The sequence below is a fragment of the Ammospiza caudacuta genome, chromosome 13 (genome assembly GCF_027887145.1).
Source record: "Ammospiza caudacuta isolate bAmmCau1 chromosome 13, bAmmCau1.pri, whole genome shotgun sequence".
Classification (NCBI taxonomy): domain Eukaryota; kingdom Metazoa; phylum Chordata; class Aves; order Passeriformes; family Passerellidae; genus Ammospiza; species Ammospiza caudacuta.
The window spans coordinates 6353687-6475582 of NC_080605.1; the positions used below are offsets into that span (position 1 = coordinate 6353687).

At 42.3% G+C, this 121896-nt stretch overlaps 6 protein-coding genes across 7 annotated transcripts; 2 read left to right on the top strand and 4 right to left on the bottom strand.

The window, feature by feature from the left end:
* The first annotated feature begins 8286 nt into the window (after positions 1–8286).
* On the top strand, positions 8287–13966 carry CLEC3A (C-type lectin domain family 3 member A). 2 transcript variants are annotated; one of them, XM_058813738.1, is made up of 3 exons: positions 8287–8467; positions 10078–10158; positions 12814–13966. In XM_058813738.1, exons 1-3 carry the CDS (start codon positions 8353–8355, stop codon positions 13203–13205), a joined length of 588 nt encoding a protein of 195 aa, XP_058669721.1. In that variant the 5' UTR covers positions 8287–8352; the 3' UTR covers positions 13206–13966. The 2 variants fall into 2 exon arrangements, with proteins under 2 accessions (XP_058669721.1, XP_058669722.1); XM_058813739.1 differs by lacking the exons at positions 8287–8467; positions 10078–10158 and adding an exon at positions 10207–10353.
* An 8813-nt stretch (positions 13967–22779) lies between these two features.
* Positions 22780–44832, bottom strand: TDRD12 (tudor domain containing 12). Its single transcript, XM_058813644.1, has 32 exons — positions 44713–44832; positions 43248–43297; positions 42240–42398; positions 41814–41950; positions 40555–40674; positions 39892–39947; positions 39045–39130; positions 37944–38145; positions 37688–37764; positions 37351–37409; positions 36593–36653; positions 35827–35931; positions 35256–35438; positions 34664–34817; positions 33581–33708; positions 32856–33044; positions 32007–32135; positions 31075–31192; positions 30182–30315; positions 29870–30090; positions 29568–29667; positions 28232–28419; positions 27710–27917; positions 27089–27181; positions 26060–26229; positions 25472–25534; positions 25277–25386; positions 24236–24290; positions 23948–24061; positions 23714–23867; positions 23554–23620; positions 22780–23228 (listed from the first exon to the last, which is right to left on the bottom strand). The coding sequence occupies exons 2-32, from the start codon at positions 43266–43268 to the stop codon at positions 23143–23145; spliced, it is 3747 nt and encodes a 1248-aa protein (XP_058669627.1). The 5' UTR covers positions 43269–43297; positions 44713–44832; the 3' UTR covers positions 22780–23142.
* Positions 44833–46694: 1862 nt separating this feature from the next.
* NUDT19 (nudix hydrolase 19) lies at positions 46695–51713 on the bottom strand. Its single transcript, XM_058813313.1, has 3 exons — positions 50878–51713; positions 48933–49140; positions 46695–47880 (listed from the first exon to the last, which is right to left on the bottom strand). The coding sequence occupies exons 1-3, from the start codon at positions 51697–51699 to the stop codon at positions 47654–47656; spliced, it is 1257 nt and encodes a 418-aa protein (XP_058669296.1). The 5' UTR covers positions 51700–51713; the 3' UTR covers positions 46695–47653.
* A 7475-nt stretch (positions 51714–59188) lies between these two features.
* RGS9BP (regulator of G protein signaling 9 binding protein) lies at positions 59189–63243 on the bottom strand. The gene has a single exon (XM_058813314.1). It carries the CDS (start codon positions 63114–63116, stop codon positions 62403–62405), a length of 714 nt encoding a protein of 237 aa, XP_058669297.1. The 5' UTR covers positions 63117–63243; the 3' UTR covers positions 59189–62402.
* Positions 63244–63675: 432 nt separating this feature from the next.
* Positions 63676–105919, top strand: ANKRD27 (ankyrin repeat domain 27). Its single transcript, XM_058813312.1, has 29 exons — positions 63676–63721; positions 73731–73861; positions 74828–74938; positions 75586–75742; positions 77256–77410; positions 77720–77779; positions 77873–77926; positions 78013–78078; positions 78157–78233; positions 78594–78715; positions 79621–79699; positions 80523–80655; positions 85224–85316; positions 86115–86242; positions 86691–86773; positions 87506–87621; positions 88355–88447; positions 88821–89018; positions 89329–89388; positions 89517–89636; positions 93187–93231; positions 96156–96278; positions 98092–98289; positions 99372–99491; positions 99959–100120; positions 101056–101164; positions 102601–102682; positions 103214–103286; positions 105039–105919. Exons 2-29 carry the CDS (start codon positions 73760–73762, stop codon positions 105501–105503), a joined length of 3384 nt encoding a protein of 1127 aa, XP_058669295.1. The 5' UTR covers positions 63676–63721; positions 73731–73759; the 3' UTR covers positions 105504–105919.
* Positions 105920–107616: 1697 nt separating this feature from the next.
* On the bottom strand, positions 107617–112655 carry PDCD5 (programmed cell death 5). The gene is made up of 6 exons (XM_058813522.1): positions 112559–112655; positions 110783–110823; positions 109654–109715; positions 109126–109217; positions 108829–108900; positions 107617–108546 (listed from the first exon to the last, which is right to left on the bottom strand). The coding sequence occupies exons 1-6, from the start codon at positions 112622–112624 to the stop codon at positions 108499–108501; spliced, it is 381 nt and encodes a 126-aa protein (XP_058669505.1). The 5' UTR covers positions 112625–112655; the 3' UTR covers positions 107617–108498.
* Positions 112656–121896: the final 9241 nt, after the last annotated feature.

A 121896-nucleotide genomic window follows, 5' to 3' on the forward strand; every position in this document is an offset into this window, starting at 1 on the left:
CATACCTGCTCCAAAGCAATGAAAGTGCACAGAATCATGTTCTGAATGCCCTCTGCTAGGGCCCAGCCAGGAAAGCTCTATAAAAATATAGGGGCTTAAGAGAAAATAATCTAAATTTTCCTTGCTTTCCCATCAGATAACTCAGAGCACTGAATGTGGCCATTATGAATTTTCTGCCAGTTTCTGGATCATTCTCTCCATGCTCATCAGGATGCCTCTGGTGAGGGCATCCCAGGGAAAGGGAGACCCCCAAACCCAGCAAGTGCCTGGATTCAGAGGAGGCTGCAGCTCCAGCCCCTCTGGCTGATCCTCCCTGGTGAGTAGAGCTGAGTTTGCTCCATCTGAGGATCAGCTGGGAAATGGTATTGCAGAGAGGGCTGGAAAACCTGCTGAAATCTGATTGCCAAGGGATGCTGAATGCACAGAGCAGGGGGTGTTTGGCAGGGGGGCACTGGAGAGGGCAGTGCCAGGCTCAGGGCAGCAGATTTACACAGGGAATTGTCTTTAAGGTCTCACTTCAATGATTGATCTGGAGCCCCTCACCCAAACCTGCTGGGGGCCACTGGCTGTCCTGCACCACACTTGCTCTTGCCACACACCAAATGTCCCAATTTCAATACTGCATTTCTTCCAGCACATTCCCTGAGGTTGTGGTTTAACTGCATAGAACATACATAATATGGTTCATGTGAGATCTTAGATCTGTGTTTTGTTCAACATATCAGCTGTGGATAAAGTCATTACAGGGTTCTGTTCACTAACCAACCAGCAAAACAGGAAAATAAAAGGGTAATTGTTGCAAGCTTCCTTCCTTATTTTCATTATGAAGGCAAGCTCAGCTCAGGCTGGAATCTCACAGGTGTCATGCCCCTGGCTTTGATAGGGACAGCATCGAGCTGATTAGTCCTCTAAATTAATCCACTCATAGCTACAGCATTAAAAATTCGGCAAGCAATATTTATGTCCCTGCTGTAGCTTATTTGGTTGGGGGAAAACCCACAGGATTCTTTTTTAAATCCTTGCTCAACTCTCCATGTTAAAATATACATTGTTAAACCCAATTATCTTGCTTGAGGATGCAGTATTGGTTTATACTTGGTGGTTTTGAGCCACTGGGGCAAGTAAATGATCTGAAATGTAAAATCCTCACTGTCAGAGGACCTCAGCTGTGGATCTGTGCTCTGGGATGGACCAAGAGCATGTACATCCCCTGTGCTGGGGATGTACCTTGTCACTTTGTTACATGTTCTATTTATTCCATGCAGAGCCCATAGTATTGTTATATAAAGCACTATTGACAAAAGCAGGACAAACTATTCCCAATTCCTTAGTACATTGCTCCAGCATTGAAACCCCAGCTGTACAGACATGAGTGACCTGATGGGTGTCTGTCTGTCTGCAGCTGCTCTTCCAATAGTAGAAACACCTAGAAAAGGTAAAATCAGCCTCAGCCTGATGATTTACTGGGTAACACTGGTATGAGGCTGTAGAGCAAAGGGGATCTACCCTGAGCATTGAACAGGCAGAGGAGAGCCTGTTCTTTTCTCTTTTTGGATAAGCAATATAAAATTAGAGCTGTCCTGATCATTCCTAGGGCACTGAAGACACCTGCTGGAAATGGGAATAAACTGCAGTAAGAATGTGCACGACAGAACGAATAAGGAACACTTCTGAGAAGTTTGTATTTACACAGTGCCTAAATTGTTCAGCAAATGCTACAATATTTTCCAATTGAAAGTATTATGTGAACATATTTGAATAAATAGCCTGTTCATTTCTGCTGTTCTTGTTGCCACTGAGGAACAACATTTCAGTTTCTAAAACCTGCAAGTCTGAATGCAGTCTCTGAATTCCCTTCATCCCTGATGTATGAGGTTGTGCCACAGTCATACAGGGACAATAAGTGGCATCAGGTGCTGGCACTGGGGTCCAGCTTTAAATGGGTGTAAGTTGTTTCCAGTTTTAAATAGCTGTAAGTTGTTTGTAGCTGGATACAGAACAGCTCACAAATCTCTTTCCATCTTTACAAACAAATCTTGATTCCAAACCAATTTCATACAAATCCTGTTGTGACTCCAGGTTCTTTTGAAAGTGATGCCTCAGGTTTTAGATTTTACATTTTTCAGACTCTGTGCTGCTTTACTGTGTAGTTCTGAGTTTCATATCAGGGGATGGTGAGCTCTCTGCACAGAGCAGGGAGACAAAACAATTCCTGCTCCAGCTGAGGACCAAGGACAAATGATCCCAATCTCAGCCCCAAGAGCACAAACACCGTGGGCTGGAGAGAGAAAAACAAGCAGGATGGGACTGCATGGGCTAAGGCTGGAATGGGGCAATGAACTGCAAGGTGCAAATGGAGCAGAACTGATCACAGTGACAGACCCCCTGACCAGTTGTGCATTTTGTGACCATTTATATTCTGTAAATGTTTCCATTTTAGAGAATGGTGCTTTATTTGGGCTACACCCCAAGCTTTCCAAGCCTGGGGCCTGGCACAGGAGCTGATTATGCCTGTGCATGGATGGGGACAGTGCTGCTCCTAAACCACAGTGAAGCAGGGTCAGCTGCTTGCAGATCCTGTGACTCAAGCTTTGCTTTGGCAAGGCAGAAAACCCCAGCCCTTGAGCAGAACCTCCAAGTCCTTGGTGAGGTGCAGCCACCAAAGGCAGACATGAGCACACTCCTGACAAGTCTGAATTTCCATCCTGATGAGGAAAATCCAACAAACATCTACACACCCCAAAATATAATCCCTGCTCTGCCCAGCCCTCCTGGCAGGGCTGTCTGGAGAGTTTCACAGGGCCCAAACCAAGGCTTTGTCCAAATCAGTTTGTCTGGCACACATAAGGATGAGCAGAACCTGCTGAGATCATGTTCATGTGAGGCTGGAAAGCCTCATATTAGGGCAGCTATGATGATCAAAGCCAAACTATTTCAAGGGAGAAATTAAATGCCCAGGATGTCTTCAGATCATTTCCAGGAAGGTAAAAAGGCAGCACACATTACAGGAGAAAAAAATAGCACAACAGGTAATTCATGTTTACAAAAGAAAAAGAGATACATTCTCACACATATCCTGAGGGCTAAAAGAGTTGAGCTGCTGCCAGGAATTTCCAGCATGGAAACTCTGCCAAGTCCACAGGAGTAGCATTTTAAAAGACACCATTCAACTCTTCTATTTGCACCTGGACTGCAAAGAAACTGATTTAAATTTTCTCCTAGACTCCCTTATCTTTAGAGATGCCGGAGCCAGCTGATCTGTAAAAGGTCCCTTTTTTGGGAGGGATTGTGGTTTGCTCTCTGTGCACATTTCACATATCCAGCAAAACATTTATCTCTAAATAAGCACCTATTTCTTTGGGATCCTTCCTGACTCAAAAACCAGGCAATGACAGGCAGAGAAACACTGTGCACCTTCTTATCTTTGCAGCTAAAGGCCTGAAGGAAAAAAGATTTGTCAGCTCTGTCATTCCTTTGTGGTACCTGAACACCATCAGAAAGGACCTGTGCCAGTGCAGAGTGCATTGGACAGGAAACCTAAGGAAGAGCTCAGTGGCTTTTCCCTCCTTGCTTTGTGCATGTTTGGTGAATCTCTTCTGCATTCTGACCTCTCTGGCCTGGATCAGCTGTGTTTTCTCTGCTGTAAATTCACATCCAGTGCCATTGCAAGGGAATGACAGGAATACAGGTGAGATGATTTGGTCACATAGACAAGCTGATGCTATTTATCTTATTTGTGTGGTAGATGTAAGACAAGCCTTTCTGCTGCATTTCACAAACCATTTCCCCTCCTCTCTGCTTGCTGAGACCAGCTGTGAGATGCTTTGTGACAAAGACCCCACAATAAGAGATACAAAAAGCATTTACTCCAGAAGCTCAAAATACTGCCCTGATTCATCTTTTCAGTTTACATACACTATTATACCTCAGGTTTTTTTTAACTTGTATTTACAGCATGGCAATTAAAAAGCACTGGACCTGTAGGCAGTAACAGCTCAAATACCACATTGAGAAGCAGATTTATTGATCAATAAGGAACAGACCACAGAGCCAAAGTGAGGCATGAGATTGGGAGAGCAGAATCACATCTCTAAAGAGGACAAGACTGTCCTCATTTCAAAGCTCACTGGCACTCAGTGCAGGTCACTGGTGGGCAGCCTGGTCCTGCAATAAACCTGGAATCACCGTTAATTCTGTTAGAGCAAATCACTTGTACCCAGCAAATTTCCTTTCAAAACACCAAATTAGCATGACAGAAAAAAACTCGAATCGATGGTAAAACCCCAAAATGTCTTTAGTAAGTTTCAAAACCTCACATACCATAAGGCTAGCCCTTCACTTCTCTAAACACTGTTTGTGTGTACAAATTTCCCCAAAATAACTTTGGTGTTGGGATGTCAGCCATGATCTGCCTCATGCCTCTCAGGACTGAGATCAAATCCTTAAGAAAGGCTTTGCAGGACTTTTCAAGGCCAGAGAAACCAAGCATACAGTAATTTTCCAAGCACTACATAATGCTTGACTAGGAGAGTTTGCAAAATTTACTACCTTAAATTGAAACAAATAAAAATCAAGCAGTGGGTCCCATTTACCCAAGACAGTCATAAAACCTGATGTATTGGAGGTGATAAGCCTTTTACTAACCTTTGTGTTAAACTTTTTACTGACCTTTCTGTTACCTACTTTTATTGACCATCCTGGCTCTTCAGATTGCCTCAGTTGCAATTCCTCAGTCTGGCAACAGCTCTGATGTTTTCATTTTCTCTTTATACTCTCAGTAGAAGGGGCAAGTAATTACTCACCTACTCACCAAATAAATGGCTTCATTTTCCTAAAGCTGAGCTGAATTTTCTAGAACTGAAATGCTGCAAGAAGAACAGTTTGCTCTGATTCCAGGAGCAGACAGAGCCCATCCATTTCCCATTTGGTGAAACATCCCACAGCACAGTTAGCTCTGGAGCACAAGGGGATTGTAGGTCTCAGTAAAACACAGACAAACTACTGACAGTGTGTGAGCAGTTCACTTCCCAACAGACTGCAGCACTAAATCTTTTTTAAAGCTATTTTCTACAAGTGCTCTTGTACATCTGCAGCCAGACCTATTTCAGGAGCTCAGCATCCAGTCCTCATCCCACACTGGCTTCTCATACTCTGTGCCCCATTGCATGTTCTTTCCATAAACCCAGCGTGGCTGAGAATGGAGAGGAAAAAATAGCTGCATGAAGGCTTTTCCTGAGCCAGTTTAGAGGAGCATATAAAGGTAGAACTGTCTCTGAAGGAAACAGAGTTTTACCTTGAAGAGTTTCTGTGGAGAAACTGAAAAAAGCCTTTTACCAAAGGATGTTTATGCTCTGAATGGTCTGATTGTCTGAAAGCAAATGGAATGAGGTGGGGAGATGGAAGCCAAAACCCCAGTGCCACTGCAGCACAGCAACTCTGGCTTTTGCAAGATGTTCCTTATCAGACAGAGCACTTTGAGAGGGCCTCAATGTGAGTTAAGCACTTCAAGAGACACCACAATTCTGTCTGCATGCACCAGTTCTACTGTAGTGGTGTAAATATAAAAAAACACAGTCCCATCCTAGTCTGGATGCAGCTCTAAAGCAATGAGAATATTTATATTTATATAGTATATTCTGTTAAGGAAAGTGGAATCATTTGTTTCAGGAAAAATTACTTCTATCAGTGTATAATTGTGTTCACTCCATGGGCTATATTATATTACTGTAACAGTGCCAGTAAAAGAAAAATTCCACTTCTAAATGACATTATAATGCTGATTTCAAGCCCGTTCACAGCCCAGGTACTCACTTCAGGGAGTGTGTCACTCTGTGTGCCTCCATTTCCTGCTTCCTCACAGCAGCCCTGCGAGGTTACATCTTCTCAGCAACATATTTTGGCTTTTCTCCGGCTCTCCTGCTCACACACTATACCCAGGAAGTTAAACCTGCTTCCCCAGCTGCTACAGGTTAGTCATAAATGTGGAAACTATTCTTGGGTACTCCAGAGGAAACCTAGCCCCTGTATCCTTGTGGCCTATCCCAGCAGCTGCAAGGGCAGCTTTGTGATTCACTTTTTGGGAGTGAAGTCCAGCTGAGCTACTTGCAGACTGGAAAAATGCTCGGAGAAAATACTGAATAAGAGGGATTAAGCTTTCAAAACAGAATTTCAACTCTGTTTTTGCAAGGACATTACATGGTGTACTCCAAAAAGCAATTTTTCACCCAGACTCTTGGCCAAGAACTGTCAGAATACCAAATCTATGTTTTCTTTATCCCTCTGTTTCTGGTGACTTGTGTGCTGCCCCAGCAGAGTACAGATCTTTCTCTGTCAGCCCCGTTTCACAGGAAGAAAAGGAGCCTGTGTTAGCAAGCTCAGGTTCCTTGGGGCAGGAACAGATCCATCCTGGCGCTGAGACCCTGAGCACACACACTAAAGGGCCTCTTGACCCAGCTACTGCTCCAGCCCCTCCCAAAGCCTGGGGCAGTTTATCTCCACACGAAACAGCTCCAGGGGTTTGCAGCTCCCTTATCAGGCAACCTGAAATTAGCACAGTTTAATTTGTCAGGTTGAAAGCAGCAGTGGTTCAGGATCAGCTTCATGTGCAATGCCACAAGATCTGAGCAGGCACCAAGTGAAAACTAACTGGAGGCAGTTATTGATTCAGCCATCTGCCCTTAATTAACTTATATTGATGCCCCAATACCAATGGGATAAAGTATGGATCAAGCCTGAACTTAGGGCTTGTTCTAAAGGACAGATTAAATCTTGAACTAAACCCTTGCAAAGCTCCTGATTTTCCTCTCTGCCAGCTCACATTTCAGTTCTGGGTGCTAGTAGGATTGCCAGCCCTCTCCACATTTACCATGGACTGAAGTTTGCAGCTGTGTGAGATGTTTGGGGCAGTTCTGGGTGGGTGAGATCCACAACAGCCATCTCTGATGTGCTGTGCTCCAAAACAGCTCTGAGGGCTGAGCAATGTTGATCCAGAAGTTTCCCTACACAATCTGTGTTAATACTTCAATATTTTGGAGCAGGACCACTGGAACTAATTTTGATCATATCAGGATGCATTTATGGAAAGTTTCTTAGCTAATGGGTAAGAAATGTTTGCTAATTGCTGACTATGAGAATACAGGGAGTTGTTTAAAGGTGTCCAGCACAGACAGGGCAGGTGTGGTTCGCACTGAAAGTACTGAAGTGCCTCGGTGGGGGTTGGAAAAAGCCAACAAGTGTTCATGCAGTACACCAGCATGTTCCTAAATCCCAGCTTTTTGAAAATAAAGCAGTAAATCCCTTGATCTTACTGTCCTGATTTAAGAAAAATGTCAGCAATGTGAGCAGAATGTAATCAAGGCAGAGAGGGATGGCAAAGGGATGTCAGGAAGAACAGCTCTGAAGGACATGAACTGCACCAGCCAGCACCCTGCAATGGCTCTGGTGTCCACATTTTAATCAAACCCTCTTTTAATGGGGGAAAAAGGAAAAAAGTGGGATGGATGGGAATATTTTTGTGACAATTTCTTTTGTTCACCAAAATCAGGGAGAAGTTCTACTTCATATAGCAATCCCAATTAAAGGCAGCCCCATAGAAGTCCACAAAGCCCAAGGGCAAATGAAAGAGATTCAAACTCAGAGAGTTCTCCAGACTCCAGGGAGACACTGTGCTGCTTCAAGTACCTTGTGCTTTCCTCTGACTCTACAATCAGAACTTGGGAACACTTGGGAGATCGCTGCTACCTTTTGTTCCCCTTACTAAACCCTGCTGATTGCTGTTCTCAACCAGAAATGCAGTCATATCTATCAGGCATTAATTAACTCCTCATAAATCAACAAATGCACTCCCCACATGATGTGATTTTAATGTATTTATCCTCTGTGTGGGTCTGTAGTTGCAGTGAGGGAGCAGCATCCTGGCAGTGCTTCAGTGGAAGGTGGTGGCCATGTCCTGATTTAACCAGGCTGGGGCAGAGCCGTGCTGGGCCAGCCCCTGGCACTTGTGGGAATCCTCCTGGAGGCTGGCAGAGCTCAGGCACCGTCTGCTCCTCCCCAGCTCCTGGCTCTGCTGTTATGCTCACGGTGAGGCAATCAGGGCAGTGTTCAGGGTTGGGACAGCTGAGCTCAGAATGGAAACAGCACTTTCAGATGGGATGGCAGAACAAGGGGGTGTCTTGTGCTAGGGCCAGCTCAAGCATCAAACACATTTCATAAGCACGGAGTGCAGCCCAGGCTGCCAGCACACCTTATAAAGCTGAGCCCAGGCAGTCCCTGCTGAGATGGCTCTGGGTGGCCTCTCTCAGAGCTGCTGAAGGGAATCTCCTCAAGATCCTTCCTAGGGTCTTTCAAAGAGACATGGCACAAACTGGACTTTGGATTTTTCTACTCATAAGCTTACTACTGCTGGACCAGACCATCAGCCAGGCTTCCAAATTCAAAGCCAGGAAGCACAGCAAACGTAGAGTGAAAGGTACTGGGTCTGAACTGGGAGGAGGGATTGAACCTTATAGACTATGCAAATTTACTGTGTACTTTAAACAGCACTGCATGAACCAGAAACTAACATTACACTAATATTTGTTTATAAAGAACACTTGAGTCTATATCCTATCTGTCTTTTAAATATTTTTACGTGAGCTAGCAAAGCCACAAATAAGGTGCCAGAATGAATTATGAAAATAGAGCTGTATAACAGCTGCAAATATATTGCTCTGTTCTGGCTGTTCACCTCTGTCAACATTATTTAGAACTCACAGGTACAGCTGAGAGAGGACTCTGGCTGATCATTCTTAGTTATGTAGCTATATTTACTAAGATCAGAAAAATGGAAATTCATGTATATGGGAGAAACAAGCAGAAGTATTTCAGGCTCCAAGGATTATTGTTCAGATTTTTGCACCATTTCCTAATGTTAACAGAATGTCTGTCTACTCTTTGTGGAAAATTACTCCACTTGTATGAAAAGCACTGTGAAATGGCAAGTCAAACTAATTAGCAGGTCAACATCAATGAATTAGCAGAAGATAAAGCATCAGTAACCACAGCAAAGCTTAAGAGTAAATAAAAAACCACAGAATGTTGTTTAGAAATGTCTGTGTATTTAATTTAAAAATAAAAGCAGTATGATGGAGGCTCACTGATGGCAAGTATTTGAACTCCTATTTAATTAAAAAAATGTGGCTTTGATAAAGCCATTATACAAGAAGATTGAGCCCCTCTGGAGCCACACAGTTTAAGAACTTCCTTCTCCTTTGGGATCTCTAGGGTTTTAAGTTTAGGGATCCTAAGGACAGGCTGATTATACATTTTTTGTGCTAGCACTGATTGGAGAACAGAGAATTCTGCCTTGGGGAAGCAGGGAGCCCTGAAAGATATTATGATTTAAAAAAAATGGGAAAGAGGACGTGAAAATGGAGTTAGGGGCAAATTATCTTCTTTTCTTGTGCCATCATATTCTTGGTGCTTTTTTAAGTGCTACAAAATTCTGATTCAGAGTGATTTTGTGTGACTGAAGTCCCCAGGCCCCCTCTGTTCTGAGGGACAAAGGCTAACCCTGGGAAGTAGAGACTGCAGCTCAGCAAGCACACCTGCAACATTCAGACTGTCAGGTTGGGCTTTATTTGTTGTTCCTCCATGTGCTAAAACAAGAGTTGTGTGAAACTTTCATGCTCATATAAATAACATTGCTCTGAAGAAACACAACTTGTGTCCTGCTATTTTTTGTATGTCATATCCATACATAAGAGTGTACAATTTCAAAAGAAAAAGGGACATTTTCTGTAAATTAGATACCAGTTCACTAAATAATGATTAGCTGCAATAATCCATGATTTTCAAACAGTTTTTAGGGCAACATCCATGATAAAATATGAGAAGGAAAGGTAAAGGTGGGTTCCTCATGTTTTTTATAGAAATCCTAGAGGAATGTTTTCATTAAGGACAAATCTTTAAAAATAATCAAAAAGCATTTTAGCAATGCAGCAATACCAGCATGATCTTTTGAAACAACTTTTAACATGTAATTTTAATTTTTTTAATGTGTGCATATTTGTTAATCTCTATATATTCTTTTTGTCTAAGAAAAAGATGACCTGAAGACTCAGATTGACAAATTGTGGCGAGAAGTAAATGCTCTGAAGGAAATACAAGCACTCCAGTCAGGTAAAGCAGCTCATGCTGCTCAGTGGCTTCCAAAAGTTCTCACTGCCTCTCTTCTTCACCCCCACCCCTCTCTTTAAGGAGATTTTATGAGTGAGGAGTGCAGCTCCATAAAACCATGGTGTGCCATAGCTTTACTAGACAAGTGTGGAAGAAGCATTCAAGTAAAATCAGGTCTCAGCTACTGGGAAATGAGTGGTGAGTCTTCACAGAGAGTAAGAACTACTTTTGTCTTTGCTATGCACAACTTGAAGCTCTGAATTTTGTGTCATCAAAGGCAGCACAGTGAGAGTTCCTGGGTCTGAGAGTTCAGGTGGTCGGTGAGTTAAGTGCCCAGCTTTGATAGGAACATATATTCAAATGTGAATGTTGCCATAAAACTTCAAAGTTATATCCACTGTGAGTCCAGAAATATTCAGGACCAATGTGCAGAGTCCTTTAAGTATTTCAATAACCAGATGGAAATTTCCAAACAAAATAAGAAGGGTAAATACACATGTACCTACTAGACAGTTGTGCTTTTTCACAGCTGTTGACATAAAACCTGGCATTTAAACATGTACAAGAGGAAATTACATCATTCTCATGAAACAGAATGTATTTTCCTTGGGGTTGGTAATATCTGGGTTGTTCCGTTTTATGTCTTGGGTTACATAGAGCTTTTGGGGCTTTACAAAATATTTTTATTTCAAATGTCTTATAAGAAGGCTTTAGAAGTTTCTTAAAAGAGGGAGCCTGTTCTAGACAAGTAACTCTTGTTTAAAAGTAATTCTTGTGTTGCTTCCAGAAGGAGCTTGAGAGGAAGCATGCAGTGGCTTAGAAATGAAACCAGAACTGGGAGACTTTCTCTCCTCAAAACTTATTTTGAGCTTTATTCTAAATTTATAACCCACACTGTGCAACTGGAATCCAAATCTGGCAAAAAGACACCTATCACCCCCCTAGATCTGACTGTCTTTGTTAATGTCCTTGTAACAACTGAAAAAAGGAGCTCCATTTTTAGGTTATGAACATTTCCAAGACACAGCATAAAAATCCGATTTCTTCTTTTGCTTGAACTTTCTGGGCCTCCATTCTACACAGAGTGAAATGTGAAATGCTGCCACACACCATTTTGCAGCACATCTTCCCTCCCTAAAGACATCCAGTTCTTATCATTGCTGAAGTCTCTCTGATCTTTCCCATAAATATAAATTTGTTAAAGAGTTCCACATTTAATAAATAGGTTTGTTACTCAGGCCATTGGAAGGGTTAAAATTTGAAGGTTAAACCCTAACAGAAAGTTATGACTCTGAAAATGCAGCTAAGGAATACAGTGAATACTACAACTGGAAATACTAAAAACTTGAGACATAGGATGTGGTCCAAAGTGACTTCCATATCCTATTGATCAGACACATAATTATTTTTTTACAAGAAGAGATGACAGGAATTAAAAACAGATTATAGAAATATCAGGACAGAAGATGTACATAAGTACAAGATGATCTTAAGCAATACATGAAATAATCTGCAAGGAATAAGATGCAGGATTCTAATACTAATTGTTACAGGAGTCTATTCCAGGCCTTTGGTACCTTCCTCAGCTCAGAAGAAACATTCCACCAAGGAGGGTTCACCTTGCCATCATTATTTTTCTTGGGAGAATTAGTTTTTCACAAATCTGCATTAGGAGAGCAGGAAGGCAAAGTTTAAGGATTCCCTCCTGTGTTCCTGCCCCCACAGACCTCGGGCTGGAACAACCCCAGCAGCAGCTCTGCAAGGCAACTCCAGTGACAGAGCAGCTGCCAGATTAACCTCTGGTCCATGAAGACTTTACATCAAGACTTCCCCAGCAGAAGTAAAAGCAAACAGATTTATAAATTCAAATCTTAGAAGACTGAGTCCAGATTGTTGTGTAAACTCAGTAATAAGTGTGCGCTTTTTTAATGCATTTATAGATTTAAGTCACTTTACTGCATTTGGATTTAGAGTTTGAAGGGGGAGACTTTGCTGGAAAGAAAATAAATAAATTCCAAGGGAGGTGAATATGCAATCTTCTACAGGTAGAATTACACTTTTAGTAATCACTCGGAGATTTGTATTATGAATTTCAAATCAGTATTTTCCTGGAGAGCAGGACACAATTAATACAGCACATTTCTGTCCTGCCTTTGCTTGCTGGAAATTGAGCTTAGATAAGATGTGAAAATTTACTTTACTTAAATATCACCAATATTAAAAGATATCTAGATCTGTCTCTGCTATAAAGTCAAGTACAGATTTCCCAATAACCAAATTATCTGGCAACAAAACAAGCCTCATCCATTCCATCAGTCTCAGGACTGTTGAAATAAGGTAGAAAATGTGTGAAAGCAGCACTCTTTGGTAAAAGGGGCACTGAGAACAGGCCTGGGTTATATTTCAGCAGTCTGTTCCCAAGGGCACGCTGATGTGCTGGCTGCACACAGGGTCCTACATGAACTGGCGCACCAGCAGGTAAGCCTGACCTTACTCCAAATTTAGGGCCCACTCTGTGGAGTCAACAGCTTTTCACTTGCTGAAGGATTTGTCTGCTCAAGTTCCAAGGTGCTTTTGGAAATTTATCATTTGGAGAACCATTACTGAAAGCTGAGGCCCAGCCTGGTACTGACCGTGCAAACCGCTGTCTGTTCACAGTGTGCCTCCGTGGGACCAAGGCCCACAAGAAGTGCTACCTCATGTCAGAAGGCCCCAAGCACTTCCACGAGGCCAATGAGGACTGCATAGCCAAGGGGGGGACGCTGGCCATCCCCAGGAACAACGAGGAAACGAACATCCTTCGCGATTACGGCAGGAAAAGCGCACCCGGCACGTCCGAGTTCTGGCTGGGCGTCACCGACATGGCCCACGAGGGGAGGTTTGTGGATGTCAATGGCATGGCTCTGCTCTACTCCAACTGGGACCGTGCCCAGCCCAACGGGGGCAAGAGGGAAAACTGTGTCTTCCTGTCTCAGGCAGCCCAGGGCAAGTGGGTGGATGAGGTGTGCCGCACTGCCAAGAGATACGTTTGTGAATTCCTGATCCCATAATCACAAACCAGGCCATGTTTTGGGTTATCAACACACATTTTTGCTTAGTAACCCTTCCTGCTTTGACAGTGGGGAGTTAAAACTATCCCTCTCCTGCCTTGAACTCACTCTTTCCTGAAACACAAGTTTTCTCTGTTAATTTATTTTCTATTCATATGCTAAAAATGTTTAGTGAGTACTCTCATTATGTACAGGGATATATATTATGTTTTGGCCTACATTGTATCATATTTTGGCATATTACTTCAGCCTGATGTTTGGGCTCCTTCACCTCCTATTTCTGCACTTTAATTAGAAAATACTGCTGCATGGTAACCCTTTCCAGTATGAGCAGAAGGGATTCTCTCTATTATAAAGTTTAAGAGGGACTTTGGGATTATGTGAGCTCCTGTGATAAACAAAGATCATCCTTTACAAAGTATAATTGGAATAATCTGTGGCCAAGAGTTTTACCTATGGTTAAGAATACTGAATGAAACAGAAAAATCTGGTGTTAATTGTTTCACTACATGCAGTCCACAGTGATACACTGCTGGAAAAGGGGGAGTAGCTGTTTTAAAACATCAGTTAGTCTAGACATGTTTGCCTCTAAACGTCTCAATTATGGTTAAATATTAGATGTCATTTGGAACATTCCCACAGAAGAAACCAGCCTGGGACTAGATCATGCTCTGCTGTGTGGAGCCTCGCTAAGCCTTGTCTCCTGCAGGTTCAGACAGGCTCTGCCATTCACAGGGAGCTCCAGAAAGCTCCAGGAGTGAGACAGGAGCTCCTTTCTGGCACAGCATTCCCTCCTCTCCCATGGGAAGGACAGCACAGCCCAGGGACACAGCAGAGTGTGGCCAGACCACATGCAAATCTTCCAGTTTAACACCTGGCATTTGAAAATGAAGTAAAATGTGCTGGCTGCTTTTGGCTGGTCAGAACTTCACAACAGAGATTTGCTTGCATGTTATAAATAGCAGTTTCTCTCATTTTGTTTAAATATTTAAATATATTGCTGCTTGGAGGATAATTCCTATTTCTTACCTATTAAACCTGCAAGATTTTCTTAAATTATGCAATAAATCTGCAATTACCATTATTTAATTGTTGTGATATTTTTGACAGCTTATGCACCCCTGTGAAGGCCATTCTTTCTTAGAACTTTTCTTGAGGATTCAAAAATGTATTTTTTTCTACTATTGTACTCACAGGATAAAATTTGGATCCTTGCTGTATAATACAGCCCAAAAGCTCTATAAGATCTATCTACTCAAGGCCTCTGCAATGTGTTGTGTTTAAATTCATTTTCCATCACTTAATGTATTTGTAAAATAATCTGATGCTGAATTCTCTCATTTACTCCTGAGTTGAAATAGAGCAGCAAAAAGGGCCCAAATATATGCAATTTTCTTTTAAAATCTACCAGTTTTTGCTAGGGTTGGGGTAAAAAATTTTGTACATGATTAAAAGTCGGTATGGCTTCTTAACCTCTGATGTGTCTGAAGTAAGTCAGTATCTCAGCATATCCCTACAGCTACAGTCAAAGTGAAAATTTACCACAAATTCTACACCTTGTGTAATTGGCACAGGACTACATTTTCGTGGGCTGTTTTGCTGGTGTGCCCATTCTAAAGAACATGAGCCACTACATGGAGTTCCTCCACAAGGTATAAAATTATCACATAAAAATCTCATTTTTAAAAAATACTTTCTGGTTGATCCAGTAAGAAAACATTTCTCATGTTGAGACTGGCAATAAAAACAACCCTGTGACAGTGGATGGTGCTTGTGGAGAATCCAGCTGAGTTCCTGGGATCAGCCCTGATTACATTGCAGAATCCTGGAATGCACATGGAGCTCTTGAGATCAGAGACAGGTAATGAAGAAAACATCTTCAGCTTCCCTTTCTATGCTCTGCTGTAGAAACACTGGGATAAACAGAAGACAATGGGCTCATAGAAATTTTATAAGCATATAAACCTTCTCGGAATTTTACCTGCACAGCATTATATTTTTAGATATAAAAAAATATTAAATATATTTGCCAATATATGGTAATTGAGTGGCACCCACTGGATTTTGCTAACATACATGGGGTGTTGGGAGACTTGATGTAGCCTTGCCCACCAGAGACAAGCTTTGCTGCCTTTTGTCAAAATTTTAAGCCCAGATTTTCTAGTCTTCATTAGATGCCCTATGAAACTTGAAATTCTGGTAGTGTTAAAATAAAATCAGACAGTTCTAAATGTCAGAACTGTACCCGCTCCCACGTGTGTATGTTCAGTAATGTTAATGACTACAGCCTAAGTCCATGAGGGCACTTCTAGGAAGGGTTAATGAAGAAGTTGCTAATAGCACCACACCACCTGAGCAGTGCATACCATAAATCACTGTACCTCAACCTGAATTCTGATGGTTTGCCAGACACCACCAAGCAGGCTGCAAAATGGTCTCTCCCCTTTCACAAAAATCAATCCCATCCACACTACCAAACAATCAAGGCAAAATAAAGAGAGATCTGTTACTATGAGTAATAAAAAATATAATAAACTCATATGAAACACATTATGGCAATGAGGTACAAAATACTCCATTTCCACAAGACCAGGCAATCAGCATTTTGCTCAGGATAGTAGGTGGTCCTTGGTTTTCAGAAAGGTTGAGAAGTACTCTAAGCCCAACGGAAAACAGCTTTTTCTAGCTATAAGCAATTTATTGGTTGGCTGGTCCATGTAATAACTATTTACTAAGGAATACATTAAGCACTCTGTAACCTTTAACAAATTATTTATAAGTGCTAATTAATGAAAACCATCCTTTTGTTAGCATGCTGTCAGCATGATTAATCTGTTCTTAGTGTCTTGAAAGACAGATGCCCCCAATAGCCTCATTTGGCTTTCTTGGCAAGTGGGAATAAGTAGGAGTGAATAAACAAGGTTACACAGGAAACACTGATTAGAAGGAAATGATTACCATATGAATTGGGTAATTCTGCTGAAATATTGAGGGAAGGTGATCAGAATAGAATGTTCTGGAGACTCCGCCAGGTTTCTTTCCCAGGCGCTGAGTTTGTAGTGTTGCATTGAAAGAAGAGAAAAAGGCCTTTGGTGAATGGGCAGGGAAATGTCAAGCTTTACTCGAGGTACAGATGTTCTTCATTATGCAGGGTACAAAAAAATCTTGGAGAAAGAAGCTCATTAGCAGAGCTAGGTGAAGAATGGGTTGTCTGGTTTTGTGGTCAAACAAAAAGAAAATAAAACTGACCATAAGTCTCCCTTAGCTTCCATGTCAACTGGATAGTATTAAAAGGTGATTTTCATACCTTTTTTTGTCGTGATACAACAAACTTCACTTCAGTGAAGAACCCCTTCTTCTCTTACCTGTGCTTCTTGCCACCCCCCTGCTTGGCAGAGTATTTACAGCCACAGGCACCTCTGCTTCCCTCTTGTGTCAGGAAACAGGGCAGGGTCCTCATTCTTCTGTCAGATCAAGACACAGCTGACTTTTATTGAGGAAAAATTAAATAGTGTGTTACCGAGCTCTTCTCCCAAAGGGATGACACTTGATGCTAAGAGCTAATGAATCATGTGAGAAACATTCAGGAATATGATCTTTAGCTGAGATCTGCTTTTTAACACTCTTACATGGTACATTTGAGTATTCCAACTAGTCCCTGAATATTGTAGCAGAGGATCCCCATTAGATGATTGTGTGTAGTTTAGGGCTACAAAAGTGTGTGCTTGGAGATATTTATTAACATACTTTGGGAGTTTCTTGTTACCATCAAAGACAGAATAATTGTCATGAGTTTTATCAGTTTGATCAAAGAGTTAAAAGGCTGGATTCTCTCTAGCAATGGAATAGGGGTCCACATAGAAATGCTTGTGCCAAGAAAAGCAATTTAGAAGTGAGTAATGAGAGCACATTGTTAACCATTACTCTTAAAAGATATATTTTTCATTTTTAAAGGCTGCACAAGCACAGATTATTTTTGGAAGTAACTCTCCCTTTGGTCCCTCTTCAAACCCAGAGAATATATATATATATATATATTCTCATAAGGAAAGGTCAACACCTTAAATCAAATATCGTGTGCAGTCAAAGCAAGACTTTCAAGGGAGCTCATGACCAGGTTTTAAGGAGTATATTCTGACCCAAGATCCAAGGTCCAACAGTGTTCAACACTCAATATTTGAGCCCTTTTAAAAGTCCAGCTACCTGGTGCCAACATGGTATTCTAGGCATTGGAAACTTTTCTCTCTGATAGAGCCATACCAATGCACTGTGTTTTCCAGGTCACTGTCTACCAGCTGAAATGAAATCCAATGCAGCCATTAATTTGCACTTCCACAAATGCTTCTTTTTTTTTCTTTTTAGATCATCTCTAAATTAAGTTAGTAGATTAGGCAATTGTGACTGTTTTTTTTTTTTATTACTGAATTACAGGATCAGTAGATATCAGGAATGTAAATTACTGTAATGGTAGCCTTTTACTGAATTCAAACTGATTTTCAGGCAGAACAAGAATTAGCTGGAGGTCCATGAAATAGTCCACTGAATTGTTAGCAACATGCATAGGGGAAGAATTCCCACAGTCTTACCAAGGAAACAAAATTATGACTGCAAAGCAGATGTGATGTGTTTTACTGGCACCACAGAGATTCAGAGAAAGATGGAAAGAAAAGCAAGATCAACAGATAATTGTGCACAGTGATCCAAAGGGAAACAAGAGGGGGTGTAGAATGACCTATGGTAATTTTTTATGCAAATGCATTACTTAAATGATTTGAAAATACAAGGTCGATTCAAATCCCTCACAAGTGAAATGTCACTATGTCAGTTGTTAATAGCAAAATCAGAATCAGGTCAAGATTTTTCAGAGTATTTTAAAATAAGTTTACTGCAGTCCATACTGCACTAACTTCTCTAAGTCTTGTTTTCCTTGACCTAATGCTGCTGCTAGCCTGTGGAAAAATAAAAGCTCCACTGAAGTGTTTTTGCAGAATTTAACAGAAATATTGTTTTTCTTTGTAATAGTAAAGAAAAATCACTAGGATGCTACCAATTTACCAGGATATGGAGCTGACAAGCACACCCCATGCTATGTTACCTGATTTTGTCTCAAACTGCTCCAAACTGAGACTTGACAGGGTTTTGTGTTGTCAGTGGGTAGTGAAGCCAAACTCTGAACACACAGCTGAGGCTGCTGTGACACCCAACTGCAAGCTGCACTCTTGAAAGCAGACAGCAAGCAGAAATGGTGTCAGATAAACCCTGACAGCTCTTCTAAATGGTTACATGAAAACTTGTAGTGATCTTAAGTCTGGTTGTGTTAATTGGTAACCCTAAGTGCATTAAGGTCTTTCAGAGGAGGGGAGAAATTCTGATAATATACAACAAATATTATGACATTTCTCTATTGTGATTTCTTTATTACTTGGTGGCTTTCTAAATTAAGTTGTATGTTTTTTTCCCAGAATATTTTCATATGTAAACTACCATCTTCAAAGAGAAATGTGTCATAAAGGAAAGCATTCTGCACTGTAGGCTGGGCACCTGCTGAAGGGATTTTGAAAATCAAAATGGATAAAAATGGTTTGTTAAAGAATTGAAATACAAAGGGCAGAGACAGGGAGCTGTCAGACTGCTTCTAGTCCTCGGGATCCACATTCTCAAAACAATTTTGCCATGTATGAGATAACTCCTGCAGGAGGGTTTCCAAAGTGTCTAAAGTGTTAAAAAAAAAAATAATTACAAACAAGCTACAAGAGGATCCAAGAGCCCAGGCTGTGTCAATTCAGTGCTTGCTGACAGTGAAAGGTGAACTGAAGTGAACCCAGGAAATGTCTGAGACTTTGCCTGGTGCTACAGGAACTCCACTGCAGAAAATCTCCTGAGCTTCGGGGGCACTTGGAGAAGCCAAGCAGCAGCAGGATGGAAAGTCAGGGCTGTGGCTTCTGAGAGATCCACTGAGACTCCAAAGGGTCTAAGGGCATTGAACTCTGGTCAGAAACACCCCACTATCTGCTGAGGCAGAGCAGACAGTGAGGTGGGCACTAGCCCACGGTCCTCCAGGAGTGAAAGATTTCCACTATCTACTTTCACTATTTCACCTCAGAGCAGCTGAGTTCAGAGCCCCCAGGGGCAGCAGCCCAGCTCTCCTCAGGGATGGCTGGGGAGCTGAGCTGCTGGAACCCCATCCAGGGAGCACAGCATGCCCAGCACCTCACAGGGTGCACTGGCTGCTGCTCCTGCAGGGACAGGCTTTGCTTCTCCTGGGGCACAGCCTGCTTCTAACAGCTTCCAGCCCAGCAGCACCCCAAACCAGAAATTACCCCTAGACCTTGGCTGAATCACCCAAATCTGGGAACAAACCCCAAAACCAGACACACCCCACACCCAGCAGCACTCCCCAAACCCAGCAGCACACATCTGACACACACAGAAACACCCCCAAATCCTGAAGTTCCCCCCTAATTGGCAGCACCCACCACACTCAGGCACATCCTCAAAACACCTCCAAACCCACAACCACCCCCAAGCCCAGGGACACATCTTAAACCCACCAACAGTCCTGCACATCCAGGAGGAACCACAAGGCATCACTGAACCAGGCACCTTCCCCCAGGGCAGGGAGTACCGCAAAGCTGGCAGCACTGCCCAGCAGGCTGAGGCTGTGCCATGTCTCAAAACTGCTCCAGCCTGAGACTCGACAGGGTTTTGTGTTGTCAGTGGGTAGTGAACTCAAACTCACAGCTGAGGCTGTGTGTCCAGAGGCTCCCAGCCCAGACAGGACAGAGAAGGCACTGTCAGTCCCAGGGAGGGAGAGAATCCGCTGGTGCCAGGCCCTAATATTGACCTCGAGAAAGGCAGAGGAGGATGGCTGACAAATGACAGTGGGGTCACCCAGTGCAGATGAGAAGACTTTACTGAGCTGGGAGACAGGGGCCCAGCCCCAGGGCCTGCACACGGCTGCTCCGGGGGTGGATTTTGGGGCGGCTGTAGGGCTTCCTGTCCCGCCGCTCCTGCCGCAGGACGTGCCGGGTCCGGATGGGCCCGAAGTGGGAGCAGCTCTCCCTCCTCACGGCCCTGGCGCAAGGGGAGCGGCCCCAGGCAGGGTCCTGCCGCACCATTGCCGGTGGCCAGGGCGGTGGTGAGAGCCTGGAGAGTCTCTGCCCAGCCAGAGGGAGCAGCAGGACACGGGCAAGGCCTCAGAGCCCTGCAACGCCCTCCTCCCTCACAGCCCCGGGCAAGCGCCTTCCTCAGCAGCCCCCGTCACCTGTGCAGGTCACAGTGACACCCAGCATCCTTCCAATACTGCCTTGGGTAATGACGTCACAGTGGCTGCTGTGACATGGCCACTGCCCATCTGTGTGCACACAGTGCCCCCAGTCTGTGACAGCTCCAGTTTGAATTTATCGATTCCTTGTTAAGTGGTTTGTTCTGTTTGTACCCCCATGTCCTCCCTGAGCTGGCTCACCCCTGGGTTTTACCCTCCCTCAATGCTGTCCCTCATGCCATTCCCCGCCCCTTGTTCCAGCTCTTTCCCTGCCTGTCAAGGCAACCCAGCCGCTTTTGTTCCCAAACCTTCTTTGCCACTTTAACCTCAGGCCAATCCCTGATTGCAATACCCCTTTAGAATTCCCGTTCCTGGAGACCCCATTGGCCCATGTGAGCCATCCTCTTCAGCCACTACCCCAAGTGGCCCCAGACACTTGATGTAATCCCCTCACTCCTCCCCTGAGGATTCCTTATTGGTTTGCCTTTTGTGTCTGCCCCCTTTGTAAAACTGTATCTGCACAAAAGCCCTCGCACAATAGTGTTTAGTGCTTTTTATCCTGCTCTCTACACCTGGAGTAAACCCTTCCTTGTGGAATTTCAAGACAGCCTTCTCCTTTCTCCTCTGCCTGGTCCCGGTCGCGGCTTGTCTCTTGCACCGTAGAGCAAGTGGCTCTGAGGGTTCTGCCTCTGGTAAATGCCCACCCTGAGGCAGTTCCCCACTCCTGGCACAATGCCGGTGTTTCAAGGGCCAGCCCAGGCTCCTGTGGGCTGTGTCGGGACAGGAGGCCTTGTGCGTGCTGGCAGGGACCCTGGCAATGTTGGGCACAGCTTAGTGGGAGCACAGGGACAGCTGTGGGGGAGGAGAGAGCTCTTAGAGGACCAGGATGTACCAAACAGGGAACTGGTTGAAAAGGTTGGGGCTTGGTGATGTCAGGAAAATCCACAAACACCAGAAGTTTACATCCAAAAAGGAAATTGACTTTTTTCTTCAACTTTTTTCCAATAAAGGAAAAAAGTCTATCAGGCCACATGCCCAAGACGTTTCCTCTGTCCAGTTCTGAAGTACAGTGCCTTCCTTTATCCCAAACTCCCAGCCACCTGCTGCTCTCTTCCTTTCCCCAGTGGTTGAGGTACTAGGAAGGTGCAGCCTTCTTCAAGTGCCTACCCCATATTCTCGCTTGAAACCACTATTCTACCCCAAAGTTCAGGCCCCCTTTTCTACCTCACGAGCCAAACTGCCAGGGCGCGATAAAAAAAAACACTGTCCAAGGTCAGTGGAGACATTAAGACCCATTTCAAAGACTTTAACGCCCGTAATACCCATCCAAATAATTGCAGACACTAGGAGAGGCGTGTGCTATCAATGACATGAAAGTGTGCCACGGGACCTTGCAGGCAAATAAATTCTCCGTGCTTGGTAAGCTTGGGGGTCAGCAGCTCTGTGCGAGTGGCGACATGCCGCTGTCGCGACAGGGCTGGGGCGGCTCAGGACGCGGGGCTGGAACAAGGGAGGCTCAGGGAGCCCCGGCGGTGACTGAGGTCCCCGCCCGAGGACTGTGCGGCGCCCGAAGCCGCGAAAGCTCCGCCCCAGGACCAGCACCCCCGAAGCGAGCCGTGCTCCGGGGCCGGCACCCCTCAGCCCGGCGGTGCTCCAAGGCCGGCACCCCCGAAGCGGGCCGTGCTCCCGGGCCCGGAACCCCGCCCGGCAGCAGCAACGCTGCGGGCGCCGCTGCAGTACCGGACAGCACCACAGGGCGGCAGCACGCGCTTTGAGGCGCCCGACGCCTAGGCCGTTAACTCCGCCAAACCGCTGCCAAGGTTCTTTCATTACCACAGAGGGATCTTTTCTTCTTGCAATTTCAAGCAGATTTTTTGTTAATGTATATGTACAAAAGTTGTATTTGAACTTTCAAACCCGATCGACCTAAGAAGTGTTGACTATTTTAAACCCTCATATATAATAATGAATAAAGGGCTATTTTAAAATCAATTTATAATAAAAATGAGAAACCTTAGTTTTTTTCACCTCTCCCTCCTATGAACTGTCAGGCATTTTGGGGCTACAACCTTCCTTTTCTGACAGACTCTGCATGACACCCCTTTCCTCACCTGCTCCTCCACCCTCTCACTCCCTCCCACTGACATCAGGGTGCCCTTTGCATGCATGTACATGTATGGCTAAACCCACTTTTTGCTTCTACTTCACAGAAGAGGCCTTGTTTTTTTGAACAAAAACTAGAGGTAACTTACACCTCTTAAATAACCCACTAGAGACTGACCTACCAGCCCCCCCAAAAAAATCCCCACCTTACATTGTAGTTCAGTATTAAACATGTCAAAGAAGAACAGAACCAAGAGAAGGCAAACATCTGCTACACAGCTGGTTTTTTCAAGTAGGTAATTTCTGTTGTCATCAGGATGCAGAGCAAGACCAAAAATAGATTACATCCGCTCTTAAGTGTTTTTACTCCAGATACTGCTTTGCCAGTACCTCTTCTCAGGTAAAGATTGTAATTAAGCACAGTGCCTTTAGAACCTGACTGCAACTAACATTTTTAATTAACAATTACATGAACAAGCCACAATTACATCAACTATCAACAATTACATCTACTGTTTAATTCACAATAACATAGTCCTTATCAGAGGGAAAAGGAATTTCTCCTCTAAGTTACTCATCACTTTCTGTATCACTGTCTTCTGAGGACTCAAACCACTCCTCAGATCCTGCAGGAGGGTAGTTCAGTTTTCCAGAACCTGCAAGTGATTAACAAGGTGTAACTTTTATAAATCAGGAAAAAATGAGCTCCAGAATAAATACTATCCAATGACCCAGCCCAGCAAGCCCCAAGTGCTTTTGACTACAAACTGGACCAAAACACTCAGAACCAATTTTATCTGCCCTTAGTCTGTGCTGACAGAACAGTGCCCTGCTGCCTCTAGTTTGCTCTAGAGGTCCCCTCAGCTCTTTTCAAAGAATCTGAGCAACCTGCTGGAAAAAATTAGTATTTCAGATGAAGGCAATACAAAGAGAGAATGCTGATCATTTTATGTTATCAACTCAGATTCATACAATCCTTACCAACTGTAAAAGGCCTTTCATCTTCAGACTCTTGCCAGCATTCAAAATCCAAGGACACATGAACATTCTGTTGACAAAACCAGAGTTTGAAATACCTGCTCTGATGCACAGCAAACATGTTCAGAACATTCAGTAACTCTCAAATTAATTTTCACTTCACCTTGTTCTTCAGTAACTTGCACCATGTTCCTTTCTTCTCTTTTACCAATAAAATCACAGCCTCTGTATCCTTAACCACACATGTGGACTTCTCTGCAATTACTGACTGATACAGCTCCAGGTCAGCCACGTAATGTTTCCCTTCTGAATAAGCACTGCAATATACAGTAAGTTTAAAAACACTAAATCCCAACAAAGACATTTTTCTGATTATACCAAAGCTTCTTAAACCTACCTGAAAGTCACCTTTTCTCTACAGAACTCACATCTACTCTCAGTTGCTCTCGGTATTTGTACCTTCAGTGTCACACTCACATCATCTTGAAACCACTTGATTAGTGGATGACAGCTGAAAGAAAGTTCATTTAATAGGTGTTTTCCAAAGCAGAAAAGCACAGAGGTTTAGCCAAGCTGTCTCACACAGAGCCAGAATTTGTCTATGAAGTCACAACTCAGTCAAGGGGCCTGGGCCATGCAGACCTGACACCAGCACAACATGGGAATGAATCACTTATATTCCTACCCCTTCTGCTGATGCACAGTAGAGTCTTCTGCTTCCTTTGTTTGAATTACATAATCTAAAAAGACATCAAAAAACATCTTTTATACTTCCTTATACTACAGAAACCAGGTATTTCCAGAATTTCCCTATACTATCACAAAAATAGCTTGGTAGTAACCAAATTACTGTCTTTGTCTTTTATATTGTATACTTCCTATCCTGAACGATTTCATGAAGTTAACAATTCAACTAAAAATTTTAATTATCAAAAATACTCTAGTTAGTGTTACAAGATTTAAAAAAACCTAACCAAACATGATATTTTCCAGGTCAGGTAAAGGTTTTCTCCAGTTTCAAAACATTATTTGACACCTGAAACAATTCAGGGAATTAGTGGGGAGTTTCAGGAATGAAATGATTAATGGTGGTGTCAACATCACAGCTCAAAACATGGCATAAGTGTGACTACTAACAGGGGAAACAAACCTTCTGCAGTAAGCACTCCAGCCTTTTTATCTGCTAGAACTTCCTTACCTTCCACTCATGTGTCAGCTGCTAGCAGGTAATCCTGTCCCCCTGCTATGCCTAAACATTTCTAAGCCTCCACTGACAGAACAGTAAACACATCCTTGAGATTAGATGAAAAAGAAATGAGGGGGAGCACCATTTTCTGCCATTCTCAGTCTTGGGAAAAAAATTACCCCGAGAACAACTTTATTTCAACAGATTTCAACTCCCTTCAATCCTGTGGCCTTGGACAGCAGAGCTCTTGACCCCTTTACAGCAGAGATGTCCTGCTCACATGTTCCACTCACAGCCAAAGAATTCCAAGCTCTCAAGGACAGAGCATCCCCCAGACAGCCACAGAGAGTAGCAAGAGTCACTCTCAGCATCTCCTGCCTGCTCACAGAAGGCAGGTCTGGCTGACTGCAAACAGCAGCCACATGGTGCTGCTCTGTGTACCCAGAGCAGTCTGCAGCTGCCAGGGTGACTGTTAGGTTGGCATCAAGCACCTAACTTGAATTCACATTTGAAAACTTGTGGAAAGCACTGAAGACTTACTGCTTGGAGGAGTCACAGGACTGTTACAGCTTTCAGCAGAATTTTCCTGTATCAGTGGATCCTGTGGACTGGGTACCTCCTCTAGATCAGCTGTGTCCTCTTCTGTGCTTCTGAGCACAGGACAAAGCAGTTTTAAAAGAAAACCCACAACTGACAGCTTCACCTTACTTTGCCTTCCCCTACTTTAATCTGTACCTTATTAACAAAGCCTGCACTGCAGTTCCCAATTTTTCAACAGTAGTCTCAGGCTCAGCAGGTCTGTAAAAAAATGATCCAAGCAGTTGCATTACATATATTTCAGCACACAGCATCACAGTAAAGTTGTCTGGTCCCTAGCATTAAATGCTTTGGCAATGACATGGAGGATCCTAAAGTTCCTTTCCCAAGAGAAAGGAATAAATACAAACAGGTTGTGCCTGAGATACCAGATACTGACTGACTGGTAAGCACCCAAACCAGCTACTGAGCATCGTAAATTGGAATAGAATCTGAATTCAGACTCTGTACTAGCTATAGAGTTAGTAAGTTAAGAGCTACAGAGTTAAGAAAGTTACTAACTTGTCTGTCTGCATCAAATTCCAGGTTAGTATTTCCTAGAATTAGAATTTTCTTTTCCTTGCTGTTATGGGGCTAAGGAGTAGTTAATGGGAAGTAGACACATTACAAACACAAGTGTTCCTGCATTTAAATGAACATCACTATCAGTAATATTATTCATATTCACTTAAATGCAGTTTTTCTCTTAATAAAATATAAGCTGAAAAAAAAGTTGCTAACACTTACAAAGGCTCCAAGCTCCGTCCATGATCCACAGCTGGTGTCTGTGTGCACAGCTTCTGAATTTCTCCTACATGTTCAGGATTGTCAGTTCCCAAACCCATTGACAGAATCTCAGACCGAATGTTGTACTCATTGACCCACATCCTCATCGTGGGGAGATGGGTAACCCCAACCTTGAATTACACGACAAAATAAAGGGAAAGCACAGCTCTTCAATGGTCTCCCTCCAACTCAGAGCTGCTCTTTTAGTCAGACTTCAAACATAGCCCTACTGACTTCATGCCTACAGGCAATTTGGTTTCCCTGATTTTCAGACAGGAACCTCCCCGTGTTCAATAGGTGATAATGGCTCCGGTAACTGGCTGTGTGCCACAACAGAACAGGATGGCAATTTGGTAAACAGTGCCAGCCCTGACCATGTGACAGCCATAACAAACCTCATGCAGTACAGAACTGAGTCCCATGCATCCTGAGAACAGCTGAGGGGGTGGGGGACACAATAAAAACCCCAAAGCCTAGAAACTGCTGAAAGGTTGAGCTACACCATATGGGAACTGAAAAGAATGACTTCCAGATAATTTTCTCTTTCCAATCCAATTTTCACTTGACTCACTCCACAAAACCAAGGAGTCTGCTGATGCTAATGTATGTGAAACTGAAGACAAGAAAACTCCAAGAACAAGAGCAGCCATTTTTCCTGTCATGATCAAGTTTTGACCTTTTTTTATTTGCAGAAAAATGTAGATTAAAACCAACTACAAAGTAGTGTAAGGGCTGCAAGAGTAGAATTAAGGATTTGTAAACAAAATAAATTAAGTCTACTTCAAGAGTTGTTGGATATTAGCAAACCATCTTGGAGGATCCAAGTTTCATTCTTCCAGTGGAATGTAACAAACTGCAGAACTGATTTCACAAGACAAACTACTGAAGACCAGCACCTCCCAAATACACTTTTTTTACTACCTTTGTGGAACAGTCCTGGACCATGTGCAGATATACTACGACTTCCCAGTGCTGCCATTCTGTACCTACCATTGGGTCAACCCAAACTGTCCTTCCCAAGGTTTGCACCACTTTTGCATGATGAACTTTTCCTTTAATTTTGTGATTGATGCGATCAGTCACCTAAGAAAAACAAGTTATCACAGCACTTGAGATGTATGGATACCAACACAGCTTTACAGTCACTTTAACTACAATGGAACAACATCTTCTGAGCTTAACAATGAAAAGGGTATTGAACAAATACAGTTTTGAGTAAACCAGTGGCACACTTTAACTTAACTTTAAGTTAGAACAGTACAAGCCTTCAAGGATAATGAAAGATCACTCAAACACAGATCAATTCAGAGAAGCTACACATCCCGTGTTCCTCCCCCAGAATCCAAAGTAGTGAGAACCTAGTCTAAAAGAAAGACATTTAAAACAGAAGAAAAAATCAATCCCATTAAGTCCCCCGTATTATTTCATAGAAAAATAAAAAAAGAAAATTTGCCTTCTTAGAACCTGCCCCAACTGCAGGTATTTAGTGTCAATACTAGTAAGCAATGCAGTTTGGTACCTAAGCTTACAGTTTGTAACTGTTTTCCCATAGAAAACAGAAAGAGAACGTAAAGAATGTAAAGGAAATAGCATGCAAAACCAGCTTATTACCTTTGGATTCCATTCAACTTCATTATCTATGGGTTTTACCCTACAAACTATAATTTCCACAGCCTGAGGTGGCAGATCCTGAAACTTGACAGGCAAGTGAAGCAGCTGATCACTATTCACTTGACTTGTCCTGCCTTCATCTATGTATTTAATTGTGACCTTACAGGCATTTTCTTCATCTTTTGCTGGAGTCTCTACCACCTGAACCCTTCATATAACAGGAAAAGAAACACAGAATTATTATTCATGTAACCAGGTGTGCACGACATTTTTTAATACTGCTCTCATTTTAAAACTGATATTCCTCCAAGCCCACTCTGTAACCAAGTGCATGTGTGGGGAACCATCTTGTTTGCCATTCATGAGCTCCGAGCAGGCAAGAGCTTTTTAAAAGCATTATTGCCATAGCAGTGGTTTTTTTGCTGCTTTTGAGGACTTTTTCTTTACCCAACAGTCAAGTTTTTTAAAATCTTTGCATAAAGACATGCACATGAATCAAGTAAAAAGCCAACAAAATTCTACCTGTGGCAAATGGCTCCCTCACGTAACCCATACAACACTGACTTCTCCACAGCAGTCACAGAAATCCTGTGTCCTGGTACCCTGAAGTAATCATTCATTTCTTTAGCAAGAGCTGTATACTGGTCCTTTTGTTTCCTGACTATTCGACCAAAGTACTTTGTTGCATGTACAATGAAGAGAGGCAGGATCTGAAAGGATCAAACACATCCACAGAAAGGAGGAGTGGGTGATTTCTCAAACCAATGAAATTTAGGTCTTTCTATATGGTAAACATACCTTTTCCAGCCCCAAAAGGTGACAGATGTTGTACACACATAGTTCAGAAAACAGTGAGTTGTTGTTATTATTCTCAATCCTAACTGGCCATAGCTCAGTCAGCAGGACAGCAATGTATGGAACAGGAGCTGTTGGTGTCAGGTGATGATATTCCACCTCAGTGAACACCAGTGAGTTCTCACAATTGTCTGCCAGGCTATTAACCACTCACACGTTCTGCACCACTCCAGCTCTACTCTGAACACTCCCCAGCCTTACAGGGAGAACTGACTGCTTTTTTTGCACCAAAAGGACTTAAATAAAAGCCTACAAACACACAGCTGTGCACACCAATGTGTAAAAGGCTGCTTTGAGAGCACCTCAGATAAAGCCCAACTCTCAGAGGGACTTGGAGACACAAACTCTTACTGGGATAGGAAGAATCACTGTAGCAGTCAACCCTGTAGTCATGAAGGTTTCATGGATGTGCAACTACTGAAAAAGAAGTCTAACTAAACCAGCACCCTAGAGCAAAAATCTTGCAAAGCACTGATATTTTTGAAGGAAATAACTCAAATGTTCTACCTACAAGAGAGCAGCTCCCCATTTCTTGGGCATACAATAAATGAAAATACATTCTCTAATCCCAAGGCCAGAAAATGCTCAGCTTTCAGTAAGTTTGCACAAACACATCAGCTAAGAAAAATATCCTTCCACTTCAACTTCCCCTCACTCCCACAGATTACTCTGTGTTTCCTCTACAAGAAATGAAGTTTCTATAAGCCTCCATCTTTGTTAATTTTGATATAGAGTCTCAAATTATAAAAGGAATGAATACACAGAACACAAGTCATCTTCCCACAAAATGTCAACCTTCAAAACAGGAAAAAAACCTGAGGTAAACTCAGAATTGCCTACAAAACACAACACAAAGAACATCTGGCACACTGATTTATGCAAGGGAGAGTACATTAATCCTACTGCAGTAGGGTTAATGCAATTAAAAAAAAAGTAACATGCTAAGTAGCTGTTTAAGACCTGTTTCTCTTGGTACCCAAGCCCAAGGAAAACTGTAACTTACTGTCACACGTTCAGGTGTTTCTATCATTTCAGCTGCAATACTCTGGGCCATGTCTACTGATAAATTAATTTGATGACGATCTGGACACTCTGTTCTGTTCCTACATTTAAAAAAACCACAACAAGTTTAGGAAAAAGTTCTTTGCTTTCAGTTGTAAACTCCTGTTAAGTGACTTGCAACAGGCAACAGAAAAAAAATATCATGAGCAAAACCTGTTTTACATAAAAGTATCAAACAGGAAAATTCACCAAGGAATCAGCAGCAATCATCACTGAGGGCACAAAATGCTGACACTTCCTTACCTGCAAATCCCAAATGTTTTCAGAGAAGCACACAGGGGTCTTGAAAATTTCTTGTCTTCCTCAGATTCCTGCACCATGGCAGTCCAATAATAGAGTTCTTCTGGAATTTCAGCTTCTGCATGCTTTAAGTAGTAGAAAATCTCAGGTGCATGACAGGAACTGTTCTCTGTCAGCAGAATGACTGACTGTGCCTTCGTCTCTTCCTGATCTACAGCAGAATCCTAGAAATAATGAGAAATATTTTGAGAAAATGTTTATGTATCCATCAGTAATGACCCAGTGTAGCACCACCCAGTCAAGGTTCACCCAAACCTTTATGCCAGGGCAGAAGTTGTCACTCATGCTTTGCAGGCGCTGCCCAAAGACTGCTGGAGATGGGAAACTGAAATGGATCACCCAAGCTGCATCTGTGATTCCCAAGGAGGGCAGGCAGTCATCTGTTAAAACTAAGCACAAGTTTCACACGGATGTGTAACTGTAATAACTCAAACATGGGAAGCATCACATCACCACACCACAGCTGATTTCCTTCTCCCAACTGCAAGATGGATTTTTCCCCAATACATTCCTACAAGGGTTTTTATTTCTCCAATCAATAAATCTCATCAGCATATGGCAGACACAGCATTTCATGCCAAGCTCACAGCACTCTCCAGTTCCTGTCAGCACCACAGAATGCAGAGAATAGAGCACCACTCAGTAATTCAAAGGAGACAGCTGAAACAGTGCAGGAGTTCTCATAGCTCTGTGCAGAGCTAAGTCCACCTTCTTGTTTTTATATATAACATAAAGAACAAACTGAGTTTGAAAATGGATAAAGGCCTTCGTTAGTGCAAAAAAACTGAAAAATAACCCTAACGGAACTTACAGAAAATTATTACAATAAATCTTTGTCGTTTGGAAATTATTTCAGACTTTGTATCTCCTCTGTAGCAGAGAAAATTGTAAAATGATGGAAAATCTTTGAATACATTCATAGTTCTTTAAAATAAGCAGGGAAAATAATAACAGGAGAAAATTAGAAAAAAAAAAAAAACCAAAACAAAAAACCCCAAAGCCCTGTAGCATTAAGAAGAAAACAGAGAACTGGCAAGAGTTCATAGGGATCTGCCCCTGTGGAAGTGTGAGATAACCCAGTGTAAGTGCTTGGTGCAGATCTCAGCTCTGCATTAAGATAAAATCCCAACCAGACAGAGAATCCTCACCTAACACAACAGGAGTGCCAGAACTGTGCATTTTTCTCCACCTCTCCAAGACACACACAGCATTACACTTGCTCTCTTTATGCTTTTTCAAGGAAACTATTGAGTTGCTCTTCAGTGCCTGCATGGCAAAGTAAAAAGTTACACATTCCTGCAATGCTGCAGTACTTGCTCAATCAAATCTAAGAGGCAGCATCTCTTACTAGAATTTAGCTTGCTGTAGAGAGATAATGAAAGAGCTAATGAAATTTAGGTTGCTTATATGAAAAAATAATGTATTAATGAAGAAAAGGTTCATTAATTTCCTGTATAAAAATAAAACCACAAGCTCATGTTGTCATAATACATTAGACGGACATTTAAGAAAATAAAAATCTCAAGCTTTTCCCCTCATTAGTGTGTTCTCTCTGATTCCATGATCTAACAACATGCAGATTCATGTTTCAGTCTCTCAGAACAAGCATTCTTCGTCACGTGAAACCTTGAAATATTTTCATAGGCCATTTAAAAGATTTGAAGTTGGTTTTCAAAGAATTCTTGCCCAACAAGAATTACTATGAACAGATTCAATCCTACTTTAACATCAACAAGCACTTTTTTTTAAGTGGTGGCAGGGGTGGTTTTGAAACGCTTGAACCCTCAAATATTCAAGGGAAATGCGTTAGAAAGTCACAATCCCAAACAAGATTTGCTTCCATTAACAATCACCAAAGAATAAACATTCCCGATGCACTAATATTTACATCAGAAATGAATCCTTTAAGTATCACATGATCTATGTCAGCTATTTGCTGATAGTCAGTCTGGGGTTAATCATGCCTGCTAAAAGTAACTTCAAAATTCACATCCCACCTTTATTCTCATAAGCCAAGATATTTTAATTTGTTATCAACTTAAAAAAAACCCTGCTTATTTAAGTTTAAATGCTTTCTTACCTTATGAATCATCTCTACTTCAGTTACTGAGTCAGTGAAGACCAGCACTTTCTGAAGATTCCTCTGGGTAAAATCCAAGATTTTAAGTAACTCAGCAGTTCTGTTGCTGCTTATGCAGGGCTGCACCACCTAAAAGCAAATACAAAACTGAGAGGTGCTAATTCATATAACCCATACATATTTTACTATATAATTCTTCCTAATCCTAACCTTGATGAATGCATACATTGACCCTTTCAGTTCTGCTCAGTCATTAAGGCTTCTCACAAAAACTTTGGGTTTTCAGTTTCCTTACATGCCATGGGTATCTACTTTTGGAGATTTCCCAACACTTAAAATCCACAAATGATGCCATGCTGAGACATGCTGTAATTCAAATCAAACTTAAACCATTTTGTGTTATTCCTCAGGGCTATACCACATTGACTGGAAACTAAGTGAAAAGATACCTAACAATATGTAATAGGCCTTCTAGAAATTTGAGGTCAACAGTTTGGTATTGTGTGAAAGCAGCAAACCAAATGCTTTACTTGATCTGCCTTGGCACACCTTACCTTGTAGTTCTGCCAGCCACAGCTAACAACTGCAAAAACATTCTGGTCAAGAACTGTACTGTTTGCAAATACATCTCAAATGTAGACTCATTTGCACTAACCACAAAATAGTTAAGGGACTGTCTTCATTTCAGTCCTATGAAAGCATTAAGAGACCTCCAACTTGTTCAGTGACTCACCTGCACATGATTTCTAACTTCAGCTCACACTGGGAGGCAGCACTGCAGCACCCCCTGCTTCAATAAACCAGCAGCAGCCACATATCCAAGCAGTGACACATTTTCCTAAGTTTTACCTGTTGCACATTTCCAAAGATGGCAGCCTCTTCAATAACAGTTATCACAATGTGAGGCTCATTCATGAACTCCTTTATCAAGGGTGTGATGTGTTTATTCCACTGAGTTCCCACAGCAATGATCTGATGTGGTAGATTCCCCCGTGGCCGAGCAGTGGCCTTCTTGTAACAATCCAGTAGGGTAAACACCTAGGAAGGAAAGATTTTTTTTTTTCTCCTCTCATCATATTCCAGCAAGCACATGACAGCCCAGAAAAAAACAGAGTCTGAGGGCACTGCTTTCTCCACTCACAAAGCCACTACCACAGCAAACTGCAAGTCTCATCCCCCAAAAGAACAGCTTGGTATGTACACTTTTATCCTATTCTCTGCATGACTTCTGAAGCAAAAGAAAGCAACAGAACAGCATATCCATGTGCATGCAGGATTCTGTCCAGAGAAGATGGAAATCTCAAGAAGATGATGTGTTGAAATTTGCAGTATAAAAAGCCTCCACAAAGACTGGAGAGGGCAGAGACATTCAGCAAAAACTAGGTGGTAACTACAAGACAAGCCCAACCGGCCAACACAGTAATTCGTAAATACAAAAAAAATAAAAAGTAGATTTAAAAAAGGGGTTCACAATAAACCCACTTCTAGGGTTTTTTTCCTCAGTGTGTGCCACTGTTCCAGACTCATGCACAACTGGAACAGCATTTTGCCAAGTGGCTGTGTAAGGCATTTACCTGTTCAGAAGTGTCAGAGAACAGCACCTCGATCTCATCAAGAACAAGATGGCAAAGCCTACACAAGAGGCCAGGGTTATGTTCCAGCAGTCTCAGGAGGTTGTACGGTGTAGTCACTACTACTTCACCTACAAGGTGGAGGGCAAGACTGTTACTATTAACTTACTACTTGAAAGAGTATTACTGTGACAACAAAGGACATGGTAGCTTTATTTAAAAATGGTCACATTTGTATTTCAGATTCATCATCTCAAAACTGGGGAGTCTGTGTTTTTCTACTCCTGCAAGTTATCCAAGACACGAGAGTGTGAGGCTCTGATATTTTGAAATCCAGTGAAATGTCTGAAGGGTAGCAAGTTTACAAAGCAGGATGTCATCTCATTTTCCAGTAAGGTACTGGAAGTAGAGGTAATAACTTCAGAACCAAACAGCCAGAAAGGAAGTATTTATAAATAGATGCAAGAGCAATTTCAGGAAAGTTCAGTTTCAACAGTAGAATAAAGCAAACATTGTAGCTTAGGAACTTACACAGATGTGTGTGCATGTGTATCTACACATGGAAATAAAACTACATCAATCTTCACTAGTGCAAATACACTAACAGCTCTGCTGCTTACAAGCCTGAATTCACCCACCAGGCTCAAAGTTGAACAATGGATGAAAAAATACCAACTACTGAAATGGGATTTTATACAATTCTTCATAGTTCTATCCATAGTTCTTATTCTCTTGGCACAACAAAAGCCACTTTTGAAAATGCAGGTATTAAACAAAGGCACCAAACCAGAACACACCTAAATATTTTAAGTATATATATCTAAGTACAATATATCTAAGCAGGGCAAGTTTCCCAACAGCTTTTTCATTATTTCTATGCTACTTCTCTGTGGGGCACCCTGAGCATGCTACTGAGTTAGAAACAATAAATGCTCAGTACTTTGTGTAACAGCAAATTGTAAATCACCATTTAAACAAGTAAATCGAGAACCTGAGAAGGAGAAATTGTTCTTTCACAGGCTCCTGCAATTAAGGCAGCCCACACTGCCTTCAGGCATAACAAAGATGATGACAAAGTGTTCTTACAGCCTCGGATTTCCATTTGGCTGGCTGCTTCCTTGTTCTGCCCGAGGGTTATCAGCATGGGATGAAGGTGTCTGCAGCCCTTCCTGTATGTTTTCAGCAGGTCAAAAACAAGCTGTGCCCTTTTCCATCCAGGACATAAAATCAGTGCTAGTGGCTACATACACAGGTACAAAAATTGACAACACTTGTTAGACAGAAGTAAAGAATCTTAAGAATCTTGTCTTACTAGGGTTGTACTGGGCCATTTTCAGAGGTCCCTTACAACCTCAGTAATTCTATGATCTAACAGAAGCTAGAAAATGCGTTGTAGTATTTGAAACAGCTAATACCAATTTTAGTTTAATAAGTACATACTACTCATGCAGAAACAAAGCTCCACTGTGTATTTAAGTGCCAGGGCATGAACCACTTGGTGGGGATTGCTTTAAAAGTAAGTTTGGGACTTGCCCCATTCACAGAGTCAACCCAAGGCCTCTAAGCAGAGGCCTCACAGAAACTGGCAGGCATCATGAAGATACACCGAGATGACACTAATGTATACATGCCAAACATTCAGATGACTAACAGGTTCTCTGGTCCAACATATACATACCCCACTCATGTTTGGCAAGGCTTGGTAGTGACTTTCCTGCAGCAGTGTAAGAACTGGTGGAATATATAACAAGGGATCATTTCCCTGATGGGAGATGGCAACGACATCACGGCCCCCAGCTACTGGTGGCCAACAGTAGGACTGGGTGAAGGAAGGGCCTGAAAACTTGTTCAAAGCAAGTTCCTACAGAAACAGAAATTAAGAATTTCCCACTAAATCAGTGTACTTAAACACCAACAAGACAAGACAAAGGGTAACAACAAGTGGTTTAAAAGCTTTTGACCCATTACATAATAAATGTCCTTAACAGATAATATGAAAAACCATCTTCTGGGCTCAGCTGTTACATTACTGTTTTAAAATTCAAATCCACTTGTAGCAGTGGCTAATATACCAGAAAAAAATGTGTAAAATTGTTACAGCATTTCTCCAAAGCTTCATTTATTCAACCATATGAACAACCTTGCACATTACTCAATCAAAGTAAGGTATTATTGTAATATTTACTATGGTAATTTGAGGTATGAAAATTGTCTTAAAAAGATAATCAATGTAGTATCATCACCTCTACCTTTTTCAAACCATCAGAAAGTGGTGCTGTTTCCAAAACTGAAGATGGTTCAATTTTCTTGCTCAGGAACACAAAGTTTTTTTCTTTCCCAACATCTTGTAAACTCTGAAACCACGAGACAAATAGATGATAATGGCAATACTTACCAAAAGGGGTTTAGCTTACACAAAACTCAGAAGCACTCACTGTATTTAAAAAAAAGGCATTTTGATGTAAATGAATCAAATTCTAAATTCAATTTAAACACGCTTTGTACATACTGACAGGTTACACAGACCAAGGGTGAGATGAGAATTTGTTATTGCTATTTTAAAGGAAGAAAGATGGTCTTAACTGTCTTAAACCTCTCAAGAGATGCAGTGGACACTCTGTGTACAGCTGGCACTCTTCCCACACGGAGCAGCATGAGGCAGGGAGAGCAGCCACAGTGCAGATGGCAGCTTCTCTCCACTGCTCCTTCTCTATTCTCTGCTCTAATGCAGGTCCTCCACAGACTGCAATCCCTTCAGAAACACCTGCATGGAGCTCCTTCTACTCCTCTGACCCTGGCATTGACTGTTTCTCACAATTTTTTGTTCCCTTCCCTGTGTTTTACCCTTTCTTGAATTCAGGGAGGCATCCCCAACTCGGCCAGCTCAGCTCTGGCCTGCAGAGGCCAATGCAGGAGCAGTCAGCCCCTGACCTCCTTCCACAAAGACCCAATGCTACCAAAACCAAAATGTCTGCAGCACAAGACAAGTTAAATAAAAGTTAATGTTTGAAATACCTGTTGGTCATCTTCAGCTGTGTGTGTCTGAAAGGAACTGGAATTTAGGAACTGTGGAATCCTGAGAAACAGAGATATTAAAAACAACATAAATTCAAAAGAAAAACATCATTTATAAATACCACCAGTACTTCCCAAGTGTCATGAAGCAATTCACTTCAAGTATTTCTGACTTATCTATGCCAATGAGAAAAATCCTCAGTACAAAAGCAGAAATCAAAACACATCATCTGGAGAGCAAAATTTAGTGAAAATAATCTTTCAGAATCTTTTTCAAAATTAAGTTCCCTGACATTAGAAGAAAAATAGATTGGACTGTAGAAAAAAAAGGCTTCTTAAAGTTCCAAAACATCGAACAACTCATCTTTGCATCAGCTAGAAACTGACAGAAGAAACACTCCTGCAGTTTACTTCATCTGCATCAACTGACCTGCAGCACAGTGAAAGCACTGCACAAAATGACCCACTCATATTTCATTAAATCCAGAAACTTTATAAATCACACCAAAAATGAAATAAAGCAAATTAACACACTTAGTATGCAGAAAAATACCTCCCCACCACATGCCTGTTGTCAAGCTACTGTTTAGAAATAACTGGTTATTTTTCCAGGGTAACTCCTTCCCCAAAAGCATGTGTATGGAGCTTCCCTTCCCCTCTGCCCTTTAGAGGCCCAAGAACAGTAACTGCAAACACACTACAGCTCCCAGCTGTCTGATGACAGAATCATTCTGAGTATTTAACAAACTGCACCACACCTCTCTGTTTGAACTGCTTTATCTTCCTTGGAAGGCAAATCTGGCACCGTGCTGACCACCTAGGAAGGAAACACATTTTAAGCACTATAATACTGTTCAAAAGTAGTATTTAAAACACAAAGTTGAACGTGTTTTTCTCATGTGGGATTCTCCAAATATTCTGCAGCATTCTTTTCCAAATTTGAAGTTGCTTTGACTAAGGCAACAATTTTGATGAAACAAGCTTCAGGAAACTGTCTAAAAACAACAAGCTGGGTGACTACAGCACTCCTAATCTGGCCTATGTATGTTTATGTTAGCTTACATTTCACAATTCATTACAAAATGTAGTACTTACAGGCACTGTATTGTAATTTAGATCTGTGTGTGACCTTTGAGATGGCTTTTTAGGAACAGAATTACAACCAGCAAGACCTAAAAAGGTAAATAAAATGGAGACAGCCATTTCTGATTATCTGAACACACAAAAAGCCAGAGATGGACACCATGTGCCCCAGTCACTGTGATCCAAGACAGGACATTCCCATTCCCCACATCCAACTAAACACACCAAGTGCTGCATGCAGGACTGTCCCCCCAGCTGTGGGTCCCACCTGGCCCAAGATGTGGTGACACCTCCTCCCCAAAGGGCAGTTTTGGCCTGGCAAGAAACGTAGGACCAACAAACTCCACTGGAACACCCTCAGCATTTAAGGACACTTCATCATCAGAAACATCTGAGGAACTCCCTACAGTCCCTTCATCTTCCTTGTAATGAGCAAAGTGCTTTGCAACCAGATCATCATTAACACAGATCTATAAAAAAACCCAAACAAGATCTTTTTTATTCAGTGTCAACAAGCAATAAGCTACACCAACACATATCTGTTTAAAATTTATGTGAAGATTTAAACAAAAGCAGTACTTTTAAATATGATAAAAACCCCAAACAAAATCCAACTAAACAGAACCCCAGACATAAGAAATACCAATGAATGCTTTCTGTCAAATACTAGTTCTAAAAAAAGCAAAGTCCTATTTTCATGTATGTTCTTTCAACAGGTGTTAATTACTGAGTTCCAGGTTTCTGGCCAAAATTCTGTACTGAATTAACTCTTTCTATGAGCCCTGAAAGAACCTTCTGATCCAGTGAAGCCTCTATTTCTTTTAGATTCAGCACACATCAAAATCTGGCAGAAAAAAAAGGCAGTATTAGGCCTAAAACAACTTCTATCTACTATACAGCTGTGTAAGTCTGGCAGTAGCTACAGCAGAGATTTGACACAAGTTACACATTTTGGCAAGTGGAACTAGACTTGGTATTTTTTCCAGCTCCTGGAGAACTCATCTGTATGCAAGAGTGTGAAATTTTAGTTATTTTTACAGTATGATGCAGCTGCCTTACTGAAACATCTTCAAACATGATACTACACGACGTACACCAAATAATGCACACAGTTATCCACTTAAATACTGGCTGGACTTCACTTGCTTGTCAATGATGAAAAAGAAAGAAGGTTAATGCAGAGAAAAATACAAGTTCTGCCTCTTGGAATTTCTCCAGAGGCTTACAATGAACATCATGTAATAAAAACCTCTAATAAGTTAATGATTTAGCTTCTACTGTATCTGAAAAAAACTTGAAAGCCATGCTTTCCAATCTTAAACTAATAGCAAAGTACACTAATAGAGCTGGAAATATGAAACTATCTTACCTTTTCATCTTTTATAGTCACAAAAAGGAACACCTCTAACACTTTATCTTCTACTGTCTGTATTGTGGCTTTAACCTCGGTAGCCTCTAAATGCAGTAATGAACACAAGAAAAAAGATTAGACCCCATCACACTGTCAGCATTCTTTACCTGCACTGAGACAGACAAAATCAGGCATCACAATTAAAAACGTGTAACACTTGCTATTGCACCAAGTGAAATGAGGAATTTAGCAATAAAAACTTAAAAGCTCCAAAAAGGAACTCATCCTTAGTCTTTGGAGGAGGTTTGATTAATGACCAGATTAATGATCTCTTCAGACAAACCACTCTTAGTTCTACACTGAAAGCCTTGGTTTGCTCTTAGACTCTGACAGTCTGGGGCACCAGCACGTGCTTTTCAAGTGAGACATTTCCTTTTCTTGAAAGAAGTTGTATTTGCACATCTGTACAGCTTTGTTACACTTCATTTGGGCAAACACAGCTAATCCAAGTCCTGAAGCACCTCTGTACATGCAGGACAGCTGTGATGCACATTCAGTCTCATGCTGAATACACAGAATGGGTCCAATGTTCAAAACAAATGTGACATGAATGCTCTCTCAGTCAGCCTAATCTAGCCTAAACACAATTTAACTACCAAAATTTATGCAGCATGGAAGCCCAGAGTTCCCAAAACACAGCTCCAAGTACTTGTGCCTTAGTCATGTCATACTTAGGCAGCTCCTTTCTCATTTTAACTTACAGCATTTATAAATATAATCAAGCATACTCAACTATAATCAACTTGTACACAAGTACTACATTTCTCTAACAATTGATTTTTCCCAAAACTGAAGTGTTATTTACCTTCAAGAAGCTTTCGGAAATGCTGAATGGCAGCAGTATCCCATCTTTTGGCTGGTCTAGGAAAATAAACACAACCAGTTTTTCCAGATTATCAAACATGAAAACAGTAATTAAAAAAAAATTCTATACAAGCACAAAGCTCTAAATCATGAAAATTCTTATGAAGTGCACAGCTACACAAATCAGCAGAATCTGATTACTCAGCACATCACTTTAGTTTGGTAATATTGTTCCAGTTCACCAGTATTATGAATTGATCAAAATTAAAAGATTTTTGGCAAGGTATCATGGCTTGCACCAAATATAAGATATGAAGAAATCACAGAATCATTTAGGTTGGAAAAATCCCCCAGGATCATTGAGTCCATCCACTGAATCAGCACTACCAAGGCCACCACTCAACAATGTCCCTTAGTGCCACATCTATACACCTTTTAAATCCCTCCAGGGTTGGTGACTCCACCAGTTCCCTGGAGAGCATTGTTCTCTCAGCTGGAAGAGAGTTGATTTTCCTCTTAGTAGCTGGTACAGTTCCGTGTTCTACACTTACTGTGAGAATACTGCAGGTTTCCCCTTGAAATATAATCCCTCCTAAAAACTTCTACACTGAACCCTCCCACTTCAGAAATGCACAAACAGAAGGTATTTCCTAGCTCTCCTTACCCTATTTTGGCAGTGTTTTCACAGTAGTCAATATGCAGTGTCAGTGGCTTCGTGCAGTGCAGCCGACACTTCTTTGCTCTATGTGGGATCTTTGCAAATGCTCCTGGTAAAACTCGAATGCTGCAAAACAAAGTGGACATTATCTCATTTTACAGGGCAGAATTTGTTCTCCAGAAGTCACTGGTCTCACAAACCACCTCCTGTTGCCCTGAATTTAACAACACAGTTCTTCCAGGAGTTTGGATCCCACTGGCTCCCTCTTTGAAACTACTTACTCTAAGAGGTGCCATCAGGACCAACAGGTCAATGGGATTGCTGTTCTATTCATTATTAATACATATTCTAGTTACCTGGAATCTTTCTGATCTGATCCTTTGCCACTGCAGCAAGTCTTCTTGCTACTCATCGTCTAAGTATCTTCATGGCATTTTACCCATTATCGAGATATCTTCGTGGTACTTAACCCATTATCAAGTTGTTTTCCAACAAAGCAACAGTTGTTTTTCAACAAATCAACAGTCAACTTAAGACATTATTTATTTTAAAATACTTTAAGTAAGATCTAATTTTGTGGAATACTACCAAAACCAATTTGGTGAAGTTTCTTGTGCTCCAAGTTGCATATTTTAATAGACAAACTTTAAGAGCTGGACTAGCTTGCTCTGAAACACAAGAATATATTTTTCAAGATGTTAAGAACACAAGGTTTTACACTCATTTCATCAAGAGCTCAGAACCTGTGAAAAACTCACCTTTTTTGACACCACGGCAACACAAACTGTCAGCTCTTAGTAAACAAGCTGTTCCAAGTGAAACCCTGCTTCTGTAGATGGTTTTTATGCCTAAACTTCATTGGCCACAATATTTTTTTTGTATATACCAAATTATTAAATGAGAATATAAAGGTAAATTTTAACTAGCAATCACACATCTCAATCACAACAGACTGACACTTCTATTCTAAATCTTTAAAAAAGCAAAACCTAAAATGGAATGCATCTTTATCACAAAATAAGGACTGGTTTGCACTTAGTGTATCATTTGGTGAGCAGCTTCTTGTGGACACAACCTACACCTCACTTAACTAAATAAATATTAACAGCAGCTGTATCTACTAACAAATTTATTACATGTAATGCATTAACAAACACAAGTAACAAATGTTATTAACTAAAAAATATTAACAGCAGCTGTATCCACTAACAAATTTATTACATGCGATGTATTAACAAATACATGAAAATAACAAAAACACATACCTCTTTGATGGAACATAGCAGTACTTGGCATAATCCACGAGGAAACAGCTGAGCTGGTAACCATCTGCCTGGCACCACACTGACTGCACCAGAGCCCTGCACCAGCACTTCAGCTCCTCACTGAAAACCACATAAACCTGAGCAGAGACAAAGAACAAGACAGCAGCTTCTTTCACATAGCCCCAGTTACACTCAAAGGCAAGGAAACAGTATTTATTACACAGCCTTCCATTTTCTTAGCAAAATGCAAACCTTATAGCTCACAGTTAGAAGGCTTACAGATGAGAAAACACAACTCACAGAGATACTATATCTGTTTTTGTGTGTAAAATTAAAAAAAAAAAAAAAAACAAACCAACATATACTTGATTCTTCACCACCAAATAGATTCAAATAATAGATTTCTATGTAGAGCAAGGATCTTACCTGGCCTTTTTTTATCTCCTCTTGTTTTACTTCATCTGTATCTTTGTAAGAGGTATAAAACTGCTCCATTTCAGCATTCAGGTTTTCATACACAGTTTCACCAACTACACCAGGCACAGGTTCTTTCACAGCAATCCAAAAGCAACTTGGATCCCCAGCCTGGGCCAAGAAGAGGAGAATAAATACTACTGACTTTTAAGAGTATCTGAGCAGATGTTAAAATAAAACTTGATTTTCACAGGGCATCTTCAAAGTTGTGGTGACTGACACTGAGACACAGAATGTTAATACGTGAAACATCTTTCACCTTCACAGCATTAGTTCATTAAATGGCTTCTCAGCTTCCAGGTTTCTTTAGCACTGCAACAAACACCATGGGGGGGGTCTACAAGGGAGCAGCATTATCTAAAAAGTTGGTTAAACCAAACAATGGAGAAAGTGCAAGGACAAAGGTTTTTACTTCCATATGAAGTCCTCAGGCCTGGAGAATATCAGAGTGGGAAATCCCATCTATTATGCCTATTGCTGTTAATTGTCTGTTTTGAGAAGCAGAATTTCTGTGTAGAGGTAATAGAGGTGTTTGGAGAGGCTTGGAGGCACTCTCATGGACATGCTGGGCTCCATGTAGGGAGAAAGATCAAAGCTCAGGGATCATAAAAAGCACAGGGGAGCTCACAGGGTTCCTGATGAATCCTGCTGGGATGGGCTGAGCCGCCAGTGTCCACCTGGGTGTGCCCCAGATCCTCCGGTTAAATAAATTTACTCTCTTTATTTCAGCTGTGGTTTTTCTGGCTGCCTGCCCGTGTTAATTCACACTCCAACTCACACATTTTACAACAAAAACAATAAAATAAAACCTAAAACAACCCCAAATATGACTCCACAAGTGCAAAGAAATGCTGGTGAATGGAAATACACAGGCAACATCTTTTTTGTAAATGTGACCTCAAGAAATTCACATGGAAACAGACCTCAATCCTTTAGATTAAAAAAAAACAAACAGCATACCTTTAATACTGAGACTTCCATGTTTACCTCCTGTGTCTCCCTTATCACTACTGTGAAAGAAAAACATTTGATGAACCATTCTGATCCCCACCTTTTTTTTAAAGCCTATTTGAAGATCATACACCTAAAGCAAACCTATAAATTTTTACTACTCATGTCAGAAGTACTAGTTTAAGCAACTTATTTTTATAATTTACATGCTTCAAAGCATTCAACCAGCTTTCTTAGCGAGGGACTATGTTAAAGCCTAATTAGGATTTACCATCCATACTGCATTTCTTCCATTCAAAGGCCAGCAGAAATAGCCTGATCACAGTCAAGTGCTGTTACAACCTACTACATGATCAAATGAACAAGAACACCAGAAGAGAAAATTTACAACTTTAAAAAAAATCCCTCAGCCTAATACAAAACAGGAATCCAAAACTTAGCAAACAAGTTTAATATCACAGATTTTTATTAGCATTTCACACTACATCTGTCTGCAGTGGTACATACCAGACCGAGGAGTTACAACAGAATAATGAAACTTCCAGCAAATAACTGGCAATTCATTTTGGCACAAGCCAAAACATCGTGGAATCACATCGTGGTATCATCACCGCAGAGTCTAGTTTACAACTTACAAGAATTTACAATTAAAGTAGATGCCTAGTTAAATATTTCAGAAAAGGAAAGTGAATACACTGTCCTTCCATTTCCAAAACTACTGCTGAACAAGCCAGAATCCAGCAGCAACAGCGCTACCCTGAGGTGACACACAGCGACAAGCGGTAAGCGACAGCAGTGACCATTCCCATTGAACATGACAAAGGAACAGCTGAAACGATTGCAGAAGCTTCGCCCAAGACCGCTTAACACAAACAAAGCTCCTGAGTCACGCACTCCTTTCTTACCCTGCACCAAGAGATTATCAGTGCTGCCTCAGATATTTAATGTAGACTTTTCTTTCAGCAATAACACGCGAAAGCCGTAAGTAAGTTCAGCTGAAGTGTCAGGTTAATTAGTGCAAACCCACTAAATGGCCCATCAACGTGGCAGGGATGAAGCACATCAACAGGACCAGTTCTCCCAACCCACTCCAAGTAACCTTCCCGCTTTGTTAAGAACGGAGTAGGGAAACAAACGCTTGCTAAAATCCCACACCTACCACTAGACAGTATTTAACCTGTAAAAATGCTGTATATCATTAAAACCCTCGCCCCACCTGCTGCACTAACACAGATCTAGGGAAGGCAGAAGGAATCTCTGCAGCCATCCCGGGGTGTGCAGACACCCCCGGACACACAGCCCGTTATCCCTCTGCCAGCCGAGCTCCACCGAACCCCTGCTCACCCGGGAGGCGCGGAGCGAGGAACAGCGCCTTCAGAAACACCTTCTTCGCTTTACTCCCAATTCCCAGTCCCCATTTCCCCCTATTCTGCCATAGTTCCACGCTCTTTCCCGTAGGAACGAGCCCACTCACCTCGTCCTCCAGCGCTGCACGGCTCCGCAAGCCGCACAGCCGCCCGCTCCCCGCGGAACTTTCCAGAACCCGCAGCGCTCCCGCCTCCAGAGCCGCCCCGGGGCGGGTCGGAGCCCAGGACAGCCCATCCCCGGCTCCACAAGCCGCTCTGCTGCCCGCGGAACCTTCCAGAACCCGCAGCGCTGCCGCCCCCCAGAACCGCCCCGGGGCGGGTCAGAGCCCAGAACCGCCCATCCCCGGCTCCTCAGGCCCGGGTTGTGGCCAATGGCGCTGGCAGCTATTCCCGGCTGCAAAAAACACCTCAAACGCTGCGGGAAATCTCACAGAGCGCAGGGAAGTTCGTCGTCTTGGTTTTTGTATAAAATGGGAACCAAACTCATAGCGGAAGAATGAAAGCCTTTGTTACTGCAAGCCACTTGAAATCAAGAATATTCTACTAGGATTTGAGGGAAATTATTACAATGAACCTTTGGGATTTGGAATTTATTTCAGGCTTAAAGTCTCTGTAGCAGAGGCAGTGGTGGAAATAGCGGTAGTTCTTTGGAAACACTGGCAGTTCTTAACTAATGCAGGGACAACAACCACAGGAAAAAAGGAAAACACAAAACAGGTGTAGCACCAAGAAAATGGACAACTGAAAAGAGTTCATAGGGATCTGCCCCTCTGGAAGTGGTGAAATAACTTAGTGTAAGTCCTTGGTGTAGTTCTTAGGTCTGCAGGAAGACATAACCCCAGCCAGACAGGGAGAGCCCTCACCTAACACAAGTGCCAAAACTGCATTTTTTTACACATCTGGCATCACCCCTGCACACCTCTCCTGCCCTCATTCCCATATCCACACTCCTGCTGTGCTCGGGTGCTAAATAATTTATCAAAAAAAATTTCTCGTAATACTTACTTTCTACCATAAAAGTAAACTGGTAGAATAACCATAAGAGGCAGAAGAATAAAAGAAATCCTTTGTGTATTTCAATTTGTCATCTCAAGGGATATGGTCTAGATGAATACAGTAATAAAGTGAAGGTTCTAGGAGAGCACACTGTCACTTGTTGAAGGCATTACTGGATGAGAACTCCTGGAAACTGACTGCCCTTGGGGATAAAGGAGCAGGAGAGAAGAGAGCTGGCAGCTCTTTAAGCATCTTTTCCTTGAAGCACAAAACCTCTTTGATTCTCATGTGTAAGAAATCAGGCAGGAGACCAAAGAAGCAGAGTAAGACCCTTCTGGTCTGACTGGAGTGCAAGAAAGAAATGCACTGGCACTGGAAGCAGGGATACATATCCATAGGGGAGAATATAGGAATGTTGCTTGGGGATATAGGAGTGGGATCAGGAGAGCTAAGGCACAACTGGAGCTGAATGTGGCAAGGGATCTGAAGAAAAAACCCAAAAAACTCCCAGAGGTATATTGATTAGAAAAGGAGAACTACTTAAACAAATGTATATCCCTACCCCCAATACTTCAGTAATAATGCACATAGAGAGGGCTGACAGGGTTTCTTTGACATTTGATTTTATGGCTCAGTTTTTGCTGCAGTCATGCTGCCCATATTTCCCATGTCCTTGAACTTCAAGGTGAGGAAATTGAGTGCTTTTTGTTGTAGGAGAAAACCAAGTTCAAGGCCATCTGAGAAGCCTGAACATAGACAAGTGCTTGGGGACTTGATGAGACGCATCAAGGGTGTCCTGGGACACTCTCCATTCCATTGGAGAAGTCAGGGCAGGCAGGTGAAGTCTCCAGTGACAGGAGGAAAGGGAATGTCACACCCAGCCAGAATATTCAGGTGTTCTAATGCACAACACACAGTGCTCTGCTTTTGTGGTCATTGTTTAGCACAGGTTTACAAACCTCAACAAGGTCTGCAAAACCAGCACCAGCCTGGGTATGTTCTGAGGGAGAAGAGAAAGACACACCTTTTTTTCAGTATTTTTTTAATCCAAATAAATGCTACAAACCAATTTAATCTAATTGTAGCAACCGGTTTTAATTGAAACAGAGAACAAAACCTGGAACAAAGCTTTCTGAACAACTTTACTGACTAATCTGAAGTCATCGTTCATTATCCTTCCAGATAATTTACAAAACTGCTCCATTGACTCCACTTATTGAACAAAAGAAAAGACAAAATCAAACCAAACATTAAGCAGCAATCTTTCCTCTGAAGTTCTTAAATCTCAGTTATATTAGTAAAGTAGTTAAGAAGCAAAATGTGGGATGTTGGAATATGGATGTGGGTATATCAAGGAGGAACATTATTCCCTTAAGTTGTTGATATGTTTTTGGAGCTAAAAAATTACACTTTTTATTTTTTAAATTGCTTACAGCTTGAAGATAAAAAAATATATTGATAAAAAGAATGCACTCAATTCCAGAGATGACTTCCTTTAAGCTAAGTCTACCTTTGAAAATTGTAGTTTTGAATTATTACCATTAGTAGAAAGAATTTAAGTATATAAAATATAAAAATTAACTTTATAATATTCTTTTTAAAAGTGCATTATAGTTAATTTATGTATATATCTATATCTATACATACATTGCTTGTCCCCAAAATGAAAGAAAGAATAAAATGGGAAATGTTAACAAATATGGAATGGGAGATTTTATCTATTTCTAACATTACAGTTATCTAGTGGATAACTTTGGGAAGCATAATAAAAGAATCCTTCAACTCTTCTCTGCTTGTTCTAATCATAATATATATATATATATAAATTTTCAATGAGAAGAAGACCTTTGTGACTCAACAGTGGCACAACTGCTCTGTTTTTAAAGACTCAAGAAATTAGATACACATAGATGTGACTGCACAGACATACAGATATAATGCTTTGGCAGGACAGAGAAATATTTTCATGACTATTTGGCAACAGTTAAAAAGCACCAAAACCACAGTGAGCATATATGCAATTAAAAATATTCTAGATTTAAACCCAAGACATTATAATCTGCTATTGCAATCTGAATTATCACACTTTATCATCAGTGGATTTATATGCTTATATTTTGCTTGAATATTAACATAAATAGCAAGATTGTTGATGTCTTTCATTACCATCCTGTGAAATACCCCACCCTCTCTCATGAGATCTTCAACCTTCTTATCTGTTGACATAGTAATTTTCTTTTCTCCAGTATAATCTGGATCCTCCGGATATAACTCATCTCCTGGGGGTAGAAAAAAAGATTTAGTTATAGATAGCCAACCTTATTTTTCAGCCTTTTCACAGGCAATTTTTTTAGGATTTATCAGTATATGTAAATCAGTGGAAATTTATTTCACAATGCAAAGTAAGTTGCCTCTAAACATCTTCAGATTTAAAGACAGAATCATACATTTCTGAAGTATGTCAGTGACACTGCAGTGCATGTTGCATGTTCCAGAGCTCCTGATAATATGCTATTAATATGCTGTAATGACAGCCTGGGCAGACAGGAGTGTATATAATAGGTGGAGCACAGGACAAGCACTTCTTCATGGGTATAAAGATAGAACTAAGAACAGAAATGTATTTTGTTCTATTTTGTTAATGTAAATAATTGATTTGCCATATCAAGGCATTATACTCTTGTGCAAGACTGACAATGAACCCCAAATACAGAAATCCTAGAGGTCAATTGTGATCAAAAGAAAAAAAAAAAAAGGAAAGCATAATGAAAAACAAACTAAGAAAAGCAGAAAAGAATAAATAGTATACAGCTTTTCTTAATGCTGCATGTACATGATTATGAAATGAGAGAGACTTAAGCAGGAGAAAGGGCAGGAGGAAGATGGCTGAGTGCATGGTTTTAGTCCAGTGCCTTATCACTGCAGCTGGGAGGTGTGATAATGCAGCTGTGCTGGATTCCCATCTCCTCACAAAGTGATACCTGAAGTAAAGGAGAATTCCCACTGAAAAGGACTGAAGGAAGGAGTTTTTAAACATCCTTCAGATTACACAAAGCTGAAATGCTGGAATTTCTTCACAAATACACATATGATGACAATGGTGAGACAATGAGATTATGAGTAACTGAGAAATAACTGTGCTGTCTGATGCCCTGGCTTGTCTCTGACTGCAGCCACCATCACAACTATAGCAAACAAGCTGGAAACAGCATGCAGTAACTTGACTTAAAGAGTATTTTCCTTCAGTTAAGGATGGATTATGCCATGTGGCTTCAGCACAAGCATTCAGAAGATGCTGTGCACTCAGGAGAAGCCTCCATTGTGTCCTTACCCGGCAGCAGCTGGATGGCTCCATCTGCAGCACTCAGCATCACGGGCATCCAGCGCTCACAGCCCTCCAGAGCCCGTGCAGAGCTGAACTGCTGCAGCTCCTCGAGGGAAGAGAAGTTGCACAGCCTGCAGAATTCATAAAACTGAGGTGGAGGAAACCAGATCTCCTGAGACTTAAAGCGTTTGATGGCTTCTGCAGGTGACGACCACTGGAAGATGAAAACAAGTCTTGAAATAATAGTGTCAGCAGCAGATAGAAAGTCTGAATAAACTGAAAAGTCATTTAGCAAGGAAGTCCATACAGCAAAGAAGCTTGCAATGGACCATATTTCTGAATATAATAAAAACCATGTATAAACTACACCAAAGTAACAACAAAGACATTCTTAAAACTGAAAAACAAACAATCGATAAAAACTACTTATTTTTTCCCAATAAAAGTAATTTTTTATTTTACACACAGACATGCCAGATTTAAAAACTGACATTTGTTTTAGGGGCATGACTGAAAGTTTACTGAAACCAACAGAAAACATTAAACTTGCTCTTGCCAGAAGTTGCCACTGATGCTTTGAGATTTAAAAGTACCTCTAAACATCTGCTCCTTAGAAGCATTGTTTTCAGAACATGAACACCCAGCTATTCATCATAATTCTGCATGTTTAAAACTACTGGTAATCTTGATTTCATCTCACATGGTGAATTTAATAATAGATGCATAATTGTTTGCAGTAGATTTATGCTATTATTAACAAAATTACAACATGAGCTCTTGAAAGTAAGGTTTCAGGTACTTTTAAATTTCTGTAGCAGAATTTGTTAAACAAATAAATACAGGAACATCAGAAATACCAACATTTTAAGTAGGCTTTTACAGAACTGTCTGGTTTCTCATCTACTTCTAACTTGTAATCAAACTTTCCAGAATCCTAGAAAAACTTAAGGACCCTCATGTACCTGACATTAGAGCTTCTTCATGAAGTTTGTTACTTTTACACACTCAATTAAAAAAGAAAGGTTAAAAAAATAAGAAGTCAAAATTTTTACTGGACTATTTCAACAAGTTTGCATATTACTTAAAATATTCCAAGTAACTCCAAAAGACAAAAATTGCTAGCATCTCATGCAGTGCTGGAATATACCTGGATATACTACATGGATCTCTCCCAGAATCCTGAGGAGGTGTGACAACCCTGCTATATTGCAGGAATGAATGTAAAAAAAATTGTATTTGTCAACTGCCTTGGAAAGAGACAGTAATTCACGGTGAAAGGGACCTGATGTGACACGGATCATGTCAACAACCTCACGAAAAACCCTCTGGTGATGGTGGCAGCTCCAGGAGTCCAGGGGAGAGGGTGCAGGTAAAACTCCCTTCCCTTTCCTCAAGGAGCTTTATCAGGAGGGCTTGGACTAATCTGGAGAAGAGACAGTTGTGTGGAGACCTCACAGCACCTTCCAGTATCTGAGGGGACTGCAGGGAAGCTGGAAAGGGACTCTGTCAGGAACTGTAGTGCCAGGACAAGGAGTACAATGGGTACAAATCGAAAGAGAGGACTTTTAGATTAGATATTAGACTTAGACTTTAGATATTAGAAGGCAGGTATTTTACTGTAAGGGTGGTGGGACCCTGCAAAGGGTACCCAGAGAAGCTGTGGCTGCCCCTGGATCCCTGGAAATGTGCAAAGCCAGGCTGGACATTGGGGCTTGGAGCAACCTGTTCTGGTGGAGGGTGTCCTGCCCATGGCGGGGGTGGGACACGATGGGCTTTAAGGTCTGTTCCAACCCCTACCATTCTATGATTCTACGCCTGTTGGAAGTATAAGGGCACAGTCTCGGCGGAGCCCGGGGCGGTGGGAGAAGGGCTCGGGCAGGAGCGGCCGCTCCCATCGCAACACCAGCCGGGCCGGGCTGTGCTGCTTCCCGGGCACCCCGGCCCCTCTTACCAGGACGGCTGTCACCTCCTGGTCGTCCTGCGAGACGTGTGGCGGCCGCTGCTGCAGGCAGCACAGGTAGAAAGCCGTGTCATAGCGGCGGCCGCCGGCGCCGGCCCTGCCCACGGGCGTCAGCCAGTTGCTCCACTCGTGCAGCGCCCAGATGTTGGGCGCGCAGCCCAGGTGCCGGCACAGCCGCAGGAAGCAGGACGCGTCCTCCCGCACCCGGCGCCGCCACTCCCCGAGCTCGGCGGCGGGCGGCAGGCGCTCGGCGGGCAGCGGCGGGGCCGGCCCGCGCCCCGGCACCAGCAGCAGGATCCCCGCCTCCTCGAAGGTCTCCCTGAGAGCGCAGATGCGGAAGGCGACTTCCCCCGGCAGCTGCGAGCCCAAGCTCTCCCGGTCGGTGGCGAAGATCGGGGCGCGGCTGCAGCCGGGCGGCGGCGGCTTCACGGCGCCCAGCCCGCAGTGCGGCGAGGCGGGCAGCAGCCCCAGCCACTCGGCGGAGAAATCCGCCGGTTCCGCCAGCCCGCCCGGGAACACGTGGGCGCCGGGCATGAAGCCGCTGCGGGAGCTCCGGCGCAGCAGCAGCAGCTCGTAGTCGAAGGGGCCGAGCGGCGAGCGCGGCGGCCGGCCCGGCGTGCCCGCCGCCAGCAGCAGCGTGGCCGCCTCCCGCCAGTGCCGCAGCCGCGGGTTCATCTTGGCCAGGCGGAGGGCGGCGGGGCTCCCGCGGCGGGGCGGGCCGGCACCGCCGCCTGCGCCCCTGGAGGAGCCACTGCAGCCGCGGGGCGGGCCTGCGCCGGGGGAGGCCCGCGGGAGGCGGGACAGCGCTGGCATGCCTCGGCCCCCCTCAGCCCTAAGCCGGTAAGTAGCGGGTGTCCTCGGGGGGCGAGGGCTTAAGGAAATACAACGGGTTTAAGGCAGCGATGGCCGGGAGAAACGAGGCAAAGGCTTTAAGTGGCTTGGGAAGCTGTGGCTTGGGCTGGCTCGCCCTTGCTGAGGGCTCGGAGCAAGGAGTGCATTCACAGCGCCGCAAGGTGTAAATGTGCCGGAGCTGCCCGGGAGCCCAGAGCCGCCCTGAGGCGGGGAAGGGTCTGGTGGCAGCCCCGGGAGTCAGCGCGGGGTCGGCAGCCAAGGACTCGGATTTGTGTGGCAGTGCTGCTGCTGACCCGCCAGCTGGCCCCGCAGAAATCTCCTTATCTCAATGCCACAGCCAACCACGCTGACAGCAAAAGTCATTTTAGGTCTGTAGTTAAACGTGACGTTTGCCAAGTTGTGTGAATTTGTTCTAGTGCATTCCAGACGGGAAGAGTATGTAGAGTTTCAGCTTATCATTACAGAGCTCTTCCTGTTTTGAGGTGTTTAAGTACCTTGTTAGCTGAAAAACAAATATTCAGCAAGGTAGCAAAACGTTGAAAGGTTCTTTGAAGCTTTAGGAAACATTTTATTTTGTTAATTGATTTTGATTCCTCAATTTTTTTAATTTGTAAGAAATCTAAGCAGCAAAAAGGTGATGACACAGGTTGAGAAGTTTTGAGAGGAATGGTATTTACATGTAACATGGAAAATCCTTCTCCCATCCGTAATCCTTCTCTTGCCAGATTGCATTTGGCAAATACCCACGTACCTATACATGCTTCTGACAACCTCTCTATTTGATTTTGTATTTGAGCTTGTACTTGATGCCTGAGAGTGTGTCACTGGAACTGCAGTGGAGTTTAGAAGCAGCTGAAGCAGTGGGGTGCTGGATCATGTCAATTGACAAATCCAAAGATGACCTTGTGGTGTGGCCAGACACAGCTGGGCCATGAGCTCACCCTGGTGCCTGGCTGCAGTGGGCAGGGCAGGTCAGCCAAGGCAGCTGAGGCAGCTGAAATGAATGGCCAGACAACAGACAAGCCTGCCTCCCTTACTTTTCACTGAATATACAAGCAAAACCAATGATACCTGTTAACCTGAGCAGCCCTTTCCTCACTAGTTTAATCCTTTTTGCTCACCAGTAATTACTATGTTAGGCAGTTGAAGCACAAGGTTCATTAATTTGTTGTTTTCTATTAAGGTACTTTGAATCTAAAATCATGACATTCATCTTGATATTTGTTTGCCTTTTGCACTCTTTGTGTATTTAACTATTTCACTGTGTTAAGCATACATCTTGTTAGGAATTTGCTTTGCCTAAAAGCTGTTTTACTGATGAAATATTAATAAACTACTGAGGTTTTTTAAGATTTAACATCCAATGAGCTTGATGGCAGATCAAAAAGATTTAGGGTCCATTATGTCAGATCATTTCAGCATAAAGACATTTTAAGTAGAAAGTACTCATGTACCAATAATGAATGGTGTCACTTTCAAATCAGATATAATACCCACACAAATACAAAACTGTCTTTGTATGACAGAAATGTGATATCTGATATCTGGAACATAATTTAAGAACATATCTAGGAAAATCTGAGACTCGAGAATAGCAGTGATTATAGTGTTAAGTTTCTAACTGGAATATTGGTTTGTGGTTTTTTGTCTTGCACAGTCTAAAGGCTCACAAGTACTGGTATGTATGTAAAGGATACCCTGGCAAATGAGGCACAGGATCATAAAATGGTCTGGGTTGGAAGAGACCTTAAAGATCACCTGGTTCCCCCTCTGCCATGGGCAGGGGCACCTTCCACTATCCCAGGTTGTGCCAAACCCCATCAGACCTGGCCTAGGACACTTCCAGGGATCCAGGGGCAGCCACAGCTGCTCTGGGCAACCTGTTCCAGTGCCTCACTGCCCTCACAGGGAATGATTTCTTCCCAATATTCCACTCTCAGTCAGTGTGAAGCCATTCCCCCTTGTCACTTCAGGCCTTTGTTAATTGTTTCTCTTCACCTTTCTTGCAGGCTCCCTTCAGGCACAGGAAGGGCACAGTTAGGTCACCCCAAAGCTATCACATTTGCAGGCTGAACAATCCCAATTCTCTCAGCCTTTCCTCCTAGCAGAGGTGCTTTATCCCCCTGATCAAAACTCCCCTGCTTTCATTGGCACCCCCTGGTATTAAACCTCATGGATCTGGTTCCCAAGGCATTCCTGCAGAGCAGTGCCAATGGGATGTGTGGCTGGCACGGTGCTGTGGCCTCAGACCCCAGAGAATGCCAGGGCTGGGCTTACAGCTCTGTTCAGGACTGAGCTCAGCATCCTGAGCAGTTCCTTGGGCCCAAACACAGCCAGGTACAAGCTAAGGTAAACTTTCTTCCCTGCTCCATTTGCTGTCTTTTCCCACACAGTTCTGCAGTATAAATCACCTGTAAAGAAGGTGCCATTCCTTACCTGAGGGTCAGCGGATTCACCCTATTGCTGGCAGGTTTTTTGGCTTCTTTCAGAATTGTCTTAGGAAGATTATTTCAGTATCCATTCACTGCAAAGCTGAAGTCATCTCATGTGAAATTCCAGGAGAGTTTGTCTCTACCTGACCCAGTTATCAGGGCTGGAGGTTGCTGGGGGTTCTGAGCACTCAGAAACTCTGTGAGCAAAGATAAAGGATGCAAAAGGAAGTTCTGCCTCCTTCCAGTTTCTTGCCAAGGCAAAAGATCAGCTCTTGGAGTGTGTATCTGCCCCTCAAAGCTGTAGCTGACCTGCTGGAGGTAGCTCACATAAATATAGAATAACTCTTAAAGGCAAATTAGGTGTAAGGTTATCTACAGAGCATGTTTCTTCATCTCCAACTTAGATGAGTTTTTCTTCAATATATTCTGCTAGAATGCAGAGCTTACCTCACTTTTACTTAAATATTCTATAGCTTTATGAGTGATTTCAGGAAAAAAAAGACAAAATCTGAGAAAATCTATCACTAATCCTAAACCAAGCACACCAGTTTGTGACATTGCTGTGTGGAAGGATTCCAGCACAAGGACATGATGCTTCAGGGGCCAGTGTGTGCTGGGAATCCAGGGCACTTCAGTGTGAAGAGAGCTCTCCCCATAGCAAGAGTTAGCTAGATACATGTGTGAGAGTAGAGAAAGAGTCAGAGGTCCCCTCCAAATGAAATTATTAAAAAAAAAAAGGTGTTTTTGCTAGAAAGTAAAGAATTCAGCTGTCTTTCTAGTTTCTTTTATGCCAGAATATAAAACTGTGTACTTACTGGACCCCAAATAATTTTGTATTTCAGGTTGCTTTCAAAACCAGATTGTGTTGTATTGAAAAAGAAACCCTTCTGAGTGATGCAAAAATTACATCAAATAAAATACCATAAATGTATTGCACTGATAATAATTCTTTGTGGCATCATGTTTCAGCAATGCAGGGGTTATTTCAACATTTTTCTCTGCAGTTCAGTTACTGCTTACAAGAAAAAGTTAAAAAAAAAAGGTTTAGGTCACTAGATATATGGAAATGAATCTCAAATTAATTTTCTGGGTTTTTTTTCCTATGTGATTACACTACTTAGCAATCAAATGACTTCATTCCTTCTGTTACATCATTGCATAAATTATTTTGCCCAGAGAGGTCAGTGCAGATTTCACCACTGTAATAATTAATTTCAGATGAAAAACAAGATCCATCAACATTTCATCATTTAGTTTAGTTTCCATGCTATCCTGTGAGTTGGAGATGATTACACTGAGTCAGGTTCAGTTTAGTTCAGATGCATCTTTGTCCCCATGCAGATGCAGTGTCTACAATAATGAGTTGTGATAACTTCAACTATAAAAAAATGCAGACATTTCACTAGGTTTGTCTACTGCTTCTTACACTGGCTTATTTTACAGTATTGTAGAATCACAGAGTAATTTATGTTGGAAAAAAAACCCCAAGATCATTGAGTCCAACCACTAAACCCAGCACTGCCAAGTCCAGCACTAAACCATGTCCCCAAGTGCCCCATCTACACATCTTTTAATTGCCTCCAGCTATTTCAAATGGTATTTCAGATACCTCCAGGTCACTTCAAAATGATATGCTAAAGCTTTTAGATGGTTTAGCTCATATAATATCAACAGATAGGCAGACTTAATAATTAATATGAAAAGTAAATCGATTATTCACTGTATTGTTTCCATATTGTGAATAAATGTCACATGTAGGAAATGCAGGTTTATGATTATAACACCATTATATAGAGTAAAAAGAAAAATAGAAAAAAACCCAGCTAACCTTGTACAAAATATGATATTCCAACAAATTAGGCAGATGGGAAAACTAGGTTGCAGATAATATTAACAACTGGAACCGTTCTACTTCCATCATTTAATCATCTCCAACAGGCACCACATGGATTACACATTTTATGGAAATGGAAATTATGGTTCTAATTCTGCAGCTTTTAGTTATGTGAATGGTTTTCACACATGTAATTTCTTGCCAGACTGAGTACTGGTGTCTTGTTTGAGGAATCATTTGGAGCACACCTTCCAGGACCCAGAATTCAAATGTGTATATCTTAAATTACACCTGCAGTTGGCATATTAGATTAAGTTGCTAAGGGAGTATCATGTTTGCTGTCTCTGGCAGTCCTCAGTCATTTTATATGGTATAAATAGTTAAGTATTTTCTTTTGTCTTTTATTTCCTATTTCCCCTTTCTTGTGGTTTTTTTCCTCCCCAAAGTTTATGCTATTTTTGTATCGATTTTTCTGGATCACACAAAGAAATTGCATTTAATTTTTTTTCCCAAGACAATTGTAGATGACTGTAAGGTAGGAGGTTTATTATTCTTTCAAAAGCCCCATGATTTTTAAAGTCAGTTGTTTGGCTGTGTGGTTTCTTAATGCTGTGACACATCAGTGAGTTCAACTGTGTGTGTTACTTGAACATTTATTTGTGTGTGAGACAGACCTGACTGATCAGAGACTGCAGTGATAATTTCATGCACAGTGGAAATGATCAAAACAACAGAGCACATTTATACCACAGCTGTGACTTCATTTCTGTGCAGCTGAATTATACCTAGCTCTGAGATTATTTGTGAGTTTGTTTAATTTGGTGGAGATTTAAGTATATGATAAATAATGCCATGCAATGCAGTGTAAATAAAACATACAATTCGAGGAAAGAGAACAAAACAAAAACTCATCTGACCCTGTGGAGGGCTGAGAAGTCAGTTTCTGTCTCTCTGGTAAATCACAGTAGATATTCTCACAAATGGCTGGAACTGAGAAATAAACAGAATTGCCTTTGCTAAGTGGCCTCTGTGGGTGGCGGTTTCAGAGGGGTTGTGATTGGATTTGTGTCTGCAGTCACATTGCTTCCAGCATGGAGCACTCGTGCTTGGCTGCCTGGGAGGATCCACCAGAGCCCTGGTGCTGGCTCAGTGCCCTGGGATTTTTCACCTTTGCCCAGGTTCTGCAGTGGCAGCTGCTAAAGCCACATCCCAGCTGCACCCTGTACCACAGCAGTGAGCTGTGAGGATGGGGATGGAATCCAGCCATGTGGGACTGCCTTCCTCCAGGAGAAAGCCATTGTAGTGTGGAACTGGGGGAGACAAGGATTGTCTTCTGTAAAATGGATAACAGCATGTAGCACATTAAAATAGTTTTACTCTCTGAGACATAATAAGAGAATGGAGTCAGTTCCACTCAGGGATATATTATATCCTCTGTCCCACTGGGCATAAGATATTCCTTTGCTGTAGTTTAACATTGGGATGCTGCTGTACATAACAAAAAGCAAACTTTGGTATTTACTACATACATCCATCATACATCCTTTCCTTTTTTTGTTGTTCCCTAAACACATGTGGATAATTTCATATGAAAGACATTATTTTCTAATCCCACTTTTATTGTACACTCACTGTAGCAAATGCTGCTCACGTGTGAACTATTTTGTCCAGATCTCTTCCTGTATTAAAAGACTTATATAATCGTATTGAGAGAAAGCACTTAGAGATCTGTAATCCACTGGTCTTACTGGATGACTTTTTACATAATGAAAATCTGTGAAGGGTAAATATGTTGACTAGGAGTTCCATTAGCACTTAAATAGAAGGTATTTCTGGAAAGCAAACATAAACAACACAAACCTTCCAGAGAAGGAAAAGCAAGCCTGTAACCAATCCCCTCTATGAACAATAAGCACATGTTTAATTTTTAATCTGAAAGCTAATTACATCAGTCATTTAGTCCAGTTTTAAATAATTGCATTACTGTAAAAAATATTTCATACTTACATGAAGAATTTTGAAAACTAATTTTATTTTATATTCATAATGCTGAAATATGATGTTACATTGTTTGCAACATCAAGAGAAACTTCAATTATGGTCCTGTATTCCTAAACTAGAAAAAAGGGTAATGGGTTTTTATGGTGATAGACTGGAAATCCTGGAATGAAATTTCAAATTGCTGCATTTAACAGACTCAGTTCTGATGGTTTGATACAACTGTTGATCATTGTTGCTACCAATAGCACAGGACCAAGTTTCACACTCCTTAGGTTGTGTGAATCTCTTGCTAAAGTAAATGCCAGCTTTGCTGGCTGAAAGAGACAGAGTTTGGATCCTAACACAAGGAGATTCCAATTGTCAGTCCAGCCCAGTCTGGTTTTCAGGTTGTCCAAGCCAATGGTTCTGTACTTAACTCTGGACATCCAGCACTGAAGGCAGAATCATGTTAGCCTAAATGTTATTGTAGCTGTTTCCTAGGGCAGGGATTTCCTGATCTCAGACTGCTGCTTCCCTGGCAGTGTAAGCTGCATCACAATTCAGCTTTGGGAGCTTGAGAAGGCTGTGTTGATGTTTACAAAACTAATGAGAGGGCTTAGCATGTTACTTTTATTACTGTAGTTGAAACAGGAGCTTTTGAAGAGCTTACTACAGATAAGCTATATTAATATTCCAGCTTTTCAAAGAATCATAGAATAGTTTGAGTTGGAAGAGACCTTAAAGATCATCTGGTTTCTACCCCTGCCATGGGCAGGGACACCTTCCAGCAGACCAGGTTGTGTCAAGCCCTGTCCAGCCTGGCCTGGAACGTTTCCAGGGATGGGGCAGCCACAGCTTCTGTGGGCACCCTGTGCCAGGGCCTCACTGCCCTCCCAGGGAACATTTTATTCCCAGCATCTCATCTGAACCAGCTCTGTCAGCATGAAGCCGTTCTCCCTTGTGACTCCATCCCTTGTGAACAGGCTCTCTCCATCTCCTTCAGGCACTGAAAGGCCACAATTTGGTCACCCCAAAGTTTGTCTTCTGCAGGCTGAACAATCCCAATTCTCTCAGCCTTTCCTCACAGCAGAGGTGCTTTATCCCTGTGATACCTTTGTGGCCTCCTCTGGACCTGCTCTGACAGATTTTGTTTTATTTGAATTACTACTGCAAGCAAACCAGTAAGTTATAAGGAAGTACTTTATTTTAAGTTAAATAAATAGTGACAGTAACAGGTTTGCATTATTCAAAGTGTAGAAAATACCACCCATGCACAGGCAAAACCAGTGTAATTCAAGTCAGGAGTAAGATTTTACTATACAGCAAATTTAATATGTGTATTCTGTGAATAAAGACAAAAGAGCTGAAGTAGATCAACACCGATATTAATTAAGCAATGACCATCTTTTCTTGTACTATAATTACATTCTCACCAATCAACATGAGAGTATGTGCTTTTTTATCGTGCTGTTTCAATATAGAGTATTGTAAAGTATGAATTCCCATTTTTCACTTACAAAGCAGCATTTCCAGTCTCCTTCCAGTTGCATTCCAGTAGGGGGAAAAAATGAAGACTGCAAATCTATACCTCTGTTTCTTAATTTAAAGGAATTTTTGGACAATGGAGGTTTCATTTAGTTTTGGTTTTGTGCAGTCGTGCCAAACTCTGTCACGTGGAACAAACATGTGTAGGAGATGAGTGGCAGCACTTTATCCATGTAGACAGTGCCAATCCTCTGTTAGAATTCTACCTAATCTATTAATTTCAGATAGATAGGCTAAATATATGATACAGATTTTTAGTAACATACTAATGATGAATTAATTTGCAGCCAGCTTTGTCTTAAGATTTGAAAATTCTTTTTCCAAGGCCAATCCTTTAAGTAGTAATTGTGTGCATATTCATAATAATGCAAGACTTCATACTTATAGGCTATTTATATGAATTCTTTGAGTCCTATATTAAAAATGAAAGTAAAAAAACCAAAATTGCAATAGACTGAAAACATAACCGTTTACCAACCCACTGAGGCTTGCTTTCAAAGATGATCTAGTCTTAAAAATTCTTCTACACAACTAAGCATGGATAAACAGTTTATCTACGGTTAGGTGTGTGGAAGATACCGAGATAAAAGATAATGAATGTTGTCTTTGTTACCATTTACTTAGCTACCAGAAAACAGACTTGCATTCATGACTTGGGGGTTTGAGAACATGTGGTTAAATGGTCTGATTGCACAAGGTTTGTGGAGTTTTCAGGCAGCACAGAGGAGAGCCCAATGGCTTCTCTACCTTCCTGTGAACTGAGAGTGCAAAAAGCGAAAACATCCACAGGTCCTTAATGACAAGAGGTGGCAATCCAATAGGTACATTCTTCTGCAGCTTTTACTGTATTTTCCTTAAATGTTTTTACTTATTGTGGTTGTGAAGGAGATCATCCAATTTAAATGAACAGTCAGCAATTACAGCTTGTCTACGCAGGCTGGAACTGTAGCACCGATAAATACAGACCTGGCTTTGTTAGAAAGCTGTCAGGGATCTCTACAGACAGAGATGAACTACATATAAACCATATTCTATGGTATGAGTGAGACACAACAGAAAGGAATGTGGAGTTGTCTTGGAACACTGAATTACTGAGAGAATGGAGTTAGACTGGACCAATGTGCAGAGCTCACATTATCCTTCAATATAAGGATAATCTATAGCTTTGAATTCAGGCCTCTGCCTTCTATTTTTTCCTCACCTACAAGTCCCCAGATTCAAATACACTTCCCCCCCCCCCATCAATCCAGTTAAGTTTTAAAGATTAAACTGTTTGCTGCAGTTTCTTGAAGTATGTTTAGTTCTTAACAAAAAAATATTAAAAATATGCATGTTGTCAATTTTATTTAACAAGAATGAAGACTGTTCACAAAACATGTCTGATTATTACTGATCATTTTTGATAATGTTCCTGTAATAATCAATAAAGAAAAATAACTTCTTAAACCCCCAGTATTTTGGGGTCTTTATATTTGGCTGTGGAGTGCCCCATACACCTATGGCACTGTAGCACATGTACCAAGCATTCCTGAACAGACAGTGTGTTCACAGCACTAGAAGGTATTTCCAGAAGTAAATAATAAATACCATAACACATAAATCCTTTTTATAAAATATTGTACAGCTTCTCTGCTAAGTAAGTGTATATTCCCACAGTTTTATGTTTAAATGTTGACAATTCCACAGGGAAGAACTAGAAAGTTTTATGCTGTTGCATTTCCCTTCCAGAATTGTAGTGTTATCAAATGGGACCAATCCTACAGGCTTCCTGTTTCCCAGATGATTAACCAGAAATGACTGAGATATGAAACTGAGACACATTTTTAGCTTTGTCTGGATTTCTGCTGTTTGAGAGCTTGCAGAAATGTGGCTGTACACATACAAGCATCAGTCCCTCCCTGTCAATAGGAGAGGGGATCCCATTGGGAAAGTCTGCTTTAACTTAACATCATTTCTTTTTGCTAAAATCTATTTTCCCATGTTACTGCATCTGCTGTGGGTAGATTCATTGCTCCTGTTTTCATAATTAATCACAGACTACAAATTGCTGCTTCAGAAAGAAAAATTAAAATCAGAAGCAAGAATCAGTCTTCCTGCAGGGAAAGCTAAAATCATGGTAAATGTGAATGAAAACCATGAAGCTTGCTAGTATTTTTCTGAATATGCAACTCTCCTTTTTTTCTTTCTGGATTTGGAAAGCGATTAGTCATTGACATGTGCTGTGCCAATTCATGCAACTGGGTTCCGTACACTCCAGTCGAAATCCACAAACAGTACTTGGTATCAAACATCGTTCTGTTTTCTCCCCCCTCCCCAACCATTAACTTATTTAAAATAGAGCTTGGTTACATTCTTGTATTGGGGTTTTCATCCTTAGCCCTTTCCTCTGCTCAAGAAATACATTTTGTATTTGATGAATTCTATTCACTTGGTCAGACAAAACACCTATGTTAGCCATCAAATTTGTGTTACCCTCCAATACTGTAAACAGTGACCAGCAGCAAACACCAGAGCCTAGTGAAGAACAAAAACCACAGGCTTCTGAGAATAGTGACCTATTAATAGCAGGCAAATCCCTGTTACAGCCAGTAGTGATAATACCCTGGTACTTCGCTTAACTGTTCCAAGTCCAGTAAACGAAGACATTCTATTCTGCAGGCTGATTTGCATCCCTTTTCTTCAAAAAGCATAGGAGAAACAAATAGTGCATTTTAGGCTATCCAGAGGCAAAAGTTCTGCTTTGTTCTTTCAAGTGCTCGTTTACAATTCTGAGTTGATCCAAGTAACACACTTTGGAAGTGAAGGTGAGGCATGAAACACTCCAGAGACAGGCTGGAAAGGGGTCGGTCGCTCGTGTCAGAGCTTGCACCACCCTAAGACAGTTTTACCACACACACTGCCAGGACAATAGCGATAATGAGCACAGCAGTAAAAATAATCCCAGCTAGAACCTTGCTGATATCGCAGAAGGATTTATTTTCCTCCACAGAGATCATGCCAATAGAGGAAGCGCCCACGCTGATGGTGGATTTCAGTTCAGCCCCTGGGTCTTGCTTAGCCTCTACTGTCCACTGGGGGACATTGACCTTCATCTCCATCTCGTACATCATCTCTCCTACCTGGTTAATCTCGTTCTCGAGGTCTTTCAAATCCACCACGTCTATGTTGTGCTCAGCCTCGTATTTCATGTTTTGGACGCTCATGGCGCGGGCGGCCACGCCGGAGGTTCCCCCGCTCATGCCCGTCTGGATCAGGTGTTTTTTGGGGACGTTCAGAGGGAACTCGTGGCCCAGCTCCAGGGCTCTCCTCATATCGATCTCCAGGATCTCTAGGCACGTGGAGAAAATCACCCATAGCCTCTCGAACTCGGCTTTATCTTCCTTACTCACGCTTTTGTCCTTCAGGACCGTGGTGAGCTTGTTCCTGTTGGCCACCGCCAGCTCCTGAGCTTTCTGCCGGGTTTTCTTGAGCTCCTCCCGCAGGTTCTGGGAGTCCGAGGTGCCGCCGATGGTCAGCACCATGTGCCGGTAGCAGGCGGTCACCTTGTTGAGCGCGTCCAGCAGCGCCTTGCACTCCTCCTTCACCATGGTGGCGGCGGGGGCCGTGCCGGGGGCCGTGCCCGGTGCCGCCCTGCCCGGTGCCGCCCTGCCTTACCCGGTGCCAGGCCCCGGGCGCTGCCACAGCCGGGCGCTACCAGCACACATGGCAAGCGCTGCCTCCGGGTCGCGCCTGCATCCAGCGCCCCCTTCCCCGCTGGTCAGGCGGCTTCGGGAGCCCGGGCGGGCGGCGGGGAGCCCGGGCGGGCAGGCAGCATCGCTCCCCGCGCCCCCGCCGCCTGCAGCGCCGCCGGGGCGGCTCGGTCCGCGCCGCGCTCAGCGGGGCGCTGCTGTTTGAAAAGTGCCCAACGCCGAGGATGGAGGAGAAAAAAATAAGAAATCAAAAAAGCCAAGGCTAAAGCTCTGGGGAGCGGCAGCCGGGCAGCCGGCGGTCCCCGCCGCCGCCACTTAACTCGCCCCAGCTGGGCGCCCGCGCCGTCACATGGGGGGAGCGCCCGGCCCGGCCCTATAAGCCCTCGCAGGCTCCGCCTCCGCAGGCAGCGATCTCGCCGTGCTCCCGGCTCTTCGCCCGCTCCCTCCCGCCTCTGCCCAGCCATTGGCTTCGTGCGGCCGTGCCGGGCCCGCCCTGGACCCCGGTAGGGCTTGGACGGGGCGCGGTGCGGCGGGGGAGGCGGGCGGCAGTGGCTCTGCGGCCGGGGAGCTGGGAGGCGACGGCGTCGGTGTGAGTAGCGCTCCCGCCCCGGGCAGCCTGCGGCTCCCGCCGGGACCGTCCCGCCGGGATGGGAGCAGGGAGCGCTCCCGGCCCGCCGTGCCTTGCCGTGCCGTGTCCCGGGGGCTGCTCGGCCGCGGCCTGGGCGGTGGCGGGGCCGTGCTCGGCCTTTGCCCGGGCCGGAGTGCGGCGGGGTCGGGCCGTGCGGACACATGGCCTGGTCAGTGACTGCCGCGGCAGGGTCGGTCCTTGCCGCGTTGAGCCCCGCTGTGCACGGCGGGTCGGCCTTGCCCGGCCCCCCGGTGTCCCGTGTGTCGCAGACCCGCCGGGACCCGGCCGGGCAAGGAGCTCGCTGCTGTTGTCATCCGCAGGAAGGGCCGGTGTGCGGTCCGGGGCACCTGCAGTTAGCTCAAGTCAGGCCACAGCACGTCAGGGATCTCGGGACGCACAGCAGTTGTCACTGTCAGCAGCGATGCTCCGCCGGCTGCCCTCGGCAGTGTGCTGGGTACGGCGCGGTGAGCCCCGATGGGCGCTAGGCCGTGCTCCGTGTGCAGCCGGCAGCATGGAGGTGATGTGAGCGCTGCTCGGTGACCTGAGCTCTGCTGTGCCTGGCACCTGATGTGTCTGCTCAAGTGGGCTTCTGGAGAGCTTGCTTGCCACAACATGTGCTACCACATATGCCCCAGCGTTTGTGGGGAGCTGAGTGGTTTTGTGATGCTACAGTGGCCTGAAAAAGCTGTGAAGCCACAAGAGTCTCACAAGAAGGGAGCATGACCCAATCCCTTATCTTTTATCACTGCCTTTGCAGGGCAGTGTGTGTTGTGAGCAAGATAATTTGCTGAGAGGAACAGAGTCCAGGCAGACTGGCTTTGTGCTGCTGAGCCCAGCTTGAAGAGTCTTGTCTAGCTTGTGTTCCTCTTTCTGGCTTTTGGTAACTTGGACTCCACTGGCTGGGGGTTTTTTGTTTTTTTTTTTCTTGCTTTAATTTTGGCCCTAGTTCCAAAACCTATGTAGCTTCTGCTGCAGGTTACTTACTACCTGTGGAAGAAATGCCTCTTGACTTTGTGTAGATTATCTAGTTACTACCAACTAAACTGAGTAGCTCTGCCAATTTGCATGTTGATAGCCTAGAAGAAGCAAATCAGTCATGCCTGTTCTTTGTAGGAATAAAGAAACACAGGATGATTTTGATCTGATTGTAAGTGAAGTCTTGTAATTGCCTAATCATTGTCAGGTGGAAAAAGGATTAGGTCTGGGTTTGAAGCTGGAGTCCTATGTGACATAAGTGTTAAGCTTATTGCTGACTAAATTATGCATATTTGTGTGTCTGTTTTGGCTATTTTTAAAGTCTGCCACAAAGCACTAAAGTAATGTGAGAATCTGGAAGCCACTTCTGCAGATGTGTCTGGGAAGGGGAGAGAGGGAAGATGGGTTCAGAAACATGTGACTGTTTAAATCTGAAGGTAGCAGCAGTCATAATCTGTATCAAGTAATACCTATGTACATCTTTAGGTGTGTCATGTGGGAAGAGCCTGTTATTTAGATTACTTCTAATTTAAGTTCAGCTGCATGCAGTTATACAACTTGCTTAGATTGTGGGAACTCTTAAAATTCAGTTGTTTATCAGTCAGGCATGATGTTCTGAAAATCCAAATCTTGATACTGCTTTCAAACAAGATGCTGACTAGCAAAAATACTGTCCTGGGAAAACTATTAGGATGGAGGTAAAAATCCTTAGAACTGACTTAGGAAGCAGCATAATGAGTAGTAGAAGAAATGTATTTCCTGGTTCTGTGGCAAGGCTTTCTTGCACTAGATGTTAATGATCATATTCTTCCTGTGCAGAACTCTTAAAGCTGTTTGCAAAGTATTCTGTGATGCATCTTGAACATCACTAATTAAATGCTATAGTCTCATTTTAATACTTAAAAGTAGAATTTTAGGTAAATGTAGATTTATTTTGCTTTAATGGTTGGTAAGCCTTGTCTGAGGGACTTGCTTTTAAAGTAAGCTCATATACTAAGTTGGGTCTGTAGACTGCTATGGCTTGGCAAAGTTTGAAGCCACTATGAGATGAAGAAGGAAAGTAAGGATGAAATACAGTGAAAATAAAGTGTGATATCAACCACTTTTCTCTCCCTGATCACTGATAAATTGTGAATTCTTTGAATTCTGTTGTTTGCTTTTTGCTTGCAGAGGTGAGAGGATTTGATCCATATGAAGAATCTTAATTTATGTTTTGGGGGAATGATAGACTGATACTTCTGTATCATGATGTTTACTTTCAGGAAGCTCTTAATTAGCTTAGGCTGTTACATGTTGCATTGTGTAGTATTTAGAACACCAGTAGTGGTTAAAATAATTTATTTTGCTTGTTAGAGCTTACCTGCTGAATTGTTTTCCAGCCTTCTAACCCTTGCACTGGTGCCTAAATAAATAAAACATTTGGCTTAAGTAAACCTCTGTGTATTTCAACTCCATAAGAATTTACCCCCTGCCCCCCACCAAAGAAGGGGAGGGAAGGACCAAAGTACTGAAACCTCTGAGAGCCTGAGGAGGAGGTGACATTAATACAGCTCACTGGTGTTTGAAGGAAGCATCCTTGTTTGAGAAGCTGTTGTGGGAACTTTGTGTTTGCTGTTAATGTTCTCCCTCGTTGTAACTGTTGGTGGTTCATTGAACAGCACTTGCACTTTGTTCTGGGGCTTCCTTGGAGCAGCTCAGGGCTGCCCATCAGAGAATGAAATGTAGCTCAGCAGTGGAGTCAAGGAGTGAAACTTCTTTGCAGCCACTCTGGTGGACTTCTAAAGCTGTGAGAATTGGGAATTTAGGGTCTGCCCTCTTGTGAAAAGAGGATGCAGCTGCTTCCTGATGCTTGGCTAATGACAAGCAAGGTGCGTTTGAATGTGTTGGAGTAACTGGGTGGAATTGGGAAGCTTGGCTGTTGAAGGATCCACACACATTGAAATGTGCTTCCTCTGGAGAAAAGGAACAAGTGATGGGGGAGACTCAAGCCCCCAAGTCTGGGATAAGTAAGGATGTGCCCATGTCAAACAATAGTGCAAACGCACTGCTAAAATATAAAGGGTGACCCCTTTCACCACTTCTCACAAGTGAGAACTCAGTTCTGGAGTTGGAGATGGGGCTCATGAGAAGCTGCACAAGGATCTGGTACAACCCTGTGTGCTCAGGCATGTCCAAGGATGTGGAGCAGTGGTAGCAGGGCCAGAGCTGCCAGGCTTACAAAAGGCTTGGGAGCTCTTGGGTAGAGGCAAAACCCAAGCCATGAGATCCTGTGCCAGCTCTTAACCCTGCAGTGGAAGAAATGTGTGCCTGGAAGGGAAATGCTGAGATGCTGCACTCCCGCATTTTCCTGGAGTGCTTGTGACCCCACCTTTCCACACTCTGTTCCATTGCTGTCAGGCTGATGTTCTGGGATAACAAAACTTAGTTTTTCACTGGTTGCTAGTAAGCCTTGAGCTGACTGATGTGAGTTCACCACTCTATGATCTGATCATGTGAAGGTGCTACTATTGCATACTTCTGTTTCACAGAAATCAGTGCAAGCTGAACCTGAATCTAGAAGGGGTAGGAATAGATTTACTTATTTATTCCCTCATGGTGACCAAGGCATACTGGAATGTGTCAGGTGTTTTTCACAGGATGCTCAACACTCATCCTTTAGAGTTTTCAAATGCTCAGAAAAAGAAATTATCTTCTGTTTTTACTTTGAGGTGAATGCTGATGTAGGGCTAAAGTTCACATGGTAACTTTTGCCCAGAAGCAGAGTAACCAAGGAGTAATAATGCTGTAAAACAGGAACTGCAGTGGTAACTTGAGTTTTTGGACTGAGTCTATTTAAATTCCACTGTTAGATTCCTGTTTGCTTGTCAAGAGCTATAAGACATGCTTACCTTTGGGTGTTCCTTCTACCAAGTGGTGCTCTTAAGGTGTGTGGGGGAATGCTTCTGTTAAAAAAAAATCCCTTAAGTTACAACTGAGGAGCAATTGCTTCCTTCTATTCTTGTGGTTTTGTGGATTTTGTGGGGTTTTTTGTGGAGCTGTGTCATTTGCTAGAATGATACATTCCTGATAAAGTTTGTATGTATATTTATCTGCTATTCTGAGATAAAAAATTTGTAGTTGAGTAATGAATTGGTCCTCATTTACTCATTATTTTGAGCACTTCAGTAAATATCAGGTTACTGAATTAGTTGTTCCTGTTGGGAACAAGGAGCTTAGGTGAAATTGATGTTATCATATGAAACTTGACAATATTGATACAATAAAATTGAGTGAATTTATGCTTCTTGCCATGCTATTGGATCTGGTTTTGAAGGCTTTGGAGAACTTGGCATTCTGCTCCCTTGAAGCTGGATGTGTGTGGAGAGGACACTGAGGTACTTGGTGTTAGTGTCCCAGTGCAGCATCCCATCTTGCTGTCCTGGAGACAACTGAGGTTACTGAACTTGGCTAAGAATTTTTACTGATTTTAGTAGCTGTTTTTACTTTGTTTTGCTAAATTATTATTAAAATGCCATGGTGAAAACACAGAATATTGTGCTGCTCAGCATTGACTATGTAGTGTTTGTATACACCATTCCTCATGCTGTTATGAAAGATGTTTTCCCTGCAGAACGTTCTGTTGAGTCTTTAGTAGGGATGTAGCAGAAGATGATGAGGCTAAGGTGTGGGTAAGTAGTTGTACAAGTTGAATGTGGACAGGAGGTAACTGCTAAGTAACAATGCAAATACAATGACATCATCCACTTTGATGGTACTTTGTCTAAATTTCAAAGTGCTTCTTAAAAGGAACTGAAACTTGCAAGCTCTGGTAGAGGTTCCTCACTTGTCCATCTCTAAGGAAAAACACCATCAATGAGAAAATGAACTGTCAGAATTTATTCCTATTCACTGTTTTCACTACCAAAGGTAATTAGGCCTCATTTCCAGTGTTTTAAAGAAAACAGTGGCATGCTTAGGTTCCATGTTTTTCACTTGAGATCTCCTTTGTACCATAGTTATTGTTAGAATTATCACTCTGCTTTTGATCTAGAAAGGATCAGTCTGTTGTAAGATTATGATTATAGTTCTTTTTTAAAGTGTAACATAATGCTTATTAGATTGTCTGATCCAGCTAGCTTCTGTTCTTCCAGCAATTTGAGCTATTTCTGTGTTTACAGGCATGAAGCCATACACTGAAGTGATTCTGTTTAAACCTTTTATATAACATTAATGCTTGAGTATTGCTTTACTGCTCAGCATGATGGAATTTGGTAAACTTCGTAGTGCATATAGCTGATGATAGTTTTTAATGAGCATTCTGTTAAGCATTAATCACTTCTGGTAATGTATATAAGGCTTTGTGCATTTTCTGTTTTTACTGTAAAGCTAAAGCTGTCCAAGGTGCGGCTACAATAGTAAATCTGTATCACCCCCACGTTAAATTAGGTTGAAGCTGGGTGTTGTGTTCTGCCAACAAACTCTTAATGGAGAATTCTAATGTGTTCCTAGAATTATAGCAATGCATTAGCCAGTATTTTCAGATGCATTTAACTTTTGGGGTGGAAAGAAATTGGCTTAATCTCAAAAAAATGCCTGAGCTTTGGGGAAGCTTTAATGTACTCTCTTGAATCTGTAGACTAAATTCCTTTGGTATGGTTTTTCTTGATGACTTAAATTGCTTCTACATCCACACTTCTGTGTCTCTGGAGAATGCTGTGGGAAGGTGATGGAGGGCTAAGTGAATACAGTAACTAAACTGTTTTAGGTAATAAGCATGCCACCTGTTGTTGTTCATAGCCACATTTCAATCTGATGTGATACCTAACCCCTAACGAGACACTGAACAGCTGCAGGGGTAAGGGAGAGGAAAAGGGAAGGAAATTAAAGTTGTGATTCTCAAAACAGTACCAGTGTGGCCAGTGGGGGTTGTTTCCTGCTGTGCAGAACATGCATGTGAGGAGCAGTGCAGAGCTCCCATCTGCTCTGCTCAAGGAGGGTGACAAACTAGAAATTTACCTTCCTTCCTGGGGTGGAGCACATCTATGGCACCTTAGGGGCTTTACAGTTACTGAAATGCCAGAATTCAATGTTTGAATGCAGTTTCTTTTCACTCCTTGCTGGAGTTCCAAGTGTGATTCAGCCCTGTCAGTAGTTTTGTAGTAAAAGAATCTGTGGCTGCAGCTAACAATCTGTGGCTGCACATCACTAAGTTGCTTGTGGTGTGTAACTGATGAACTGGAAATTGAAGATTATAATCTTCAAGCTCTTCCTATGATGGTCCATCTTTAATGATTCTTAAAGCACTCCAGTTGCTCATGTTCTATATTTTTTTCACGCACAGATAGTGTTTTAAGAGGTCAGACAGACAGCAAGCTTAATGAGGTCAGGCTTTCTGTGGGAGCTTCTCCTCACATCAGTTTCTTATACCTTTTATGCCTGGGAATGAAGTGTTACTTGACATTTTGGTTGGGGGTTTTTTTTGATGATGACGAGAATTTATGGTATGTCTTCTCTTCCCCTCCTGTTATGGGAAGAAGTCTTTGGACTTGAAGATTTGTTAGGCTGAAAGACTGGCAATAAAGCTGTTGGAGACATTTGTGCTCTGCAGTTTTAGCACGGCAGTCTGATGCTTGGTTGCCTCCGTGTGTCAATATGCCTTTTCCCCTGGCAGTGTGTGGTGTGTTAACAGCTTCTTCATTGCTGTCTTGGGGAGGATCTCAGCAGTCTCATCATCTGCTGCTTGGACAGATACACAAATTCACCAAACTAAAGGCAGATGAAACTGCCTCAGTAGGACAGCTGCATTAATGAAAGCTTGGTTTGGAAAGTGTCTCAAAAGGCCAAATCATCCACCCTCCCAGCTTTGTTATGTCCACTATCACCTCTAGTAGAGGTTTGTGTGACACATTCTCGGAGATTTACAACATGAGAGACTTGATAGCTTTGCCAAGTGATCTAAACCGTGTGCTTACCTTCCCTTTTGGAAGGTGTTCCTGATCTGTAACCTGAGCCTGTTTTCTTCAGTTAAGGCTTACTTCTTAGACATGGGAAAAAATGCCCTTCACTGAAAGCTTGATCCACCTGTGGGGGAAAAAAATCCTTACCTGCTTCGTGCACTTCTAGTTATAAGCATCACTGCCTTCCATGGATGGCATTCTGTCAACAGGGCTCCTTTGCCTTTCTTACTTCAGGCTCTGCTCCAGTCAGTTTATCTACTGTGATGAGGACAGGAACATCCAAAACCATGCCAAAAAAAAAGCATGTAGGACTCTCAAGTCTTACTGTTGCAATCTATTTTGCAGGTTGCACAGGTGTGTACATACAGCCCTGCTTGGTGCTTGACTTACACTGAATTGTTTTCAGTTATATACACTAATTTGTCACTGAGTCATGTTTGGACTGCAAGCTGCAGTCATTCAGACTTAGTTGGAGTTGTGGCCTAGCCAGATGTTCAGCAGACAGGTTTTCTGTTGCTAACTGTCCTACCCATGAAGTCTCAGCCCTGCTGTTGTGTGGATCAGCAGTCTGCGTTCCTGCAGCAGACCTGGACAGGGCTTGTGCTGCCTCTTCTCTTCCCTCTGCGCTGGCTGAGGAAGGAGCCACAGCTTGGACTTGGATTGCAGCTAAATGCCAAGAAACCTTCATAGTAATCATGTGGTGGAATTACTGGTGATCATCCTGTTTACCCAGATGCTGTGGTAGGACAGATCAGGGATTATAGAATTGGTTGGTCTGGGTTGGAAGGGACCTTAAAGCCCATCTTGTTCCAGCCCTGGCTGTGGGCAGGGACACCTTTACCAGAGCTGTCCAGCCTGGCCTTGGACACTCCAGGGATGGGGCAGCCACACCTTCTGTGCCAGGGCCTCAGCACCCTCACAGGGAAGAATTTCTTCTGTGCATTTAACACAAATCACCCTCTTTTAGCGGGAGGCTCTTGCCCTTGTCCTGTCACTTAAGTTCCTTGTCAGAAGTCTCTCTACAGCCAGTTTAGGTACTGGTGTGCAGCAAGGTCACCCTGGAGCCTTCTCTTCTCCAGGCAGAGCCCCCCACCTCTCTCAGCCTATCTCCAGAGCAGAGGGGCTCAAGCCCTTGGAGCATCTTTGTGCCCCTCCTCTGGACTTGCTGCAGCAGCTCCATGTCCATGTGCTGGGAGCCCAGGCCTGGAGGCAGCTCTGCAGGAGGGGTCTCACTGAGCAGGGCACGGGGACAGATTCCCCTCCCCTGACCTGCTGCCCATGCAGGGGCATGAGCCCAGGACATGGGTGGTTTTGGGGCTTCAAGTGCAGATTGCTTGTGTTGAGCCCATAATAAGCTGGACTTTTTCTAGGTTCACAGTCTTTAATTACTCAACTTGGTTGGTGTTCTGAAGATGTTAATGAGCAAACATTTTCTTCCTCACTGTATTAGCAAACTGTATGGCTGTGCTGATATGGGAGCCCTGAATAAGAAGTCTTTCATGGAAGCTCTTTGTGTTACTGTATGCTTTGAAAGCAGAGGGACCATTTTGTCTGGAATTGTGCAGGAAAGCTGCTTGAGGCACTTACCTGCCACTGCCAGACTTCAGTGGTTCAGGCTGAGGTTGTCCAAGCTGTAGGTAACTGGTGATAAATTTATCGTGGAAATGACTTCTACTTTAACTGGTGGTGTTTGTGTTTAACTCTTTAAGGGGACTCTGCTTGTGCCTGGTCAGGGGAGGGACAAGAGCCCAGCTCAGTTAGCAGGCTGCAGATCAGCTGATAGCATGGCTGAAACTCAGAGGCTGTCTGGAATCCATGGGAATTGGGTGTATATTTTTCCACCCCCTTGAACAGTGAGCTCACACTGAGGAAATGATTTGCTAAGAATAATTCTGCTTTGGATGTACTGATTGTGTAAGGGTGGTGTGCTCAAATTCAAGTCTCTAGCTGTGCTCACCCTTTCTTGCTAGATACAGCTGAAATTGCATGAGGAAATTCAGCTTCTGTTGATTACTAAGGAATGAGGGGAAAGATAGAATAGGCATGTTATTTAAGCATTTGCATGCCTGTTAATCTCAATTCTTGTTAAAAAAATAAATTCTGAAGTTACTCTAGGAGGGACCTGTTAGGGTTTTTCCTGCCCTTGTGTATGATATGTTACAGAGAATTGGAATTGAGAAAGCAAGGAGGTGAAGGTCTGATTCCTTAGGGATCATCTTCTCCAGGGCACTGTGACACCTAGTGACAGCATTTCCAATGTTTACAGGTTGGATTTTCACTCTCCCGTTGCTTTTTTGCTCTGTTTAGCCAAATGTTACTCAGCAACCTGACCTCAAATCACTGAGAGTCTTTTCATGGGAGTAGAGATGACCACAAATTATGATAAATTTCACGGTGGCTTTTTAATTATGGGATGGATATTTGTATCTCCTTGGTGTGCCTCTAACTTTGCCTGGAAAGTTGAGGATTGCCTTACATGAGGGTTTCTGTTACACTGTCTGGGTGTCTCATTGGTGTGTGTGAGCAATCCTTATACTGGTGAATTTTAAGACTTACATGAGCACAGAGCAAAAGCATCAATGTCCTGTGGTGCAGTAGAATCTGCTGTGAAAAGGCTGTTAATTTGTCTCTTGGCTTTAGATCTCAGCAGGAGAAGTTAGTTTGTATATCAAAGTGGTAATAATTTTGATCTTAACTTCTCTTCTCTGATATTCACAGTTAGACTCCAATACCTGGAAGGCCTAAGGAGACATTGAGGATAACTGTGTGATTGGAAATGTATAATCATGAAAAATATTCTGTCTGAATAACTTCTTATCATAGTTTAGCAATGCCATTGGCTGCTTACATCAAGGCCTGAAACTGCTTTTCCCTTTTGTACAAGGAGAATCAAACTGCCCCTAGGTATTCCCAAATATTATGTTTTAACAGATACCATGTATGATACACAGCCATTCTCCATATGTATTCTAGAACATCTCCTTGGAGTATCTGAAGTACATATGGCTATGTATGATGAAGATATCTTGAAAAATCCCTTTTATTTGGCCATTCAGAAGCGACGTCCTGATCTATGCAGCAAAGTTGCAGAACTCCATGGTATTGTAAGTATGAAAAAGTATATTTAAAAGCTACTTGGTGAATAGTAGCTATTTGAATTTATATTATAAGTCTGCTATGAAACATGTAAAGATTATTTGAAGCCTACAAAACTTGGAAATGAAGCAGAACCATTTTTAGTTTAAGCTGCATGTTATTTACTAATATGGACCTCTTGATATATTGCAAGGTAGTAAAAAGCTAAGGTTGGTGTTGTTTCTGAACTCTACAGGAACCTTATTTTCTTTTCTATGAACTGAAGTTACATATTCTCCCACAACTTTATAACTTAAATGAGATTGACCTTTTGAGATGCCTGGTGTACAAGCAGTTACTCATTTGACAGCATTTTACATAGCAAAATAAAGCTATTAAACTGACCTGGAATAAAAACTTCAGTCCTTAATATTTACTAATCTGAGTGTTTTGCAATTAATTTTCATTTGCCATTAAGTGTGTAGAGACTCCATTAAACATGGAAGTTATTGTCACCTTTTGATAAAATTTGTTTCTTTCTAATTAGCAATTTGCCCTAATCTGCTGGCCTAAATGCAAGATATTTATCCTAGACCTTTTTCTGATGGATTTTTATTTGAGTTTGAAAATATACTTCACTTTTTTATTAGCTGCTTAATTTTAAGTCATCTGTTGTTATTTTAAATTATTTGTGACTGGTGCTAAGTAACTAAAGATTTCATTTACTTCCCTTAGTATTATTTGCTTCAGTTGCATGTCAGCCTTTTCCAGATAAGTTACTAAGTGAGATTAGTGAGATTTCTGGGTTAATTATCAGGCTGTGTGTCTAGTGATAACCTCTCCTTTTTTTTAAATAAAAACACTATAGTTACTATATGTTACTGTAAATATTTAAAAGCCTGATTTAATTGCTTGCCTTGTAAGGACAAAAGATATTGATAAATAGCTGGGAATACACAGCATTTCCCTCTTAAACATGATTTAACTTCTTTTAGGTGCTAGTTCCATGCAAAGGAAGCCTTTCAAGCAACAGTCTTTCTACCTGCCAGTTTGAATCTTATGTGCTGAAGCCTCTGGAAGAAAATTTTCAAACCTTAAATGGAAAGGTATTTCTGTTTGATATCTGAATGTGGCTTGGGGACACTCCAGGAAGTGATTCACTGCTGCTGTGAGTGATTGTGTGAACTGATAGCTACAGACAAGGCCAGCAGGGCTGACACTGCATAGGATCCAGGGTTTTCATTTCTAATTTTGCAGTACAGGCTGAGAACTTGGGCATACAGCTTGCACTAGAGATAGTTTGCAGGCTGCCATCAGGATTCTCCTGTTCCTGCCCTCACTGGAGCTGCTGGGAAAGGAAAGCCAGGTGTGAGAAATGCACACAAGGTGTGAGTTATTTTTCTGAGGCTGGGATTAAGGCCTGTTGTTAAGCTGCTGGGGTTTTTAAATTTTCTTTCTGCTAAAAGTGCTCTGAAATCTGCAAACAAGACCTTGGTGATTGTCTGAAACCTCCTCCAGCAGTAGACTTGTAAAAGAAATTTCTGTAAGCAAGGTTCAGCCAGCCACTGCCCAATGAAGGAGCCTTTGTTTCAGTGTCAACACAGCATGAAAATGTGAAATTTCTCCAATTTGGAGCTTTCTCACCTTGCAAATTTCTCTTCTCCCCCTTTGAAATGTGACTGTGCAAGGCAGAAGCCAAAGAGCACCTTTTTTTCTGGTAGTTTCACACTTGTTCTGCTTTGTCTTGTTTCAGGAGATCTTCATTCAAGGCAACCTCATCATTCTAGGAGCTGGTTTTAATTACACTCTCTCAGTACCTGTTCTCTTTGAGGAAACCTTTTACAATGAAAAAGAAGAAAGCTTTAGTATATTGTGCATAGCTCATCCACTGGAAAAAACAGAAAGCTCAAGTATGTATTGGTGTCAGTTTGGTGGCTGCCTTGGCACAGTGAGCCAATTAGTGTTTGTGTTTAATAAATATGTTCATTCTGGAAAGTGTTGGCTTGGTTAAAAGCCCTTGGCCTTTATGAGCTTGCCGGGCCAGATTTTGGTGTGCTGCTGCAGAGAAATGCCAAGTTGCTCCCAGCAAAACTAGTGCTGAGACTGGGGCATAAATCCTGTAGAATTAAGAATTATCTGTGGAATACTTAATCCAGCAAGATTTTTCTTAGCTGTGCTCAATTTATTGCTGACTGCTTAAAAAAGGGATTTAATCCTAAATGTGTGTCTTGAGATGCAAGGTGGATGCACAAATAACTGGAGAGGTAAATTCTTTCGTGATTACTTTGCAGGGGGATAGAGGTTGTCTGGCAGAGTTAGGTAGCAGTCTCCTGATGGTGGCCCAATTTATTAAGTGGAATGTCTCAATTTTTGTCCTGCACTGAAAGTGCTCCTGAAGGCTGTGACTCTTTTCAAGACTGCAGTCAATACTGTGAATGTTAACAGCATGTCCTTGTGAACTTGTATAACAGTCCATGTTTACTAATTAACAACAGAAGCTCCTTAAGAAGCTTAGAAGCTTCAGCTTTTTCTGAAGTAAAAACATTAGTCTTCCTAAATAAATAAAAATATTTAAAACATGTGAATGCAAAGAGAAGTAGTACTAGGGTAGTGTGAAAGTAGTATTGTGAGGGAAGTATGGAAGGTTTTAGAAAAACAAAACAACCCCACTGCCAATTCTTATAGCCTTAAATTCTGTATGTGTTACTGTATATCTCAAAAATTATTCATGTGATACTCTTTATAGCCATTATGTAATATAGTCATATCACAGTCTTTCAGAAGTGAATGAGTTTCTAATTTCAAAAGTAATTTGAAAATAATGATTTAAGCCTCTTATTAGCTGGCTGCCTTTGATTGAAGATGAAAGATTGGCCTAGAAATACTTTTTGGAAAAACAGCATAATTTCTAAGTGAGGGATTTAGTTGTTTTAGTCAGGAAAAAAAGTGGATTTGCTTTAATGTTGCTTCATGTGACTTTGCTCTCCCATTCAGAGAAAGCATGTCTAAATAAAGAATAGCTTATGTAAAAGTCCACGATGGGATTTTTGCAGCTCACTTAAAGCACCCTGACTTCCTGCACGGTCACTCTGTCAACACTGTAATGTGCTTTTCTTCTACTTCCAAGCTTGACTTACACAACTCATAAGCTGAATGCATGTAGTAAGAAATGATCCCAGTGTGAAAAAAAAAATAAAAAATAAGGGAAGTCTGTGTTAGGTATTCCAAATAAACACTTGACATAGAAAGCAGGGGAGCCTGCTCAAATGTGACTTCTTAAATTCTTTGATTAAAGGCAATACCTCTAGTTAAAGGTGCAGTCAGCTGAGTTCATGTTTCAGTGTACACAAGCTGGCTGTATATGTAGGGACAAAATGCATACATATATTAAACGTGTGTATTAATTCTTGGCTTTTATTTTAGGTGAATCTACAGCTTCATCAAACTCCTATTCTCTTAAGAACATTGAAGATGTTAGAGAGTTCTTGGGAAGGCACTGTGAGAGATTTGATAAATACATAGCATCTTTCTATAGAACATTTAAAGAGCACGAGAGGAAAAGCCTGCGCCACTACATAGTCAGTATCTTCCTGCCTGATGTCTAATTTGCTAAATATAATTAGCTGCACTGGTGCTGTTATCTTTGCCTTACTGAGCTTTTCTGTGTCAGAGCAGCCTAGAGTTGTGAAAGGGGAGGAGGGAGAAGTGGTAATTTACATTTAAGAATTTCACTATCTGGACTGTTTGTAAATGCTACTATTATTGCTGAAATTCTTACCATGCTGTATGCTTCTGAGACAGGGAAGACTTACATTACTTATTTAGGCTTTGCTCCTTCAAGTCCCATTAACCTGAACCTGATGGCTTTTATCTTTTCTCTCTCCTAGGATTCTGTCAATGCACTTTATACCAAATGTCTGCAGCATCTTTTGAGAGATTCGCACTTGGTAAAGACTTACTCCCCTAAATGCATAGTCCAGTGTTACTTAGGCAATAAATTATCTGACTTTCTCTTGCTGTTTATGGCTTTGCTTTTCTAGAAGATGCTTGCAAAGCAAGAAGAGCAGATGAATCTGATCAAACAAGCAGTTGAAGTAAGCATCTGAAATGAAGGAAAATAATTAGCAAGCTGTTTTTAATTCTCCCTTTCATGCCTAAAATACTGTTTTTTTTCCTACAGATGTATATCCATCATGCTATTTACGACCTAATCTTCAAATATGTGGGAACCATTGAGGCAAGTGAGGTAAGTTTCTTTGATTGCTCCATACTACTGATACTCATCTAAGGCATTTAAAAAACCTGTTGCCTTTCTATTAATTAGGATGCTGATTTTAATAAAATCACGAGGAGCCTTCAAGACCTGCAGCAAAAAGACATTGGAGTGAAGCCTGAGTTCGGGTGAGAGAGATGACTGTGGATTCTTGAAGAGTCACTGAGATCCTGTCTTAAATAGAATCATGCCAGCCAAAAAGTGTTTTCCTTCAGACACTAGCAAGTTTTTTTATACTTTCATTTGAGATGTAGAATCAAAGCTTTGCAAGTGTCATATGAGGACAGTCTGTGCATTGATTGTTGACTCCTTTACTTTTATATTTTTAAGCCATCTAGAGGATACAGAAATGCAGGTGCACTTGGAGTAGAAGTGGGCATATTTTGGAACCATTCTTTAACTCACCTTTGTATAGGTTAAAACTTGGGCTTTGGACGTCCTGCAGAGGAACTCTGTATGCTAATAATTACTTTCTAATTATTTTGTAGTTTTAATATACCACGTGCAAAGAGGGAGCTGGGCCAGTTGAACAAATGCACTTCCCCTCAACAGAAGCTGCTTTGTCTGCGTAAAGTTGTACAAATTATTATGCAGTCTCCAAGCCAAAGAGGTCAGTAATTAGTCAATTCATAATTTTGAACTTAACCAGCACACACAAGCACTTCAGTATATAAACAACTGTGTGGGTAACTCTTGGGGGTCAAACACAGCTGAGCTGGAGTCTCTAAGGTCTCTGAACAGAGCAGAAGGGAAGGGAAGTGAGGCAGGTGTGTCAGCACTGGTTCCTGTGGGCTGGGGTACTGGGTTAGCTTGTGTGTGTTTTACCTTGGACATGTAGGAAGCTCATATCTGCCAGGACACTGAGGTGATCCATTTGAAACACTGGAGATTGCTGCTGGATCATTCTTGTGTATTTGTCCATGCTCCCCTTGTCATCTTGAAATTGAGACTCTTGAGATGCATCTTTTGCAAAATGCACTGTTGTTTGGGGCCAAACAAATGTGCTGCTGTGGATTGCAGACATGATTCTGAGATACAAAAGCACAGTCCTCTTAACCTGGCACTTTATCTAGCTTGAAAAGAGAAGGTACTTCTACAAAGCAAATCTACAAAGCAAATAGAGTAGCACAGTGAACTCATGCTTTCCCTACTTCATCTCTTCTTTTCTCTAGGAAGACTGCTGGGTTATGGAAAAATGTATCAGCTGTGAGCATAGTCTTTGCCCTCAAGAATTTCAGAAGTCTTGAGCTAATGCTCTGGCCCTTGCTGTGTGGGAAGGGAGGGATGCTGGTCAGATACTGCAGTGTGTACTGCACAAACTGCATCTGTGTGTTGGCTCCTGGCAGGCTGTTTCAGTGAGAGATTTGAGAACATTTGGAGGCCTGCCCTGGGCTCTCCATGCATTCTCTACTAGTTGAGCTGACCCTTAGTCTTAAGCAGAACTTTAGAGTTATTGCTCTTGATTTGAACCATGACATGAGTAATACCAAATGTGATTTTTTTTTTTTTGTTTAGTTAACATGGAAACCATGTGTGCAGATGATCTTCTCTCTGTTTTGCTGTATTTGCTTGTAAAAACAGAAATCCCAAACTGGTATGTAACTGTTTTAGCTATATAGAACTCCTTCCTACTATCTTGTGTAGTGCTGCTGTAGAGACAAATGTTTCTGAACACACAGTAACAACTTACTGAAAGTGTAAGAGGTCCTGTTGAAATGCAGAAAATGTTTTACAGGATAAATAGCAGAGATGTGTTATATGTGTAACTAAATGAAAGAGCAGTCAGGGATGTGCCTCTGTTTTGATTCTCAGCCTAGAAAAAAGTTGTAGTGGGAGGCCATCTCTCAACCAAATCTGTGTGTCAATACAGCCTTCACAGAGTGGTTCTTTGATCTGTGTTGGGAGCTGTGACACCTTTATGCTTGTCAAGATTGGGTGCATTTCTCACAGAGAAACTAGATGTGAATGTTTAATTACTTCCTGCTAGCTTGTGCCATTGTGTCTCCTCATTTTCAGTAAAAGTGTATCTAAACCTTCCAGCTGTACCTGAACTGATTCTCTGTGCTGTTCTGTCCTGGATCTCTGAGATCAGCATTTGGCCTTTAACTTGTAGCTATCACTGTGGTGCTTATGGTGCTGGAAGCATTGCTTCACTCACTTCAAAGATGTTCATCTCCCATTATTGCCCTTATCCTTCCATTCCTTCCATCCAGTTGATAACTCTTCATTGAATATTTAAGAGATCAGTAGAGTCACTCTCCAAGCTCAGAACAGCCATCTTGCTGGCCTAACAAGCTTTGTAGAAGTTTTTTCCCAACTCACCTCATTGTCTGCCTGGATTGCCTCAGATGAGCTGCAATATGCCATGCTAGTGTCTCAAATTCAGTGATTCACAGCTTTAACTTTTTCCTTTTCAGGATGGCCAACCTGAGTTACATAAAGAACTTCAGGCTGTGCAGCTCAGTGAAGGATGAGCTGGGGTACTGCCTGACCTCCATCGAGGCTGCCATCGAGTACATCCGCCAGGGCAACCTCTCGGACAGACCCACAGTAAGCTACTCAAAGTCTGTCAAATGGCTGCTTGATACACTGTAGTGCCATTGTGGGTGTTAGTCCTGCCAGGGGATACAAATAACTAACTCAAGAATTTCCTTCTTTTGCTTAAAAAATGAGTAGAGGTGACTATCTGAAGCAAATGCTAAATTTACCTAAATGATTATAATGAAGTCCTAACTATGTACCAATACTTTTGTTCATTGCATACTTCTTGAGGAAGTACTAAAATGTCAAGTCTGCCTCTTTATATGGTTAGAGGAGAAATGGCAGCACTGTTTTCTACAGATGAGTCTCCAGTATGTTTATCTCCTGTATTCTACCATGGTTATGAAAATGCAGTACTTGGGAACAGGCACAGCTTAAATTTTTGTGTAATTTAAAAAAGCTTAGCTGTGCCAGCAGAATGGAGATAGCAGTGTAATTTAGAATTATTCAGTAAATCTTCATACTGGGAGAATTCCATGTGTTTGCAGTGTGGGTTCCAATGCTGCTCTGAGCTGATGGCTTAGGGGATGCAGGGCTGTGATAAGGTGCTGTTTGAAGGTCAAATTTGGCTCTTGGGATCTCTGACCTAGCAGGGGCAGGAAATCTGTGGATGCATGAGATTTCCTACTGGGCACCTAGACCTGCTGTCCATCTGGTCACATCCCTGCAGGCCAGTCAAGGGTGATGCTGATGTGACTTTAGAGACTTCTATAATATAAGAACTTTTTGGATTATTTAGTCAAGGAATCCAGTCTTACCACTCCTGTAAAATTTTCTACTGTTGTAAAACTAGGTTTTCCTGAGCTGATGTGGACATCAAAAGGAGTGAACGTGGGACCAGAGTGAATTCAGTGTGTCTCAGTCTGCCCAACTGCAAAGCACTGGAGTCTAACTGCAGGGGCCAGAACAATGGTTCAGTGTGCAGGGCTTGGGATGGGACAACCTGGGGCACAGTCTTAAGAAGCACTTAATGTAACATTTTGGCCTCTTTATTTCTGGTTTTGTCCTTTTCTGGGATTTTTCCATGAACTTGTGCAAGTTTGTTTTGTACACTCAAAAAAAAAAAAAAAAAAAAACAAAAAACAAATCAACACTTCCATATTGTGCAAAGAGAGTGGTATTTCTTGTCTGTAATTGAATTATATCCAAAAAAATAAAAATGTTAGTTTAAAAGAAACAACCTGCTATATGATTTTACTTCCTGCAGTCACTTGGCTGTCATTCACAATCAATATACAAAGAGCAAAGCTGGTGCTCTGAAAGGAAACTGAAACCAAAGCAGAATTATCTTCCACAACAATGCCAGCAAACTAAGATAGAGTATGAAGGTCTTAAATTTCTAGAATAAAGACTGTTTCCTAATAAATGCCTGATCCTATTCCTTTTGGTGTAGTTGAGGATAGCAGTTTTTATACTGGGATTGCACTCAAATGTTGTACCTTAAGTGCCACTTCCATTAAGGTACTGTAGTTTGGGAGGCACCTGTCTTGAAAGACAAACTGTGTATTTGAGAATCTAAATGCGGAATTCAGTGTCTGCACCATTGGAAGAGCAAGCCATTGGTGTTTCTGCCCATACTTCAGCTAGATCAGCTCCAGACCTATAGAGAACTTTATCACTTCAGGGTGAATGTGCGGCACCAAGTCCTCTTGCATTGCCTTTCCTTGGAGTCAGCGTGGCTGGAAGGCAGCAGAGCCCTGAGGATGAAATGAGGGATAGCTGGAAAGGCAACAGCCAGAGCACCCTTTGCTCCTGGGCAGGAGAGGGTGGCACACAATGAAAAGAGACTGAGGTGGAAATGGAAAAAGAATAGGGAGGAGTTGGAGGAGCATTGCTCTCCCTTCATGAAGTTCCCAGTTGAGATATGTCCTTTTCTCTCTGGTAAAGGGGATGAACTTTGAAGCAGCAGCTGTCATCTTGCTGCCCTATGATTTCCTTCTCCAGATTGTGCTGGAAGGGGGTGTGGGATTGAAGTGAGCAGGAGCATTGCTGTGCCCTGGGGCTTCATTACAGCCCTTTATGTGGTTATGCTTAATTTTATAGCTGGCTTCAGATGGAGCTGCTGGCAGCTGAGTAATGCTGCTGTCCAATCCCTAATGAAGATTACTGCAGAAAGAAACTCAGCAGGGGACTAATGTACCCTGAGGGATAATGGGCACATTCTCACCCTCCTGTCAGTAAGTGAAATGCACTCAGGACGTTCTTGCCAAATCCCTCTACCCAAGGTCATGCAAGTCCTTGTGAGACACTTACTTTGTGGGGAAGAGAGGAGCCTGTAAAGCCTGAGAGAGTCAATTTTATTTTCAGAATTGTCAACATTATTCAATTAGAATTCCTGTTAATAAGTGTTGGATACCAGCTCGTTCCTTTGCACGGCTAATGTGTGGTAAGACCCTCAAGTTCAGAGGGTTCAAGTGAGGTATAAAAAAATAGGGAATCAGAGCCAGCCATGAGGGAATAGACAGCATTTTGTTTCATGTGTGGGAAGAGCTTCAGATGGGAAATGATCCCTACTCCCCCTCCCCACCAAATACTTCATTACCCATAGTTTGTGCTCAAGAGTTCCTTTTCTAGCTTCTGCCACCAGTATTTTCTCCTAGTTATCAGTTGTAATCAGGGGGATGACTTGGGATAGATGATTACAAAGGAACACTCTCATAGGGATTACAAAGGTACACTCTTATAGGTACAAATACTTTCTTTTTCTACACATTTTAGTATTAGATTCAAAAGGTCAATAATGTTTGGGTGTGTATTTTCTAGACAACATACCCTTAAAATACCTGAAAGTCCCACTCCAACCAGTCTCTTTTTAAAAGAAATACAAATTCCTGGGCTGTAAGTAAAGCTGGTACAAGTGGATTCTCGCTTTGAAGGCCTAAACTTGCTTAATCCTTCAGTGAATATCTGATTCTTGTCATTCCATATTTCACTATTGAAGATATGTGGTTTCACCTGGACTCTTTTTATTCTGGTTTATATAATAAATATGTAATACTGCTACATTAGGGTTTCTGTCTCATGTGACTCTTAAAATAATGATTCCACTTGGGGAATGCTTCCCTTGAAGACACACACTGTGGAAGGAGCAGTTCTAAAACTGCAGTAGTTCTTGCTAGTGGTTACTTAGATTCTCTAAAGCTGTCTGTGAGCATCCACGCTAGAAATTCTGGTTAGACATTAGGAACTTGTACCAGCAGTTAAACTTTTGATCAAATATTTCTTAGGGAAGTTATTCCTCTTCCTAGTGAAGAATCTAAGGAGACTAGTGTTATGTGCCTTGCAATTCTGAGAAGATATGCTTGGGTATCCTTAACTAAAGTATAGAGATTTGAAAAGATTGGTGAATATTTGTCACCTTCCTGTATCTAAATACAACTTCTGTGAAGTACAGAGAAAAACTTTCATCTCCAGACCTCACAAACATGTTTTTAATGACATTATTTGCTGAACTCTTAAGGGTTTTTGGGACAGCTTTATGAGAGGCATCTGTGTTGATTTTGAAACATGAATAGCCCTAATTTCTAGAAAGTCTGAATCAACTTATGTTGTTTATTTGCAGTTTATGAGTCTCAAATTTCATGCTGACTTGCTAATGTAAGAGTGGAGTCAGACTAGTTTTACTTATTTACATCTGGTCTTGATAGACTTTAATTGCAAAAGCCATAGCCCAGATCCATTGAAGTTTGCCTGGTACATGGGTGTGTGTCTTAAATGCAGTGGTTTTCTGTTTTATGGAGGCTGAAGTCTTTCCATTTCTGTAGAGCCATTATCCTGCAACAGCACCACTGCCAACCACAAGCAGCTGTGGCTGAGAACCAGCCACATGCAAAAGTTTCCATCTGCATTCTTAGGAAGTGTTTTCCTTAGGTGGTTGTTTTATTTCATGGGAGGGTCAGTGCTGCCACCTCAAAATCTAACTCCACTTAGTAATTTTCACCTGGCTTTGGAGGCATTTACATTCTTTAGTGCATCCTGAAGTGTATCTTCAGCTGTCTCCAAGGACTGATGCAAGGGTTGCAGCTGTATCTGCCTGGCTCAGACCAAGTAGGAAATCTCTGCACAGATGGATCTGCTGCAGAGCAATGCTTTGCCTACTGCAATCTTGTATTTTTCAGCCAGCAGCAGAGAGTTCAGAATTCTTTGAGTCAGAGTTGTATCTGGGTCATCTTTTTTAGTAGCCATCAGTAGACATGTTTCATGGGAATTTCCCTTATTTCTCCTCTTGAGAAAGCTGTGTTGTACCTCTTACAGTTCCTGCTTTCTTTGATATGTATTTCTTAGTTTTGCTATGTTCTTTTCTAGATGGCACTGCCGTAATTTCATTAATGTTAATTCACAGTGGATTTCAGTAAAGAAATATTCTGGTGACCATCTACTTATTATTTCTGTGGGTGCCCAATCTTTTATGTCTCAAAATCTTAAAAGTGAAATTGATTCAGATTTCCCATGTATCTGATAATTCATACATAGTAAATAAGTGTTTAATATTTTTAAAAGTTATTTCCCTGTTATGGTTCTGCACTTTTGCCTGTAGATGACTGTATAAATAATCAGTCTATCTGTTTTATTTTCAGGAATCTGAGAGTCTGTGTGACAAACTGCTCTTAAGACAAAGGATGAACTTGTTGTCCCAGATGTCTGCTGCACCAATAGACTGCTTATTTAAGGTTAATAACTTTTATGGCAGAATATGTATGTATTTGCACATTTCATGTTTATATCCCTCCCTTTCTGCAGTTTTCTGGAATGTAATGAAGGGTTAATTACATTAGTACTGTGAAATGTCTTTTATGCTAAAATGCTAAAAGTGTCTTTTGAATCAAGTACGTCTCTGTGCCAAAGCCTTGCTAACATAATATAATCTTATGGATTTCAGTACATGTTATATGAAATACAGAAGAAAATGAGGATGAAATGCTGCTGCTGTTTGTATTGTGTGGCCCATTTAAATCACAGATGTGACACTGCTTGTGTCTCACAGCTTTTAGTGCTTGAAATTGGAAGAGCTTTCTGAAATAATTTAGATGTAGTCACCTGACAGCTACTTCATATTATCTGTTAATCTCATACTGTCATTCTAAAAGAATTTTGCTTATACAAGGACACAAAGCAGAGCTTCTAATTATATGTTCACAGCTTATGGCTGGAGACTTAGTAATTTTATAGACATGTTTTTGCACAGAGGGAGCTCAATTTCATGATTGAGTCTAAAGGGGACAATAGGAATTGTTTTAATTTTTTTATAGAAAGTGAAGTAAGCCAAGAACAGTTTCTTTTTAATAGTGAATGCCCATTAGGGGGTTTTGTGCTGTGACATTGTTCATTTCTGCTTTCTAATGCTTGAATACGTCTTTCATAACCGAGTCCTTTCATTTTGTGCTTCAGTAAATTACTCTTGGCTTTTTTGTCTTAAAAGGAGGCCTTTTATATTGGTTTCTCATTCTCTCTTCTCTTGTTTTTTGTAGCACATTGCTTCAGGTGATCAGGAGGAGGTGGAGCGGCTGCTCAGTCAAGGTGACAGTGATAAGGACACTGTACAGAAAATGTGTCACCCGCTGTGTTACTGTGACAAATGCGAGAAGCTGGTTTCTGGGTGAGCACCCTTCACCCCACAGATGCACAGAAAGCTGTGTAGAAGCCTTTATCTAAGATTTCCCTCAGGAAATATGCTGCTTTTGGTTATAGAGGAATTTGGGAGCCCTTGAGGATGTAGTGGAGGGCATGTGGGTGTGTGTGGCTTGAAAAAACAGAAGAAATATTGGGAACGTACAGAATCCTTTGGAACCCACCCATTCTGTGATGGAGCCTGTGTGGGCTTTGGTAAACGTGGTGTTTCTTCTGTTGAATCAAACTTACAGATCTGGGACTAACCCACTTCTCTTAACAAAATGTAAAGTTCTCTGTGGAATAATTTGTCAATGTAAAAGGATAAAAAGTTCCAAAATTTTTTTTTTGCCATCCTTGGCAGCTTTTCCCTTTCTCTCCTCCTTCCTGCCACCACCTGGGTAATTAAGCTGCTTTCAAACCATTGTGTTTTAAAGGAAACTGAACGACCCTTCCATTATCACCCCCTTTTCCCGAGATGACCGGGGGTACACTCCACTTCATATAGCTGCTATTTGTGGTGAGTGGGCTTGCTGTTCTTCACCAGTGTTTCCTCCTCCTTTTGCTTTTGTGTCTTTATGTCAGTCTGTTTCCCACCTTTGTATTAAACTTGGAATTCTGCATTAAGTTTTTTTTTTTGCTTCTTTGCTATTGAAACTTTGCTGTTTCTATCTGAGCACAGACTGAAGTTGTTGTATATTCTTTTAAGCTCAGTTTCTTATGGCTGAGTTAATCTTTGGGGTTTGACTCTATTTTTGCCATAGTGGTTACCACAGTGGTATTTCTTCAGCTTTGAAAAAAATAAAGATTGTCCTCAGAAATCAGTCTTGTTTTAAAGGACTGGCAGATTGAGAAACAACTGTTCTCTTTCCTGTAGCTGGCTATGCATTGTAGAGCTGTAACACCTGTATTATAATGTTCATTATGTAATTGATTTTCCTTTTATTAGAAGCTGTATTATTTTCTTAGTGGGTGGTTTGTTATCTATAATTTCCTTTCTTATTATATGAATCCAAATATTTTCCTTTGTTACTTGTAGGATACAAATATAGCTTGCTTTAAGCTGGAGGTTCTTTTATGGGGCTTTAACATTGAAAAAAAACCCAAATACCAGGGCAGTGAATATGCAGTATATGGAAACATAGGATGAAGAAATGCAGGGTCTCTTGGTTTACAGTCACTGTTTGAATTTGATAAGTAGCAGTGTTCTTGTACAAAGTTTACACCTTTCTTTGAATGCTTATTTTCCAAGGTCAAACGTCCTTAGTGGATTTACTGGTAGCCAAAGGAGCCATTGTCAATGCCACAGATTACCACGGTTCAGCTCCCCTTCACCTCGCCTGTCAGAAGGGATATCAGAATGTTACAGTAAGCACAACACCTAACCTAAATAATAAATACATGCATCTTACTAAGTCTGCTGCTGTTACTGCCATTTAGATCTTCTGGGGAGCTTTTACCAGAGCTGTGTAAGCTGTCAGAATGGAGGATCTTCCATCATTGGAGTTTGCAAGATATTTTATTTTTTCTCCTACTGCAAGGTTTTCAGCCATTGGTAATAACCAGCTGGCAGCTCTGCACAATTCATCCACTTTATTAACAAAATGTCCAATACATAATACAGATGGAGAGCAACTCTGCTCTTGCTTGGGACAGAACAACCATTGCAGCCATTGGGCTGAATTAAATGCTTCACACTGTGTTTAGGATAGACTGTGTAACTACAGTAATTATTGTCTACTTGAATTTAATGTATGTGATATTCTTCAATTAGCATTGTTGAAATAAAGTTGTCTTCACTTGCCTAGGCTCTTGAAATGTGAGGTAGATGATGTAGTGAATATATTGCAGTGTTTGCTGCAGTAGAGATTTCATTTTTTTCAGTTAAAATTCTGAATATGTAAGAAGAGACTTTGTATTCTCAGGGTAGGGCACAAACAGTGCTGCAGTGCCAAGAGGGTGGTGTCTGAAACAGGAGGCAGAGCTAGTGTCTCATGAAGTGCTTCATCATGCCAGAACCCTAAAGGAATCTGCAGAGCAATAATTGTTTGTACATTAATTTTTTAGCTACTTAAATGTCTACTTTTGCTTTTCTTTTAAGCTGCTCTTATTGCACTACAAGGCAAGTACTGATGTTCAGGACAATAATGGAAATACTCCACTTCATTTAGCCTGCACTTACGGTCATGAGGATGTAAGTAATTGTTTTGTATCAAACCAAATGGGCATTCTAATGCAATGGAATTAAACTGATGCAAATTAGCACTAAACTTATATATTTTAAATAGTAAATAAAAATATTTGAAGGCTAAATTGTTCGATGCTCTAAATGAGGACTTTATTTGGTAGTTCGTAGCAATTTTTAATGTGACTTCACATTAAAGATAGCAGTGCTTTGCAAATCTAATTGTTTAACTCTTTATTTAATGACACTGAACCACTAAAGCCTTCTCTTTAGGTAATGGCTTACATAAGCAGCAATAAAAACAGACCTTTCAGGATTGTGCCTGTTGTCTGAGCTGAGACACAACACTATAATTTATTGATAGCTTTCCTTTTTTTCCCAGTGTGTCAAGGCTTTGGTGTACTATGATGTGCACTCCTGCAGGCTGGATATTGGCAATGAGAAGGGAGACACTCCTCTGCACATTGCTGCTCGCTGGGGCTACCAGGGCATCATTGAGGTGCTCTTGCAAAATGGGGCAAACCCAGAAATTCAGAACAGGATGAAAGAGACTTGCCTGCAGTGTGCATTGAATTCCAAGGTATTCCTCTTCATCTTCCAGCCTGATATCTTTCTGATGCAACACCACAGAGGTGGAGATGTTCACTGCTAAGAGGGTTTCACTATTAAAGAGAAAATGTGTGTTTCACTCTTAGGAAAAAGGGTCCCATTTTAACCCCAGCAGTGGGAATACACTCTGTGGGATAGAACATGAACTTGTCAATGGGTACTTCTAATCTGCTCAATCATATTCTGTTCCTAATTATTAGGTTGTCAGTTCATTTGTGTTTCAGTCAGTAGATTCCTCTGTGAATGGAGTTACATTGGTTCTTTTTAATATTTTTGTACAGATTTTGTCATTGATGGAAGCAAACTACCTAACATTTGAAAGAGGACAGAGTGCTTCTGAGGTAACAGCCCATGCAAGCTAAATTGTTTCTTGTCTATGCTTAACCACCTTTATTTGATATTTCACCTTTTCTGGTTGGTTGGTTGTTTGATTTATTGATTTTTTATTTGTTTTTTTTCCAACTGTAAGTCACCACTTAGGTCTCCTCAGCACTCAACAGAAACTTTCAGCAGAGGATCATCTGTTTCAAGCCTGTCATCAGCATCAACTGATATTAGGCAAGAAGAAGCAAAAAACAGTTATAAAGAGGTAAGACTGAGGTATAGGTTTTGACAGTAAGCAAAGTGAAGGAAGCTAGAAGAGTGATAATTTGCCACAGTGTTTTAAACTGCTTCTTCAGGACTAGCCTCCTGTCTGGTTTGGAAAATGGTAACTGCTGTCCTCAGGGGCTTTGTCATCTCAGTGCTTATTTTTGTATGGCTTCAACTGCTCTGTTGGTTATTTCTGGGGGAAAATTGACACCATCTCTGAAGTAGTTGTTCATATTTATTGAAGTTAACTATGTAATTTAGAATTTGTTGAGGTTTACCAAAGTACAGTGGCAGTCAGTGCCCCAAGGCCCTGGCTGTCCCATCCAGGGATTAAGTGCTACTGTTAGCTGAGAAAATCTGTCAGAGAAAAGAGACTTGTACAGCCATGCTGGCCAACAACAAACTGGAATGTTAAGACATAAGACATGCTTTCAAATAGGCATGGGAGTCAATTTATAACAAGTGAAGAAGTGCAGTCTATATATTAAATATCTTGCATGTATGTGTTTGCTGATTTTGCTCTGTCCACACCAGATGGCATCCTCTGAATTTGTTCCCGTGGGATTTCAGATCCACACTTGTTACCCCTTCCCAAGTCTGTCATATCACCACTCATTCTGATGCTTCTTTTTATTTTTCCTAGTCTGTCTTTTCATTATTTTTTTCCAAACTGACCTCCTAAGTATGTTTGTTTCTCTCAATATCACCACTACATTCAACTTCTTCCTTTTCCTGGTATTAAAAGCTTCTTTTCTTGCCAGAAGTTTCAGTTCTCTAAGAATATTGAAGAAACACAAAGATGCAAATTTTGACTGTCAATATGATTTCACACTTGATTTGCTCTGTGAGAGGCTCAGTGTAGGGCTGGACCTCCCTGTTTGTACGGAGTCAAGCACTCTAAATAAGTTCTCCTTGTAGATTGAGGATTTATTTTTCTTTGAAGCAACAAATTTATCACACCCAAGTGCTAAGACTGTAGTTCAAGCCAGGGAAAAAGATTACAAACTGCTTACACCTGAGGTCCTTAGGGTTAATGACCTTCTCTGTAATCCAGCTTTAGCTGATTTCTGTTTGCCAGGTTTCACCTGGCCTCCCTGCTCAAAGGGGCAAGAGCCTGATGCTGAGAGAGCTCCATGAAGGAAACACCACTGGAAGTAGTGAGAAACTGATACAGTCAGTTTTCCAGATTTCAGGGTTTGCACCTTGGATTAAAGGGATCCAGTCAGATCTTGATTAATCAATACTGAATTAAACTCTTAAATGAGCCAGTCATAGTGGCTTGTTTATTGTGACTTAGAAAAGAGAAAGAGCCAGGATTGTAAATTTGGGACCTGCACATTTTCTGTTCAGCAGCTGAAAAACTGGCCATACAGGTGAATTGTAATAGATTTGTTTCTTCTATTTTTACATTTAAAGGAAGGTTCTGTTCCATGCAAGAGTGAGAAAACAAACTGGAAAGATGGGGAAATGCATGTAGCAGACATTTTGCCCTAAGTACTCTTCATAAATTATCTATAAGCTGCATAACAAATGTAGCACTGCTGGGGCCTGAGACAGCTTTTAGTACTTTAAGAAAGTTGTTATTTTTGGAAAGAAATTCAGAGCTTGTGGGTCACTGCTGTTACTGTGAGGCATCTTGTATGGCAGAAGGTGACTCCTGAAAAATCCTGAAGACCTCTGCATTCTCCAGTGGCATTATCCTGTATGATCAGTGGAAGTTCAGGGGAGGCACAGACCTCCCTAGTGTATATAGTCCATTTTAGCTGTATATGTGGAGAGATTGGGATTCAGCCAAGTTCTGGAAGAAGTTGTCTTCACTTCTGACATTTATTGCCCCTCCTCAGTCAGTGGGGGGAAATTCACTTCAGAGAGGAAATAATCTCAGACATGCTTAGTTTGACCTGAGTTGCACTCAGGTGTTATTTGTTGACTGTAGTCTGTTCTGTAGTTACCAGAGTGGAAGTTTAAAAATAAATGCCTGTCTGAGGTTTAGACAGCTGACTTTCAGACATTGAAAGTTAGGAGAAAAAAAAATCAAAGAATCATAGATTCTGCCCAGAATGACCAATTTATGACTCCAAGGGCCTTGATCCTGTATTAGAAAGGTGGTAATAAACCCAAACTTAGCAGTGTTCCTAAGAGATAAAAATGGAGAGATTTAATCTGGCCTCTGGTCTTTCAGCTGTTTGTGTCCTGTTCTTCATCTAAAACCCTGAAGAAAGAGATCAGAACAATAGAACACAAATTTCAGTCTTATTCTTCTTTGTTTGCCTTGCCAAACATCACTGTCACACTCAGCAAGGTGGTGATTTCCATATGAAGATTGAAATGTGACTGAAGCTGTCACTCCATGACAGCTTGCAAGGTGTTCCTCACTATAGAAACAAGTGTGTTGATCCATTAGCATCTTCAGTGATTGTAGCACCGTGCTGGAATAATTTGCTATGATACCAAAACAGACTTGCCCAAAGCTTATTAAATGATTCTTGACACTCTGCAGAGCCAGGGGAATTGTGAGAGGACTGATGGACTCTCCCTGCCCTTTTACTGGCACCTTTCCCATTCTGTCAGGTTGGATCTCAACTCCTTCATGTGAGAGTAGAGACTTAGAGAAGAGACAAGTTAATCTCCTTCTCCTGCTTTCACAAGCAGCCTGAGGGCTCAGGGGAATGGCACCAGTGCTCTGCAGAGCTCCTTCCACCTCTTCTTCCCTCACGTGTCTGTTCCCCTGCAGAGCTGTGGACAGGCAGGCACCTTCCTTCCCAGCACTGGGGCCCTGGCCTCACCTTACACTAAAATGGGCTAATGCTGGTCCCAATGTATACCCTTTAATATTTATATTTTTTCAGATTTTAAGTAAGAAAACAAATTTCATATTTACAGTCAAGTTGGATTTGTAAATATTTGGTTTTAGTGCAGGATTAAACCAGTTATCTGCAGCTGTAAAGGTAACAATTGGAAAGCATCTTTTTCATCTTAAACTGTTGTTTCTCAAATAGCTTTGTGTTCCTGTAATTACACTGTTCACTCTAATTATAGAGATGGGCACAGGAGTAGTGTGTTCAGGTTTTTGGGAGGCACTGGTACAATATTTTGGGAGCTGTGTGCTGGATAATGAGAGAAGCACAGAGCAGCTCAGCAAGAGTGCAGCCAGTGTTGGTGTATATTAGGGTAGGAATTTGCCTTGAGCAGGCATTTTTAACATTAGATTCACACAGAAATGCACAGGGCAGCTGCTGCTGGAGCAGCATCATCAGATATATCAGCTTACATGGCTTTGTTTATGGGTGGGCCACATATCCTCAATTTAGATAAGTACTGTTTAACTGAGCAGGTCAGAAATCATCAAATGGCCACAGGGCTTGTACAGATTCTCTATTTCATAAAGGAGGAAGGTTTTTCCTTTAAAACTTTATCAATAAATATGAAATGGGCCAGCAGTAATCCTACTGCATGAGCTTAGGAGGTTAGCAAAGGACACAGGATTTTCTGTGTTCTGCTTAATACCCATACCAGCAAAGCAAATAAATAATTTTCTTCATATATAGGTGGAAAAACTCCTGAGAGCAGTTGCTGATGGAGATCTGGAAATGGTGAGTGTTAATGTGGCTGTTGAATATCATTGAATTCCAGTTTATCTCATTCAAATTGAGGAAGTTACTTGTAAATAGTATCAAGTGGAGAATGCTTTGGGTAATAATCTCATGTAAAGAGGAAATTCAGGTGACACAGAGATGCTATTTGTGGGGCACACAACAATGTAGAGTTTGGATTTCACTTCAAATGGATAGCTGATGATATAATAATACCAGTTTCAGATGTGATGTTCTGTAATTTGTGGTACCACCTGTCTTGACTATTCTTTTATTTATTGTTGCCTTTATGCCTTAAAAAATTAGATACTTCCAATGTCATTCTACTGAATAATTGAAGATGACACAGGAATCTTGAGGAGTTTTGCTTTTGGAAATGTGTGTAAGGCTGTAGATTTCTTGATTTTCTTGTAGTTCACAGAAAAAACCATAAAGCTGTGTGAGAATGCAAGTTTACTCTGCTGGGTGCATGTTCTGAGCAACCTGTTTGGGTTTGGTTTGTACCAGGAGTAGCAAATGCCAATGAAGCCTCATAGAGCCATCAGAAAAGAGAAAACTCATGTTACAAAATATGTGCCATGTTAATACTGTTTCTCTTATGTTTTATTCCACTGAGATGATGGAAATAATTTATCTGCTGATAGAGCAAAGAACCATTCAGTTGTTGAGTAAATTTCATTATCCTAGTTTACAATCTGACTTAATATAAGTAATTATTTCCAAGCCAGCCCTTTAGTCATTTCAAGAAGCAGTAATATGTGCAATGCTGGTATTTGCCATTTTCCTGGCCAGTGGTAAATGTGCATGTATTACAGTTCACTTTTCACCCACTTTTGAAAATCTAAACTTCATCAAGAAAATTAAATACAGTGCTATAACTTGCTGGGAAATTAGTATCTAGCACTGCTCAATAGATATCAGCAATGAAATGCATATAGAAAAAAATCAAATAGAAAAAAATCATATAGAAATCCAGTCTGTGCATTCAGATGACAGAATCACCTTCTCTTATATGGCTTTACTTTCCTCATTACTGAAGTTCATGTGAAGCTGCTCAGAAAAGGAGAATCATCCAGCTGGATGACAAATGTTATAGATTGTATATCTATTAAAAAAACACAAGTATTTAAAAACTCTCACCTTGTTCTGACAGCCTGAAGTCTGTCTGCATAGGAGCAGCCACAGCAGCCAGGTATTGGGGCTGCTGTAGGTGTTTGCTGTGACAGCCAACTGAGCTTTGCAAGAGGAGGCATTAAAAATGCTGTGAAACTGGAAGATTTAAAAAAAAATACACATTATTATATGATTGGTGTTGTCTCAGCACAGCTAGTGGATTTGGTGCTCTCCTACCCAGTCTGTCCAGTGGGAAGGATATGTGCAAATCTACCATGGAAAAAACCAAATCTCTTGTCTGCAATAAGTGCTGTGGAGCAGCTGAAATGTTGGAATGAGGGTACAGAGACCCAGAGTGCTCAGCTGAATATTCCAAAGTAACCCAGCAGTGTAAAGAACCTTTCAGATGACAAGTTACCTTGTGAATGGGACTGGGCAATCTCCTGAGGTGGTTCACTGTGTGTCTGCCTGAAAGCACAGTTAATATTTTGACCAAAAATGCCTTTAACCCGAGAAGAATGGCCACTGCACTGTAATTATAAAGAAATGGACACAGGAGTGTGTTCAGGTTTTTGGGAGGCATTGGTATCAATATATTTGGAGCTGTGCACTGGATAATGAGAGCAGCAGTATTGGGCTGTCCCAGGAGGAGGAGGAAATCAATTGTGAGAGTCTTGGTGAGTCTGCAGGGAAAGGGGAGAGTGAAGTGACAGTTCTGCTTAATTTAGACATGTACAAATGGAGCAAGTAGTAAAGCTTTGCTGAGCTGGCCTTCCATAAACAGGCAGGCTTGAGAGAGTATTTCCTTTGTTCCAGAGAACAACATGGTGTTTGCAGGGAAAGCAATAGTCTGTAAAAACCAGAATATTCCTTTTCAGGCTCTATTATGTCATCATTCAGAATCAGGTACAGGGCCCTTCCTGGCTTCCCAGGATTTGTTGTAGCTGCATGTGTTTAAGTGGCTGAGACATGGATGTGTTGTTTTCCCAGAGCTCAGTGGTGAGGAGCAGAACCTGTGACAAGTGTGAGAGTAAACAGAGTGGGAGGAATGTCTCAGAAATCCCACTGTCCCCATTCCCTTGGACTAGCAGCTGCAGAGCTCTTGGCTTGGTCCAGTAGTAATGGAGACTTAATACACTCGTTGCTAATTCTAAAATGTCTTTAGTGAAATTAGATTAATGAATTTCAAGGTAAAAATGTACTGCTTAAACATTTTTTTTTTAATTGAATGAAATGTAATGTAAAATTTAAATGCCCCAAGCATCACTGTTTGCAGATTGCACATGAATGCCCTGAGCCCTAAGGCTTTACTGAAGGGCCTCTCTCTCAAAAATGAGGCACTGCACATTAAAGAAAAGTGAAACTGTCCAAGTCCTCAGTGACAGACCTAAGGAAAGTCAGTGCCCCTGCAAAGTTTTGGGTATCATTAAATGTTGTCATCCTTGTCATTCCTTATGTTCTTTAAAGCAAAAGATGAAGCAAAATTCACATTGATATGAGCTGGCACAAATCATCTGAGCTGCAAGGATGTGGAGTGTTTGAGAGTGGGTGAGCACTGCAGTTGTGATTAGGCTGCAGGAAGTCATTTATAATTCACTTCACTGTACTTGGAGAACTTCCTAGCTGCTTTGTCAACAATAACACTTGAGTTTTTAACTTGGCCTGTGGGCAGCTGATGGCAGGAGGTGGCTGTGTGCTCTCCCTGAGAGAGTCACAAGTGTGGGTTTGTCAAATCTGACTTGTCCACATGTGCAGACCTGGTAGGATATGGAACTTTGGGACTCTAAAGAAGGATTTGCTTTTTATGCCAGGTCCGTTATCTCTTGGAATGGGTGGAAGAAGACTTGGAAGATGAGGATGACACAGCCAGTACATCAAAACCAGAATTCTGCCATCCGTTATGCCAGTGCTCAAAATGTGGGCCAGCCCAAAAGGTTGGAATATTTATTATGTAAAAAGAATAATTTATATTCTTGTAATGTAAGTTTTTGCTTCAGGGAAATAACATTCATATTGCCCAGCACCTCTGTCTCTCTTCTAAAAAGAAATTAACTATATACAGATTTTCAGACTTCATCTGATGGTATGAAATTGTTCTTTTTTTAATGGAATTGTTGAAAATTTTGGATACAGAAACAGTGTTCATGACTTGCACAATATATAATGGATTGAGAAAGCTTCAGAGTTTGTTTTTGGGATATGTGGAGTGCTGTCAGGAAGGTTTGGGCCACTTTGAATAAACATTCATTCTTTTCTAAGCCTCTGATTCTCCTCAGTTTACACTGCTACTGGCCCAGCATATCTACTTACCTGTTAGTAATCAGTTCAGCAAGGAATATCTGCTAATCCCAGAATCCATGTAATGCTGATAAAGTCTTTTTTTAATTGCATGGCATCTTTTCTACATGCCGGATCTAAAGCCTCTTCAGAGATCTGAAATAATTACAAAGACTTTCTTTTCAGTTGCAAAGATTTTCTTCCCCCTAAATTACCACACTCTGTAGAATAGAATGAGGCTTTACAATACACTCTTTCTGTGGTTTTTTTTGGTTTGTTGTTTTTTGCTTGGGTTTTTTGGTGTTTTTTTTTTTTTGTGTGTGTGTGTGTACGTGGTTCTTGTTTGGTTTTTTTTTTGTTGTTGTTGTTTTTCATAAGGAACAATCCCAGCTTTTTGGAAATAGAAATTCCATAACTTGCCTTCCAGGAGGTGTCTGAAGGGGTACATGACTGGATGAATCATTTCAAAATAAACCTAAATACAAATTTTCAGTTGATTGGCTGCTTTGGGGCTAACAGCACTGTGAGATGGCTTAACTTCTGAATTCCCCACTGCCATCACACTTATTTTGTGCAGTCTTAGAGTGTTCTGTTGTCCTCGAAGGCTTCACATTCACACCGGTGCTTTGTTCTCTGGTAAGGGCTGTCCCTGTGCCCTCAGGACAGGGATCAAGTGCTGAAGATGCCAGAGCTGGAGTCCATAAAGCTCATTTTATTGCTGACAGGGAGGGGAATGGCATCTGCTGTGGAATTTACTCGTCTACTGAGTGAGAAGAAGAAGGAACTTGTTAATTAATCCTGACCCTGTGCTAGGCAGGCACACGTATAAAGCACAGGATGGAAGGCTGTGCACCACTGTAAATGTCAGGCAGGCACAGTTTGCAAGAGGAGTGAAAGAGGATGTTCTGTACAGCTGGGTAAACTGTCCTCCAGGTGCTTTCCTTATCCTGGCTCCCCAGGGGAGTCTGTTCTCTGGGCCACTCTTGCTTCCAGGTGAATTAAATTAATTTTAGTTTGTATCCTTATTACCCCAAGCTTCATGTAGCATTGAGGTGTTTATTGTCTGTTTCAAAGAGCATAAATATCTGTATAAATCAAAATAACTCATTAACACTGCCTCATATCCAGTATGAGCATCCTAGCAGCTGTATAAAAACTTTCAGTTTTACCTCTCTCTCAAACTGTGCTGCTTTAGCCTCTTTTTAATACTGTGAATACTTTGTCTAGAATTGCTCTTCATGAAGTTATCATGTTGAAAGAAAAGAGATAACAATAAAAGTAATTTTCTGTTGAAAAATACTGCCAAGCTGCTCTTCTTCACTGACTTTTTCTGAAGGCCTCAAATTAGGCTCCAGCAGAATTTCTTGTAATGCCCATCTGCCTATTTTACGTGAACTTAGCAGGTATTTGACTATTTCATTGATTAAAACAAAGCATGATTATAGTTTTATTGTGTGTTTTCCTCAACAGAAGTTTTCCAAGATCTGTGCCAACGGGCTGGGGGTGAATGTTTCCAACCAGGATGGTTTCACCCCCCTGCACATGGCTGCTCTGCACGGGCACAGCGAGCTGGCATCGCTGCTGCTGCGCCACGGTGCCAGTGCCAGCGCCAGGAACGCACAGCTGGCATCTCCCCTGCACCTGGCCTGCCAGAGGGGACACTCCCAGGTAACCCTGCCTGCCACTGAGCTCCCTGGCACCTGGCACCATGGAAAGCTGCCTGGGGAAATGAGCGACCACACTGAGCCAGGAGCAGAGAAAATGAGTTTGGCGGTTCTGGTTTTTGTTTTCAGCGTCTAAAATCTCCAGATGGAAAGGGGAACTTTGAGCTGAAATCGTTTCAGAAGACACCTTTTCTTTATGAAAGCATATGACTTATATATATAAGCATACATGACTTAAAATACTGGTTTAATGCAAGGGGTGCAAAAACCTTCTGTTGTATTTCAAATGCTTTAAACATCCCTTGTGCAGCTGAATCTTCTGTGTCTGTTCCTCTGTACTTTCTTCTCTGGGTTATGTTTGTGTCTTGGTATCTTCAGTAGCCACAGTACTAAATACTGTGGATTCAACTGTTACTGTAGATTCAACTCCTCACTTAGATCATGAGGCAAGTGCAGCTTTGAGGCAGCAGATAATTCATCCCTCACTTCAAGTCAGGGAAGCAAAAGCAGTGAAGGAGAAGTATGAGCCCATGGGGGGTGGGTGTCAATACAGGAGAGAGAGTAAATGAGACAGGAAAATAACAAACAGTTTGAAAAAGCAGGGGGAAAAAGGCAAATGGAAAGATGAAGAAAAGCAGAAAATTAGGAAAATTAGAAAAGCGGAAAATTATTTAAAAATAAGGAGCTGAAGACTGCAGGAGGGAAAAGAAAAGGTTGTTGGAAGTGACAGGAAGACAAAGTACTAGGGAAGCAAGAAAAATCAAGAATACAACTCAGAGTTGTAAGCTAATTCATGGGATAGTTGTAGATTAGTTCATGGGGTAATTAAAGTATAAAGAACTCCTTCCAAGTGTTGTGATGAGTTTGGAAAAGGGTGCTGCTGCTCTGGTGGTTTGATTTTGATGTTTTGTTAAGTTACTGGTTATATTTCTTTTTCACCCACCTTGAGTTTTATTTTCTGGCCTTTCTTGTAGTTCCTTACATTTTTCTTTTTAAAAGTGGGTGTTAAAAAATGCAAATTAGTTTCATACTCAGTTACTCAGTACTCCTACTCAGTAAGACTGAAGTTGTTATTTCTTTCAATAGGTGGTAAAGTGTCTGATGGATTACAATGCAAAACAAAATAAAAAGGATATATATGGAAATACTCCCTTAATTTATGCATGCTTGAATGGCCACTATGAGACTACTGCCCTGTTGCTGCAGGTGAGATCACTGCAGTGTTCTGCTGGTATTTCTCATGTGATATCTGTGCTTACCAATACTCAGGATCAGTATTTTTAGTTATGCATTTCTCTGTCAAAAATATCTAGGGAAAGAAATAAGAGTTTTAATCCCATCCCTTCAGAGATGTTAGATAAATTTTAGATGAATATTACCTTGCTATTAGATAAATATTACCTTGCTATTGTACAGGTAGCTGTTTTTATGGAACTTTTATGTGGCAGGTGGCAGGGATTCTGTCACATAGGGTTGGGGGTTTCTAAAGTATCTCTAAAGCTTGGAGTATGTAATAGAGATATGCAAAACCAGAATGAGCTGATCCATGAAACCGTGGCTGGGGCAGTAACGTGGCCAGGTGGGTTCTTGCGGCTCTTGGTGCAGCTGCCCTGGGCCCTGTGCAGCTCTGGGGCTGCTGCTCCTTTCTAACCCGCTCTCCCTTTGCTGTGCAGCACGGAGCCTCGGTGAACCTCTCCGGCAGCAGGGGCAGCACGGCTCTGCACGAGGCCGCGGCGGGCGGCAGCGAGGCGCTGGTGGCGTTGCTGCTGCGGCACGGGGCCCTGCGGCACCTGCGCGACGAGCGTGGCTGCACCGCTGCCGACTGCGCCGAGCCCGTGAGTGCTGCAGGGCTGCAGGGCAGGGGAAAGGGCCCTGTGCTGGCACTGCAGGGCTGCACACACTGAGCTGCACCAGCTCTTGGGGGTATAAACACTGACATGCTGCCCATGAGTGCTGCAGGGCTGCCAGGGGAAAGGGCCCTGTGCTGGCACTGCAGGGCTGCACACACTGAGCTGCACCAGCTCTTGGGGGTATAAACACTGACATGCTGCTCCTTGTGCTGCCTGGCGATGCTGCCGGCGGCCTGTGAAGCCGGTTGGGTTTCTAGAATAAGTTATCCTAGACTGAAAGGATGGGTCCAGAAAGAGAAGAAGCACAGACCTAAATAAAATGAACATTAACATCTCTGTAATGGCAGAGAGAGAAGAAATTGGATGTAGGCAAATGAGCACCTTGCACTAATCAGTAGTGCTGGCAGCAGTGTTCCTTTTCCCACCCATTATCTTCTGCCCTTCAAGGCTTTTGATTTCTTTCATCTTGCAATAGATCACTCTGACCTTCCCCTTTATTAATAGCAATAACATTATATGTAATAATAAATGATACAGAATTATTTCACTGTTTAAAGGACTCCTTAATGTGCTTAAATGGCCTCTGAGATGTAGCTTAATGACCACAAAATTCTGTACTGAATCAATTTTGGTATGTATGTTACCATTTAAACTGAAATTGGCTTAACCATAAGTAATACAGCTTAAAATAAGAGGTCAGGACTCCAACATCATCACTGCATTACAGTGTAACTTGTGGAACACTGTTTTTGCCCTACTCAGAGTGATATAAGTTTGTTTTTATAATGAGTTCTTTTATATGTGTTCTATTGATTCATAGAAGCATTAATTAACACACTCTGCACAGACTGAAATACTAAAATGTACTGTTGTTTTTCTTTTTCTTTAATAATGTGAAAATGGAAACTTTTAAAATGAAGAATTCAAACATCATGAAGTTGCTAGAAGCAGCACCAAGCTGTCCCCCCACATCAGCAGAGGGAGAGAAGGAGACTGAGCAGCACGTTACTGGCAAGATAAGGAAAAAAGGTACCTATGATATTTCCACTGGTGTGAATAAAAAGGGATTTAGGAATTCACAGGTGACTATATCAAATATTTGATGTAATTGCTATACATACAATAATAGAACAATTATTTTTCATATTTATGATAGGTAATACATACCTATACACTGTAACTAAATGCAGCAGACTTTGTATTCTACTCATGACATTGCTTTAAACTTAGTTTTCACCTACTTTGGGGTACGTGTGTGAATTTTACCTACAAAAACATTTCAAGGTGAAAACACACCATATTTGAGATTATATAACTAGCCATGTAGGAACTGTGCATTTCAGTGCAAAGCAAAACAGATTTAAGTGACTGTTGAGTGTCATTTATATTGCCCTAAAACAGGTCAGGGAGTGACTCTTCATTATTCTCATGTTTTGGGACAGAAATGAGAGCTCCAGAGGTGATTGTGAACCTTCCAGCACAGTTTGCAGAGGGCTTTGAGCAAGTGGCAGGAGGTGGCACAGTGTGGCCACGAGGTGCAGTGACAGCACAGCTGGGCTGCAGCAGGGCCCTGGTGCCTTGGGAAGGATGAGTTACCATCCCTTTGATACCTTTTATCTTGCAGTGTAAACTCTGACCTTCCCCTTTTTAAATAGCAATAACATTATAAGTTATATTCAATGATGCAAAGTTATTTCACTCCTTAGAAGATTTGACTCATGGCTCTATCTTAATGTGCCTAAGCAGCCTCTGAGATGGAGCTTAAGATTCTCCCTCCTCACCTCTCACCCCCAGCTTCTGATCTGCCTCATCCACTGCTCCCATTATGCTGCCTCAGAAGTTTTTCAGGTGAATTTTCAAGTTCACTGCCCTGGGGATGTAAGAAAAGCTGTGCCCCCTGAGCTGGACAGCTCAGCAAAGGACCTGATGCCACCAGGGCTGTAGAAAGAAAACAGGGAGGCTGCAAAGCAGGAATCAGGGTAGATGAGGAGCATGATTGCCCATTTCAGCACCCATGAGTTTTCAAAGTAACTCTTGCTTCCTTCCCTCAGAAAGATTGTGAATGTCTGCTTAATAGAAAATCACAATCACAGTGTGCTGACACCTAAAATTGAGAACAGTTCTTTCAAATATTTTGAATAGTTCTAAAAGAGCAATAGAAGATATGAGTAACACTAATGAAGAGGTGGTTTAGCATCTGTGTGTTAATTCAGATTGGTAAAAACTAGAATTCAGGGCCTCAATGTCCAGAATTACAGTCTCTTCAGAAGCTTGGCCAGTTTTATCTGAGGAAGAATGGTTATATCTGCAACTTAAATTTTTAAAAATTTCCAAAGATAAATCACCACTTTTATTCAAGTTAGCACTGTTATAGTTTTATGTTAAATTTAAAATCATAACTGTTTTTTTAATTCCTAAGTGAGACTGAGTTGTAATTTTAGCTGCCTATTCTTTTAAACCCCCAGTGCATCCTAAGCCCTGTGAGGAAGCCGATGATCCCATAAGCAGACAGCTCCAACTGCTCCAATCAATTAACAGATTTAACAAGTAAGCACAGAAGCTTGCTCAGAGTGGGTTTGTTGTTTCCCATAAGCAGAGGAGAAGTGCAGCTGCTAACAAAGGCCCAGAGTGGGTCAGGGCTGGTTACACCTGGCATGGTGGTGTGCCAGTGGGTGTTAATCCTGCAGGGCTGGCACAGTCACATCCCCAGGCAGATGTTCTGGGCATGACAAGCTCACTGGGGTGGAGAGGGAAGGCTTGGAAATGTATCTAAAATTGGGATTGCACTAATACTTGGTGTACATCAGTTAAGCATTTGAGAGCCAGACTGCTTAAAAATACTGTAGTGGTGTTCGCTCCTTGGTTGGGTTTTGCTCAGTATCTTTTTAAGCCCTAATGTGTATTGCATAGTAAAATACAGGGAATACGAGCAGGCTGTAGTTCTGGGAAGGTGTTGTCAGAGAGATGGCCGTCTCTGGTGAGACAGTTCCACCTTGTGGAGCTTCTGAGAGAAAGGCTTTTATGGAAGGCTTATGCAAAGACATTTAATTTCTTTGATTTCTTTAAAATCTTCTTTAGAGAAAAACATTTACGGAGAACAATAACAAGAGATAAAAGTGTCCCTAATTTTGACTGTCACTTACTGCACCAGGTAAGTGGAAATACTTGCTCAGATTATTCTTCTATTACAGCAAATGTTTGTTTGCTCTGCTGTCACTCTGGGTACATGTAAAAGAAAGTTTACTAGTGGTGATCATTGAATCACAGAGGTTTTGACCTGTTTGCCAAATTGCTCGTTTCATCATTGTTCAAACTTCAGTGGTGCTTCTATGACACCTCTTGAACACTTCTTTCTTTTCAATCTCTTAAACCTCTTACTGCAGGTTTCAACTCTGTCTTCTTTTCTGTGTCCTGTCCACCAAAACCTAGAACTGAAAAGCTCTGCAGCTTCTTGGAACTGTATCTTGCTTTGGCAAGAGAGACATTTTTCAGTAGATTGAAATTGGGGTTTGCTTTGTAAGAGGAGACTGTTTGCAAGGTGACAGCAAACTGCATTTGCATTGGCAGCTGTGACACAAATGTGTGTGATAGATTCAGCTTTGCTTGGGGTGCAGTGACACCCACACCAGCTGCTGGATGCTGCCTTCCCCAGAGCTTGTGCTCTTCCTCCTCCTTGGCACTGGCTGTGACTCTCCTTGCATCTTCTGCTAGGCCATTTCAGAACACTAAATCAACAGAAAAAGGACCTGTCCAAAACAAAACAGTTTTTACCAGGTTAGTCCAGCAGCTGCCCATCGTTAGACTGACACAGCTTGGAAATGCAGACTCTGCACCTCATGCCCTTCTGGAAAATGGAATTCTCTTCCTTTTTTTACAGCCCTTAAAAGGCTGAGTATTTGCCAAAAGCCTTGAGAACACTAAATTAATTCTATAAAGCTGTAATATTTTATTAATTCTTTCTAAATGATAATATTCCACTACTTAACCTGGTATTTACATTTTATAACTGCGGATCACTGAAGGCAGTATGTCATTTCAGTACACAGGTGTCAGAAAACTAATATGTGACCCTGATACAGAGCACTCCAGCCCTGTTCTGTGCTTGTGAGTTCATACAGCTGTGGCTGAACTAATTCATGAGTCCCTACAGCTCTGAATTGTTAGTGGATTTAAATGTTTGTGGATTTAAATAACCTCTGTCTGCAGCTTTTTCAAGACTGTTGCCATTATTTGAGTAAAAAAGTTACTTTTTCCTTTCGTTCGTGTCTTAGAAGATCTGTCATTAGCATGCTTGCATTCTCTTTATTTCTTCTGGTAATTTTAACATTTGCAGAGTGGCCAGTAATCCAGACCAGCCATCCACCCGTACAGCAGAAACAGGAGCAGGTGTGGAAATGGAAGATACGAATAGCTGGAATGACCAGAAAGAGGCACTAAGGGGATGGGGAGGGTGGATGTTGCTTCTCTGACAGGTGACCTCTGGAAGCAGGGAAAACTAGAACTGCCTTTGCCTTCAGCAGTACCTGGGTCACCCTGTCTGTTACTACTGCCACTTTTCTTAATAGTAAAAGAAATGGCTGTGAATTTCAAGTGCATTGAGACTTGCATTACAAATGGTGTTTAGAAGAGCTGGGATGCTGTTGGGATAGTGAGGTGAAAATAAGTTTTGGAATGTCTGTTTCCAGGTCTGGTACTGATGTGTGTGTAGCCTGGGTCAGGCTGGCCTCTTGTTTCTCATATGTAGCCCAAATAGAATTACTCTCTTACAAAGTATGCTATTTTAACCTTGGCTGTGTTCTCAGTGTCATGAAATTCATGTGATAATAATGTTCAAGAAACAGTATATTAATGTTCCTTCTTAAGAAAGCAGATGCTTTAAGGTACCATTTCTCTCTCCTCACAGATGGCTATTAAAAGCTTTGATAAAAGCAAATTAAAATCTGTTGGAATGCTGGAGCAGAGCACAGGTCAGGTGACGGACTCGGGGTGCAGCGGTGAGTTTGTGGAGGATGATGATGACACGGCAGCTCCTCCCCGGAGTAAATTACTGCAGCGCAGACACACGGTCACTGTGCCACTGCCGGCAGAGGGCAGCGACAGCGACAGCGGCTCCTGCCACAGCGACAGCGGCTCCTGCCACAGCCCCGGCGGCTCCTGCCGCAGCCCCAGCGGCTCCTGCCACAGCCCCAGCGGCTCCTGCCGCAGCCCCGGCGGCTCCTGCCACAGCCCCAGCAGCTCCTGCCACAGCCCCAGCAGCTCCTGCCACAGCCCCAGCGGCTCCTGCCGCAGCCCCGGCGGCTCCTGCAGCCCGGCGGCCCCAGCGGTGCCGCAGTCCCCGCACTGGCAGGGCTCGGGTTCAAAGCACTGAAGGGAAGCGCGGAGCTGAAGCCCGGAGCTGAGGAAGTTGTGCTGTGAATTTCCGTGGCCCTTCACTGCGTGTTACTGTCGGTGACATTCACACCCCCAGCTCGGAGCAGGCACAGGCTCTGCAGCACAGCTGGAATGTTCTGGCACCTGGGGCCTGGCTCCTCTGTTTGCGTTGGAGGTGACCACACAGCCAGATCATTGCTGATCTCACTAACAGGGATGGAATGGGGTAAAGACAGCAAAATTACTTTCCTATCATTATTAAAAAGTTCTATGTAACAGTAAACCAAATGAAACACTGTATTGTATTTTTCAGCCACCTGCTTTGTTTTAAAAGTGTTTGAATAATTTTTGCATTTTCAGTTTTTATCACTACATTCAGAATTAAATATAAATATATTTATATATATATAAAGATATATTGGATAACAAGGTATTTATTGCCAGAGGTAATTGAAAGTCTCTATTTTTATTGTAATGTTACAACCATTATAGTGTATATTTCTGTATATTTCAGTAGCTGGGCAAACAACAGTCCATAACATCTGCATTACTAATGTGAAGGGATGTAATCCTTGCTAATATCTCAGCAATGCTCCCCGGTACTGGAGCTGCAAGATCAAGTTCTTACAGAGGAGCCAAGATACTGGGGAAAAGTGGAGGGCCCTTGACAAAGCTCAACTTTGGGCCTGCTGTTCACAGCATAATAAAAAAGCAGAAGCAAGCACAAGGTGCTGCTTGTGTTTTATTGTAGCATGCATTTAAGTTGCTTTTCCCCTCCTCTAAAGGAAGTAATGCAAAAATGCACAATTACTCATGATTCTGATCCTGGGCAACATCCACAGACAAAACTGCTCCAGAGCCTGCTCTGGGCTGCTATTAAAGAGGTGAAATTGCCATTGTGAAAGGTACTTCTCCCCCAGTGAGCACTGGCTGCAATAGGCCAAATCCTGCCCCATTCCCAGGGGGATCACTGAGGAACTGGAAGCTGAGGGAACCACCAAGGGGCTGCTTTTAGATCCGAAGTTCATTTTCTACTGTTCAGTTATGGGAGGCCAATCTGTAAATAGCACAAGCCAGGTTTTGCAGTGCAGGATTTTTTTATTCTTGGCTCATCACATCCAGCTTGCATTTTATTTCATGAACTATTTGTATACATAATTCTCTTTCTTTTAACTGTGGTATTAGTAAATTACCTGGCAAAATACAAAGCTGGAAGATAGAGTGCTGGGTTTTTCAGATAACTTTTTAATCTAAGAGGTAAAATGTCAAATGACATTTGAATTTGAGGGTAATGTGTTTATTTTTCTAATAATTTATGAGTTCATCTGATTTTCTGATGTGCCTTGGATTTGTGCCAAATGATGGAAAGAAAAACTAGTAAAAGAACTCTTGAAAATGCTGTTTCCTTTGAGTGCTTTTGTCCAAGCATTGAGTCTATCACAGATTTTCTTGCTTGGTTTTGTAGGCATTTGAAGACTTTACCTTGTGTTTACTCCTGGACTCTCCTTCCTCCTACATTTACAGATAATTTTATCAGGTTGTGTGATTTTAGATTTATGCACAGAGGTGTACAAAATAGAACTGTTAGTGAAACTCTGCATTTTCACATAACTCCTTTTCTAGCTCTATGTTCAAATTAAAAAAAAAAAAAGAATGTTCAGCTATTACAAGTCAAAAGCCACAAAAGGAAAGAAGTAAAACAGGTTTTTCCTTCTTGTGACACTATAAAGATGACTCAGAGTAAGTCATTGGTCCTTACCTGTAGCAAGAATAATCTACTATAATCTAGTAGACTATTATAAATCTGATTTCCAAATTACAGAGTGAGAATTTTGCTTGTCTTTTATTGTAGCATGCATTTAACTAAATGAATTATTCTTCAGATTTCTCAACCATATAGATAAGAAAAATCAGTTCACCAAACTTTGACTTCACTCAGTAAGGGTTGTAAGCCTGACGAAATTTGGCACACTCAGGGTATCACTAAAGCTAAGGCATCCTAATTACAAACACAGAGAAGCAAAATGCAGAGTCTGAAACAAAAGTAACAAATGTTTCATATTTTTAACCACATTCAGACAAGATGAAAAACACACCCACTAGTGCTCACTTGAAACCAGTTTATTCTGTTCCAAAAACAGTGCAGTTGGAATCATACACGATCCTGTTAAATTATGTCAGATAAGGGGGTAGTGGTGGGAGAGTTTATCAGCACATTACAGTATTTATCCTACTGATTTCCATAACCATAGTCTTGAATAAAAGTACAGCACAAGTTCAGTTTCACTTTAAGCATGCAGGAGTTGCAGAGTTTAGGAAAATGGTCTGTCTTTTTTTCCAGGTAAGAAAGTCTCCAGCCATCTGATAAAAGTGGAGGTAGTTGTAAGAATACACGATAGCAGGTGTGTGAACAGTGCTGTGTGTGACACAGTTAACTTGCTTTGTGTGAAAGCCCAGGAACTGACAGGGAACAGTTCTGCTGTTTGCTGGGAACGTTTCTTTACACAGGCTGCCTGACAGGAGTGCCTGACCCAAACACTATTTGGATGCTTTCATTTTTAAATTTCCAGTAAGGCCTTGAGAGCCAGTGGCTGGCTGGGCAGGCATCCTTCAGGGGATCTCCTTTCCAACACTTCTGTGCCAGAGTCTGGACACACTTTAACTCTGAGTGCCTGTGCCCTGTCTCACCTGGCTCCTGTGTTTGCACTCTCCAGTAACAGCAAGTTAAGTGTGTGCAGTGGCTGAAAGCAGAGCTTACAGTGAGGAAGGGGCAACAAAACACTCATGCCAATGAAGCCATGGGGAACCCCACACTGCTCAGGCCTCTTATACTACAAAACTTGAAGTTATAAAATCCCCCTGCTCAGATTTATTTTACAAGTTATTTGTTGGCCTTTTATAATAATAAAAAAAAAAGTCAAGAAGCGTAAACATTTTCAGATCTTGCATTCTGCCTGCTAACAGCATTTTCCAGGCTATTGTTTGGCAGCCTATTAATAGTCATCCTCTTCATCAGAATCCAACACTTTCCTTCTGTTGAACTAGAATGAAATAGATAAAGTGAGAATTGAAGGGTGATGGTGGATGCAGGCTGGCACAAGCCTTTCCCAGGCCATGCACGTGGCAAGGAAGGCCCTGCCTGGCCCAGGGCACAGGACAGAGCTGGCCAGGCTGGCACACACCAGGCTGGCCCCAGACTGCTCTGATGGAACCCAGCAGGGCAGGGCAGGAGGTGCAAACACAAACCTGCACCCTGAACTGTCCCACCGTGCAATTCTGCTGCTCTACTTTATACAGCATTACACTTAGGAAACAAAACTCACCTTCACTGTTGTTTTCTTTTCTGTTTGCTGACTCACTTTTTCAAGAATTTCTATCAAACCTTGTTCTGATACCTAGGAAAATCAAACAAAATGTGGATAAACACACTCTGAGAGTATCAAACTGAATTGCCATTTCCTTCCTACAAAAGATTTTTGATGGAATTATATAGTCTTTGATGGAATTATAATAGGAGCTATTTACAGTTAATTTAACTTGTATCTATTATAAACATTTTTGTAGAGTTAATTTGGTTTAAAAATAAATGTATGTGAGAAAGAATTAGGAAACATACTCACCTTTCCAGCTAGCTGTCCAAATCTTGCCATCTGTATAAGATAATTCTCTACTGCTTTTGCTTTGTCTGGTTTCACAAGTGCTAAATTGCTTACTGCAACAAAAACAGGCTCTGTTCATTTGGGGTTAGAACATTCTCCAGTACCTTCACTAGTAACAAAAAAGTGACACATGTCCCTAGGAAACAATCTTCTTCATGCCAGGGTCATGAAATAAATTTTGAAAAAGCCATTTTCATTTATGCCAGGTACAAGACAGTTACATTTCTTACTTTTAAATATTTGCTCCTCATTAAACAACTTTGACTCTCCATATAATTCCTTCTACTAATTTAAATAGAACCCAAAACATTAACATAATTCAGATACTCATCAGCCTCTCCCTGCTAATCACTGATTAACCAACTGAAAAGCTGCAAGTTTTATCTTCTCAGCAAAAGCAGTATTTTTCTAGTCTGGCCTCTGTACAACACACTTCTGAGGAGTCACTTAGCTGAGTATTTTTTATGAGGAAGTTACTTGGATACTCACATCTTGCACGAGCTGCTTGATCAAGAACTTGAGCTAAAATAGTATTCCTTATCTCTGCTTCTCTGTAAGGGAGAGTGAGGCACACATTGAAAGTGGGATTTCAAACACTGAAATAATGTGCACAGAACAGCAAAGCACAGAAGATTTTTGAATCCTGGAAGTGCTTCTTGAGGTCACTTCAAACCTCCCATTTACATGACAGCTTTTACAGCATTTCCTGTCCTGGGAATGTCCTTTTCTTATGGACATTTCCCATTTCCCATCACTGAATTACACAGCTGGCAACACCTTCCAAGAAATCAAGGTGGAGTTTCATCCTTACACCTCCTCACTGCTCATGATTACATTTTAAGAGACAAAAGCTGTGCTACCCTTTAGAGCCTGCATTTATCCATGTGGAATTCACTCCGTGGTAGAACAGGCACAAGGAATTGTCCATGCAATTCCAAATCCAACCCAAAGCTCATTTGTGTATTTAGAACTTTCACATGGAGACTTCACTAAGTCTCCACGTATTTACAATATTTGATAGAAGTATCTGCAAAACTGCAGCTTTAGTTTATGAAACTTTAGTTAATACAGGCTTGGACTGTGCAAAGTCAGCTCTTCACACACTTGTTTACAATTTTCCCCTTAGTACAAACACTGAACTGTTCCCCCACTGAGCTTCCAGAAAAATAATTTTGCTTCAGCTTTTTAAGTGGAATAGTATCCCAGAAAAATCAAATCAACTGGGAAAGGCTCTTCCCCCTGCAATACCAGCCAAACCCAACCCAAACTCAGCACTGGCCAAAAGCACAAGTTTGGGAGGAGTTCTGGCAGCCTGCAGGACTTGGATGATAAACTCCTACCAGCCCTGAGGAGCCAAGGTGACAGTGGCAGGGGTGATGCATCCCTGCAGCTCAGGAGGTCACTGAAGTCACACAAGGGCCAAGGGACATGAGCTGCTGCTGCTTCCTCATCACTCCCACCCCAGCAGGGCTCAGGCACTGTGGGCACGGCATGGGAGCCACACCTGCAGCAGATCTTTGATCCATTTCAGTTCCTTTGGGGGTGGTTTTCCCAGCAACAAAACAAATGGTTAAAGATGATGAGATGCAAGACCAACATTCAACAGTCTCATTTATACCTCTGCTTTGCTTCCTGTTGTGATGGATCAGCAGAAGGATCCTGAAGGAGGAGATCAGAGCAAATATCACAACCCAGAATCACTCCACACAGGACAGAAAGTTCAAATATTCCAGCAGTGTTGATGGAAGATAAAGCTGCCTGCTAAACCTGCCTGCCCATGGATGAGATCCTGGAAATGGGAATCTGCTGCCCTAGCACATAAATGTGCCACCCTCTGCTCTCCTCACAGCCAGTCCTGGCAGCAGTGGGTGAGCTGCTCCTGGGGCTGGGGGCAGGGAGAGCCCTCCCATGCTCCAGGGTAACAGGCTGCCCCAGAGCCCAGGAAAGGGACAGAAGCATTACAGAGCCATTGGAGTAAGCTAAGGATAGGTAAAATGAAACAGAACACATTCTCAGCTTGGCAGCTGAAATCCCAGAATCACAGAATCATGGAACATTCTGAGCTGGAAGAACCCACAAGGATCATCAAGTCTAACTCCTGAAACCAATGAAAAGTTAATGAGGGGGGTTCTACAGGAGTTGGTTCCTGCATTAAACACTAATACATATGAAAAACAAAGTGGGGCAAATTTCCAAGTCACTATTACTGGTGACTATTTAGAAACAAGTAACAAAAAACCCTGAACTTTATATGGAATCAACACCTCAGATATTACAGGTAACAATTAAAGTGTGAATGCAGGATGGAAAACTGCACAGACAGGAAATGGGGATGGCTGGAGGTAGAGTTCCTTCACAGGAACAACAAAATTGACATTCATATAAATCCATACATGGATTGTATCAGAGGATGGTGTCCAGCTCCTTCCAGTGGTGCCCAGCAGAGGACAAGGAGCAATGGCCAGAAACTAAAACACAAGTTTCACTTCAACACGAGGAAGAACTTCTTTCCAGGGAGGGTGGCAGAGCACTGGAGCAGCTCCCCAGGGAGGGAGTGGAGTCTCGTCCCTGGAGACATTCCAAACCCACCCGGACACACTCCTGTGTCAGCTGCGCCAGGTGACCCTGCCCTGCTGAGAGCTGGACTGGATGATTTCCAGAAGTTCCTTACAGCCCGAACAATTCTGTGATTCTGTGATTCAGCTCTGAAAACTGACATGGCTGGGAAGGCAATCCATGGAACAGTGAGTGGTCGGGGGCAGGAACGTTCCTATGCCGAACCTCCCGGGGCAGGAGCGGAGGGAGGCGGCGGGGCCGGGGCTGAGCTCGGCGCCGCTTGCAGCCAAAGCTCGGGAACGGCCGGGCCTCCTCCCGCTTCCCCCGGCCACGCACCCGCCCCTGCTCTTCCCCTCCGGCCCCCGAGAGGCGCCGAAAGCGCTGCGGGCGGAGGGGCAGGCGCTGCCTCAGCCCGTGCCGGGCCCTGCCCCGATGCCCCCGTCCCCTCACCCCGTGCTCGGCCCTGCCCCGATGCCCCCGTCCCCTCACCCCGTGCTCGGCCCCGATCTCGCCCGTCCCCTCACCCCGTGCTCGGCCCCGATGCCCCCGTCCCCTCACCCCGTGCTCGGCCCCGATCTCGCCCGTCCCCTCACCCCGTTCTCGGCCCCGATCTCGCCCGTCCCCTCACCCCGTGCTCGGCCCCGATCTCGCCCGTCCCCTCACCCCGTGCTCGGCCCCGATCTCGCCCGTCCCCTCACCCCGTGCTCGGCCCCGATCTCGCCCGTCCCCTCACCCCGTGCTCGGCCCCGATCTCGCCCGTCCCCTCACCCCGTGCTCGGCCCTGATCTCGCCCGTCCCCTCACCCCGTGCTCGGCCCCGATCTCGCCCGTCCCCTCACCCCGTGCTCGGCCCTGATCTCGCCCAGCCGCCGCTGCCGCAGCGCCTCCAGCTCCTCGTCAGCCATGGCTGAGGCCGCCCGCTCCAGGCGCTGCCAATCCACCGCCGAACGCTGTCCCGCCCTGCCGCGCCCTCGCCAGGCGAGGCCAATCCACCGCCTATGCCCGAGCCCCCAGAGCAGGACGGGGTTACTGAACAGGGGACGCAGGGACACGTCCGGGTGTGTTTGGGATGTGTCCAGAGAGGGGGACTCCACACCTCTGTGGCAGCTTTGCCATCCGCAGTGTAAAAAGCTTTTCCTCATATTGATGTGGGATCTGTGTTTTAGATCACCGTATTGCTGGCCTCCACTGAACAGAGCCTGGCCCCATGTCGTATGGACTGATGAGATCCCTCTCACTCTGCCCCACGCTCACGTGTCACAGTCCCTCCTCATCACAAAGATGCTCCAGACCCTTCCTCATCTTTATGGTCTCTGCTGGACCCTCTCCAGCAGCTCCTTGCCTTTCCTGAGTTGCCGGCGGGAGCGGGACGGGACCAGCCCGGAGTGCGCCGTGTGTGAGGGCACAGCGGGACCAGCCTGGAGTGTGCCGTGTGTGAGGGCACAGCGGGACCAGCCCGGAGTGCGCCGTGTGTGAGGGCACAGCGGGACCAGTCTGGAGTGTGCCGTGTGTGAGGGCACAGCGGGACCAGCCCGGAGTGCGCCGTGTGTGAGGGCACAGCGGGACGGGTCTGGAGTGTGCCGTGTGTGAGGGCACAGCGGGACCAGTCTGGAGTGTGCCGTGTGTGAGGGCACAGCGGGACCAGCCCGGAGTGCGCCGTGTGTGAGGGCACAGCGGGACGGGTCTGGAGTGTGCCGTGTGTGAGGGCACAGCGGGACCAGCCCGGAGTGCGCCGTGTGTGAGGGCACAGCGGGACGGGTCTGGAGTGTGCCGTGTGTGAGGGCACAGCGGGACCAGCCCGGAGTGCGCTGAGTGTGAGGGCACAGCAGGACGGCGCCATCCCGGAGTGTGTGAGGGAACAGCGGGACGGGCACGGTCCCGCTGGGCTGCTGGAACACCGAGGTTCTGCCGTGTCCCCTTGTGCCAGTGACTGCTACAAATGTCACCATGGTCTGGTGGCCTGGGCTCTGAGTCTGCCACGGGCCCTCCGATTTCCCTTAAAAAGCAGCCCTGGGGACGCGATTCGGTGGAGCAGCAGGGAATGGCGCTGGCCCCAGCTCTCCTCTGCGTTTCGGGGCTCCCCAAAAGCGCCTCGTTGTGCTGAGCCCCCCGCTCCGCAGCTCGGTCCACAGTCTGCAATGGGGACTAAATCTTGACCTGCAGCCACGGCCCTGTCTCTGGAATCAAATAGAAAAAAAAAACAACCCGCACTCCCCCAAAAAGCTGACAAAGGTACTGGCCTTCATCAGACTAGGTACAAAGACACTTTAAGCGTCAAAACAGCCATGCAACTATTACTGGCACTCTCATTTAATAGCTTCAATCACGTTAAAAAAGGAACTTCCACACCTCAAATTTCAGCCTTTGTTGTTGATTGGTCACACTCTTATTACAGGCTGTAGGTTTTCCATTATTACTTTAAGATTTAATTTACCTGAAGAAAAACCCCAAAAGCTGCTCTGTAAAGATGAATAAGCCACAGCTCCCTTATCACAGGGAAAATAAATATTTTTTTACCAAATATTTCTGGTCTAGTTTTAAACAGTAACAAAATGTGTCAAGTGCTTACTTCTTTAATAACTTTGGCAGCGAATGCAGAAAAAAATAGCGGAGTGGAGTTAATTTATTTTGGATTTTTCTATGTCGCACAGGAGCCCATCCGTCCTGCCTGAAAGCCTCGCATCCACCCTCGTGTTCTGAGAAGCGTGTTCAGAGCGATTGAAAATCTGGGCTATTTCGGGCTCACGTATTTAGCGGTTCAGAAGGTAGGATTTGGTTTGTCCTTCCCCGTGGGCAGCAGAGGGAGCCCTTGTTCTACACAACAGCAGCGGTGCTCATCGTTAAACCAGAAAACAAAACAAAAAATTGTTTGGGTTATTTTTTGGGGTTTTTTGTTAGGTGTTTTTTGTTCTGTTTTGGTTTTTTTTGTTTTGTTTGTTTGTTTGTTTGTTTTTTTTGCCGAGCAGTATGTTCTCCCAGATGAAGCTTTAATCTATATCGTACATCTCTGCTGCTGTAAATTCATGCTCCATTATGCCACCATATGCTTGGCCTCGCTCAGAGAAAGCTGGAGTAATCCTAATACTTCATCTCGCTTTATAGACATTTGTGTTGCGGCTTTCACTGCATATTGTTTGCTCACACACTTAAAGGTTATGTCTTAATAAGTTGTTCTGGGTGAGTTTATTGGCAGGGAGCTGGCAGCTGATGAGTTTTTGTGTTTTGAGAAGGTGTCGTAGTTATTGCCAATTACGATGTGAGGCTCAGGGAGCAAAAGAGTTTGTGGTTCATTAAAGAAATCTGGAGGCAACAGTGCTTTAAGTTGTGTGTTGTTTTTGGCTCCTCAGATGCCTGGTTTGTTTTTCAGCTGTTCCCAGGTACAGATCATTTCCTCTGCAAACAGGGCAGCTCTAACTGCAAAAGCATGGAAGGATGGACCAAGGCTTTTCAGAGTCAGTTGAACCATTTATTCTGTTCAGGACCTTTAGTTGTAATGCAGAAATAGTGGATTCCTGAAAATTCTCAACATTTTTGATATATCCACAGAATTCTGTGTGTCATTTATATTGATGAAGGATGATAAACAGAAAAGAGATGCTTTAAAAAGACTGTTTTTTCTACTTTTTAAACTTATACTCTGTATTATTTAGGAATGTCAGCTGTCAAAAATGCTCAGTATGTATTGGTTTGCAAGTAATAATGCCCTATGTGTAGGTTAGTAATTCAGCAGAGTTCTCAGGACTACTTGAGATATGTAAAAATCTCCAGGAGATCACTTTCAATAAGCAGGATCCTTCACAAGTCCTTTGAGACTCAATTTCAAACACTAGAGGGATCAAGAAAAGCTGCTGATTTTCCCCCAGGTTTTAATCACTATAAATGATGTCTTTATTTAAGTAATGCTCACATTGACCTCGTTATCACCCTTGGAATGACACCATATTAGAGTCATAACAGAATGCTTGAAAAACTCATGAACAAAATGTCTCATTCCTCAAGCAATTGTAAATAAAGCAAAATCTTGATGGTTGTGACAGCACTCTGCAAACTCTGGGTTTGGCACTTCTGCTTGGAAGATACACTGGAAATCCTTGCTTGATGAAATCCTTGCTTAGTCATCTCTGGCCTAAATTAAAATTTTAAAATTATTAACAGAAACATTGCTATAAAAATTGGCAGACATTGCAATGTCTTCAAAAAAAAAACATAGCAAGATTTTTCCACCTTACAGAAGCTGAAGATACTATAAGAAAAGTAATATTAAAAAAAAAGAAAATTGAATTGTATTTGATGAGAAAGAGATTAAGAAAAATTCACAGCAAGAGTATAAACTACAATCTTCAATAATTAACAGTGGTTTTAAAGCATCTAATTAGTAATTATACAATAACACTGTGCCTGTTCCAAATCCTACTGAAGCCATAGAAGATTTCCCCTTTAATTTCCATTGTCCCATAAACAAACACACCAGTGCAGACAAAGATTATTTACATTGCAACACTCTGAATTATGCCTCAGCACTGGGCTCTAATAAATAAATAAATTTGTCCTGAGAATCATTGTGCCCAGGCTGGATCATGGTTTTACAAAGTGTTGTATGCAATAATAGCAAAATACAGTAGAATGGATTTGGAAATGGAATGATGTCCATGTGTGAAGAGATGTCAGATTGTAGAAGAAAGGAGTGAGAAAAGGAAAAATATTACTCTTTACAGTTACATTTATTTTCAAAGACTAAATAGCAAATGTTTTGTAGGAACATAATCCATATATTGCCATCAGATGTGAGGAGCACATTCAGGTGTTTCCTTATGCTATATATATATATTATATATATATATATATATATATATATATATATATATATATATATATATTTAAAGTGGGATACAGAAGCTGTGATTGTATCTTACAGATTTTAGCAGGAACTGAATTGGGGTTTAAGTTCAACCTGCAAACTACTTGAGTTCATGTGTGATTTTCAGTCCACTGAAATAACTATATATATATACATATATATACATATACATACATATATATATATATATATATTAGTTTGCCATCACTCATGGATTTGCTCTGCTACAAAGGTGTCCATAGTTATTTTAACTTGGCTGAAGCCATTAATGGGATTTTTATTGCTATATAGATATATGCTCTGACATCCTAATTTTTCAGAAACATCTGGTTTGAGGTTTTTGTTGCATTAATAAGAAGTAGAACATGAAAGCCTTTGAATTTTTTGGCTAAAATCTTATACTTCAGGTTGTTAATTCTCCTTCTGTGCATTGTACTTGTCCCATGGGAAGCAGCTGTGTGTAATGAGCTGGAGCACAGCAAAGCAAATGAAACAGGAACTCTGCATTATCAGCAGATACATGAAGTGAGAATGGGCTGTGGCTTAAACCAGTTCCTGGTTTTCTTTTGGAATTGTGATATTTTCCTCTGAGAATATTTACTGTATTGCTAAATTTCTATAGGATTAAGCACTTAGTCACTTGTTTGTTCGTTTGGTTAATGAGGAATGTTGACTGTATTGCTTTACTGTCCCTTCTTAAAGACGTTTTTCCCATATTTCAGTTCAGAGTAGGAATTAACTTGAATGGGCCAACTGTAACTGTATTAACAGTTTAGAACCATTGATTCAGCTGAGCAGGTTCAGCACTGCCTATAAGAGATCAGAATTGTCTTTTTTCCTTAGCTCTCCTTGCAGCTGGACATTGCTTGTTCTGAAACACGTTTCCCAGCTCCCCAAAAAATTTGAACTATGGATTACAGGGAGTAGACAATTTAGAAATATCCCTCTAAGTTTAAAGGAGAGCTGTTGCTGTTTCCAGTAGTATTATTTTATTTGATCTAGTACACAGATCTAGTAGTACATAGATACACTAGTAGTACATAGATACACATAGATCTAGTACATAGATATCTAGTACAATTAGATACTCTCAGTTTTAAAGAAGTGTTCATTTAGTAGTTTTAGAACTGTCCCTACATATAGATGTGGAAGTTTACCCTTGTTGTCCAAGAGAATTACTTTTGCTTAAAAAAAAATCAAAACAATCTGAAATTAACCCTTCCATATTCTGTAAACTACATTAATTTGAAGCATGGCTCTATTAAAAGAGATTACTGTGTAAAAAAGAGATGCACTAAGCCAGCAGTTCTCTCCTGGTAGTAACAGACATGAACTAGTGCTGGCTTTTACTTATTTTTGGAAATGACACAGGTATGAGATGCACTAGATAATTTTTTTCACTGTTAAGTATTTATTGCATTCCAGCTATGAAATTTTGCTGTAGCTTATGGAAAAATGCCTGCTTTAAAAGGTCTGAAACACTATTGGTTTCAATTATTTATTTAGGAGACCATGGAATAAAAGAAGCACATTGATATTGAAATTTCCCACTTTATTTCACTCTTTCTCCTTTTAGCTGCTGTTTCAATGAGATAAAAAGAGAGAGGAATAAATGGAGGGCAGATTGCACAGAAAGCTAGAGGGGGGTGATTGAAAGACTAGAACAGGGAGAGAAAATGTGAGACTGGGGTAAAAAGAAGTGTTTGCTCTTGTTTTCTTTTGTCATTTGCCTTTGCTGAAGTCAAGGTGTGCTGAGAAGGCCTCAGCTGACCTTGCAGAGCTTTGGCTGTTCCACAGTGCTGAGAGCTGTTATGGGAGAGAGGAGTGGAGTCAGACAGAATGGAATATCCTGAGTGTGTTGTGAGAAAAGCAAGGATCTGTTGCCTGAGCCCTGCTTCAGCTGCACTTATTTCCAACAGCACTAAACAAGAGGTAGAATGGCAGCCTTCAACTTTTATCAGTACACATTCATATCAAAGGCTGCTTTTACTGCTCTGCCTAGGGTTAGGGTTAGTTATGAAAACCACAAAGCCCAGAGCCCCAGGCACACTGCAGCTGAAAAAGGCATCTCATGGGGAACAAAAACCTGACACAACATGGCTTCCACCACAGCGTTTTGATTGGAACTGAGCCTTCAAATGAGTGGCCGGCTGGCACCTGAAATTCTGCATTGTGCAGGTGCCTCCCAGAGCCAAGCTGGCACCAGTGCCAGCTCGGGCTGGTTTCACAGTGCCAAGTGGCTCCTGCAATCTGCCATTAGGAACTTGGCCTTGTGAGTTTTGTTTGCCTCCTGGAGTTGGTGGAGGGGGGCCTGTGGCCCGGAGTGGCCGTCTGGCCCCTGAAGTCCCGCATGGCACAGGATGCCTCACAAGCTTGCACCAATGGCAACTCGGGCTGGTTTGTCAGTGCCAAGTGGCTCCTGCAACCTGCCATTAGGAACCTGGCTGGTGAGTTTTGTTTGGCTGGGAAAGAGGCTGGAGTTTGTGTTCAGTTTCCTGTGCTGCTAAGTGCCTGGCTGTCTGCTGGGGTTCTGCAATCCAGGTCACCCCTGCCCCATCCCTCTCTTTCCTCACCCCCACCAATGACTCCCTGCAGCTGCATGTGGGTGCCCAAACAGGGGCTTTGGGGTGACACACAGACATTGCAGGCTGAGGGGCAAAGATGGGGGGCACTTACAGGTGGAGAGCTGACACTGAATGTTAGGGGTGCAAAGGATACTGGGTACCAGTAGGGTTAGGGTACAGGTGCCACCCTAATGGTGGGACTGCCCCAGAACCCTCCCAGCAGTTATGCCAATTAATAGGTAGGAATGATGTTTAGAGGCCACAGAGTTACAGGTAAGGGTTGAGCAGTTTTTTGGGTTTTTTTTTTTTAGGTTTTTTCAGGGATTTTTAAGTATATTTTAAGGGGTTTTTTGCAGGAATTTTTTAGGAATTCTCTGGGAATGTTTAGGATCCCTTTAGGGCTTTTTCAGGGCTTTTAAAATAACTTTTAGGGTGTTTAAGGGCTGTCTTACTACTAATTGGAATTGTTAGGGTGTTCTTGGGGCTTTTTTAGGACAACTTAAAAGTTTTTAGGGCTTTTTGAGGACTATTGAGTCCTTTTTTAGGACTAGGGTATTTCTAGGATTTTTGAGGGAATTTTTAAGCTTTTTTAGGGTCTTATCAGGGCATTTGAAAGGTTTTAGGGGTATTCTCAGAGCTCTTTTAGGACTATTTAGAGATTTTTAAAGGTGCTTTGGGGATTTTGGGGGGTGTTTTAGGGGCTTTTAAAAAGCAGGGTATTTTTAGTGTATTCTGAGGCTATTTTTAGGTTTTTGTGGGGTGTTTAGGACACTTTGAAAATGAGGGCTTTTTTAGGGTCCTTTCAGGGTGTGACAGAGACTGAGGGACAGTTTGAGGAGCATTGTGGGGGCTTGAGGGGGGCAGAGGCTGGGAGCTGAGGGAGGAGCAGGGAGAGGGGACAGTGCGTGACACACAGAGCTGCTGAGGGTGGCAGGGGCAGCTGAAGAGTGACACTGAGAAGCTGGGGCTGAGGGACAAAGGAGAGGGACTAAGGGTGACACACAGGAGCTGAGACGGGCCTTGAGGGGCACAGAGGGGGCTTGAGGGTGACAGAGCCTGAGAGCTGGGGGGCAGAGGGAGGGCTTGAGGGCTGGGCAGTGCACTGGAGATCAGGGCTACAGGGTACAGCTTAGGAGGCAGGCTAGGGTACAGGTGCAGCACCCCCCAGCCCAGCCAGCCCCCCTAAGAACAGCCTTTTCCCCAACAGCAGCACAACACAGCAACCCTGACAGTGACACCAGACTGGAACCCACCCAATGAGACAGGACAGCAACCCTCACACCAGGACAATGACAAAACTCTCAGAGCACATCAAGATCCATTGCAAAAAGGTAGGGAAGACATCAGAGGGTGAGAGAAACAGGTGGGGTGTGGAGGCTGGGCAGGTTTTTTTCAGGATTTTTCTACAGCTTCAAGGATATATAGGGGATTCTTGAAGGCTTCTTAGGACATTTTTGGCTTAGCCTTAGCCTAAGGCAGCGTTTACTGCCTAGGGTTACACCTAGGGTTAAGGTTTTGTAAACCACAAAGCCCAGAGCTCCAGGCACACTGCAGCTGCAAAAGGCATCCCAAGGGGAGCACAGAACAGCCAAAAGATCTTCCTCCATGGCTTTCTTGTTTTAACAGTCCTAGACCACAAGAGTGAGGAAGCTTTCACAGAGGCATCATGCCTCACTGATTCCTTGGCTGTACAAACAATATTTTCTCTGTATCCCCTTTACAGCAGCCATAAGCTTTGGCTCCTAAATTTTCAGCATTAATATGCTTGAGTATTTTTAACATGTAAGTGCACAAAATAGACATTAGATAAATCAGAACATTTGCTTAGGTTTGTGTCACTGTTGCACTTCTTGAATTTTCAAAGATGAAGGTGAGATAATTACTTGAAAGGTGGTTTCTCCCCTTGTTGGTAATATATTAGTCTTTATCACTGAGTAAACCAGAATATTTCTTACAATAACTGTTCTGATTGCCACCCTTGTAATTGTGATGTACTGTATAAGATACCTCAAATGAACCAGACACCAGGACATTGTACTGTCACAGTGTTTGGAGTTATGTATACAAATGTTATTTTCAAAGGATTGTTTACAGAAACCTCTTGTATGTACCTTTCTGTTAAATGTGCTGATGTGTAATACTTTACAGTTTGCTTCCTCCTGCCGGGGACCAAACCCCTCTCAAGCCCAGGCAGTCTCTGTGGAGGAGGGTTGCACTGGACACTGGATCTGGGTCAGTCCATCTGTGGCTTTCAGAGCTGCTGCCCTTGGCAGATGTGGGCTCTCTGATTTTGCAGCAGTTATCTGCTCCAGACCCTGGGAGCCTTCACATCCCACAGGGCTGCAGTCCAGTGATGTCCTCCCAGAACTGGGCAATCTGGAATGCCAGGTTCTCAGCAGCCCTTTAGGCCAGATGCTGAGCAGCTCACAATAAGCCTGCCTGGCTTCTGCTGAAAGCTGGGCAGAATGGAATCAGATGCATTTTCTTTGCCAAATCTGCACATTCTGACCATGTAATTTGTTCTTCTGATATGTTTTGCTGAGTCAAAAATAATTTGGGTTTCACACATAGAGAAACATGATGACCAAAACAAAAGATAGTGAAGTAGTGGAGAATTACACTTGTGAATAAGAAAGAGAAGCAAGAATGAATGGGTTCTTTATGGTTATTGCAAGATACAAATAATTGAAAAAAATCAGAACAAGATTTACTAAAATTTAGTGTTTGGCATATGCATTTGTTGTATTTTATGTGT

Excerpts from the sequence above, each read along its gene's own strand:
- CLEC3A (XM_058813738.1), top strand. The coding sequence starts at position 8,353 with ATGGCACAAACTGGACTTTGGATTTTTCTACTCATAAGCTTACTACTG. Across the intron at positions 8,468-10,077 it reads CAGCAAACGTAGAGTGAAAG|AAAAAGATGACCTGAAGACT; the intron begins GTACTGGGTCTG and ends TTTTTGTCTAAG. Across the intron at positions 10,159-12,813 it reads AATACAAGCACTCCAGTCAG|TGTGCCTCCGTGGGACCAAG; the intron begins GTAAAGCAGCTC and ends GTCTGTTCACAG.
- TDRD12 (XM_058813644.1), bottom strand. The coding sequence starts at position 43,268 with ATGGAAGTCTCAGTATTAAAG. Across the intron at positions 37,410-37,687 it reads TAAATTACAATACAGTGCCT|GTGGTCAGCACGGTGCCAGA; the intron begins GTAAGTACTACA and ends TTTCCTTCCTAG. Across the intron at positions 33,709-34,663 it reads CCAAATGGAAATCCGAGGCT|GTGAAGTAGTAGTGACTACA; the intron begins GTAAGAACACTT and ends TCCACCTTGTAG.
- NUDT19 (XM_058813313.1), bottom strand. The coding sequence starts at position 51,699 with ATGCCAGCGCTGTCCCGCCTCCCGCGGGCCTCCCCCGGCGCAGGCCCG. Across the intron at positions 49,141-50,877 it reads AGGAGGTGACAGCCGTCCTG|TGGTCGTCACCTGCAGAAGC; the intron begins GTAAGAGGGGCC and ends TTCATCTTCCAG. Across the intron at positions 47,881-48,932 it reads AGCCATCCAGCTGCTGCCGG|GAGATGAGTTATATCCGGAG; the intron begins GTAAGGACACAA and ends TTCTACCCCCAG.
- RGS9BP (XM_058813314.1), bottom strand. The coding sequence starts at position 63,116 with ATGGTGAAGGAGGAGTGCAAGGCGCTGCTGGACGCGCTCAACAAGGTG.
- ANKRD27 (XM_058813312.1), top strand. The coding sequence starts at position 73,760 with ATGGCTATGTATGATGAAGATATCTTGAAAAATCCCTTTTATTTGGCC. Across the intron at positions 87,622-88,354 it reads AGGGATATCAGAATGTTACA|CTGCTCTTATTGCACTACAA; the intron begins GTAAGCACAACA and ends TTTTCTTTTAAG. Across the intron at positions 98,290-99,371 it reads GCCAGAGGGGACACTCCCAG|GTGGTAAAGTGTCTGATGGA; the intron begins GTAACCCTGCCT and ends TTCTTTCAATAG.
- PDCD5 (XM_058813522.1), bottom strand. The coding sequence starts at position 112,624 with ATGGCTGACGAGGAGCTGGAGGCGCTGCGGCAGCGGCGGCTGGGCGAG. Across the intron at positions 109,218-109,653 it reads TCAAGCAGCTCGTGCAAGAT|TAAGCAATTTAGCACTTGTG; the intron begins GTGAGTATCCAA and ends TTTTTGTTGCAG. Across the intron at positions 108,901-109,125 it reads TTGGACAGCTAGCTGGAAAG|GTATCAGAACAAGGTTTGAT; the intron begins GTGAGTATGTTT and ends TGATTTTCCTAG.